The sequence below is a fragment of the Gossypium hirsutum genome, chromosome A06 (assembly GCF_007990345.1).
Source record: "Gossypium hirsutum isolate 1008001.06 chromosome A06, Gossypium_hirsutum_v2.1, whole genome shotgun sequence".
NCBI classification, from domain to species: Eukaryota; Viridiplantae; Streptophyta; class Magnoliopsida; order Malvales; family Malvaceae; genus Gossypium; species Gossypium hirsutum.
The window spans coordinates 119,106,534-119,250,712 of NC_053429.1; the positions used below are offsets into that span (position 1 = coordinate 119,106,534).

The 144,179-nt window shown below is 32.1% G+C and overlaps 8 protein-coding genes and 3 long non-coding RNA genes across 15 annotated transcripts; 6 read left to right on the forward strand and 5 right to left on the reverse strand.

Moving 5' to 3' along the window:
• The first annotated feature begins 4,836 nt into the window (after nucleotides 1-4,836).
• LOC107962118 (uncharacterized) lies at nucleotides 4,837-7,560 on the forward strand. Its single transcript, XR_001701518.2, has 2 exons — nucleotides 4,837-5,663; nucleotides 6,305-7,560. It is a non-coding gene; the product is annotated as an uncharacterized lncRNA (long non-coding RNA).
• LOC107962119 (uncharacterized) lies at nucleotides 7,068-8,012 on the reverse strand. Its single transcript, XR_001701519.2, has 2 exons — nucleotides 7,779-8,012; nucleotides 7,068-7,380 (listed from the first exon to the last, which is right to left on the reverse strand). It is a non-coding gene; the product is annotated as an uncharacterized lncRNA (long non-coding RNA).
• A 21,589-nt stretch (nucleotides 8,013-29,601) lies between these two features.
• On the reverse strand, nucleotides 29,602-31,290 carry LOC121230716 (uncharacterized). The gene is made up of 2 exons (XR_005928857.1): nucleotides 30,075-31,290; nucleotides 29,602-29,970 (listed from the first exon to the last, which is right to left on the reverse strand). It is a non-coding gene; the product is annotated as an uncharacterized lncRNA (long non-coding RNA).
• Nucleotides 31,291-36,807: 5,517 nt separating this feature from the next.
• On the forward strand, nucleotides 36,808-40,653 carry LOC107962115 (oligopeptide transporter 3). Its single transcript, XM_041116005.1, has 6 exons — nucleotides 36,808-37,465; nucleotides 37,828-37,925; nucleotides 38,410-38,979; nucleotides 39,080-39,335; nucleotides 39,421-39,603; nucleotides 39,692-40,653. Exons 1-6 carry the CDS (start codon nucleotides 36,965-36,967, stop codon nucleotides 40,307-40,309), a joined length of 2,226 nt encoding a protein of 741 aa, XP_040971939.1. The 5' UTR covers nucleotides 36,808-36,964; the 3' UTR covers nucleotides 40,310-40,653.
• LOC107962116 (nudix hydrolase 2) lies at nucleotides 40,486-43,686 on the reverse strand. The gene is made up of 9 exons (XM_016898363.2): nucleotides 42,637-43,686; nucleotides 42,360-42,555; nucleotides 42,209-42,274; nucleotides 41,981-42,118; nucleotides 41,827-41,904; nucleotides 41,684-41,734; nucleotides 41,517-41,551; nucleotides 41,305-41,413; nucleotides 40,486-41,201 (listed from the first exon to the last, which is right to left on the reverse strand). Exons 2-9 carry the CDS (start codon nucleotides 42,531-42,533, stop codon nucleotides 41,010-41,012), a joined length of 843 nt encoding a protein of 280 aa, XP_016753852.1. The 5' UTR covers nucleotides 42,534-42,555; nucleotides 42,637-43,686; the 3' UTR covers nucleotides 40,486-41,009.
• Nucleotides 43,687-43,792: 106 nt separating this feature from the next.
• On the reverse strand, nucleotides 43,793-48,034 carry LOC107962114 (SEC14 cytosolic factor). 2 transcript variants are annotated; one of them, XM_016898361.1, is made up of 11 exons: nucleotides 47,853-48,034; nucleotides 47,728-47,756; nucleotides 46,961-47,044; nucleotides 46,749-46,802; nucleotides 46,163-46,240; nucleotides 45,986-46,039; nucleotides 45,835-45,894; nucleotides 45,662-45,757; nucleotides 45,230-45,331; nucleotides 45,072-45,152; nucleotides 43,793-44,458 (listed from the first exon to the last, which is right to left on the reverse strand). In XM_016898361.1, exons 1-11 carry the CDS (start codon nucleotides 47,905-47,907, stop codon nucleotides 44,147-44,149), a joined length of 1,005 nt encoding a protein of 334 aa, XP_016753850.1. In that variant the 5' UTR covers nucleotides 47,908-48,034; the 3' UTR covers nucleotides 43,793-44,146. The 2 variants fall into 2 exon arrangements, with proteins under 2 accessions (XP_016753850.1, XP_040971940.1); XM_041116006.1 differs by having other exon boundaries at nucleotides 43,793-44,287; nucleotides 47,853-48,016.
• A 6,677-nt stretch (nucleotides 48,035-54,711) lies between these two features.
• LOC107962113 (C2 and GRAM domain-containing protein At1g03370) lies at nucleotides 54,712-60,984 on the forward strand. 2 transcript variants are annotated; one of them, XR_001701516.2, is made up of 10 exons: nucleotides 54,712-55,776; nucleotides 56,030-57,271; nucleotides 57,383-57,565; nucleotides 57,769-58,052; nucleotides 58,153-58,269; nucleotides 58,387-58,649; nucleotides 59,290-59,458; nucleotides 59,687-59,959; nucleotides 60,059-60,330; nucleotides 60,535-60,984. XR_001701516.2 is itself a non-coding variant. In XM_016898358.2 (9 exons), the coding sequence occupies exons 1-9, from the start codon at nucleotides 55,428-55,430 to the stop codon at nucleotides 60,248-60,250; spliced, it is 3,072 nt and encodes a 1,023-aa protein (XP_016753847.1). In that variant the 5' UTR covers nucleotides 54,712-55,427; the 3' UTR covers nucleotides 60,251-60,984. The 2 variants fall into 2 exon arrangements, 1 of the variants encoding a protein (XP_016753847.1); XM_016898358.2 differs by having other exon boundaries at nucleotides 60,059-60,984.
• A 25,191-nt stretch (nucleotides 60,985-86,175) lies between these two features.
• On the forward strand, nucleotides 86,176-89,325 carry LOC107962112 (DNA-directed RNA polymerases IV and V subunit 4). 3 transcript variants are annotated; one of them, XM_016898357.2, is made up of 11 exons: nucleotides 86,176-86,375; nucleotides 86,493-86,590; nucleotides 86,962-87,021; nucleotides 87,131-87,196; nucleotides 87,312-87,395; nucleotides 88,266-88,377; nucleotides 88,453-88,530; nucleotides 88,657-88,690; nucleotides 88,764-88,832; nucleotides 88,947-89,041; nucleotides 89,134-89,325. In XM_016898357.2, the coding sequence occupies exons 2-10, from the start codon at nucleotides 86,515-86,517 to the stop codon at nucleotides 89,019-89,021; spliced, it is 654 nt and encodes a 217-aa protein (XP_016753846.1). In that variant the 5' UTR covers nucleotides 86,176-86,375; nucleotides 86,493-86,514; the 3' UTR covers nucleotides 89,022-89,041; nucleotides 89,134-89,325. The 3 variants fall into 3 exon arrangements, with proteins under 3 accessions (XP_016753846.1, XP_016753845.1, XP_040971941.1); XM_041116007.1 differs by having other exon boundaries at nucleotides 86,201-86,375; nucleotides 89,125-89,325; XM_016898356.2 differs by having other exon boundaries at nucleotides 88,947-89,325.
• Nucleotides 89,326-90,885: 1,560 nt separating this feature from the next.
• LOC107962109 (probable galacturonosyltransferase 4) lies at nucleotides 90,886-95,741 on the forward strand. The gene is made up of 9 exons (XM_016898354.2): nucleotides 90,886-91,600; nucleotides 91,696-91,730; nucleotides 91,818-91,859; nucleotides 91,961-92,018; nucleotides 92,115-92,269; nucleotides 92,888-93,147; nucleotides 93,296-93,653; nucleotides 93,925-94,500; nucleotides 95,236-95,741. Exons 1-9 carry the CDS (start codon nucleotides 91,498-91,500, stop codon nucleotides 95,509-95,511), a joined length of 1,863 nt encoding a protein of 620 aa, XP_016753843.1. The 5' UTR covers nucleotides 90,886-91,497; the 3' UTR covers nucleotides 95,512-95,741.
• A 117-nt stretch (nucleotides 95,742-95,858) lies between these two features.
• Nucleotides 95,859-99,940, reverse strand: LOC107962110 (ent-kaurenoic acid oxidase 1). The gene is made up of 8 exons (XM_016898355.2): nucleotides 99,283-99,940; nucleotides 97,313-97,790; nucleotides 96,953-97,216; nucleotides 96,791-96,880; nucleotides 96,623-96,701; nucleotides 96,435-96,541; nucleotides 96,200-96,321; nucleotides 95,859-96,110 (listed from the first exon to the last, which is right to left on the reverse strand). The coding sequence occupies exons 2-8, from the start codon at nucleotides 97,757-97,759 to the stop codon at nucleotides 96,005-96,007; spliced, it is 1,215 nt and encodes a 404-aa protein (XP_016753844.1). The 5' UTR covers nucleotides 97,760-97,790; nucleotides 99,283-99,940; the 3' UTR covers nucleotides 95,859-96,004.
• Nucleotides 99,941-124,344: 24,404 nt separating this feature from the next.
• Nucleotides 124,345-129,992, forward strand: LOC107962107 (protein NRT1/ PTR FAMILY 7.2). The gene is made up of 5 exons (XM_016898353.2): nucleotides 124,345-124,470; nucleotides 125,002-125,125; nucleotides 127,800-128,017; nucleotides 128,166-128,728; nucleotides 128,818-129,992. Exons 2-5 carry the CDS (start codon nucleotides 125,017-125,019, stop codon nucleotides 129,719-129,721), a joined length of 1,794 nt encoding a protein of 597 aa, XP_016753842.1. The 5' UTR covers nucleotides 124,345-124,470; nucleotides 125,002-125,016; the 3' UTR covers nucleotides 129,722-129,992.
• Nucleotides 129,993-144,179: the final 14,187 nt, after the last annotated feature.

Below are 144,179 nucleotides of genomic sequence, written 5' to 3' on the forward strand. Positions count from 1 at the left end.
TAATAATAATATAATATAAAAACATAATCATTACTATAATATAATAATATTTCTTTAACACATAAAAATCTCATATTTTTATACTTATGCCGCCTCAACTTTGGAAAAAGGCATAATTACCTATTTGGTCCTTTTAACTTTTCTTTAATCTATAATTAAACTTTTATCCCTATTGCAATTTAATCCTTTTTCATAATTAATTATCGAAACATTAAAATTTCTTAACGAAACTTTAATATTATCCTATTGACACTCCGTAAATATTTATAAAAATATTTACGGCTCAGTTTATAATATCGAGGTCTCGATACCTCGTTTTCGACCCAATTTACCTAATAATTTCTTTTAAATCACAAAATTCACTAATTCAAAAATATTTCTAACTTTTTCATCGAATTTAGTGATCTCAAATCACTGTTCTGACACTACTGAAAATTGGGCTGTTACACCTTTGATCCATAGCTTTTGTCTTTTTTCGTGTGTAATATTGATGTTCCAAGGTAACTATAATATAATTTTTAATCAGGATTCTTTTGTGAAATTTAATGTACATGATGCGATGAGATGCAAATGCATGAAATGAATGCAAAACTAAAGAGATGTCGATTCAGATTCAATTCCATTTAAAAAACTTTATTAAAAAGCAAAATCCTTTACATAAAATAATCACATATACAGATTAGCCCTAATGCTCAAAGTTTTAACTTTTTTAAGAAGGCAAGCTAGCTCACGACCCCGGTCTGACTCTAACTCATACTTCACACTTAGGACATCAGCCTGAACCTCTAAGGTCTGTAAATAATCAGTCACTTCTCAAATCTGAGCCACAACTTCACCCATGATGTGATCTCTATCTTTGACCTGGTCTTGCGATTGACGGAGCTGTTCCTTCCACTGCTCATTGTTCGACTCAAGTAATTCAATTCGAAACTCACAGGTTTGTAGTACAGTATCGAGCTCTTCTACCTTCCCTTTTAAATCTTCAATCCTACTCAGGCTGGCTCTTAATTCAATATTAGAGTTACGACCAGGGTGCTGATACAGGGCCTTTTCTAGCTTCGCTACCCGAGCTACCAACATCTCTTTCTCACATTGGCCTTCAACCAAGCTCTTCTCCAAGGCACTTTCACGTGCTCGAGCATCATGAAACCTCTTCTTCCACTAATCAACTTTAGCCTTTTCCGCTTGAATTTCCTGTCGCCACTGCTCTGACAACTTCCCCAACCCGGCAGTTCTCATTGACATACGTAGCTTCTTGTAATCAGTTTTCAAACTGTCCAGGTCTTCATCAACCTTCCTTTTCCCTTTTCTCAACTTCTCGGCCTCGAGTTTCTGAACGTCAGCATCCAATCTCAAATGCATCTTTTCCTCCTCTAATTGTTCTATCTTTTTCCCTAACTCTGCATTTCTCTCTTCGAAGTCCAGTTTTACGATCTCAAGCTCGGAGGGAATTACTTGTAAATATTCTTCCATCATACGAACATCCTCCAAACTCGGCTCGAGGATATTATCATTAACTCTTTTACTCAACCACCCCTTGTATTCAGGAGTCATTATTGATCCAACAGCCAATTCGGCGCGTCTGTTTCCAAGCATCAGAAATCTCTTGAACCGCCGTCTTATAATTCTTCTCCCTATACGCGAACTCACTCTAGGCTAATCCATGTGTCATCGGTATAAACTGCCTTGACCTGTATTGTCTTAAAATGAGCAAAGGGGCATATCCAGCAGCTCCCCAAATTTCAAGTAGGGTTACCCAATCAAAACTCCCACACCGATAGATGATCTCATCAGGAACAAACCAAGGAACTCTCCACTCAACATTATCTTCCTGAAGATTTCGAAGGAGCACGATCCAATTTTCTTCTGATATGTCATCTCTCTTAGACATGGCTGCTATCTCCTTTAACGGGGAGTAACTCTTGGAAAAACCCAATAGGAAACCTTATCCACCTTCTAGAAATGGCTGTGGAACCAAGCCAACAATAACTGTGCACACCCTATAAATCTACCTTCACTTGTCCTCCGATATGCACTCAAGGATCTGAATGTCAGCAAGAATTGCTGGCACCGGTGAGACCCCTTTGTCAAGTCGATCAAAGAAACCGGCAACTGCTTCATCTATATACCTTAAAGCCTTGGGGAAAATCACCAAACCATAGATACTCAAGGCGAAGACTTCAACTTTCCTCATTGTATCTGGATGTGCTACGATCAGGTCCCTCAAACTTACCCAAGGAATACACGTACCATCACCCTTTTACTGAATTCGAGCTGTAACCCATTGTTCACTCATCCCAGTGATACTCATTAACTTCTTTACAAAAACTGGGGCACTAGTAGCCTTGGAATAAACTTTGTCGACTTGAACCTTTGGAAAACGGAGTAAGGCTATATACTCCTTCACAGTAGGCACCAAGTCTACCTTCCAGAAGGTGAAGCAACTATACGCCGGGTTCCAAAATTGAGCCATAGCCCGAAACAAGTACTTATCCACCTTGATATCGAGCAGGTAGGGTAAGTCACCATAACTTTGATAGAATAGCTGCTTGGTCTTATCATCCCAACGAGCCCATATATCCCTCAATTCTTGGAGTTCAATTTGGGTCACATTGATGCGAGTGAAGCCCGACAACCCCGATGTATACCCCTCAGTTAGGCTATCCCCTTTCTCAAGTTGCGTCTTCTTTGACCACATACGGACAGCTGCATTATCCTTTACTTTATCAAGGAATTTGCTCTCCATAACAAGCTTTCTAATTTAGCAACCGAACAGAAATTGACACATCTTTAATATGAAATGACATGCAAAACATAATCACAACAAAACACAACAAGTTAGTATCAAAAAATAAAATTTAAGAGAAATAGAAAATAGTTAAACACCTAACTGGGTAATCACTAGAGTTCAACATAGCTCTACCTAGGGCGGGCTTCTAGAGTTCACTCTATGCGACTTGGTTCTATGAAAATGGTACCTGAACTAGCAGATTCCTCAACCCTCACCCATTATAGGCTCATGCAGATTGAGTTCAGTTCAGGGGAATACATTTCCCTATGGCCATGCGGAGGTGAAATCCTCACGAAGACATAGGTACGGATGTATCCCGGAAGCAGTTCACTAGCCCATGTGGAGGTGGAAACCTCACGAAGGCGTAGTTTCTCACTTCTACTTAAAAATGTGTGACCACAATGGTCATGCAAGATGATGCGAAGGGATATAAAAAACTCAAAATGTAAAACACGAATAAAATGACCAAAAACCATAAAACCCATGAAATGCAATAAAAGGATCGTATGTTAAAATCTAAATTTTAAATTTTCAACAAACAGACAGAAAATAATCAATTTTACGACATGACTCTCTTATTAGTCCCCAGTGGAGTCGCCAAGCTGTCGAAACCCTTTTTATTTTGAAAAACCAGGATTGACTTTAAAAACGAAAGTTTGGAGTCGCCACCAATCCTTTTTTGGTTTAGGTGTGATCGGATCACCTAATAAATCATTTTATTAAAATATGGATTTTGGCCCAACGAAAATCAAGAAATAGGTTCGGGAGTCGGTTACGTACGAGGAACGATTAGCACCCTCGTAACGCCCAAAATTGGTACCTAATTGATTAATTTATGTCCTAATGTTGAAAATTTAAAAAAAAACATTGAAATAGGATCCCCTAAAAAGTGTGTGCACAACTCGAATTGGATTTCAAGATTCACTCGTTTCAAAGAAATAAAATACCACATCCAGCACGTTAGGACACGATATTTTAAGCCTCCAAAAACTGAGATCACTTCATGATTTCCAAAACGCAACAAGAAAGGTATTCAATTATTTGGACCAACGAAAAAAGCGAAACCCTACACGTTAGGGTACGATTTCTCGAATTTCCAAACATAGAACATTGCCTTATTTTAGAAGTTTTTTTTTTAAATTTGTAGTTGCAATAACGAATTAAAAATACTTGTTTGCTTGAGGATAAAAACAATCGATATTGAGTAAACACGAGAATTGAAAACATAATGCAATTACAAGGGAAAAAATAGTTATATGTATGAACAATAATATGTAAAAACGATATGAAAGCTAATGACGAGACATGATATGCAAGACAACACAAGAACTAGGAGTCAATGATATTTAAAGATTATTAAATATATGCAAAGCAATAATACAAGCAAAAATTCAAAATAACTTATATGCATATAAAAACTGACAATATATGAATAATTATTAAAATATATATATATATGTTACGTAAGAAGAAATTCAAAATAAATAATACAAAACATAGACAAGTTAATCTAACTAATGATGTAAATATGAAAATGGAAAAAAAAGTGTAAATGATATATACCAAGATACTAAAATAAATAAAATATACAATAATCCTTTAAAAAGAACTAAATTATACATAAATAAATTTAAATATATATATAAATTTAAGAAAATACTTACATAAAATAATACGAGAACAATAATGTACATGGAATAAAGATAATTTTATCATAAATTATATATGTATAATAATATATAAAGGTATTTTAACTAAATATTATATAAGAATTTTAAAACAACACTACATAATATAGAATTTTATAATAATATTTTTATAATTTAAACAAATAAAAATAGAGTAGAAAATTATTTAGGTAACCTAAAAAGTATATTAAAATAAATTTTTAAAAGTTGAGTACCAAATAAATTTAAGAAATAATGAATTATACATGTAAAAAAAAACTCAATTGAAATAAACCAAACTTAAAGAGATAATTAATGAATAAATAGAACGTCAAATTAAAACTAGGGACCACAATTCAATGCGCACAAATTCTCAAGGACCAAAAACAAAAATGACCCAAATCTCTAAAACTCAGCACCTGGGCGCGGGCCAAATTAAAAAGTATGCAAACTTCAGGGAAGATTTTAAAAGACAATAAAATATGGATTGGGCCAATTTAGAAGTGGACTCGAATGAGGGGGATTAAAAGTGTAAATCCCCCATTTAAAAAGCAAATGCACGTGAACCAAGTCATCTACTGACTTTTTCCCTTCCCAATGCTATTTTACTTTATTTCTTTAAATTAAAACCAGCAAAAATCAATTTTTACTTGAAAGAAAGCATTTTAACTTTGATTTCTTTTTTTAAAACAAACCCCAAAACTCTTTCTGCTTCCCCACTTCCTCTTTTTTCCAGTCGCAAACAAGGCTAACACCAAGCCTTCAATCGCCTCCATGACTGATTGCGACGACCGAAGCAAGGCTTCCCCGTGGTGCGAGTGCGACGTCTGGTGAGTTCCTCCCGGATCGTCTTTTACACATAAAAGAAAAAAGGAAAGAAAAATAGTAAAATCGTAAAAGGAAAAAAAACTTCAAGAATCACCTTTAACAAGTGTTGTTATTATCGATCTCTGCTTGCTTTTGATTTTGTATCTATATTCTCTCTAACCAAAAGTAAAACAAAAACCCCTCGTACAAACAAAAAATCAAGCTTTTATAGCCAAATACAAACGGTTTTCTGGCCATTTTCTTGCTTCAAAATCGCAGGTTGTGGAGTTGTGGAGTACATGATCGTGGGGCATGGACGGACGAGCTAGGGGGTCGTGCTCAGTGTGCCGACGCACGTGGTGGAGGGGAGCAGCAGCTGTTTCCTTTTTTGCTGAAAGGTTAGTCTAGTATTGGGCTGTTTGGGCTCTAGGGTAAGATTTATTTTGGGCTTATAATTGAGTTTGTTGTTTTTGTAATTTTTGGACTTTTTTGGATTTTTATATGGGTTTTATTTATTTTAGGTTTATTATTTATTGTAATTGGGCTGGCTATTATTTATTAATGGACTTATTTAATATCTTGTTTTATTTTTTGGTTTTTTTGTATGTGTATGGGCCCGGGCCAAAAATTGGGTCTACAATAATCTCTTTCGAGCATTTTTGTTGAAATCGCGATTTTTGGACTTATAATATTCACGTAAAAGAAGTTATGCATATTACTCTAGAAAGTCTCTAAATAATATAAGGACCTGAAACAGGGCCGCTAGTCAGGACCAACCAGGTTCAAAAGTTGGAAACATTGGAAAAAGAATATTCCAAATTGTAACTACTTCTTCAAATTTTCTGTCAAAGATACCGCCTAAGCAAGAAGACACGATGGTATCAATGATAGAACTTTGATGAACTATGAGTGATGACACATTAAGCTTTTAAAAAAAGGAATCACTTTCATAACATTTCTAAATTCATAATCATTCATCTAGTTAGGAGCATCGGACTCATTTTTATCATGACATCCTAATTATTTGGTATAAACATAGGTACAGGAAATCGATTCTAGAAATCATGCCCTTAGAGGACGGTGTAGCGACATCGGTGAATTTACAGATCTCTTCTCCCTAAAATTACAGTGGAGTAGATCGAAGACGGTGAATCTTGTCTTCCTGAAGTTGCAGTGAAGCAGATTTAAGCTACCACCCTATCTTCCTAAAATTGCAGTGGAGCAGACTGAAGATTGTAGATCTTGTCTCTCTAAAGTTGCAGTGGAGCAGATCGAAGACGGTGAATCTTGTCTTTCTGAAGTTGCAGTGAAGTAGATTTAAGTCACCAAACATTGCAGATCTTGTCTCCCTGAAGTTGCAGTGGAGAAAATCGAAGACAATGAGCCTTAACCCCCTAAGTAGTAAGGCAACAGGCTGAAAATTGCAAGTCTTATCTCCCTAAAGTTGCAGTGGAGCAGACCGAAGATTGTAGATCTTATCTCTCTGAAGTTACAGTAGAGCAGATTGAAGTCACAATCCTTATCTCTTTGAAGTTGCAGTAGAGTAGGATAAAAATTACAAGGCTAGTCTCCCTGAGTTACAGCGGAGCAAATAGGAGCGACAATTCCTATATCCCTGAAGTTGCAGAGGATCGGAACAAGGCTACCTCGAAGAAGAAGAACACCAAAGAAGTCATGATTCTACGAGACCGAGCAAATTTGACCCTCTTTGAAGTCTTTGCTCTATTCTTGTTACACGACAACGAGTAAAGAGGGGTAGCTGTAAACAGGCCAATTTGCCCGGGCCCAAAGAAGAACCAAAATCCAAAATAAATTAAAATTAAATTAAATGTTAACAGTCCATTAAAATGTCCTAATTACATAGCCCAAATCCAATAGCCCAGTTACAAGCCCATTTGCAAAACCAATCAGCCTCATCTCTAACCTATAACCCTGAAGGCCCGATAGGCCCAATACCTAAACCAAATTTCAGAAACCCTAGCCTTTGCTTAGTACTGCAGCCTCCAGGAGTCGTACAACCCCCAGCCCGTAGCACGGTACGACCGCCACGCGCACCTCCGTACGCCCCAACGTCGAGTGCCACATACCCCCCACAGCTGGCCCCATACCTCCGCACTTGCAAACAAACAAGACAAACCATAGCAGCAAATAGAAAAAGAAGAGAAAATTGTATTTTTTTTATTTTTTTAGGATTTCGGCTATAAAACCGAAAGCAATATATTGCTCGTTTTTTTACGAACGCACACACACAAAATAGAGAAAGAGAAATCCAAAAAATAGTAAAGTGATTTTTAAGTCTGTTTATTCTTTTTTTCTTCTCATTTGCTTGCGATTTTAGAAAGAAATATTTGAGACGATACCAATAAAGTCCCGAATATCTCAGAAATATTAAGATACGGATGAGGGTCAGATGATATTAAGTGTTTTTCTTACATTCGGCTTCATCTTCCTTGATTGAACAACATTAGATCTAGGTTTTTTTTAAAAGAAAATAAAAAAATAAAATAGCATACCAGGTTTCCCCGAATGGTGCCTTCGTCGGTGGAATCTGGTCACTGCTCGTGCATTGTCGGCCACCGAGAAAATGGTGGATTGGCAGTCGCTGGAATGGGTCTTAACAAATTGATTTTATGACTGAAATTAGGGTTGAAAGGGTGGCTGCATTTGAAAAGAAGGAAATAAGGTTTTAAAACCTTTGCTTGAAACGACGCTGTCCAAAAAAGGGGGGGATCCGCGTGTTGACCCGTTGGGTAGGTCGGATCCGCGCCTCTTTGTTTTAAAGGGTTAATTGCGCGTTGGGTCCTTCCCCTTTGTGCGGTCGCTCAATCACACACCAATTGTTTTATTTACTCTTTTAATTTGGCCATGTAATTTACACTCGTTGGCGAATGGATCCACGCCTGAGCACTGCGTTTTGGGAACTAGATTATTTCCAGTTTGAGTCCCTACGCATTTGCACGCGCCGCATATTGGTCCTTTTTATTGTTATTGTTTTATTTTCAAAATTATCCCTCATATTTTAATTCAATTTTAATTTAGTCTTCTATTAGTATAGCCTATTATTTTACAACATATTTAACGTTGGTACATGTGTTGATTCATTTTCAATAGTTATACAATTATTTTGAAGTTTTTTTTATCTTATTATTTTCACATTATGCATCCTATTCCTTTAAAATATTTCATACATATTTGCTTAAGCATTGTTCTTATTAATTTTTAATTTACAATAACTATTATTTCGAAGTTAACCATCTACTTTTTTTGACAAAATCATCGTTTTAAAATTCTTTTCACATTAAATTATTTTAATACCTCATTATAAGATGTTGTTTAAATATTTTTTTTGTATATATTGATATAAATTATTTTAATAGAGTTTTCCATTTAGAACATCTCTTGATTTATGATTCATTTAACATTTTATATATATATGACACCATCTTGAGAATTTCATTTTTGTGTTTATAAAATCATTATTTTTAAATCTCTCTCTATATTATATTATCTTAGTATCTTATCATGTATCCTACCATTCTTTCATATTTTTTAAGTTATTGCGTATATTGTCGTTTTTTTTTTCTTCTTAATGAATTTATGTTGAAAATATTTCGCATACCATTTGATTCAAATAATTTATCCTATAATACTCATTTCAATGATTACTTATATATCCTTAGTTTTTTTTTACCCTAACCATTTTAAATTTATCAATTCATCCACTCATATAGCATATATATCGTGTGTTCATTCATCTATTTCGAAATTGTCTTATACCAAATTGACTACTAAATTCCACTTTGTTTTGTATATGATTGGTTGGTCGATTCATATTGTGCCATATTTATTATTGTTGTATATCATTTAGTCGTTTTATTTGTTATATTAATCATTTGTCATCCATGCTTGCAAGTTTGATTATATTTTTTTAGATCAGTTATGCTTAATTATTAGTTTGTTAATTGATTGCATCTCATGTGTGTCTATTATCCCATATCATTGTTTTCCACTTGGCTTATGAAATTTGGTTTTATAAGGTCCAAATCTTTAAGATTAATTTCGTTTCATTGCAAGTCGAATTAATGCGTTTTAAGCTATTTTTATAATTATTCATTTAAAAATTCTCTAAAACAAAGGCAATACTCGATGTTTGGCAATTCGGGAATCGTGCCCTATCATGCTGGGTTGTGATTTCCCGTTTGTTCAAAACAATCGAATATTCCTTTGGAATTTCGCTCATGTCTTTAAAAACCCTTCAAAACGAAGGTAATACTCGATGTTTGACAATTCAAGGAATCGTGCCCTATCGTTCTGGGTTGCGATTTCCTGTTTGTTCAAAATAATCGAATATTTCTTTAGAATTTCACGTAGGATTCTCTAAATTCTAAAATAAGGCAATGTCCAATGTCTAGAAATTCGAAGAATCGTGCCCTACTGTGCTAGGTTTCTATTTTTTCGTTAGACTAAATAATTGGGCATCCTTTTGCGATTTTCAACATGTAAACTTTTGGAAGTCGAAATTTATCATGTTTTCGAAGGCATAAAGGATCATATCCTATCGTGCTGGATGTGATGCTATATACCTCTTAAGCAAGAGAATTTTGATGACCAACTCGGGTTATTCAAATGTTATTAAAAGGAACCACATTTCAAAAACATTTTTAAATCTTAGACATAAGGACAGTATCTAATCTATTTGGTACCAATTTTGGGCGTAATGAGGGTGCTAATCCTTCCTCCTACGTAATCGACTCCCGAACCCGTTTTCTCAAATTTCATAGACCAAAATCGTTGTTTTAGTAAGCCAAAATGTTTTATTAAAATGACCAAACTTCTTGGTGATCCAATCACACCTCATCAAAAAAGATTGGTGGCGACTCCACATTTTGTTCTCAAAGTCGATCGTCCGTTTTTGTTTTCAAATTTAAGGATGGTTTCGACAATTAGGCTTCATACCCAACACACATACCATCAATTTCTTATAGATATATTTCAATATGAATAAAATATATACATGGGTCAGTGAAGAAATCACTCTATCCTCACCTAAAGTAGCGGCACACCAGATCCAACCATCTGACTTGCAATCACTGCTCAAGGAACATAGAAACATTATCAAAACTTGTTCACATACATTTAACCATTTTCCCAAACATTAAAAACCTCGTACAAAACCCCTTTTCTCTTTAATCTTATTGTTCAACCAAAATTAACAAGTTTACTCTTCAAGATTCCACCTACATAACCGAGATACTCACAAGAATATGAAGGAATCTTCTACTTTAGATCAGATCATTAGTTCTAGCCCAAGGGAAGCAAACCCTAGATGGCTTCTAAAGAAAGCCACAGAAGTGTTTTCAAAGGAAATAAGAAGATAAAATGTCCCTCTCTCTAGCCCATTTAACTAATATATATTTACAGATAAGACCTATGTTCCACTAGTGAAACTTGACACGTGTTACACTCTTTTAAAAATATCTTCATTAATGGTCTATAGTTGTAAATGCAAATATAAATAAGAATCCAATAAGGACAATATCTAGTTACCCTAACCAAAGGGGCCCGAATTACTATCCTTACAATGCAGCTAACCTTGTCACTCTAATACCATGGCATACTACACCTCTAGTGAGTACTCCTTTAAAATAATCTCTCCACCTGGCTGTTATATCATAAAATAGTAATTGGATACTAGGACTTCGCCAGATGAGTTATTACATACTTTTAACCATTTAACACAGACTTCTTCTTAATATGCAGCAGAATACCAAGAAATCAAGTTCTTACTTACTCTTATGGTGGTTACTAAACATCTAAATGTACACGCCAAATAATAATCTGGGCGTATAACACTACGCTAGATAGACTCTTTACTACTATTCGCCAAACCTTTAAACCTGTCAAAACTAGGGTGTTACATTAGCATTCTTTTCTTATTCAATGATCTAGGAGGTTGGCCCGAGCTTAAGAGGTTTTACTCTTTCAACTTTAGTGAAAGGATGAGTCCATTTAGTTAAAATAGCTCTCCATTCTCGTTCATTAGTTGTCTTAATGAAAGCTTTCATCATAACTTTACAGTAAGCAAATTTTGATCCATTGTGCATAAGGGGTGCAAGACTCAAGATCCTTCAATTGCAAGCAAGTAAATCAACTAGGATAATCACAATTTTAGAACTTTCGACAAGAGGATAAACAAGTACAATATGACAAATTTTTAATGTTTTATTTTAGTTTCTACTGCTTTTGCCTCTCTTTTTTTATTTCTTAAGGTATCTATTGGAGCGAGCCTAGTAACTAATCTTCCGCATTCTGTAGGCCCATTAAGGGAGTCGATGTTGGCCACAAGTTTTAAAGCTGCTCCATACCTAGGGCAAGGATCAAACCTTCGACCATTGGTTAAGGTAAAAGAGACCCTTGCCATCTCACTTAACTTCCTTAGTTTTTTTAACCAAATCAAGACTTAAAAGAAAAATATTTTTTCAATAACCAAAATGAAAGTGAATTAAAAGTTGGGTGACCAAAATGAAAGTGTAAATGGACATGATTTGGCGTGTTTAGTTAGCTGTCGTTAATGATTTAATGTTTAATGACTAAAATAAAAACGTCCTAAAAATTTAGTGACAAAATTGCAATTTCTTTTAGCAAAATGAAAGATACTTAAAAGTTGGAAAACTAAGTGATAATTTGCCATAACAGAAAGTAAAAGAATTATGATAAAAAACTATTCTTAAAATTATTTCGAAAAAAGAAAGTTAATCAAAATTTCAAGAAAAAAAAAGAAAAGGAAAAAAAAAGATTAAAACTGGATGAAGAAACAGATAAGAAGAAAATTTTGATTTTCAAGATTTGACGTTGAACTAAAGGTGTGCATAGGTCGGGCCGAGCCGAGCTCAACTAAAAATTTAGGCCCGTTTGCTAGGCTCGAGCCCGACTCGACTCCAAAAATAGGCCTAAAATTTTACCCAAGCTCGACCTGGATAAAAATGCTAAAACCCAAGCCCGACCCTGCCCGCCCATATTAAATTTTATATTAATTTTTTATATAATTTTAAAATATATATAATATCAAAAATATTAAAAAAATCAAAATAAATATTTCCCAACAAATTGAAAATAAATTTTAAAAAATGTGTATACTTAAATAACACTAAGATAGATGGAACTTAACAAGCAAATGTCTCTAAAATAATAAAAAAATTAACAAATGTCTTTAAAATAATAACAAAATTAATAATAAAATAAGTGTTATACAATATCCAAACAATAACAATAAAATCGTAAAATGGTAACAAAATAGGGAGAAAACAAGAAAATAATATAAAATATATATATTTTTTGTCCTTTAGTGAATTCGAGCCGGGCCAGGCCTGGGCAAAAAATGCCTTACCCGAGGCTCGGCCTGTTTTTTAAATGGGACTTATTTTTTTGTCCAAGCCCATTTTTTGGGCCTATATTTTTGCCCAAACCCTCCTACATTTTGGACGGGCCTTCGGGCCGGGCCAGGTGACCTGACCGATAATCAAGTTGACGTTGAACAATGTAACTTTAATTCTATGGTAGAAATTTAATCACCTTTTTCAACAAGCATATTAATTTTATAAAGAAAGGATTATATGAAATTGGGATATCTTATCATTTGTATTGTTTTCTAATAATTTAATGTCATTTCAGCATTTCATTTTGAAAAAAAAATCAAATTCAACATGATGTGTTGAAATTTAGTATGAAAATATTAAAATACTCTAATTTAGTGGAAATAAAATTTCACTTTATTATATAAAAGAAAATGGTATTACTTTATTTTTTAATAGGATAAATTATAAAAATAGTCGTTGAATTATGTCTTTGGTTCTATTTTGGTCACTCAATTATTATATTTTTAGATTTAATTACTAAACTTTTCAAAACTAAATATTTTATTTTCTCTCCCGTTGCATTAGATGAGTGACGAAAAGTTGACGTAGGCTTTTTTATTGGTCTAATAACAAATTTAGTCCTCAATGCTTAAACGTTCTATCAATTTGATCCTAGATATAAAAATTTTTAACAAAATTAACCCTCAATGTTTACAAAATTTGTCATTTTAGTTAAAAACTAAAAAAAAATTAATAAATTTAGCTTGCAACACTTATAAAATTTGTCAATTTATGTTTAATTCTAAAAATTTTAAAAAAATCATTTTAAGTTCTTTAGCCCACCTTTTGATTATTTGATTAAGCTAAAATCAAAATCAAAGGAGGAAGCATGTCATTGAAGAACATAATCTATTTCGTTTTTATTATGTAGTGAAATTTTTGCTAATTTTTTTTATGTAGTGAAATTTCATTTACCATTTAGTTCATTTTGTGATTAGGCTTTGAATCTCTCTCTTAACATATTTGAGGTCAAGGCAATGTTGCCACTATAGATTTGTCGCTGGATGTTTTATACTGTCTAAATTCATTCTCTCAATGTTTTTAAAATTGAATTTGTGGTTGATTGATCAGCTCATCAGTTTATTAGTTCAATTAATTCAACGAATTTGATAAAAAATCATAAAAAAACTAAAAAGAATGATTTAACCATTTTTTTAGCTAGTTCAATCGGTCTATATCAATTTGTTATTCAATTGATTCAAAGCCTTTGTAACAGCCCGATTTTGGGACTAGTCAGAACTGTGGTTCTGAGACCACAAATTTGAAGTCAAAAAATTTATTTTATTGTTATTTTGGAGTCATAGCATGTTTATATTAGTGCATGAAAAAGTTGGTGAATTAATTTTGATGTTTGTGAGCCCAATTGTGAAAAAGGACTAAATCGCATAAGGTACAAAAGTCTTAAATTGATAGCTAAGGTGTCAAATTTTATATGTATCATAAATTGAGGGTCTTTGAAGTGAAATTAGGCCATTAAATAGGTGATGGCCGGCCATGAGACAAGGAAAATCAAAATAGTCAAATATTATGTGAAGTTTGTGACTTATTTTGACCAATAAAAGAAAGACGATATCATCTTATTTCCCTATTTCTTCTCCATCAATTTTTTCAGCCATTTTTAGGGGTTTTGAGCTTCAAAAATCTCAGCAACCTATTCCTCTTGCAAGCAAGTGATTCACATACTTTTTGTTGATGATTTTTGCATTTTTGGACCCCTTGAAGCATAAGCTTTCAAATGAGGGGACAATTTTGTAAAATGGTTGAAAGTATAAGGTTTTGCCATGAGAGAAAATAGGTTGTTTTCTAAAATTTTATGGAAGAATATAAATCTTAAATAAACAACTTTTGTGAAGAGATTTCTCATGAAAACCCTAATAGGACCATTTTGTAAAGTTTGTTAAATAGATAGTAATATTGTGAAATATTGGAAATTTGGGGTTGTCATAAGAGAGATAATTGGTAGGTTAGGCTTGGATGATAAGGAAATTCGATAAAAATCCATTTTCAGATCTAGGGGTAAAATGGTCATTTTGCCAAATTATAGATTTATTGAATGCCTAGATCAATAAAATGATTAAATGTGTGAATTTTTTTTATTATAGATCAAGAAATTCAAAATCCAAACTTAGACCGGGGGAAGGCTAAGTAAATTGATTAGACCGACTAGTCGCCATATTTTGTAACCCGAGGTAAGTTGTATGCAAATAACACAACTACATTGTCATTATATGTGTTGAGTAGATTTAGCATGAATTTTTTGATTGTGGAAATGAGAATGTATGATGACAATTGAGATAGTAAAATTCCCGGTTGAACCATAGAAAATAAATCGGATATTCATGCCATGACATACAGGTTATTGTGAGCTAGTGTAAGACATGTCTGGGACATGTATCGGCCACATTATGAGAGCTAGTGTAAGACCATGTCTGGGACATGGCATCGGCATTGAGACGAAAGCTAGTGTAAGACATGTTTGGGATATGCACTGGCCTCGAGATGTAAGCTAGTGTAAGACATGTCTGGGACATGCATCGGCTATGAGATGAGCCAGTGTAAGACCATGTCTGGGACATGGCATCGGCATCCTACCCTATGTTTGAGGCTTAATAGATATCCGGTAGTGTTCCGAATGGTTCAACGGTGAGAGTTATGGTTTAAGATCATGAGAAAAGTATAACCGTGTTGTGAGTGATACAGGTACCTATTTGTTATATATATATATAAGATGAGAGTTCGATATATGTTATATGATGGGTATTGGATAGTGATGAGTAAGTTGTGCTTACGCCTACTTTTGTATTAAGAGCATGTTGTTAAATGGTAAAATTGTTGTTATGTATTTGTATGCTTCTTACTAAGCTTTATGCTTACTCCCTCTCTTTTCCCATTTTCTTATAGTGACGCCTAAATAGCTCGAGGATTTAACGGACGTCGGAGGCTATGATCACACTATCATCTGAAGCACTCGGTATAATTAGACTTCTTGTTTTTTAGTATGGCATGTATATGGCTTAGACTTTATTGTTTTGTGTCCTTGAAAAATTAGCCAAATATGTGGCTTGGGTTAAATCATTTCATTTTGTATAAGGCCATGGATAATGGTCAATATTCATTTTGATATTGTGTAGAAGATGTTACTTTTTATCGATGAGTAAATTTGCACAATTGAAATGTTGTCTATTGTGGTTGTTTTGGCCATATGATGTGCCATTGTATTGGTATAGAGTGATCTTATGCAGGTTATGTAAGTAATGGTGGCAAAGAGGCTTGGTAAATAGCCTTATTTTGTCCACACGGATAGGCACACGGGCGTTTGTTTAGGTCGTGTGTGACACACGGCCAGCCCCATAGGCGTGTTGTCCGGCCGTGTGTCCCCTGCATGTAAAATATGCAAGTCAATATGCATGATAGTAAACACACGAGCAGAGACACGTTCGTGTGTCTCAGCCGTGTGAAGGGCACGGCTTAGCACACGGACGTGTGCCTTGGCCGTGTGGCCCTTAAGGATTGGTGACATCAGAAACAGAATGTCCAGGTTTTTGTACACAGGTTAGGACACGGGAGTGTCATGGCCGTGTGAAGGACACGGGCCAAGCACACGGGCGTGTGCCAAGCCGTGTGAAAACCCCTGTAGGTGTGAATCTAGAATTAATTCCATACGAGTGGAGAACACGGGCGTGTCCCTAGGTGCTTAGGCTGTGTGGACCACACGGACCAACAGCACGACCATGTTAAAATGGTCACACGGGCGTGTTGCCCCCCACACGGGCGTGTGCCCCTGTATTTAGTAATATTTTTCAGAGTTCGTGGGAAGATCCAAAATATTCCCAAATGGTTTTAAATGAACGTTTAAAACCTTATAGGCCTTTATTATGGAGTTTTGATAAAGATCGGAAAAGTTTTAAATTTGACCTAATTATGGTGACCCTGAACCGTGTGAATGTATGTGTTCAAGTTAAGTAACGCCTCGTATTCTGTCCTGGCATAGGGTACATGTGTGGGGTGTTACAGCCTTTCTCTAGACTAATAACTTAATCGATTCTCGATCCGACCAATCAGTCCAATCTAGTTCAAAAAACCTTGCATTCCCCAGCTAGCTTGGGCTTATTTACATTTGAATTAGGGAAAAAAAAAGAAAAAAAATTGCTTCATTAGGTTTCTGTTGGTTAGCTTTGAAGGTTCTAAGCGAGTGCAAAAAAAATCAAAGGGTAAAAGGACTAAAAATGACTTTTTTTTAATTATATATTTTGTAAGTTTTTAGAATTAGAGAACTAAATTGACAAATTTTGTAAATATTGAGAGCTAAATTTATTGATTTTTTTATTTATAATTCAGACTAAAATGACAAACTTTGTAAATGATGAAGGTAAATTTGTTGAATTTTTTATATGTAGAATTAAAACGATAGAATGTGTAAATATTAGAGGGGCTAAATTTGTTATTAGGACAAGAAAAAAAGCCCACATCAACTTTCCGTCGCTCATCTAACAGCAACTAGAGTAAAATATTTAATTTCGAAAAATTTTATTACTAAATTGAATGACCAATAATTGAATGATCATAATAGAAAAAAAACATAATTGAGGAATTATTTTTATAATTTAATTTAAAAAAAAAACAAATTACAGAACCAACTTAAAGAATTTTTGTTGTTTTAATAACACTTCTTTCTTCTTTTCTTTAACGTAAATTCTGATATTTGAACACATGAACAATATATTTTAGCTCAATAAAAAGATTATTTTTGCATTATTTATGTTGTGTTTTTTTGTTATTATACATTGTTACATCATCTCCTCGTTTAACAGTCAGCCACACATTTTCTGATTGCAAAGGAGGGATAATCCTACTCATATATTCAAAGCAATCTTGTATGGCTTGAGAAGCAAATCTGTATATATAAATGTCCATTCCTGATATTTTTAGGGTCATAGACAAAATAATAAGTTGGACCCTTTTAAATATATATAATAAAATACAATAAAAATTAAAAAATTTGTGGGTCTTAAGAGATAAAGCATTTATGATGAAAAATTAAAAGTCTTGAATTTTTTTTTCGACATTAAAAGTTAAAAAAAAAATTTTAACCCCTTCCAACCTTTAACCCTAAACAATTGCACTTTCAAACAACCCTAGGACCAGGCTTATATATATATATATGAACCACTCATATATCTCCAAGAATATAAATACACATACATAAAGATTATGGAGTGGTTTTAAAAGACAATAGTTGTTGGTGTTTGGAGTTTAGAGCAAATATTAATTGTACATTATGTGGGTTAGAGGTTTTCTTGGGTTGGATAGGACCGAGTTTAAGTATAGTATTAATATATTTTATATTTATTTAAGTTAGGTTTTACTCGGGTCGAAATATGGGTTTAAAATTTTATTTAAACTCGTTTTAGATCAACTCATACTATATTTTTTATTTTTAAAAAATATATTTATATTATTTTTAATTTTAATTTAATAATTATATATTTTTAATTTATTAAAATTTGATATATAATCAATTTAATATTTTTTTAATGTTTATATTATATTATTTTATGTTACTATAAATTTTATATTTAAATGATATAAATTATAAAATATATAAAAATAACAAAATATAATATATTAGAAAATTAAAAAAATTGAGTTGGCCATACTTAATTCATATTTTAAACGAACTTAATTTTTTTACTTAAATTTTTTTAAAATTTAATATTTTTATCTAAATTTCTTTAAATTTGGAATAGACATATGGACGGACAAGTCTAGTAATCAATCACCCATAATATACTATTCCCCAATGAAAGGCTGTAACAAAATAGCACGCCAGTTGGGCTGTGGTCAATATACAAGGAACCAGTATAGGAATGGGGTATTAGAGTAGTGGACCACGGATCCATTAGGACAGGCCTAAATTGAGTCTAGCACACGATAGCTAAAAGCAGTGTGGTTACGTCATAGTCGATGAGTGGAATTTGGAAGCGGGGACTGGGGACCCCTTCAGTTTCTTAACTTTTGGTTCATGGATCAGAAGACAAGGTGACCAAAATTTAATTTTAAATTATATTTTAAATATAAATTCACCTTTTTATTATTTATTTTGAATTTATTGAGTTATTAATTTTTATGTGCATAGTATGAGATGGCATTACTCTTTAATTTATGGAATAAACTTTGGGTTAATATTTCATATACTAATAATATATTTTTTTATTTCATAAGTAGTTTTAAAATTTTATTATGTATTTTTCTTTTTTAAATATTTATTTTTTTAGTATTTTACTATACCCTTATTCTTATAGGACATATGTCAACCCACAAGGGAGACTGACAGAGACTCTAAATTCCTTAAAATAAAAAATTTTCTATTTAAGTCCTTTATAATTTATACAATTTTAAATTAGTAATAGTAAAATTATCTTTTGGTCCCAAAAAATAATAAATATTCGATTTAATCCTTTAAAAATTATAAAGATGTAAAATATTAAAATAGCGAAATTGTATTTTTATTATCGTAAAAATATACATTTTAATTTCGCCCTAAAAAAAAAGTTTCTAGCTTCGCCACTGTGTCAACCCTTTGACTCTACTTGTGGAGTCTAAAAACTCCATTGGTAGTGTATTAGATACTATTCTGTAAATGTTTTACTTTATTTTGAGCTTGTGAAGCTTGTTAAACAAATTTTACATAATTTATGATTTTTTTTTTGGTGTCGTAAATTTTATTTAGAGTGAGATTTGAATTTATGTCACCAACATTTTTAAATATTTTATTTACCACTTTAAGTAAAGCTTTAATTTTTATGAATATTTTCTATTTGAGATTTATTTAGTCTTATTATTTTATATTTTTAAATATTTTATGGGGGATCCACATACATCAGTGTAAAACTAAAGTGATTTTACACATTTCTGTAAATTTTTATACGATTAATATTTTAACAATCGATCTGTCATGTTTCATGCTACATTCATATTAATCATTTATGTTAAGTTTGGTATAAATAAAAAATTTCTAACTATTTGCTTTATGTAAAAGAACCTTCAATTGTAAAATATATATTAATATAGACAATCGTTTAGATCGACATGATAAAGATATTGACTCGGCTCAAAATTTTACATGCATGACAAGTACAAATATCTTGCTAAATTCAATGGTTGGATTGTTAAAATATTGATTATAGAAAAAGTTACAAAAGAGTGTAAAACCATTTTAATTTTACACTGATGTAGATAGATCATTCCCTATTCTTATATATATATATATAATATTTTTAAAAATATAAATAAATTTAAAATAAAATAAATCAATACTGATACGTATCAATACTAATAAAAGAGAATACTTGACATGTACAATATTAACTACCTTGAACTAAATATGTTTAGATATGTGTAAGATTAATTTCGGTTCTTTTGATCATCAGTTTCAATTTTCAAATATGCTCTTAAAAGGGAAAGGAAACAAAAACCTACGAAATGCCTACTGAAAAAATTGGGTAAGTTAGATTAGATATGATAGATGAATGAGTAATTAAGCTATATCCTTAAATATTTGTTTTGTTATTTATATATAGAGCAATATATTTATTCAATTTGATCCTTATTATGATCTTTTATTGGAAATAAATTGGAAAATTTTTAAACTGATAAGACTAAAGGATTAAAAGGACCTTAATAAAAAAATTTTAAAAATTAATTAAACTCTTTTAAAATTTAAAAATTATTAAAAAATCATAAAATTTATAGAAAAGAATTATAAAAATTTTAAAATTTTATTAAAAATAACAATACTATCCCAGTAAAATTGAATTTTTAAAGAAAAAATTGGGATTAGATTTAGAAAATCTTATAAACAGTAGATCAAAAATTTTTATAATCCCAAATTTTAAATTTTTTTGAAATATTTTTTTATAATTTTATGATTTTTTTAATTTTTAAAATTTAAAAGAGCTTAATTGAATTTTTTAATAATTTTTAAAATTTGACTCTTTAGCCTTATTAGTTTCAAATTTTTTTAATTTACTTCAAATAACAGATCATAGTAGGGATCAAATTGAATAAATGTGTAGGGTTAAGTGCTAAATTTGTTATTATGCCTTATATATAAACACCAACACAAATATTTAATGATGCAATTTTAACTGTGTGGCTGTTTTGCCCACTTATCTAAACGGAGCCTAATTTACTCATTTTTTTCCAGTAAAGATACTAAAATGTAATTCAAAATTAAGATATGCGATTTTATGATAAAATAAAGTGGGGTCTTTTACTTGGTCGATTCTCTTTGTTTCACAGCGAGAAGGTTGAACTAATAGTCCTTAATGAGACTCATAGCTTATGATCTAATAAGTAATGTGTGTTGTGCCACTTTTGATGAGCCCCCCTATTCAAGTAGAGTAGTTAGAGGTCGCTTTTTAAGGATTGACTGGTAGAATTCGAGAGTATTTGTTATTTACAAGATGTAGCGCATGACCCTTTAATGCACTGCCTTGTAGAAATCAAAATGACTTTGTGTTACGGAAATATTACTTCATGTATTACTTTCGTTTCAAGAGTTCAACTCGTAAACCACTTTCGACTATGTACCACTTAGTGATCTAAATATAATTTCGAGTTTTTTTTAAATAAATGGGGGATTGTTGTATATAACTTATAATCATATATATTTATATTATATATATTATATAAAGTATTTTCAAATAAAATATATACTTCTATTTTTATTATTTATAATATATATAACAAACATATATAATGAAAAAAGAAAGAAAAAAAATGTAATATAAAATTGAAAAGATGTGTCTATGTGCAAATTTACATAACTTTTCATAAACTTTTCTAGAAGGAAAGATTATGTTTTTTTTTTTTTCAAATAGGTACATAGATATATTTTGACACTTTATGTATAGACAACAAAAAATGAGAATTAAAATACGGAATTGAATTTCAAGAGAACACTATTAAATTATTTTTTGTGCCTCTGGTTCTTCCATTCGAATAAACACATTGCATATTAAAAATATTATTTTTTGATCGTTCTGCATAAAAAAAAATTTCCTGAAAAAAAATTCTCTTTAAAAAGTATCGATTTCTGACCACTTTTACCTTTAACCAGCTGATGCTGCTGTTTGTTATCACCTTTGATAGAGCGGTGGAGAGTCACGGCCGCCTCCCACTTTCTATGGTCATAGGGAGCTGACAAGTGAGTTTGTTGAGCGCGGCCTGCACTCTGTCTGCACTCACTGTTTTACTTATACTCTTCATCTTTATTTATTTTAGGCTAATTATTTCGTTTATTCAAAGAAGCAGCTATTCGGCTTAAAAAGTGCACAAGCACTTAGGGTAGAAAAATCAAACCGGAATCATCTTTCTATCTAAAAAATACATACTTGTGGTATAAAAAAATAGTTGTATGAAATTGTGATTCTACATTACCTTTATCTCTTCCCTTTCTGATTTTTAGCTTTTTTTCTACTTGGAGTTGATTTTTTTTTTAGAAAGAAAAAGCTAAAAATCAAGAGAAAAAAATCTAATTTGTTATTCTCTTATTAAAAAGGGATAAGAATAACGTGAAATAACAGTTTTATGCAATCCCTTCTCCTCGGATATGTGTATGGTCCATGATCACCACCTGCAAAAAATGGTGTTTAATCTAGCTAGCTAGCTAGCTAGAGGGTACTTGCCTTTGCACGTACGTACGATTATGTAGTGTAAAAGATAGTATTAATCTAAGATTTATGTGTTCATATACGGCTAATGAATTATGTGATGTGACTTCTGTCATTAAAATTTTAAGCAATGTGTGAGAGTGTGGCTTACTGTGAATATAGTATATTAAGTTATTGGTTGTATGGATAGGAAATATAAGAAATACACTTGTTGTTTGATGGATTGGTTGGAGATGGGAGCAAATGGCACATGTAGTGCGGCGTTAGGAATAATATTCAAGCTCAGTTCCTTAGGAGGTGAAAGGGTCAACTCCAAAGGAAGAAGAGTAGGCAACATATGTGTAAAGGGGCAGGGGTCCCTCCACCACAGAAAACGATCGGTCTGCAGGCCTCCGTCTGTTGTTTTGTGGATTCACCTCCCCCCTTGCCAAAGTCTTCACTCAACCCTACCACCCATGATTTTCTACACAAAATACAAATTTATTCTATAATTAATAGTACTGCCACATAACATATTAAAACGTAATTGTTACATAATAATTATTTCATCACTTCGGAGATAATATTGTTGAAAAAAATAGTTATGAAAGAATATAAAATTATTTAAATTTTATGTTGATGTGCGTAGAAATTTCTTCATATATATTAATTAATTTTATGCTAGGGTTTTTCATCACACAATTCAAACTCTCCCGTGATTATAACACCACAATCATATCCGTCCACTGCAATTTAGAACTGAAGAGTGCAGCGAATATATACAGATCGCAATCCGCACGCAAAGAATGGATGAATGGATGGAGGAGGTTTAAAGGTTGTTGGTTTGGACTTTGGAGTTAACTCTTTTTGAACTTGGAATTTGGGTCATGGGTTTGGATTGCTAATGATATTGCTAGCACCAGTAGTCTTTATTCACGTGTATGTTAATTGAATCGATTATGCCAAGTGGCGGCTTCCATTTAGCTTGTCTTTTTCTTTAAAATACATGAGGAGGGCACGGGCGCAATGTCCGACGTGGGAGTTTAACGGCGTCGTAAGGTACACCAACCTTATGTTAATGACGGCGTTAGGTGTAAGGTCAGCATAAAGGAGCACATAAGGACATGCATCATCAGACGTGGAAGGTCTTGAACCTGAAAACCACATGTAAAGACAGCTTGGGTTTAGGCAGAAGTAAAAGAAAGTGTGTCAGATGCCGAAAAGAACGTGATTTCACACGCGTTGAAAAAGGGAAACCCCCACAGTTCAATGTCCAAACTCTCCCCCACTACTACCACAGTACCACTCCACTCCACTTCCATTAATTAATTTAAAGAAAAGAAAATATATTTTTACAAATTAATCCGCCTTACCGTCCTCCATTTCCACTTAATTTTCCTTTTAGAGTTGAAAACATGAGAATATTATTGCTATCCCTCCTCTCCTAATTCCAATTAGTTTTTGTTAGTTAATTACTAGTGGTGAGCATATATATATATATCATAATCATAATAATAATAAAACGAAAGACAACACCAAAAACAAAAGTGCTTATGTTTAAAATTCGTAAAAACGGTTGTGTAATAAGAGTAACTTGTGTTTGGTGGAGGTTGGAACTGGACAGAATAACAAAAGTTTGTCTAAAAAAAATGTCATGGTCTAAGGTTTTGATAATGCCTCCACGGAGCTGCAAATTTTGTTATAGCATGTTTTCAGCATATATTCCGGTTTTAGAATACGGCATTGTCCCATCATGCCCCATTCTTAAACTTAAGCTTAACATTAACATTATAATCAATGGTAAAATATTTGTTTAGATTCAATCATCGCGATAATGAAATATCATAAAATTAAAAATATATAATTAAAGATATTAAATTAAAATATATTTTTGATTACAATAAAAACTTAAAATTGGTTGAAATTATATTTATAATATTTATGTTAAATAATTATTAAAAATTACACTTGCATAAAAAAATTAACTTCAAAAGAATTATTAAAAATTGAGTAATATTTTTTTTTATATTTTTGGTTTACACAAATTATATTATTTTAAATAATATTTAAAAATATATTTATTTTTAATATAATAAAATTAATAATTAAAATTTTTAAAAAAAGTTGATGGGGGTAAAAGGGGGATTACGCCGTTTCATTGGAGGCTATTGCACCCAATGTCTCAATCAGAAATTTGTACTCTAGGAAGTGAGTTTCCTCCACTGAAGACATAGTAAAGGCATTCCCACAAGAGGCGTAATGAGATTGAAAAGTACTCTCTAACTGTATTGACGCTTCTGTGCATCTAAAGAAACCTTTTATGTACCACGACTTAGATGCTAATGCCACACAACATAAATAAAGAGAGAAATTTTTTATAGGATATCTAAGATTATTTATACATTTTCACAACCCTTAAATAAACAGATAAATTATTTCAATACACTCAAATTCATGTCATTTTACATTGATAACAATGTTAATACTAATCGACTAAAGACTCAATCAATAGAAATGAGAGTAATTTTATAAAGTTACTTTAGTTATTTAAATTTTTTCTTTAAAATCATTGTTTGCAATATTTCAATTTTTGTATAAATTAATTTTATAATCATAAAATAGATGTGTCAAAATCTAGTAATTTTTAATAATATAAAAGTAAATTGTACTAGCAGTTACTTAACTACTAGTAAGTATTTTTTGATCACTCAGCTATGAAAAATTATAAATTGATCATTTAATTATTAGTAAATTTCTTTTTGAGTTACACAACTATGAAAAATTACATAATGGTCACTTAACTATTCAATTTTATTTTTTCTGGTCACCGGCTAACTAATGGTGACAACTTTTAAAATTGGCATAAATAATGTTAATTTAGTCTCGATTCTAAAAAAAATTTAACCTTCAACATTTACAAATTGGGTAATTTGGTCTTTTTTTGAAGTTTTTTTTATAACATTGAGGATTAATTTTAAAAGAATAAGAAAAGATAGAAATTATTATTTTGGATTTTTGGGTGTTTTTATTTTTTTATATTTTTAATAAAATTTAGCTGCTAATTATTTTTAGCTTTTTAGGTGAAATAATCACAAAGAAAAGCAAAGATGCAAAACAGACCAAATTACACAATGTGTAAATATTGAGGGTTGATTTTTTAGAATCGAGACTAAATTGATGTAATGTATAAATGATGAGGGTTAGAGTTAGTATTATATATGTCAATTTAAAAGCTACCACCATTAGTCAGCTAGTAATCAAAAAAGACAAATTGAATAGTTGAGTAACTATTTTATAACTTTTTATAATTAAGTGATAAAAAATTTATTAATAATTGAGTAATCATAATATATTCAAATTATTAAATGTATTTGATATCAAAGTAAATAATATGACTCAATTAATGAAAAATATATTATAATTTTGTGAAATATCATTAAACCTAATCAAAATTACAAAAAGCAATAATCTTAAGTAAAGCTTTTTGGTTTTTTTTTATATATATATTTACATAGGATTAGTATTATGTTCACGGACAAGATTTGATTTATGAGACGTATCTATTTTTATTTATTTTCAATTTTTAAAATATTTTTCAAAACACATTAAGGTTTTAAATTTCTCTGCACCAAATAAATTTTTTTTTTACATAACTTTTTGTACTACTAAAATTCGTCAATTTTTTAAAGTTAATTTTCTAGAACATGTATATTATACGTAATTATATATCTAATTATTTTATTATTTAATAGAATAACTTTATTTTATGTGATTAATTTAAGTAATAGTCCTTACCATATTTCATGTCCATTTCAATAGAATAATATTATTTCTATTCCTCCTATTCTAATTCGTATTAGTTTTTGTTAGATAATTACATGTAGTCAGAATATTCATATAATAATTACATAATAAACAATTAAACACTTTTAATAAATAAACCAAAACAACGACATAAACAAAAACAAAGTGTGCTTATGTGTAAGATTCGTACAGACAGTTAAGAAGGAAGAGTAACTTGTGTCTTCACTGTCTGGTGGAGGCTGAAACTGCACAGTACAACAGAAGTTGCTGATTGTCTAATAATAATAAGAATAATGTTAATAGTAATGTGATTGGTTAGTTGGATCTTAAGGTTTCGGTGATGCTCAGGGAGATGTAAATTATGTTAGAATATTTTCAAAATATATATTGTGTCAATAATTACAAATAAAAGTTTATAAGTTACTTGTTTATTAACAAATAATTATAATTATTTAATCTATTGAATAATTATGTTTATTGCTAAAGATATGACTATCTATTTGAGTATTTATATCCCTATAAAGAAATATAAGACCTCTTATAAATAGGAGTGAAGCTTCATTTGCATGACAACTTAGAATATGTAGAAACAAATTTCTTTCTGATCTCCCACCATATTTTATATTCTTAGATTGTTCTATAAAGGATTACTGCATAAATTCTTTATAGAAATTGATACCATTGCTATGCTTCGCTCAATGCTCAGTGAACTATATTTGTTAGTGCAAAACATAGACAGTCATTAGGCTTCATTAGATTCTCAAGGTTCATTTGCTAGTAATTTTTTTGTACACCATAATATAGGTGGGGGCAAATATAACATTAAAGAAAATGGCATTGATACATACTTTGAAGTCTTCGTTAATTTTTTAATAAGTTATTTTTATCCCCACTCACCAACAATTTTAAGGTTCTATTTTCGCAATTTATGAGAAATTAAAGAAGGCTTGTCTGTTCACCACACATTCATATGCCACTACAAGCATGGTACTATGAAGATGGATATCGACAATTGTGGTTGCATGAATATTAATGATCTTGTCAAATTTTGGTTTAGAAAAATCTTTCTTGCAAGAAAATGTATGTCAATTTTTTTGTTTTACTTTAATTGCATAATTAGATTTCAATTGTTATGTATTTATTGAATTGTATTATGCAAAAGATGTGACGTATCTCATGCATCAATTACTTGACAAAAAGAAACTCAAATGCTAGTTCATTGTATGCATGACTTTTTGAGATGCATGATTATGATTTGTATAAAATTATATCTTATATAATATATGTCGTGCAAGAAAGAAGATGGAATGAAAATGCACATTTGGGAAATGGTTTATTAATGAATCGAAAAGTTACTTTCATTTTGAATAGTGATGACATTGTTCAAAAATTAGTTGAACGTGCTTTTATTCAATAGAAGCATTATGACCATTCGGGTGAGCATTCCCAAATCGTAAAGTTGAGTCATTAGGTCCAACGAATACTTTTAAAAAGTTGGATGAATGGTTTCTTGAAACCAAAAAGTGATATCTTTTTAATGAATCACTTAGGCACTTATCAATGCTTTATAAATAGAAAATAAGTTAGGAGAATTGAAATATAACTCGTCCCATCTAATTTGTGAGTGAAACTCTTATTATTTCTTCTTCTTGATATATATTTAACTTGAGATATGAAATTATTTGTTTATTCAAATCATGTTATTAGTAACTAGCATTGGAATGATATTGATGACACATTATTTTCATTGACAAAAATGAAAGTTTATAAATGATCATATAATATAAATAATTTTGACTGTTATTTTTGTTAAATAACCTTAAGCTAAATGTGTTTTATATATGATTGTACATTTTTTTATTCTATATTATAAAGTTTAGACTAGAAGTGGTTTTGACTGGAAATGTAATAAGTCATGCATATGATTAAATTTTCTAGTCAAGGTAGAATAGTAGAAAACATTAGTTGATATCACAAAATCATTATTTAGGTATGTAATCTTTTAGTGGAAATGTGAACGTGATAATCATGTATTTGAAAATGAGATCATGTTGTGCATGTTTATAATGATGCACTTGGTATTTATATATTGCTTGGATATAATCTATAATGTTATGGTTCTATAAATTTTTTAGATGTATTAAAATTTTAAATGTACTTTGGAAACCATGAATCAAAGATCTCGTGAGTATGAAAATAGCAATATGAATGTTATTTGATCAATTTAGGTGATGAACATTGTTTTGATCATAGTCAAAAAATAATTGATAATGTCTATGGTGAAGGGTGAATAAATGTGTAGTTTTATAGTCACTTGATTGGGCAATTGATGGTCCTCTAATATGATTATATATGCTACACCCTTGTATATATATGGTGTATCAAGAAAATAATAATACAAAAAAATGTTTTAAAGTCACGAAAAGAAACTATGACAAATACCAAATATGTTTTCTAGTTTCACAAAGTGATTCAAGGCCTCTTTACAACAACTTACTCGGTGAAAAAGGCATGATGTATGGTTTCAAATATTTGGTGTTTGTGAAATTAATTTCTCGGATATCAAGAAATAAATAAAGTAACCAAATATGAATTTGTCATGATAAGAAAAAATAAAGTGATCACTGTAATTTGACAATAGTAGAAATAATATCATTGATATCATTCTTTTATGAAATGATGGATAATTGAACATGGTGAGGATGATGTTGCTATTGTGAATTTTCAAGACACTAAATATAAAATTTCACCATGTGGTATAGATAATTAACATAGTTATGTTGAAAATTTAGAAATTTAGGAATGATATACATTCCTATAATATTTGAGTCACCCATAATGGAAACTTAACTCAATGCTTGGTATAACATCAAGTATTGAGTTCAATGAGACAAAGTACATCATCAGTATGTGGCCACTAACACTATAAAATAATATATAATATCATCCCAAGGTAAAAAGTGTTAGGTACCCGTAATAATAAGGGGAAGGATGAGTATTATACTCTTAATAGATTCATAACATAAATATGTTAGAGTGTTAATATTAGGAGAACACTTTTGATAGGATCTACATATGTAAGTGGAAGTGTGGTCACTTTTAATAGCTCAAGGGTTTGGCTCTAACATCACTCATGAAAAGAGGTTACAGACACATGGCCATAATAATGTCATTGGATATTGTGCATTAACTGGTGTTGAAATCATTGTGTGAGATGTGTTCGATTAATCAAATGGAATAGTTGGTTCAAAGCATAGTCTACCGTGCAATTTCTATTAACTTAAACATGTTTTCACTAAGTGAAGGTTCAATCGTAAAACACATTCATTTATGCAATTGATTTCCTAGATTATCAAAAATATAGAATATTTTGAAAATGTGGGGATTGTTGAAACATTTTCAAAACATATATAGTTTTCCAATAGTTGCAAATGAAAAGTTATAAATAACCAAAAATTATGTTACTTGGTTATTAACAAATAGTCATAATTATTCAATAGATGTATATTAAATAATTATGTTTATTGCTTAAGATATGACTATCCATTTGGGTAGTTATGCCCCTATGAAGAAACATGAGGCCTTCTACATAGAAGTGAAGTTTCATTTGCATGACAACCCAAAAAACATAATCTTTGCTATGCTCCGCTCAATGCTCAGTGGATTGTTTCCATCAGTGCAAAATGTAGACAATCATTCAGCTTCATTATATCCTTGGGGTTCATTTTCCAGGAACTCTTTTGCACACCATAATATAGGTAGGGGCGAATAGAACCTTAAAAAAGTGCCATTGGTACACGCTGTAATAGGCCAAATCTGCCCGGGCCCAACAACTAAAAACCAAAATTAAAAAACAAATAAATAAAACCAAATAGTCCAGTCCAAGTCCATTTACACATCAAAAAGGCCCAAATTAACCCAACTACAACCCAAGTACCAGCCCAGAAATACAAGCCTCCAGCAGCCTCCAGCGCTTCCGTACACCGTACGCTGTAAACCCTCACGCCAAGTGCCAGCACACGCCCGTACCCCCTACCTGCAAACAAACGAGGACAACACAGCAGAGAGAAAAAACAAGAAATTTGTATTTTCTTTTTTCATTTTTCCTTTGTTTTTGGCTATAAAAAAGCCATGTATTTTTTCAACTACGAACGGATATTACACAAAAAGAGAGCAATCAAATACAGAAGGAATCAAGGTGTTTTTTTGGTTCCATTTACTTCTTTTGCAGAACCATTTCGAATACAGCACATATATATATAGATATTCAAAGAAAGCAGAAAAGGGGTTACCTTTTGAGATCGGGGGAAAGAACCTACCTTCGGTTTCGGTCATCGGAGACCCTTTCTCTGGCATGGATTCGGACCGAGGGGTACATCTTGTTTCCTTTGTTCCCGAGTCTTGAACCGTGATGGGGAAGAGGTGCATTTGGAACTGATGAATCTCTGGAGTCGGCCAAGCAGAGAAGTGTGGAAGAGCTTTCATTTTTTTTAGATCTAAGGTTCAAATGAGGGTAAAAAAAAATTTTAGGCATTTATGGTAACCAGGAAACGACGACGTTTCGTTCAGTTCCATAATGCCTCAAAACGGCACCGTTTGGTGTGCGACCCGATGACCCGATCCGGATTCTTCTTAGATCCGCGCGTCTATTGGAGAGGGGATAATTGCAGGTGTAGTCCTTTCACATTTCTGTTGCGTTTTAATGTAGTTTGTTTTTTGCCTTTAATTTCTCCCCTTAATTTAAATATTGTTTCAAATTAGCCCACGATTAAACACTGCGTTTTGCGACTTGAAATATTTACATTTTTAATCCTCATATGTTTGCGCGCATTGCGCTTCAGTCCTTTTTTATTTCAATGTTTTGTTTTATTTATTAAGTATCTCTTTTATCTTAATCTTATTTTAATTGAGCCTTTTTAATCTTCATAATTCATTATTTTTTTAAAATTCACTTGACATTCATTTTTTAATTGTTTGTATATTTTGAATTACTTTGATAATTATATTTTGTTTTTTTATATAAAAATTATTATTTTAAAGTTCCCTTTTTTGCCATATCATTTTAAGCTTTCTGTATAATCATTAGCTTAAAGTATCCTTACATTAATATATATATGTATATACATAATCTATGTAAAAGTTAGTTGTATTTTTGTGAATATTATTAATCTCATGTTATTCTATATATAAGTAAATTCTTTTTAAATCTATTTATATGTATATATATATTATTTAAAAAAAAAACTTATCATGTAAATAATTCGTTCTTTAAGAATATATTTTATTTAAAGCCTTACATATTTAATTATATTTTGTTATTGTATGTGCAATGTCAACTTTAAAAAGATGTATTAATTTTCAATATATTTTATATGTTGTTTGATTCAAACTTCTTCTTTCATAATATATATATTTTAATAGTCACTTATATATTTGAAGTTTTTTATATACATATAAATTATTTTAAATTATAGCATGTGTTGTTTGTTCATCAAGTCATCATTTTAAAAATTATTTTGTATCATATGGGCTCTTAGTTTTATTTCGTTTGGTACACTATGTGTTGATTATTTTATACTATGCCATATACATTATTGTTACATATAATTGCTTTTAAAATTTACATATATATATATATATAGATATATGTGTTTTTTTAATCTATTATGTATATAATTTATTTCTTAAGATTATATTTTTAGTATATACGTATTTTCTTACTATCTTGTCAAGTTTTAAATATTACTTAAATTTTCCTTTATTGAACGTATTTTAATAAGTGTCTTTTTAATATTTCATAATTCAAAAAATATTCATTCTATAATACATATGTTATTGATTGCATGTATATCTTTAGTTACTAATTTGTCAATCCATCAATGTATATATTGTGTTCATCATTATTTCAAATCTGTTTCATACCATAGTCCTTTTTTAAATTATTATTATTTTGTTTTGGATATTTTATATTGATTGTAATATATTAGGCTATGTATATTATAGTGGCATATTATTTTTGTTTTTATTATTATATCGATTACTCTCCATGCATGATCAAAATTGAGTTATATTTCCAAGTTAGTTATACCTAGTTGTTTAAGTGCTTGATAGTTGATTAAATAAATTGTATTATCTTCATTCTTCCATTGTCATATTTTTATGTGTATATATATTATCCCATATCATTGTTTTCCACTTGGTTTACGAAATGCGGTTTTATAAAATCTAAATTTTTATGATTAGTTTCTTCTTATTTCGAGTCGAATTAATGCGCTTTAAGCTAGTTTTATAATCATTCATGTTTTCTAAAAATCTTTTAAAACGAAGGCAATGTTCGATATTTGGCAATTTGCGGAATCGTGCCCTAACGTGTTGGGTTGCAATTCCTCGTTTGCTCAAAATAATCGAATGTCCATTTAGAATTTCATTAATGTTTTCTAAAAACTCTTTAAAACGAAGGTAATACTCGATGTTTGGCAATTCGGGAACCGTGCCCTATCGTGCAGGGTTGTGATTTTTCGTTCGTTCAAAACAATCGAATATTTTTTTGGAATTTCACCCATTTCTTTAAAGATTCTATAAAACGAAGGTAATGTTCGATGTTTGGCAATTCAGGAATCGTGCCCTATCGTGCTGGGTTGCGATTTCCCGTTCGTTCAAAACAATCGAATATTTCTTTGGAATTTCACCCATGTCTTTAAAGATTTTATAAAACGAAGGTAATATTCGATGTTTGGCAATTCGGGGAATCGTGCCCTATCATGCTGGGTTGCGATTTCTTTTGGTTCAAAATAATCGAATATCCCCTTTAGAATTTCACTCATGTTTTTTAAAATTCAAAAAATAGGGCAATGTCCGATGTTTAGAAACTCGAGGAATCGTGCCCTACTGTGCTGGGTTTCGATTTTTTCGTTGGACTAAATAATTGGGCATCTTTTTGCAGTTTTCAACATATAAATTTTTGGAAGTCAAAATTTATCATGTTTTCGAAGGTATAAAGGATCATGTCCTGTCGTGTTGGATGTGATGCTATATTCTTCTGAAACAAGAGGATTTTGATGACCAATTCGGGTTAATCAAATGTTATAAAAAGGAACCACATTTCAAAAATATTTTTAAATTTTAGACATAAGGACAGTATCTAATCGATTTGGTACCAATTTTGGGCATAATGAGGATGCTAATCCTTCCTCATATGTAACCGACTCCCGAACCCGTTTTCTTAAATCTCGAAGACCAAAATCGTTGTTTTAGTAAGCCAAAATGTTTTATTAAAATGATCAAACTCATTAGGTGACCCAATCACACCTAAACAAAAAGATTGGTGGCGACTCCATTTTCGTTTTTCAAAAAAGTCGATTCCCCATTTTTCACGAGATTTAAAATTTTGAAAAAGATGGTTTCGACACACGCATTGAAGCTTTTGTTAATTTCTCATAAGTTTATTCTTATCCCCACGCACCAACAAATTATGGTGTCTTCAATTGTTGAAAAGTGTTTTTGAAAAGTATTATATAAAAAAGAGTACTTTTTTTTGATTGAAATCAAGGCCTGAGTTAAAAAGTAGTAAACAAAATTTTCATCGTATAATTCGATTTTTGAATTCCACATTTTAATATAAAAAGTTATTTAACTCCACAACTAATCTATAATTTCATCATTTTTATAATTTTTTTAAGTTAGCATCTTAAATGTCAAAGTATTTTTCTCCAAATTTAAATGTCATAGAACAAAAACAGCATAAAAAATATATATGTTGGAAAAAAAACATTATAAAATAATACATTTAGGACGTGGGTAAAAATAAATATGTAATAAAATTATTAAAAATTTATATAAAAAATAAATGTGAGATTATTATTTTTGTAAATGTGGGTTTAATTGAAATGGCAAAATTGAGATAATCTAATTTGTAGGTTTAAATGTTATGATTTTTTCCTTATGCATGTAATTTTTCAAAATTTATCAAAATGTAAAAGACATAATTACGCTTAAAATATTATTTGTCATTTTATAAAGTGAAGGGATATTTAATGTTTTATTAATTGAGTTGAGACTCTATTGATGTGTAACATCAACTCGGTCAACTTAGATGAACACTACCATACTTAAAAGGTAGCTTTATAAATTTTATCCCTGAACCCTAAGCTAAACTCATTTTGTGAAATCTTAGTAAATCCAATCAAAATTTAAAAAAAATATATAATTATGACTTTTTATATCTATACTATTATTTAAATCCCTAATTGAGTTGGTGTTACAGGTCATCCAAATATCAACTCGGTTAGAGAAATTGCTAAAATATCCTTTCGTATTTAAATAAGTTATATTCTTTGATGGTATTTTAGTTTTTTTTAATTTAAAAATAATAAAATATCGATATGGTGGAATTTGAACCCACACTAATTACATTAAGAAAACCTTAAAGTTATCACTCAACAAAATTTAATATTTTTATATATTATAATTTTATTATACCCACATTATTACCTAAATACGAAATTTATTTCAAGAATATACTTTCATCCACATTATGTGTGTGGAATTATGGAATTATAGTATGAATTTATAGTTGTGAATGTAGATAATTCAAATTGAGTAATAAAGGTGTTCACTTTTAAGATGTTTTCTACCATTTAATTTTGTAATTAATTACATGAAAATATTCATAAAGCTTTTCTTTTGGGGTGAAATAGTGAAAGATGAAAGACGAAAGTGGAGAATAGAAAAATTAAATTTTAAATGTGTTAATTTATTAGTAAAAAAAAATTAAGAGTAAAGGAAATAAAAAATATTTAAATTAATTTATATTTTAACACATAAAAATAAATTATTCAAAATTTGAATAAATTATATTAAAAATTCTATTATATAAGTATATTTTTAAAAATAACATAGAATAAATAATGAAATGCAAGGTTACGCTTATGCAATATATACAAAATTAACATAAAAAAAATTAGTTTAAATGGTGAGTAAAAGAAAATTTTTAAATACATCATATTAATAATATTAAATTTATGATTTTATTGTCAATTTAACCAATGACGTTATTAATATATATACAAACAATTTAGGAGAAATTTTTGTAGTAACATTGAAATGTATAAAAATATTAAAATAAAACATTGATTGAAGCGGTGAAGAAAATATTTTATAAATATTGGTAGCATGAGTTCAAATGTCAACATTTGAAATTTATTATTATTATTTTAATAAAATGCAAAAGCGCCAGCATAATAATACAATTTATTTGAAATATGTAAAGATAATTTAATAAATTCTTTAATTGAATTGACTCATGACATTAACTTAATTGTATATTAAAATAATGATATAAATATTTAGTAGAATAATCTTTACTCTATTTTTAACTCTCCATCAAGTAATTGATTGAAGTATTTTTTTTTTCTTTCAAAATTTCGATTTTCCTACCCACCAAACAAATGAAAAGAGTTTTCTTTTTATACTCATCTCATGAGAGCATGAAAATGAGACAAAAACAACCAAATCAACATTGTAAACACAAATAAATGCAATAGAAATGAAAATTTAAAATTTTAAAGTCTTACTTTGATCAGTATTAATATTGTTATCAGTATAAGAAAAGGTGGGTTTAAATGCACTAAAACACAATATTTTTCTATTTTAAGAGTTTGAGAGGAGTTATTGATAGTTTTAGATATTATCTTTAAAAAAATGAATATCTTTAAATTAAAATTTTATATATATTTTTACTTTTGAGTTATATTTTGTTAAGTTTTTTCTTGTAGTTGTGGTATGGCAATGGCAAAGAAAAGTCTCCTCCTTTTTTTTTTCTTTTTCTTTTTTTTGATCTCTTTCCATTTTTGTTCCACCGAACCACTTTTGCCAAACAAAATTATAATTCATTTTCATTTCCTTTTCTTTTATTTTCCAACTTCAATCTTTCATACCAACCAACTTATAAAAATATAAAACAACATTTTCATTTTTTCAATTTTTTATTTTATAATTTATTCTCGATATTAGTACATCCTCCTTCACCATCTTTTGATACACGTTATCATTACTAAGATTTCTCTCTTATAGTCAGGACCGAGAAAAAAAAAAAAACTCAATAACCAAAAATTTACTTGAACCAAAGTGTTTAAATAGTTTATAGAATGTAAGTTTAAAAATTGCCATTACTAGGAGCAAAATTGAATTCTATTTTTTATTGAATATAAAATTTTAATTTTTATGATATAAAAATAAATATTTTATATTAAAGTCAAAATAATTTAAAAGCTGTTCAAAAATTATTTTTTTGGCAATATTTATAAAAAAATTTAGAAATCTTATTAAATAATATTCAAAACCATACAATAAAATTCAATTTATCAAAATAAGTCTAAAAATCTATATATTTGAACCAATAAGTATTGAGTGTATTGGTAAGTTTATCGGTGAGACACATTGCATTCCAAAAAAAATAAAAATAGTTGGAACATTAAAAATAAAATTATTAGGAGGAAAATTAAAAAAATAGATATTTTTTTAAAATATTTTAGTTATCCTGATAAGAGTAGAAAATAAAAATAGTTGAAAGATAAAAAAGGTTGATTTGACTGAGAAATGAAGAAGGGGGTTATTTGTGTCAAAGCAGATATGATCTGATTTTTAGTTCCCGTGTCCCCACAAAACATCTTGCGTTTATTATACAATTATAACAACGCTGTTTACCATCACTTTTTCTCAACATATAAGGCCAAAGATTTTAGAGTTGGGACTTACTTCAACTTCACTTCCCTTCTTAAACCACACAGATAAGACTATACTCAATCATTTACTACACTCTCTGTCTCAATGGCCACCAAGACCCATACGGATCCAGAGAAACCAAATGCCGAGGGCACCGCCGAGAACGAAGACACGAGTCCGGTGGAGGAGGTTGCCTTGGTGGTGCCGGAAACCGACGACCCTACTCTCCCTGTCCTGACCTTTCGTGCCTGGTTCCTCGGTTTGGTATCATGTGTGCTCTTAATCTTTCTCAACACTTTCTTCACTTACCGTACGCAGCCGCTCACCATCTCCGCAATCCTCATGCAAATCTCGGTCTTGCCCATTGGCAAGTTCATGGCCAGGACTCTACCAACCACCCAGTACAGCCTTCTCGGGTGGCACTTCAGCTTGAATCCTGGGCCGTTCAACATCAAGGAGCATGTCATCATCACCATCTTCGCCAATTGCGGGGTGTCTTTTGGTGGGGGTGATGCTTATTCCATTGGTGCCATAACTGTCATGAAGGCTTACTATAAACAGAGCTTGAATTTCCTCTGCGGCGTCCTTATTGTCTTGACTACCCAGGTTTTTCATTTAACACTTTCTTTCTGCTCCCACTTTTTTATTTATTTATTTTATTGTTAAAGCTTGTCCCTTTATTTTAATTGAACCTCGGGTCTTCTCACTTTCTTTTCTAGTTATTTAAAATTAATTTTGTTAACTGAATCTTTGACTGTTTGACAGTGATAAAAGGTTATCTGAAATATGCATCGAAAGCTGAAATTAGTATTAATACCACTCTTGAAAGTTGGTGCCATTTATAACTTTTTGTGTGGGGGAGTTAAATTGCAGAGATTTTGAGTTTCTGTTTGAAGCTTTTTCAACCACTAAAAGCTTAGTGTATGTGGTTCATCTAACAATAACACCGTTGATGGCGTTCTATGCAGATTTTGGGGTATGGATGGGCTGGCATGCTTCGGAGGTACCTGGTTGATCCAGCAGAAATGTGGTGGCCTTCAAACTTGGCTCAGGTTTCTTTATTTAGGTTAGTCTTTCTCCATCACCTTTTTTTTTTGCCTTTCATGATCATCATTTGTGCTTGGTCCATAGGAATTTTCTTGGAAGGGACAAAGAAAAAAAAGTTGTAAGTTTTAGATTCTTAAAGACTTTTCGTCCACAGGGTCCCACGATAACAGACACAACCTCTCTCCTTTTTCACATTAGAAACCTCAATTGTTTCAATTTACTTGACTTAAACTTGGAGACTTAATTACTTAAAATTTTGGCTAGACCTTGATTGAGCAATGAAAGATAATGATGAGATATATGTGTGGGAATGGTATAATAATACCAAGTATTGCCAACTGGATGCTACAGGATTTGTTTGTATTGTGATTTAAGATTTTGCATTTGATTATATTCTGAAGATGATGGATACGTGATGCCTTAGCCTAGTTTTATTTTTATTTGATGTCCATCCATATAAATTCGATTATCACAAACAGTTTTGTGTATTCTTTGATTCTCAGAGCACTCCATGAAAAGGACTCTAAAAAGAAAGGATTGACTCGAATGCAATTTTTTCTAGCTGTAATGGTGGCAAGCTTTGCATATTATGCTCTGCCGGGCTATTTATTCCCAATCTTGACATTCTTCTCATGGGTTTGTTGGGCGTGGCCACATAGCATCACAGCACAGCAAATTGGGTCTGGATACCATGGACTTGGCATTGGTGCATTCACCCTTGACTGGGCTGGGATCTCAGCTTACCATGGCAGTCCACTGGTTACCCCTTGGTCCTCCATTGTCAACGTGGGGATAGGCTTTGTCATGTTCGTCTACATCATTATCCCTCTTTGTTATTGGAAGTTTAACACCTTCGATGCTCGAAAATTCCCAATATTCTCTAATCAGCTCTTTACTCACAGTGGCCATAAATATGATACAACTAAGATCTTGACACCGCAGTACGATCTGAATATTTCTGCATATAACAGTTATAGCAAACTCTACCTTAGCCCACTTTTTGCCTTATCTATTGGATCAGGATTCGCTAGGTTCACAGCAACCCTCACTCATGTGGCATTGTTTAATGGCAGGTATACTTTATGTTACTGTTTTAAGACACATTTTTTTTTTTGAGTAATGTCCGTCACATCAAAAAGTCAAATAAACATATTTTGGGTTTCTTATGTGCAGTGATATTCTGAAGCAGAGCAGATCAGCAATGAAGAATGTGAAGTTGGACATCCATGCAAAGCTGATGAAAAAATACAAACAAGTTCCTGAATGGTGGTTTTACATTTTATTAATCGGAAGTATCGTTCTGTCACTTATGATGTCCTTTGTATATAAGAAGGAGGTACAGCTGCCATGGTGGGGTATGCTCTTTGCCTTTGCTTTGGCCTGGATTGTCACCCTTCCTATTGGAGTCATTCAGGCAACTACGAACCAGGTAAAGTACGCTGTGACTTACCTGCATGCCGTGGTGACTTGATTACCTGGTTTCTAACAACATTTCTACTTGTGGAACTTTGCAGCAACCTGGATATGACATTATAGCCCAGTTCATAATTGGTTATATCTTGCCCGGAAAGCCCATTGCAAACCTGCTTTTCAAGATATACGGGCGGATCAGCACCATCCATGCTCTTTCTTTCTTGTCTGATCTCAAACTTGGGCACTACATGAAAATCCCACCACGTTGCATGTACACAGCTCAGGTACTTTCTGCCTGTGTGCTTTTAATTATAAAGATCTTAGATAACTTTTGAAACATTAATTAAGAATAGTTGTTTTTATGTATCCCAGCTTGTGGGAACTGTAGTTGCAGGTATTGTCAACCTTGGAGTTGCATGGTGGATGTTAGATGACATTGACAACATCTGTGATGTTGAAGGAAATCATCCTGATAGCCCATGGACTTGCCCTAAATACAGGGTCACCTTCGACGCATCTGTTATCTGGGGCTTAATAGGACCAAGGAGACTTTTCGGACCAGGAGGGATGTATCGTAACTTAGTGTGGTTGTTCCTCATTGGAGCGTTCTTGCCTGTTCCTGTTTGGGTTTTGAGCAAAATTTTCCCAGAAAAGAAATGGATCCCCTTGATTAACATACCGGTCATATCTTATGGTTTTGCCGGAATGCCACCCGCAACTCCCACCAACATTGCAAGTTGGCTCATCACTGGAACCATCTTCAACTATTTTGTGTTCAAGTACCACAAGCGGTGGTGGCAGAAATATAATTATGTTCTATCTGCAGCATTAGATGCTGGAACTGCATTCATGGGTGTTCTACTGTTCTTTGCTTTGCAAAATGAAGGCCATAACCTGAAATGGTGGGGCACTGAAGTCGATCACTGTCCTCTCGCAACCTGTCCGACAGCCCCAGGTATCTCAGTTGAAGGATGTCCAGTTTTTAAATAGACCAAATCTACCACACACAACAAATGATGGAAGAGTTGGAAGTCAAAGAAGAAATGGTTTAATTTTGAGACAAGACAATTAAGTCATAGGCGTACCTACGTTGCAGAATCTTATGACAATAATATAATCTATATCTTGTAAAGTAATGCACATGCTTCTTACGGATCATCCTCTTGGTCTCATCATTTGAAGAGGAGGTAATTAATGTTTTTCTTTGTGCCAATATATAGCTGAAATTTGCTTTTTGTTTTGTTTTGTTTTGTTTTGTTTTTTTTTTTTCTGATATGGCTGTTGCTTTGCTTGCTAGCCAGCTTGATGTATAATAAGAAGCTAGCATTAAATCCTGCTACCTCCCAATCTAGAGTTTTGCATAATTGTGCTTTCATTTGCATTTAAAATGTCAGTACTTGTAATGTAGTTGTCAAATAACAGTAGATTATTACAGCAAATTTGCTTCAACACAAAAGAATCTTTATTCAATGATGGCTGACAGGTTGAGAATCAAAGAATTTATTTTATGAATTCTACAAGCGGCAATTACTGCTTATTGAGGTCATGTCTTGAAGTACATATAGCTCTAGTTGTCAAATAACAGTAGATTATTACAGCAAATTTGCTTCAACACAAAAGAATCTTTATTCAATGATGGCTGACAGGTTGAGAATCAAAGAATTTATTTTATGAATTCTACAAGCGGCAATTACTGCTTATTGAGGTCATGAATATTGAAGTACATATAGCTCTTTTCGTTGGAGAATGCCGATGAGGTTAGCACAGGAGAGAAGCCAGAATAGTTGCCATCTTTCTTTGCTAAGCATATGTCAACACTGCATTTTAAGAGCTCATATTTCTGGACAAATGGCTGTGCTGCATATTCTTCAATTGGCATCCACTGCATAAAAGTATAGAGACCCCCCACACTCTTAGTTTAAGAGGGAAAAAAAAGATTATAAGTTTTAACTTCATTCACTGTTCTGACTTTGACTAAGAGTTACCTTAGCTGCCTCTATCTCAGATTCCTGCTTCTGGATTTCAAAAGAAAGTGGTTCCAACAGGCACAGGAAGAATATATCTGACTTTTCAAAGAATACCTTGTGGCTTTGTCTGTAAATGTTGAAAATGAAATCAATGAGAGAAAGATAAGAATATATATATATGTAGCCTGTTGATGTTACTTTGTGGTGCAGAAAGTGCACAGATTTCATACCTGAATGCTAGTACTTGAACAAATTTTGTATCAATCTGAATCAGCAAAACACCCAAGATATAATTGGTTAAAATCATTTATAAAAAGGTCCCATATTGACAAGGTTCGATAACTTGTGTTACATGTGTTGTGTATATAAAACTGAATAATTGCTACTTAACACTTACTGCTGTCTCTTCTTTGACTTCTCTAACTGCAGCTGCACAAAGATCTTCTCCCTAGAGATGAAATTGAAATTATATATAGCTCATGAAGTGTAAATGCATGTCATGGTATTGTATCAAGAATCCCTTGACAGTGACATACTTACCTCATTCACAACACCTGTAGGGAACTTCCACACACCTGTCCCTCGTAATCGTCCAATGTTCTCTTGGACCACTAGAACCTAAGATCAAGACACCCGAATCAAGATTTGTAAAAGGATACAAGGTATGCCAGCTAAGATGGAACTTGGAAAGTACCTCTCTGTTTTTGTTCATCACAAATGCGCCGATCCCCACGCGGTGCGAAGCGTTTGCCGGAAGAGTGTGTGCGCCTTGAGGCAGCCAATGAACAAGCATCATATAATTAGGCTCAGCATGGTGATACCAAAATCCTTCCTGAGAAGCAATACATAATTACATATAGTATTAACACGAGGCATTTTCAGTCATACATGTGATTCAATTTGTAAATGACAATAAATCCACCTTGACAGCAGCTTCAACAAGATTGACGTGCTGAATAGGCAATTTGATCCACACACCTCTTTTACCCTGCAAAACATGTTACATGACATGATCCAACAGAAACAAAAGAGAACAGTGTTGTAAATAGTGTAATAAAGGTTAAGAAGAAAACCTGCTGTCGCCACTGTGCCATTGAAGCACTAAGAACAGAAGCAAAGAGGGCAGAGTCCATAGGTTGAGTCACTTCAACAATTACTCCCCCATACCTATCGTTGATTGCATCAAGAAGTCCTTGTTCTTCATTTTCATTGACATTCATAGGAGTTGAAGTCTCTGATGCTGACATGGCTACTCCTGAATCTGGTTGCCTGAAAAAAACTCAAACATAAACAAATTTAATATGTAGATGTAGATTTAGTAATTAATTAACATCAGGCTCAGGGTCATACCTATGGAAGTCGATGGATGGGGTAGAGCTTTAAGAGCAAGAGAACAAACTGGGGTACTGTTGTTTAGGGAAAACGAAAATCCAACAGATTGAAAATAACAATGATTAATGTTGCAGGGCAGGGTTTGAGATGAGAAGCTTTATTATATATAATGGTGGTGGCAAGCTGCATTTGTTTAGTAAAAGTAGTATAACCTAACCAAATACGTAAAATATTATTTCTGTTTGTCAGGGTTGGACGTGTTCAACACAGACCCAACGTAGACTTCAATTTCGACTTTCAATGTGCCATGCACATTAAACATGCATGTAGAGGCAAGCATTTGAATTAGTCAGCAAAGCAAAATTACCAGGGCCGAATTCTGAATAGGCGAGGGGACGATAATGCATGCAACATGCCGCCGTGTCCGTCGGTCGATTATTAATTTTAATCTACTTCAGAGATACATACGGCAGTAAATAAACAGTTGCTCTTAATAATAGTATTAAATATTTTCTGTTAAAAAGCTACTATATCACAATATTCGATTATAAGAGTCCTAAATCTTCTAGAGTACTCTCCTAAGAAAATGATTAACCTTATGATAATTGGTCTCCAAAATTATATTAGACATAATTATACCTTAATATTATTCATTGTGGATTATGATTATCTTTTTCCCTACGGCAACACCTGTAAAAGTTCCATCAGTGATCACTATTCAAAATACACACCTGAAGATGGTCGTTCTTCACTCATTGGACTTTGACAAAAAATTATGCTTTGAATTGTATATATTTCATAGCCTATTACTTTTAACCAAACCTAAAAACAAGTAAGAGAATTTCCATGTTGATCCATTTCTCCAGTCAAACCCTCAAGCACTTTTTAGCTTTTCCTTCTAAGAAACACAAAACATAACATCCTAATTTACAGGAATTTGGTAGTAAATTTTACTAGTATACGTCAAGAAAAGATCATGGAGCTGCTCATCTGCTGCCCGGAAGCTTTCCTCAACAAGTGAATAAATTTGACGGCGAAGAAGAGGGGCTGCCAAACCCATTGCAAAAGTGAGACCCTCTTTCTCTTTGTTTAAGCAGAAGAAACACATGCACATACACAGCAACAATATGCAAGGACTGATAGTTTATTTATGCACATGTAAGTGGAATTCACCTTTCTCTATTCAAAGTAATATTATATTATTGTAAACTAAAAAAGTTAAACTCAATATTATTACAATAGTATTCCTACAACTCAGCTGAGGTTGAACTTCAAACCTAATTATCCACCCAAAATGTGAACTTACCAAACATACACATGCACATACACTATATTATTAACTTTAAACTAACCTAAAAGATAATGCGAGCCAGATGTGTTACTCTTTTCTTTATATCCTACTATATAATCGGAATGATCGAGTCAAACAACATTCCTCCTCTAACAACACCAACAACAAAGCATGCTGAATGCTAATTTTGATTCTGATTGGGAAACAAGAGTTAAGTCGAACAGTGCATAATCAGTATCAGTCATCATCAGTTTTGATGCCATCGGTGGACTTAGACAGCATGTTCCCCTTCTCAAACTTTTGCAACTCTGACTCCAGGCTTTTAGCAATCTCTGTTTCTTCAGCAGCTGGCTCGGGTAGATCGACATGAAAAGATCCCTGTTTAATAGGTTGAGCAGGTTCAGTGATTAAGGACTGCTGCTTTATGTAGTTGTAGAGTTGTTGATGAAAAGGATGATCCAGCGAAAAGCAGTTTTCATTTTCTGCATTGCGTGATGATCCTGACCCATCTTTTCTACAGAAATGTGGTAGTGATGCAATATCCATTATCTATAAACATAAAATATAATACGCAACCAACATTATCAGTATTCTTGAAGCAGACAAAGTGACTGCGAAATGGTGTTTAACATCATCATATCATATCTAAGTGAATTAGTTATATATCTCCTTGGACTTCTGACAAAGAAACAAGGTCTAATGATTTACGGGTGAAGCAATCAAAATGAAAGATGATGGAAAAGAAGAAAAAAACTGAAACCTTGAATCATGCTCTTTCTGGGTTTACACTTAGTATTCTAGCAACAATGACAAGTATAGAATATGACAGGAAATAATTGGCAGCCCCATTACTTCAAACAGAAAGAATCAGGAAGAGAAATGCAGAAATTTTAATATATATTAGAAATTGCAGCATCATTGAAGAAAAAAGTAGTGAGAATAACACAGGGCTGGAGAAGTTAATGGAGAAAAAGAACAAAAAATGGAAAAATTCTTCTAGAACTAGTACTGCCTCAGCCTACTTTGATATCACAGAGAGGGGGGGATGGGGGAAGATCGAGACAGGAATGATGATATTTTCAGTAGCTAAACATTTGAAGAGAAATACTGTAAGAACCCATGTTTTTAAATGTTTTAAGGAATAATGAGGAAGACACCATACTTTCAATAGTTCATCTCGACCGCAACCTGGCAAAACTTGAATTTTTTTCCTTGTTCTCTCTTGCAAAAGGGGCTTGACAACCTGCTAAGAATTCAAAGGTTAAATCAATCCATGTCAAAACGATTTACTGGATAACAGATAAATATTCAAAGGTTTACCTTCCAACAAGCAGAGAAAATATATGGCGCATTTACAATGTAATATGTATTTGTCTTCTCTGGGTAGTTCAAGTCATCAATTGTGGAGATGATTGTCAACAACTGTGTTAAAACAAAAAATTCAATCATGATACTGATCCATGAGGTTAAAATGCAATCAACCATTTACATGTTTGGACTGGTACAAGTAGCCAGTTTAACATTGAGTTTTTCTTCTTTTCTCTTTGGTAAACCTTTTTCAGCAGCTTAATTACAAGATTTAATTATTGGAATCCTTCAAGTTTTATGAAAATTTGCTTTTACTTTTATTTTTTTACATCAGATTATCAGTGTTAGAGGTTCAAAATAAGATATTACATATGCGTATAGGTTGCAAATCCTGCTATCCAAGTCCACTAGAACAAAATACAGAAACTAAACTCGAGAAGATACCTTTATTTTGCTCAGTGCTGAAAGCTTCAGGCCAGTCATATCTAATACTTTTATACAGGTGGTTATAGGTCGCCCATGCTTTTTAGACGCAGAAGGCTACAGAAGTGCATAAAAGCCAAGCAAATTACTACGAAAGGCAGGGAACAGAAAACTTCCAAGCGCTTATCACTCACCAGAATTACACGATCCCGATATTCATTGATTTGAATATGTGATTGCACATAGTAGTGAACCTATAATAATAAAAGAAGCAATAAATACCAAAGATTAGTGTCTTATGCTCACCAATGAAATGCTTTTATTGCACATTACCCTAAAACTTACAGATGCTTTGTCAAACGTGCTAAGCCCCACACCAATAGCAAAGACAGGAAGACCCTGGAAATGGAAAATTTTAAATTTAAATACATGCCTAAGGAAATGCTATTCCTATGAGCACGACTTAGTACGATTAAAAACATAAATACTGTAAACAAGATTAGATTTGACAAGTATGAGCACCTCTCTTGAGTAGCCAGACATTCCTATGAGCTGTGAATCACGCACTGCTCCATAAAGTTCTGAAGGAACAATGGGTTTCTGTAGAACAGGTTTACATTCAATACAAAAAAGAACTTAGTGACTCCCCTTGACTCAATTTTATGCATTAGGATTAATCAGCAAACAACTCAATATAAGACTGAAGCATGAAATGGCAGAAACCACATGGCAGGCATGATATTTTTACATTTGATGTGTGAGAGAGGGATATTAGGGATGTGGCTGGGATTCTTTCTTACAGGGGAGACAGTAAGGTTAGTATTTAGAAAAAAATAATTATGTTGTAAATGTAGCAGCCAATGACATGAATTAATGAAAATCAATTCAATTAAAACATTACATAGCCAGTCTAGACATACATGATGGTCATTAAAAACTATATCCTTAAGCCATATCAAAGAAATATCATTAAATAAAAGAGCTGTCCATATCCTCCAATTCGGTTTGCTTGTTTGAAAGGTAAAATGCTTAGACAATCATCAATAGTCTATTTAGAAAAGCAATCAATTGCAATTTAGATGCAACACCTGAGAATACATTAACTTACTGCTAATATATCGTCAATGGTATTCTGCACCCTCCAATGCAAGCAGTCCACCAACTGAAACATGACACACTTAACGATTTGGTCATACAAAAATGACATTTATGATCAAGATACTGCCACAACAAAAACGACAGTTTTCTTGTTTCCTGCTTTTCAAAATGAAAAAGGAACCTGGGATAGATGTCTTTTAGGTTTAACTCCAATTAACTAACCATTTTATGGGCTTTGGCAACATTCCATTCTCTTGCTTTTAGAAACCGCACCAATGTTTCAGCTCTAAAACCTTGATGGACATTCTGCATGTTGGGAAACAATTACTAGAAAGGAAATGAAAAATTGGTGCACAATCATTACCTAGTGAAGCTGAAATAAAACATATTGTATTTGTATCCTAGAGCATTCAGTCAGCTGTCATCAAACAGCAGACGAGGAAAGAACAATCAGCCATGCATTAAAACAAAAAATGCTTTAGTCATGCCTAAACTTTTAAAGCATGCCACAAAGCTCCACAAATTGCATCCAAGAGCTTTCATCGATAGATCATCAATTCCTTCATATCCCTACCTGCCCATCTCCCGAGTTAAGAGAGGTGGATAGATGAAGCATTTATTTTTGCTGAAAAAGTTAAGATCAAAGTGCCCATATAGAAATAAATAAATAGAGAAAGGGAAGCTAAGTTCATATATGAAGGAGTAATAAAATAAGTAGAATGTAAGGAAACAAAAGGACAAAGAGTAGGTAAGTGGCAATTAGATTAAGCAAAAGAGCAGATCAAAGCAATTGCAAATACTAGTAGTTGTAGAAGTAGTAGCAGTAGACAGTAACAGGAAAAAACCAACACATAATTGAAAAAGAACACTATAATTTAGCAAAATTAAATTAAAAAAAAAAGAGTTGAGAGTGAAGAGTTAAAATAGCACACATTCTTTTACTGGCGTTGAATATAAGAGAAAGAAAAGAAAAGGTGAAATGGGCGTACCTGAAATGTAATGTTGAGAGGCTCTTCGACTGCCATGACATGGAAGTAACCAAGAAAGAAATCAGAAATTTTGGGATCGGTTGAGTTTCGAGTTCCCAAGAAAAAAGAGGAAAGAGAAAGCGGACCTGAATCCATCAATGCCTGCAACTCAAGGATGGCTTCCTGAGAAACGATCCCCATTTCGAAGCAGAGATGATTGTAGGTGATTGATGGTAGAGCTATTCACACTCCAACTATTACTCTAGATGTCTTTCCTTTTCCTACTACTATAATTTGACACTTCCTATTATAAAATAAGTAAACGAATGACTATTGCGGGTAATATTACTCCTTTTAAAACAATCAAAATAAGTAAGGATTATTAGTGAATTCGTACGGTAAAAATTCATAAGTAAGGATTAACCGATTAAGGAAGGTAAATGGTGTTTTTTTTTTTCCCTTTTAAAGGGAGGTAAATAGTTGGCTGTAAAGTTTAGATTTTTTTTTATTCGGTCAAATTATGAAAATCAGATGACTAATTTAATCTAAAGTATATGCAGAACTAATAAATTTTTAAATAAATAAATAAAAAATCATGAGATTCACTGATAATGAGGTGTTTATGTGAGCAATATTCATTGCTTTTGGTATTGTGTGAGTCACATCACTTGCTCACACATCACTTGTCTTAAATCATTATTAATATTTTAAATGTATAATAGCTCATTTTTTTAAATTGTTCCATTTGAGGTAATATATCGTAAATATTAAATTAAGTCAGATTGGATCAAGCAATTGGATCTCTTGAAATAAGGCGATTCGATCGTATCTGCATGAAGGTTTATTTTTGTTATCTCCACAAGATTTAGTACTCTCTGAGTATGTTGTTTATACTACCTTAGCTGCTACTTTGATGGAGAGATTGATTGGAATTGACCTAGTATATTATCATGTCGAAACTAGTATATATGCTTGAGACTTGTATAGTTATATACTAAGAGTTTTAATGCTTATCTGTCTATTAAGAAACTTGTAATTGTGAGTGTAAACAAGTGTGTTACTTTGTTTACAACCTAAGTTTTTCTAGAAACTTAGAGGAGAGTGATTTAGATCTTTAGGTGTAAAGGTGAGATAGCTAAACTAGTGTGTTAGGACTTAAATCACTTGTTGTATGAGCTTGAAAGATAGTAAATGATCTCTCTGTCAATGCCCCACAAACGTAGGAAAACCAAATTTCATAAATAATTTATTGTGTTCTTTTTTGTTTTATTGCAATTATATTTTTAGTGGACACTGCTTGTATCACTGCTTCTATTGTTCTTGCAATTATTGTTTCATCTCTTCAAATGGGTATTATAGCTTTCCACTTAACAAATCTAGTGGTATTCATGGTGTCGATAATTGCCTAAAATGAACTGATCATTTATGCCTTGTCCTTTATGTTGGATGATGCTAATTATGCGTATTGGAAGGAGAGGATGAAACCATTTATAAAATCTGTAGGTGAAAAGGCTCGGGGTGTTGTTCTTGCTAGATGGGAGACCCTGCTACTAAAATGTCTGGTATAAGGACACTGAATTCTAAGTTAAACTAGACTACAGAAGATTGTGAATATGGTTCAGTTTGATATTGAAGAAATTATCTTTCAAGAGATTATAAAGTATGTTGAGACAACTCATCCTAGATAGTGTTTATCTTTTTACTTTCTTATTTTTCAGATTATCTTCAACCAAAATTCAAAGATTTTCATATCCATATAACGCTATGAGAAGGCCCTTCCTGAGTTGAATTGTCTCAAAGGCGGTTAGAAGACTAACATGCTGCAACAAAGCTTGGAACACCAACAGAAAAAGAGTTTGCTAGTAATGGAGGAGGAGTGACATTACTAATGACCAATGAGCCATGCATTGTAAGCACATCACCAGCTTTTAACCAAAAGATGCTTTAGTTCTTATATGTTCATATTGCTACTCAAAACAAGGTATTTGCTTAACATAAAGTAGTTCAATAAATCAGGTATCGTGCAGTGACTCTAAGGAATGATCTTATTGACAAGCAATTTCAATAGCCTATTGGCATTTTTATTGAACAAAAAAGAGGAGAAAGAGTTGGTGAAGTGGTGCTGATATGACGATATTGTTATTTCTATTATTTTGATATTTGGTTTATGACCATAAACTTTTTATTTTGATAATTTGGATATTTGATTTGAACTTTTATGTTATGGGGATATGTTTAGTATAAAATATTATTATTTAGCTTACTATAATATAATACTAGTATTTGATTATTAATGTGTTCATCTTTCAATAACATTTGTAGTATTGTTGTATTGTTTTTTTATTGTTTTGTTTTGTTCAAAAAATTTGCCAAAGGAAGAGAATTGTTAAGGTAGTTATATGAGCAATGCTTCACATAGTGTCATAATACTCACTGCTCTTGGCATTGCACAAGTCACATAATTTACCTTGATTAACATTGACAATCATTTGAAACAAAATCTTTAGGCTATAATTGTTGCTGATATTTTGGACGTGTGATAGCCCTTCTTTGAAGACTAGATTAGATCAAATCAAGTAATCGGGTCCCTAAAATAAATAGATTGGATCCTATCTACATTAAAGGCTTATTTATGTTATCTCTACAAGATCTTGCACTTTATGTGTATATTGTTTACAATGTTTTAGTTGCTACTTTGATGGAGAGATTGACAGTAATTGACCTAGTATGTTAGTAAGTCAAAACTAGTATATATGCTTGAGACTTGTATATATTATGTACGTAGAGTTTTAATACTTATTTGTTTATTAAGGAACTTGTAATTATGGTGCATTGTGAGTGTAAATAAATGTGTTTCTTTGTTTACAACCTAAGTTTTCAAATAGAAAACTGAGAGGAAAGTGACCTAAATCTTTAGGCGCAAATGTGAAGTTGCTAAACCAATGTGTTTTAGAACTTAAATCATTTATTGTACGAGTTTGTAAGATAGTAGATTATCTCTATGGACAAGACCCCATATGACTATAGATGTATGAAACTAAATTGGATACACATCTTGTTTCTATTTTATTTTATCGTAGTTATACTTTCAGTGGGTACTACTCATATCATTGTTTCTATTGTTCTTGCAATTATCGTGTTATAATAAAGGTCAATAATGGTGGTAGAACGATTACAAAGCAATAAGAGAAATTTATTAATGTTAAAAAACGAATGATACAAAAGAAGTTTCGACTACATCTATTTAAGGGTTGAATAACCCTGTTCTAATCAAATATAATAGAAGAAGTATAGTTCTATATGGACTCAACTTGTGTGGTATGGCCTGTACCGCGAGGGCTCCACCCTTGCACCCGCAATCGTAACCCTAGTTTAGTTTTATGCTTAATGAGGATCTATGGTGGGCTACAATCCTCGCCCTTTCACCCCCATAAATCCCTTTATTTTTCCACTATATTTATTTCTTCAACAAATATCAAAATTCAAATCACACAATTTCTAACATATCATTTCACTTCTTTAGCCGATAACTTCCTTAATGACCTTTATTTTGGCTGCAAGAACCTTTACAACGACTTTGTAAATGTTTCAAAAGTTGAAGCTCCAACAATTCTTAATATAATTTAAACTCACATATAAAATAAAAATTACCAATTGTCTGAAGGTCGAAAGCTTCGACAAATCTTAATATAATTTAAACTTATATATAAAATTAATTTAAAAAAAATCAAGAAGTAAAACTATTCAAGGTTAAATTTTGTTATTGGTCTTTTACTTTGTATAAAATGCAAATTTGTTATACCCTAATTTGATATTTTTTATATTCATTTTTTTTTATTTTTGAAATTTAATCTTAACTTAATGGTAATTGTTAAATTTTGTTATTTCTAAAATCTTATGTGGCAAATAAATAACTTCATGCATAATGCCATATCATTTTAGTTAAGGAATTTAATGGTTACCATTTAAGTTATGACCAAAGTAGTCATTATTATAGTGACGGATGTACAATTTTTCTATTGGTACTGGTATTAATATTGATCTATTTTGATGTATTGCTTCAAATTTATCGCTATAAATTTTTAATCTTATTGTTTGATATTTGTAAATATTTTATATTAAATATTTTATATATGTATATAAAAATATTTACAAATATCAAACAATGAGATTAAATAAATCTCAAATATAAAATACTTATAAAAAATAAAGTGTTAGTTGAAGTGGTAAAAAAAATTAAAAATGATGTAGACGTGACATGGGTTGAAATCTCACTATGTGTAAATTTTAAGATAAATACTCATTAACTATATAAAATATTATTTAATAAACTTCACAAATATAATATATCATTAAACAAACTCAAAATAAACAAACAAAAAAATTATTTCATAACTTAAACAATAAAATCATCCAATACTATGCATAAAATAATTCATAATTCAACAAATCCAAAAAAAAAACTTTAAAATTAAAATATATTTTAATTTTTTTGGTACAAATAAATAATAAAAATTTGAAATTAATTTTTTTGTACTTATCGACATACCATATTTCAGTAGGTACAAGCAAAATTAACTAATATGCACTAATACGATCAGTACCACCCGAAATTTACCTTAGAATAGATTTTAAAATTTATTATTTCGATTTACTCCAAACCAGACAATACGAAATGGTACCAACTATTATAGTTATAATTAAAATTTTAAAATTGAAAAACTATGTGCGACAAAAAATATCAAAATGGAGAAAATGAATTAATTTCGTAAGTTATGCAAATAGTACAAGACTAAAAGCAGATAGTAAATTAAGTCGATTTCATCAGCTAGATCTTTTTGTTGCAGCGAGTCGAGCGTCGGCATCGACTTTTATGTGACACGTGGAGCACTTGGAATTACCGAAGTGTGGCCTTATGGAAACAACGGTACCTGATTGCTGCGCATATTGTTCAACAGGCTGGTTTGTTTCTCAAAAGCTGAAGTGTATCATTGACGGTGTTTTTGTGGATAGTGATGTTATCGGATGGATTGCTATAGTTAAGAATGATGTGGGTGGCTTTGTATGCTGCATTTTGGGCTTTGTATGGCTGAAGTTTATGCAGCTCAGGACGCCCTCTCCTCTCATGGCATGCTCTCTCGTACCGAACTTCTGATGCCTCGGAATTGGGTTGATTACTCTAAGACTGTGTGTATCAGTCCTTGTCCTATTGTTGGATTTATAGATGTTTGACAAGAACATGTTTTTTTTTATCTTCATTCTATTTTTATTTTGTATTTGCTGATTGTTCTAAACCGGATATACTTTGATGACTTGGAAATTAGGTATTGTCTCTCACTTTTCTCCTTATCTATTTTTATTTTTATTTTAATTAATGAAGCTTTATTCTTAAAAAAAAGGTTAAACTACGAAAATAGTCATTTTTGTTTGCTTCAAGTTGCATTTTAGTTACTTATGTTATCTTGTTGTAACATTTTAGTCATTGAGCCGTTAATTACCTTTAATAGTGTATAAATAAGCTGATCTGGTACATTAAATCATCATTTCAAAAAAAAATTAGGTTAAATTATACAATTGATCTCTATATTTTTTCGTCTTGAGCAATTTAATTATTTTCTTTTATGTTCTTTTAACTTTCTTTTTTGTTTTTATTTTTCATTTTCTTCTACTTCTCCCTCTGTTTTCCTCCTTCTCTATTTCTTTTAACGTAATTTTTCTATATTTTTCATTTGTTAAAACTAGTTCCTATATTTGACGTTAACAAATAAAGAAAAAAATTGAATTGTTCAAAAAAATAAAAGCATAGGGACTAGTTTTAACAAATAGAAAACATAAAAAAAACTATGTTAAAAGAAATGAAGAAGGGAAAAAAATAGAGAGAAAAATAGAAGAATGAAAAATAAACAAAAAAAAGAGTTAAAAAACATTAAAATTACTCAAAATAAAAAAAAGGACTAATTGTATAATTTCACTTAAAATTTTCGATTAAAATAATGATTTAACGTGTCACGTCAGCTTACCATTACACTATTAACGGTAATTAATGGTTCAGTAGTTAAAATTTTACAATACAATAACGTAAGTAACTAAAACATAACATTTCAAATATAAATAATTAAAATCTAATTTAAACTAAATAAAAATAACTATTTTTATGCTTTACTCAAAAATATATAGACCAATATTGATTAAGGTTGTGGTCTGCACACACACAAAAAAAAAATGCAACAATGGCTGCCTAAACCATAATAGTAAAACAGTCTTTTCAATTAAATTATTTAAATTACATAAATATAATAATCTGAATAAATTAATGATTTCTCATATTTAATTAATTCGATTGGGTGGTGAGATCGTAACCTATTACAATTATAATATTTATTAGGTTATCATTGCTATTTGACAATTTACTTCTTTTTTATGGGTAAATTACACTAATGTTACCAAACTATTAATAAATTTATATTTTAATCACTCAATTTTAAAAAGATAAAAAAAATCACTCAACTATTTCAAAGTTTTCATTTAAGTTTCTAGGCTATTAAAATAGTTATTATATAGCCTTCTCTGTTTACACTATCTACACTAATCAAAATCTTGCTTTCTCATTCTCTTCTATAATTTGATTTTTCCATGAAATATTTTTGAAAATCACGAATCTACAAACCAAAAGTCAAATACTTTTCTTCTTTGATCTCAGATACTAACTATCAAATTAATTTGGATCTAAGGAATATTTTTCTAATCGTTGATGAGTATTGATAAACTTGGAGCTCACTAGCCAGACTTTGAAAAAAAAGCTTTCGAATAGTTCAATGACGTAAATGAAAACATTGGAATAGTGCATGACTAATTTGTAACTTTTTAAAATTAAATGACCAAAATATAAATTTACTGCTAGTTTAGCAACTTGAGAGTAACTTACCCTTTTTATTTATTTGCGGTCGCAACGAGTGGATCGTACATTGAAAAATAATTTTGTTTGTCCATAAACAAAATTGGTCAAGGAAAAACAGTGGAAACAGAAACGCGGACTTGAGCAAACAAACAATAGTTGCCAACGTTGAAACAAAAGTAGGCTTTCGTTCGATTTACTCAACTCCCGTCCTACCTTCTTAAAATCAAACATCACCTCTCTCTTCTTTCCCCTTTTCAACTTTGTTAGCTGCAAATCCTGCGAAATTAATTTTTTCCCCAAATTTTGGATAACTTTTCCCAAATTTTGTCTACTTAACATATTATATAATATATAAAAACAAAAAAAACGAACTGAGTAATTTGTTTTTCTTGTAAAATTATTCTTCTGGGTGAGTTCGAGAGGTGTATTGTATTGAATTTGTATTTATACAATTATACTCAACTAAAGAATAGGCTGTAGTATTTGTTCTTTATCTTTGGTAAATGGTTGAGTTTGATTGATTTTTGCTTCTTGTTTTTTAGAAAAAAAGAAGGATTTTTGCTTGGGAGGTTTGTGGTCATATTTCTTTGTTTTTCCTAGAAATTTAAGAAATAGATATATATACTTGGAATGGAAGGAAAGAAATACTACTGAACATTTTTTTTCCCTCGAGGTCTTCTTGATTATAGCAGTGAAAAAGACAATATTGACTGTGTGTCGGTGGGTGGGTTCTGCATAAAATTGAACATTATCAATCACGGCCAAAATTTGAACCCTTTTTATTAGGTTAAGATTGGATTGAGGGAATCTAGAGAAAAAGAAAATGAAGCTCATTGTGGGCGTAATTGAAGCAAGGAACATACCAGCCATGGATGTAAACGGCTTCAGTGATCCCTACGTCAAGCTTCAACTTGGGAAACAGAGGCACAAAACCAAAGTGGTGAAGAAGACGTTGAACCCAAGTTGGGGAGAGGAATTTAGTTTCAAGGTCGAGGATTTGAATGAGGAGCTTCTTATCACCGTCTTGGATGAGGATAAGTATTTCAATGATGACTTTGTGGGTCAGCTTAAAGTCTCCGTTTCCCAGGTTTTCGATGCTCATAATAAATCTCTTGGCACTGTTTGGTATTCCCTCCACCCTAGGAATAAGAAGTTGAAGAACAAGGAGTGTGGTATGTTCTGTTTTTAGATTTCTATTATTTGCATCTTTCATTTCTCAATCTCTGCATATTTGGAGTTGCCTGATCATTACTCATGTGCTGTTTGCATCTCCTTTTTACTTGGAATATTCAACTAGGATTTTTGTACCTTTTAGGCGTCAAAAAGGAGCTTATCTAAGTAGTTTGGATCTAGGATTCAAAGATTCCAGCCTTTGAGCACATGCTTCTAAATATCTATCTACTTTTCTTTCAACCTTGGCTACAGGTGAAATACTTCTAAATATCTATTTTTCCCAAAACAATTCATACCTGGACTCGACTTATAATGGTGATCATGCATCAGCATCGAAGAAGCATGAAGACATGGATGTTAAGGATATTTCTAGGTCTTTTAGTGGTTCATCAAACTCCTCTTCTCCGACGAGACAAGATGATAATGTGTCTTCCAAAGAAGAGAAATCAAGTGCACAAAAATCCCTAGCAGGTCGAATCACTCAAATGTTTAATAGAAATTTTGACATTGGTCCTACTACCTCCACTAGGGGCACTGATTTGATGGAGATACCTGAAATTTCAAGAGCTGATGTTTTTGATAACAAGTCTGATGATCAGTCATCTTCTTTTGAGGAAGCGATGGAAGCATTGTGTTCCCGAGATCAGGGAAGTGAAATTCCGAGTAATTTACCTGGAGGAGTGCTTCTAGACCAATTATATGTGATTGCGCCAAAAGAACTAAACTCTCTACTTTTTTCACCTGATTCAAGTTTTCCTAGGTCATTAGCAGAGGTGCAGGGATCTACAGACCTACAAATTGGGCCTTGGAAATTTGAGAATGGTGGTGAGAGTTTGAAAAGAATTTATTCTTACATCAGGGCTCCGACCAAATTAATTAAGGCTGTGAAAGCCACTGAGGAGCAGACATATATAAAAGCCGATGGGAAGACTTTTGCCGTTTTAGCGTCTGTGAGCACTCCGGATGTTATGTATGGGAGCACTTTCAAAGTCGAAGTGCTGTACTGCATTGGCCCTGGACCTGAGCTTCCATCTGGAGAAGAATCTTCCCATTTGGTGATTTCATGGCGGATGAACTTCTTGCAGAGCACAATGATGAAAAGTATGATAGAAAATGGAGCCCGGCAGGGTCTAAAGGAAAGCTTTGAGCAATTCACTACTCTACTAGAGCAGACTATTAAGCCAGTTGATTCAAAGGATATTGGGTTGAGCAAAGAACAGATTTTGGGATCATTGCAGGCTGAAACCGAGTCAGATTGGAAGTTGGCAGTCCAGTACTTTGCTAATTTTACTATGGTTTCTACAGTTTTTATGAGCTTATATGTAATAGTCCATATCTGCCTAGCTGCACCCAGTACAATTCAAGGACTAGAGTTTTTAGGGCTTGATTTGCCTGATTCAATTGGTGAATTTATTGTGTGTGGTATTTTGGTTCTTCAAGGTGAAAGGGTGTTGCAGTTAATCTCCCGCTTCATGCATGCCAGAGTGCAGAAAGGTAATATTTATATTTAATAACAATTCTGCTCAGCTAGTGAGAAGAGTTGCCACGTCTTGTTTCTTGTGTTTCAGCCTTTGATTTCCTTTTCTTATGTCTCTCTAACAATAGGGAGTGATCATGGAGTGAAAGCACAAGGGGATGGATGGTTACTAACAGTTGCCTTGATTGAGGGAAGTAATTTAGCTGCTGTAGATTCAAGTGGTTACTGTGATCCATATGTTGTGTTCACTTGCAACGGGAAAACTAGAACCAGCTCAATCAAGTACCAGAAATCTGCTCCCCAGTGGAATGGTGAATCCGACATTATGCTTTGTCTATGTTTGGATTCAGTGTACATGTTTGGTGTTGCACTAGCATCGTCTTGAATAATAAGTCTTACTTAGAATCGTATAGTTTTTCTAGTTCAGAAAAGGAATCCTATACTTTTTCAACTTTTTTGAAAAAAAATTTCTAAACTTTAATAAATTCTTCCAGAAACTGTATTTTTTTTGCAGAAATATTTGAATTTGATGCAATGAAAGAGCCTCCTTCTGTACTGGATTTAGAAGTTTTTGATTTTGATGGGCCTTTTGATGAAGCTACATCTTTGGGACATGCTGAGGTTAATTTTGTAAGATCTAATATATCAGATCTAGCTGATGTGTGGGTTTCTCTGCACGGTAAGTTGGCTCAGGCATGCCAGTCTAAGCTGCACTTGAGAATTTTTGTGGAAAATACAAGAGGTGGAAATGTGGTTACAGAGTACTTAAGAAAGATGGAGAAAGAAGTGGGGAAGAAGGTAAATATATAGTTAATTTTATTTTAGTTCCAACTGGCCAGGAATAAAATATTGCTGCCCATTCTTGTTATTTACTTATGACCTAATGATCTATTTGCAGATAAATGTGAGGTCCCCTCAAACGAATTCAGCCTTTCAAAAACTTTTTGGGCTTCCACCAGAGGAATTTCTCATAAATGACTTTACCTGTCACTTGAAACGGAAAATGCCTCTACAGGTTCTGATTCTCTGGTTATATAATATTATGTAAAGCTCACTTTTGTGATGTTTTACTCTGAGTAATTAATATGCACTATTTTCCCCTTTTTGTTAATTTGATGTTGCATCTATGCAGGGTCGCCTGTTTTTATCACCAAGAATAATTGGGTTTCATGCCAATTTATTTGGCCACAAGACAAAATTCTTCTTCCTTTGGGAAGACATTGAAGATATTCAAGTTCTTCCACCTACTTTGGCATCAATGGGCAGTCCAGTTATTGTTGTGACTCTCCGTCCAGGAAGAGGGATGGATGCTAGACATGGTGCAAAGACTCGAGATGAGGAAGGCAGGCTGAAGTTCCATTATCAGTCTTTTGTATCTTTCAATGTAGCTTATCGGTAAAAGAGCAATCTATCTTCTGTGACTTCTGTTTTTTATTTTATTTATACTTTTTTGTATCTTTTGATATGTTCATTACTTTCGTTTAATGTTGAAAGCATGTCTAACCAGCTCTTTTTTGGAATATCTAAAAATGAATGCTAGCATTATGACTTCCGTTATGTTTTTCCATATGACCATTAAAAGTGTGATGATGTTCTTTAAGTGGCAAATGCACTTTCTTTTAAAATACATTAAACAAATTATATGCTTAGATCACTTTTGCATTTGCACCTGTAATCTGACATACTATTGTTTTTCTAATTATCGAAAGATCTTGCTTTAGTTATACTTTAATTTTGAGATATACCTGAAAATCATAGATTTTACGATTAGTGGTATCACGACTCTTTTTACTTTTGTTCAAATTTTTTCTGCTATCTAAACTCTATCGTTTAAGCTTCATGCTTGTTTGTATGTATCAACTGTTGCTCTTTGGCAATCAAATGATGAAACTAGTCCTATGTATTAAGAATCTGTGATGATAAAAATGAGGGTAGATAAATCCTTGGTGTGTATGTTTCTGAAAGTAAGAATGTCCTGAAAGGAGCAATAATGGTAAAATGTCATATCTTGATCTTCATTTTTTTTTTTTACTAGAACAATCATGGCTCTGTGGAAAGCCAGAGCCTTGAGCCCAGAACAGAAAGTGCAAATAGTTGAAGAAGAGTCCGAGGCAAAAAGCCTCCAAAGTGACGGGAGTGGATCTTTCTTAGGCCTTGAGGATGTCAGTATGTCTGAGGTTTATTCCTGTGCTCTTCCTGTTCCCGTAAGTCATCTATCTCTCTCTCTGTGAGCCTATGGAATGAGTATGCTGCAGCATGCATCATGTTATGAACCTATACTTTCCATGTTGTGTTGAGGTATTTCCTGTCCTTATGTTAAAGTGTATTAATGGAATCTTCACACATAAACGTAGTACGACTATTCTTATGGGTGTATTGTAGATATATTTTCTTTGTATCAGATGGTGGTAATTGTTTTATTGGTGATTCAGACTGGTTTCTGCATGGAGTTATTTAGTGGTGGTGAATTGGAGTATAAAGCTATGAAGAAAGCTGGCGGTCTTGACTATTCTTGCACTCCATGGGAATCAGAAAAGGATGATGCATACGAGAGGCAAATATGTTACAAATTCGATAAGCGTGTATCCCGCTATAGAGGAGAGATGACTAGTACTCAGCAGAAATCCCAACTTCCCAATAAGAACGGTTGGCATATTGAAGAAGTTATGACTCTCCAAGGTGTTCCACTCGGGGACTATTTCAATGTATGAATGCCACAAAGAACATTTTATTCATTGCATCTTCTTGGATACCACATCTTCCTCATTATTGACCGCTGAGTTTAAACTTTCAACATTTTGCAGATTCACCTTAGATACCAAATCGAGGACTTGCACTCAAAAGCAGAGGGATGTCAGGTGCGAGTATTTTTTGGAATTGCATGGTTGAAAAGCACATGGCATCAAAAAAGGATTACCAAAAACATCATTTCAAATCTACAACAACGCTTGAAGGTGATTTTTGGTGTCGTTGAGAAGGAATTTAGTAGAAGATAGTGCACGACTGGCATTGCTGATATATGAACCAGATTGGCAGATGAACTTAAATCATCTTTGGAAAGTTATCACATTCTTTGGTTGGTATTCTTTAGTGCTTTTTATGTTTATGGAATTGAGATCTATCCACATTCCCATATAGCTGTGAGCTGCACACGAGTATCTCACTCGAAAGTAAAATTCCAAACTTTTGCTTGAAACAGAATCTGAAAATTGTTGGCTTTGCAAGCAGAATACTCGGCTTTAACTTATTTTTCAAATGTAGCTGAATTAGATGCTTGTAGGGACCGAAGCCCCTCATTGAAGCAGGCTGCCAAAGTTACAGTCGTTGGGAAATATAGGCGTTTTGTGGCTGCTTTAACCATGCTGGGCCGAAGATATGATCTTTGTTGTTCGTTTGATTATTTACTATTGTTGTATTCTTGAAAATTAGAATGGAGTTGCGAAGTGCAACTGTTGTTTCTTGACTAACTGCTGTGATCATAATTTAAATTCAAAAAGAAAAAAAAGGAAGAATAAATGAAAATTTTACACTGTAAATTGGTCAAAAGAAACTTGTGTTGAGTTAACCCAACTCAACACATATAGTAGCAGTCATAGTAATAGAACAGATTACAATACTTGGGTATGGTTAACATCCATGTACAAGGTATTATTTGTTTTAGTCTGTTGAAAGATGATATGGATACTTGTTTCTTAAAAGGGTTTTTGGATCCATTGTTTCCAGTTGCACATCACTTGCTCCCAGTTCAAATGTAACTTGTAGGGATGGAACGGGTAAGATATCTACAAATTTTGGATTTTCCAAATTTGAATATGCAAATCTATCTTAAAATTTGAATCCTTAAAATATTTGATTTTTATTATCTAAATTCGAATCCGAATTAAATAGAAATATCAGTTGGATTTCTAAATTTGTAAAAATTCGAATTTAACATTTTAACTTTATGTTAGATATTTGAATTTGTAAAAATCCGAATTTGAATTCACAAAAATTAACATTTATAAAGTAATATAAAATTAAAAAAATTAATTTATTTAAAGAAAATTAAATAAAAAAATTATTTTCATTAAAAATTGTATAAATTATAATATTTTTAATATTATTTAAATTTTCATAGAATAGGATTTCAAATTTCAAATTTTAAAATAAGTTTTATTTATTTTATTATTGTTAATGGGTCTATTATGTACTATCTATTCTTATAATATTATATTAAACTCTAGACTAAGTTGAGGATAAATCAACTTAGCACCAATTTAGTTGAAAAATTATAATGTAAGGAAGTTTTTGTCTTTTCATGTTTTTTTAGTAAAAAAATATTGTAACAAGATTTGAACTTAGTGTTTAAGATCATTAATATAACAATGTGCATTATAATAACTTAGTTGTATAGGGTTACATATCATTACTAATCTACCTTAATTATATTATAATTATTGATACACAATATCAATGGAAGTGGAGGAGGAGAGGGGGCGGTGTCAAAAAAGGCCAATTCACCTGTTCCAGGACCGAGAGTCGAAGAGGACTTCCCCACTATGTTGATCCTTGGGGTATTTATAGGTAAGTGAGGGTTCCTACCTAATTATGCCACTTAATGGGCCCTGGGTGAGCCCAATGAAGGGTCCAATCGGGTTCGAATTGAGGTAGGGAAATAAGTATAACAATAATATACCATAAGGTTAGCTACACGTTTAGGGTTTAAGATTATGTATCATTAATATAAAAATGTACTCTATAATAACATAGTTGTATATACTATATAGGGTTACACATCATTACTAATCTACCTTAATTATATAATGTTAATTATATATACTATGTTGAAACATTTTCAAATATTTATAGTGTTCCAATAATTATAAACGAATGGGTGTAATTAATCAAAATTTAAATCTTTTGGTCATTCATCAAGAGTTATATCAATTGATTTTTGAAAAAGAATTATAACTATTCAAACTATATTACTTGAATAGTTATAATATTAGATGAATAATTATGTCTTTGTAAAAATGTTATTATTCAGAAAAGACACCTATTAAAAGATGTCTCCATGAAGAGACATGAAAATTTCTATAAATATGAATGAGATTTCATTTGGAAATCACACTAACAAGTTATAAAAATTCCTTTTATCTTTCCTCAGTTTTCTAATATTATTAGATTGTTCTATAAAGAGTTCCTGCAGAAGTTCTTTGTAAAAATTGAGTTTCTTTTTATACATTGCTTAATGCTTAGTGGACTATTATCGTCAGTGCAAAAAGCAAATAGTCATCGGTTTCATTATATCCTCAAGGGTAATTTGATTGAAACTCTTTTGCACACCGAATATAAATGGGGGCAAATATAACCTTAAAGATAGTGGCTTCATACACGCCTTGAAGCCTTGTCCTATTTCTCCATTTTCTGTTCGAGTTCCATTTGTGTGTTCGAGATTTTCCTCGCTGGAGATTTGCATTAACAATTTTAAGGTTATATTTCATGATGACTACTACAACACATGAAAATGGAACACTAAGGGAGTTGGCTTCCAACTTTGTCAAACTTGATCGGTTTGATGGTGGCAATTTCTGATGATGGGAGAAAAAGATGCACTTCTTATTACCTGCTTTAAATACTGCCTATGTTTTGGATACTTCAATACCAAAAGAGAATGAGAACGAACTTATTACTACAACCTGAGAAAAGCAAAAATGGGACAATGTTGATTACATGTGCATAGGCCACATACTGAATGCGTTTTTGGGATCTGCGTACTCCTTGGTTAGAACCTCTAAGAGGTCCCAATGATTTGGACTTCTATCAATAAAATTGGCTCAATAAAATTGGGTTTTGTTGTAGATAGTATGGTAGAAATATTCATTTTTTTCCATTTTGTCTCTGTGGACCGAGGAGAAAGGGGGCTCAACGGGAAGAGGTTTGTTTGATACCTACCAAAATGAGGTCATCGCTAAGGAATTATGGGACAAATTGAAGATAATATACATGACTGAAGATGCTACAAGTAAGAAATTTATTGTTAATCATTTCAAAAATTATCAAATGGTTGATGGTCGTTCTGTTATGAAACAATTTTGTGATTTTGAAAAAATGTTGAATCAATTTAAGCAATATGAAATGAAAATAGATGAAATGATTATTGAATTTTCCATTATAGACAAACTTCCTCCATCTTGGAAAGACTTTAAAAGAAGTCTAAAACATAAGAAAGAGGAAATATCTCTTCAGGCTTTGGCAAATCATCTCCGTATTGAAGCAGAATATCGAAAGCAAGATTAGAACCTAGATTTTGAAAATGTCAAAGTGCATGTTATGGAAGAAGTACATACTAATAAACCATCCAAGAGAAAGTTCAAACAAACTAATAGAGTATCTAAGTTTAAAAAGAAACAAAAGGGCTAATGCTATTATTGTGGTAAGTTGAGACATTTCAAGAATGAATGTCGATTTTTAAAGAAGAAGAAATCTTCTAAAGCTGATAATAACGAAAAATTTGTTGCAATGATACCTGAAATTAATATAGCATAAGATGATAATGCATGATGGATTGATACTGGAGTAACCAAACATGTGTGCAAAGACAAAAGTATGTTCACAAAGTTCACACAATACACACAATATGAAAATGAGAATGTCTTGTACATAGGAAATTCTTCCACTTAGATCATTAGGATGTTAATGAATCAATATCTATTCATTTTATTTTATTTATTTGTGTTGGATGAAAATTTTTAAATTTATTTATTTATTTATTTAAAATTATATATTTTTGTATTCATTCTTTTAAATTAAATGAATATGTTCTCGAATATTAAACAAATATGCTTGAAACATGCTTATAAACATAAAATAGAATATGTTTACAAACAATTAAAAATATGTACATGAATAATAAACAAATAAAGCACAAATAAACATATTTAATATAAAATAATTAAATATTAATATTAATAATATATTATAAATAAGTAAACTAAATATAAAAATATTATTATTAATGATATAATATCGTAAAATAAATAAATTTTAAATATTTTATTAAACGAACTTTAAGCAAATATAAACGAATTCACTCATGAACATAAGCGAATAGAAATCAAATAATTCATGAACTCCAACCCCCACCTCAACCCTGGAATGATTTCTCAATTTGTCAGGAAATTTTACCTAATGTTAATATTATTTTAAATTTTACAAAATTAAGTTAAAAATATTATAAAATTTTATAAAATTAAAAGAAATCATTATAAAAATATAAAAATATTTGTAAAATTAAAATATATGATAAGAACTCTTATAAAATCAAGATATTATAATTAAAAGGGTAAAAGTAATTATAATAATAAAAAAGTTAATATCTATATTATTTATTAAGTCCTTGAATAAGTTAGTGTCATATTTAATCATGCCACCAATTCGGTCAAGAAATTATAAAAATATCTTTCCATAATTAAAAAAAGTTATATTATTCAATGATATTTTAATCTTTTCATTTTTAACAAAAATCAATTAAAATGTGCGGATTTAAACTTGCCCCAATTAGACTACTAAAACCTTAAATTTACAACTCAACTAAAACTTCATTCTAATATATATTATACATTTTTGTTTTAATATACAAAATTTATTATCCCTATCACTTATATATATTAATAATGTTATTTGTTGAGTTGATATCACAAGTCAACTCAATATTAATTCATAATCGATGAAAAAATCATAATAAATAACTATATTGCATTTAGTATTTTTATCTTATTTATTTATGTGTTTAAATTTCGTTTTTACTTATAATTTAATTTATTTTTTATTTTAATAGAGTACATATTTTTTAGGTTATTATAATTAATTAATTATTTTCAAATCATACATTTTATTATTTATTTTATGTTACTTTTAAATAGACAAATACGAGATAAAATTTCTAGTTTTAATAAATATATTGAGACGAACTGATGAATTTCACTTAAACCCATCCACCTCCAATTGTAGGGTTGAGCATTCGATCAAATCGAAAAAAAATTTAATTAATAGAGTTGACGAATTTATCATCCCAACTCGATTTGAAATTTTGTCAAATCGAGTCGAGTGAGATGGAATTCGAATAGAATCAGATCGAATATATTTGTTTAAGTTAAATTAAAAAAATGACTTTGGGTCCTTGTAGCCATTGCCATCCACCTTAATCAAATTTCTTATTAATTTCCATTCTCTCATAATTTATTTATTAATCTTTTATATACGAGTTAGATTCTTTGCTTGCTTAGTTACTTCAATCATCTTCTGATTTTTGTCACCATGTATTTTGAAATTAAAAAATATATATTAAATGTAAAAAAAGTGATGTTTTGAATAAAATTTATTTTAAAGATAAAATGTGAAATTGATACCAGTAAAAAATCTTAACATGAATATTTTATGATATCATCAATAATTCAATTTTAACAAAAATTGATAAAGATTCAACATGATTAAACAATTCAATAATATAAATATTACAAAATGTAAAATTTTATTTAATAATATAAATAGTAGACACAAATTCGAAAAGAAAAAGTTTTAGGGGTTTGGAGGGAAGTGAAGTTTTGGGGGAAAGAAAAAGGAAAAAAATTAGGGGTTCAGGGGAAGTAACATTTTTGGGGAGAAAGTAAAAGGAAAAAAATTTAAGGGTTTGGAAGAAAGTAAATTTTTTTAGGAGAAGTAAAAGTTTTGAGGGGAAAGTAAAAAGAAAAAAAATTTGGGGCTTTGGGGGAAAGTAGAAGGGTTTGAGGGGGGTGGGGGAAGGGAAATAAAAGGGTTTGATATTTGGTTTATTCGAATTATTCAAGTTATTCGAATTCTAAAATTTAACTCGACTCGAACTCAAAATTTGAAAAAAATTAAAGTTGATTCAAGTAACTTGTTAATACGATTCTAATAATTCAAAATTTAAAAAAGAATTCAATTTTTTTTAGTCGAATCGAATGTTTCTCATCCCTACCCAATTGATTGGGAAAATTTTTGTATTGAGAAAACTCAATCGTCGTGTTGCAAAAAACAATTTAAAATAAAATAAAATAAAACAAAATTGATTCTATTAAGATGAGGAATGTTATGGTACTTACTATTACTGACCCATAACCCTAATGAGTTCAAGTTGGGTTCTACATGATTCGCACATTGAGCTCGTGTATCGAGCTCGCATGGCACTAAGTGTTCATAGGAGGGGAACTTATACCCTCCCATAAGATCACACATGAGATCGCACATAGGACTATGAGATGTGGGTTCGCACATGATTGCATAAGCGAACTCCTATCGTATAAACATTTGTTAAGTTTAGAGAGGGCGCGTGTTGGCATGCATGAAACTTACATAGGATATCACATCGATGAACAATAACCATATCATATAAATATACAACCTTACCATAAGGGTGAGCATTCGGTCGAGTCGAGTCGAATAGAGTCAAAAATTTTCGAGTTAGTCGAGTTGACGGATCATATTTTAGCAACCAAACTCAATTTGAAAATTTTTCAAATCAAATTGAATAGAGTCAAAAAATTTTGAGTCAAGTCGAGTTAACAAATCCTATTATTTATACTCAATGTTGCGTTTACATGGACCGATTATTTAACTAGTAGATGAGTGCAAGATTATTTAACAATATAAACAATACAACAATTTTGCCTTTTAACTTAAGGGGTAAACATTTATCAAAACGACATAGTTTTGCCTTTTCTTATCAGATTTTCGAACAACTCGAATTGTGTAATTCATATTCGAGTTAAATCGAAAAAATTGATTTTTTATTCGAGTTGATCCGAATAACTCGATTAACTCAAACTATTTAATTCAAAATTTGAATTTTTTATTGAGTTTTTCTATTTGAATCAGATTTTACTCACACCTACCTTACCATCTAAAAAAGATAGAGAAACACTAAACAATTTGGTGCGGTGAATGTGGACAGGCTTTCGACCTCTAGATTTTCAATTTGCAAAAAACCAAAATGGCTCACCCCAACGAAAATTTCTCCACAATTTTTTTGGTAGGACAAGCTGGAGGTTTTGGCACGGGCAATCAACCTAGTGAGATGGATCCTGTTAGAATTAAATGACCCGAATCCTTATTTAAATAAAATACAGTGGTAAAATAAAATAAAAATAAAATCTATATAGAACTACACTTCTTTTATTTTATTTTAGAATAAAGTTTTTTAAACATTATTAAATTCCATCTATTTTATATTGATTAGAATAAGGTGTTTCAATCTTACTAGAATATGTCTTTACAAAGCCTATAAATAGACATAGTCTATTCTTCTTTTAATCATTCAAATTAGACATAGTGAATTTTCTTTTCCTCTGGCTGTGGTTTTTTTTTTCGAAAGGGTTTTCATGTAAAATCTGTGTGTTCTTTATTTTATTTTATTTTATTTTCACAAAATGGTATTAGAGCTTCCGGGTAGTTCATCTCGATCACGGTAATGGCATCTTTGAAGTATGAAATTCCATTATTGGATCTCAACACCATATTCGCGTTGTGGCAAATTCAGATGGATCTGGAGGATGCCCTGCTAGGGATAGATAAGATGCCTTCAACATTAACAGATGAAGAGAAGAAGCGTAAGGATCGAAAGGCATTAACACAATTACATCTGTATTTGTCCAAACAAATTTTGCAGGATGTGATGAAGGAGAAGACCGTCGGTGCATTATGGAAGAGGCTAGAACAAATATGTATGTCAAAAACTCTAACAAACAAGTTGCATATGAAGCAGCGTTTTTATGCTCATCGTTTGGAGGAAGGTGCATCTGTAAACGAACACTTAATAGTGTTTAAAGAAATTCTCTCAAACTTGGAGGCCATGGAGGTTCAGTATGATAAGAAAGATCTTGGGTTGATTCTACTTTGTTCATTGCCCCCGTCTTATTCAACCTTTAGACACACGATTTTATATAGCCGCGAGTCTCTCACAGTTGATGAGGTTTATGATTCTTTGACCTCATATGATAAGATGAATCATCTTATGGTTAAACCCGACTCTCAGGGAGAGGGTCTCATTGTTCGTGGGAGACAATATCGGAATGCTGATGATTATCGTAGAAGGGCACAGGAACGGAATCTTCGCGATAAATCTAAAGGTAGATTGAAGTCTTCAAACAGAGGTAAAACTTGTAACTTCTGCAAGAAAAAAAGAGCACATTAAATTTAAGTGCTATAAGCTACAGAACAAGATTAAAAGGGAGGCTGCGAATCAAAAGGGAAAACAACCAGAAAATTTCGGTGAAGTTGATGTTGTAGAAGACTACAGCGATGGTGAATTTCTAGTCACTTCTGTCAACAATTCTAAAGTGGGTGAGGAGTGGATACTTGATTCAAGTTGCACCTTCCACATGAGTCTCAATCGGGATTGGTTTACAACTTATGAAACAGTGTCTGAAGGTGTTGTTTTGATGGGAAATAATACTTCATGTAAAATCGCAAGTGTTGGAACAATTAAAGTTAAGATGTTTGATGGAGTTGCCAAAACACTTAGTGACATACAACATGTTCTAGAATTGAAGAGACATTTAATTTCATTGAGTACTCTTGATTCAAAATGGTACAGATACACAACTAAAATTGAAATTTTAAAGTTTTCAAAAGGTTCCCTTGTTGTGATGAAAGGATAGAGAAAGACTACCAAGTTATATTCTTTGTAGGGTTCTACTGTTACTGGTGATACAGCTGTCGCTTCCTCTTCCTTGTCAAATGATGATATTACTAAACTTTGGCATATGCGCCTAGGGCATATGAGTGAGAATGACATGGCAGAATTGAGGAAAAGAGGACTTCTTGATGGGCAAGAAATTTGCAAATTGAAATTCTGTGAGCATAGTGTTTTTGGGAAGCAAAAGAAAGTTCGATTCACTTGAGGAATCCATAACACGAAAGGAACGTTAGAGTGTATTCTAGACCTGATCATGGGTCGGGCTACTCGACCCGACCTGAAGGCCCGTCCGAAATGTGAGAGGGTTTGGGCAAAAATATAGGCCCGAAAAATGGGCTTAAACAAAAAAAGGCCTATTTAAAAAAATGAGCCGAGCCTCGGGTAAGGTATTTTTGGCTCGGGCCTAGCCCGGCCCAAATTCACTAAATGACAAAAAAAAACCTGATGTTTTTTTTTCAATGCTATTTTCTTGTTGTTTTCTCCCTATTTTGCTACCATATTACTATTAGTTGCTACTATTTTGTTGTTATTGTTTGGATATTGTATAAAACTTATTTTATTATTAATTTTGTTATTATTTTAAAAGCATTTGTTAATTTTGTTATTATTTTAGAGGTTTTTCCTTATTAAGTTGCATCTATCTTAGTGCTATTTAAGTCTACATATTTTTTAAAATTTATTCTAAATTTGTTAGAAAATATTTATTTTGATTTATTTAGTATTTTTAATGTATTATATATATTTAAAAATTATATAAAAATAAATACGGGTTGGCAAGGCGGGGCCTGGGTTTTAGTATTTTTATTTGGTCTTGCTTGGACAAAATTTTAGGCCCGGCCCGAGCTCAATGAATGGGCCTAAATTTTTAGTTGAGCCCGGCCCATGAGCACCTCTAATGTATTCATTCTAATCTGTAGGGGCCATCTAGAGTGCCTTCGAAAGGTGGGCTAATTATATGCTAATTTTTATTGATAATTTTTCCAGAAAAGTTTGGGCGTTCTTTCTAAAGCAGAAAAGCAATGTGTTTTCAGCATTTAAGTCTTGGAAAATTATGATTGAAAAACAAATAGGAAAACAAATAAAATTCCTCTACACAGACAATGGCTTAGAGTTATGTTCTGATGAGTTTAATAGACTGTGCAAGTCAGAAGGGATCGTGAGACATTTAATAGTTCGTCATACTCCACAGCAAAATGACGTTGCAGAACGAATGAACAAAATGATCATGGAGAAGGTTCGATGTATGTTGTTAAACGCCAACTTACCAAAGTCATTTTAGGTAGAAGCAGCCTCTACTGCATGTTTTTTTTATCAATCGATCTCTATCCATTGCCATTGAGAAAAAGACTCCACAAGACGTATGGTCTGGTAATCCTGCTAATTATTCTGACCTAAAGATCTTTGGGTGTCCTGCTTATACTCATGTTGATAATGGAAAATTAGAACCGAGATCTATTAAATGTGTTTTTTCTTGGTTATAAAGCCGGTGTAAAAGAGTATAAGTTATGGTTCCTGAAAATAAAAAAGTTGTGATTAGCAGAGATGTCGTTTTTTATGAAACTGCTTTGCTACCTAACTTATCTCTTAAAGTCTCTTCCAATAAAGAAAATCAAAAGCAAGTGGAACATTAAATTAATATAGAGTCGACTTCTTAAGCCAGTACAAAAATTGAGAATAGAGTTGTTTCTTCACCACAATACTCTATTGCCAAAAATAGAACTAGAAGAGAAATTAAACCTCCAAAGAAGTATGCTGAGGCTGATCTAGTTGCTTATGCTTTATATGTGGCTGAAGATATAGATGCAAACTGAGAGCCATCTAATTATTCTAAGGCAATTAGTTGTGAAGACTCAGAAAAGTGAATGTTTACTATACAAGAGGAGATGGAATCACTCTACAAAAACAGAACATGGGATCTTGTGAAACTTCCTAAAGGTAAAAAGGTTGTTCATTGTAAATGAGTGTTTAAAAAGAAAGAAGGGACTCTAGGAGTTGAAGAACCCAGATATAAAGCAAGGCTTGTTACAAAGGGTTACAGTCAAATTCCAGAAGTGGACTTCATAGATTTGATCTCCCCAGTTGTTAAGCATAGTTCGATTCGAGCTTTACTTGGTATTATGGCCATGCATAATTTGGAGCTTGAGCAATTAGATGCAAAAACTGTATTTTTGCATGGAGAACTTGAGGAGGACATTTACATGCAACAACCAGAGAGTTTTACAGTTTCAAAAAAAGGACTATGTTTGCTTGCTGAAAAAGTCTCTTTACAGTTTGAAACAGTCACCAAGACAGTGGTACAAGAGGTTTGATTCCTTTATGACTTCTTATGATTTCAAAATAAGTAGTTTTGATAGTTGTGTTTACTTTAAGAAAAACAGTGATGGTTCTTTCGTGTATCTACTTCTTTATGTTGATGGCATGTTGATAGCAGCAAAAGATAAATGAGAGATAAGAAAGGTCAAAGTCCAACTAAGTGAAGAATTTGAGATGAAAGATTTGGGACCAGCAAATAGGATACTTGGTATGGAGATTCTCAGAGATAGAAAAGTAAGTAAATTGTACCTAAGTCAGAAGGGGTACATTGAGAAAGTTCTTTGCAAGTTCAATATGAAGAGTGCTAAGCCTGTTAGTACTCTTTTAGCAGCCCATTTCAGACTTTCATCGACTTTGTCTCGACAACCAGATGATGAGATTGAGTACATGTCACATGTTCCATACTCTAGTGCAGTGGGATCTCTCATGTATGCTATGGTTTGTTCACGTCCAGATTTATCATATGCAGTCAGTGCAGTTAGAAGATACATGGAAAATCCTGATAAAGAACACTGGAAAACAGTTCAATGGATTTTAAAATACTTACGAGGTATTACTGATTTCTTCTTACAGTTTGGAAGAACTAGAGATGGAGTCATTGGGTATGTTGATGCTGATTTTGCTGGAGACCTTGATAGAGGAAGATCTCTCACAGGTTATGTCTTTACAATTAGAGGTTGTGCAATCAGTCGGAAAGCCACTTTGCAAACTATAGTCGCTTTGTCTACCACTGAAGCTGAGTACATAGTGATTATTGAGGCTTGTAAAGAAGCTATTTGGTTGAAGGAACTCCTTAGTGAACTCAATGAATACCTTCAAATCAGTATAGTATTTTGTGACAGTCAGAGTGCAATCTTCCTTATAAAAGATCAAATGTTTCATGAGAGAACAAAACACATTGATATTCGATATCATTTTGTTCGTAATATTATTTCTCGTGGTGATATTGTTGTGAGCAAAATTAGTACTCATGAAAACCACGGGAAAAAACACATTTCATACTTCCTGAATGTTCCTTTTTGTTAGGGATTATCGTTTCCCTCTGATTAGAAGGCATCCCCACAACAACTATTCACCCTTCAAGGGCAATTGAGGTTGATGAGGGAGCAGATGACTTTACAAAGTAGTAGGTTCGAGTAACAACAAATATTTCAACAAGAATTGTTAAGACAGGATGAAGAGTTGAAGAGGAAAGTGCAGTCTGATAATTCTGATATTCAAGATGACGCATTGCTCGCCCAGGAAGAGGATGTTAGGGTACATACAAAATTGTGGCAGAGCGAGATGCACATTTAGCGTAAATATGTACAGGCTTTGCATCCTGATACTCAGGATATGGATTGGTTGTTTTGCTCTAACAATCCATTGGCTCTTGAAGTGACAACTATGAGCTTACTAGTCGAATTTATAGTTCCGAAGGAAATGTTCGAAGGAAGAAAGGATCCTTGAGCACATATCATGTAGTACAATGATTATATGAATGTGCTAGGAGCTTTTGATGCTGCAAAGTCGAAGGCCTTCTCAAGGAACCTTAAGTGAAGTACAAAAGATTTATATTTGTCTCTCTCGCAAGGTTCCATCCAGAGCTTTTTGCAGTTAAGTCAAATGTTATTGGGAAGATTTTGGGCTCATTGAACCATTATGAATACTTCTATGGGTTTAATGTTTGTAAAGCAGAGGAGGGAGAAACCTTGCAGGATTATGTTAAACATTTTTATACAGCGACATTAAATATAAAGAACTTGGAGGATCAGTGAGCCATTGATATTTTTATAATGGGTGTTCAGAATGAGCACATGCAGTATTCTTTTACTGATAATAGGCCATAGAGTTTGGAAGATTTATATGTGAGAACCCACAAATTTGCTAAAGCAGAAGAGATTAAGAAAGCAACTCACAATACGTTTCAAAGAGATGAGACAGTTTAAGAACTGAAAAAGAGTTCGAGGTCGCCAAGGCCCGCCTTCTCAGACTTCACGAGTACAAGGCGGAGGATAGCAAAAAGGCCATTCGCAGAATGAATCGTCGAGAGATTCACTCTTTCCAACACATTCCATTCATTCCTCCTTCTCCAACCTATTCTTTGATGCTTAAACACCGCAGTGTCCCCTCCGTAAGGCCCAGAGCTTCGCACATCATAGTTTGCACTCAACAAAACCCTATGATAGTATCTAACAAAACCATATTTTTTTCCCATTCCTAACTTCGCTTAACCCATAGTTGGTCACCCTTACCATAATATACATGTGTCATTCATATATACCATGCAAACAATAGTAAACAATGTACTACGCCAATTAATCATTCATCAATCACCTAATATTATGTTCAACAAGAACATTGAAAATTTCTCAAAACTGCACATAGCTCTAGAAAACGGAGTGTAGATACTCACATTGTTTTCCTCATCCTAGACAACTTAGCTAATCCTAACGCCAGAGGCTCCTTTGTCTGAGTGGCTAATCATGACAACCATACTGTGGTTAAACCAATGTTGATGAATTCTTAGAAACCCAAAATCTTAAATTATACTGAAGCTTTGAGAGTTTTAGTCTACTTCTCTCTTTAGTTTCTAAACACAAAGGAAGATAAGGAAACTTACCAAATCCTCAATTTCCCCATCACCATGCCTAGATTCATGCCTTTGATACGACATGCAAAGCTTCCCTCATTTGCATTCCCTTCTTGCTTAGAACGACCAAAGAAAAAAATGCTTAATGGAGATGAAGGCTTACAAACAGAATTAAGATAATTCAGTTTCAAGTCTCACCCATATATATATACTCATTGGGCATAGTTTTCATCGGCCCTTTCCACTATCCATTTTTAATCATTTTTCTCCTACCTTAAAACCAGCCAGTTATCGTCTGACTGAACTAGAAATAGAATCCAACTATTTACAATTTAGTCACTAGGATTCCCCTAACTTCCCAATGGAGTCGACATTTTTCTAGTCTTTTCAATTTAATTCTAACTTCCCAAATTCCTAGCCAATTAGGGTAATTGGTGTTACATCATACACCAATTTTTCTAAGTTTTCTACCATGGCTATCTATCAAAGACTCAACAATTAATAATTCCAGTACTTGGGCTATATTTTTCCACTATTTCAAGCTAAAGGTTTAACAAAAAAGTGATGGAAGAAGTTCACGTACCTTTCCAATTGAGCTACAAGTATAGAGAGAAACTATAAAGAAAGCTTCCATTTGTTTTCCCTTTCTCTTATCATGGAGAAGAAGCTTTCCACTATCCCATATATATTACACCACTTAATTGTTTTCCTTTAATAATAACAATAATAATATCTAATGGTCATCTTTTTATCTCAAATAAGTTAATGGAAATCAATGGACATTATTATGGTCATCCACTAACTTAACTTAATTTTGGTTTAATTGATAACATGGTTTGGCCTAATAATAGCTCAAGGGCTTCTTAATTTGATTAATCTTTCATGAGAATGACCATTATCCTTTTTTTTTGAAATTATAAATTAGATTGAAAAATAAAAGAGACCTAAGACAAGGCTTTTGGGCTACCCAATACATCAAATCCAATAGCTCAGAGAACATAATTAAATCTAGCTTTAAAAGCTCTAGAATGCTCCATAAAATCGAAAAAAAATAATAACTTCTAGAAACAACGATTGAATGATTGTATCTGAAACAAAAAATCAAGGGAACCTTTCAGTTTCTAATTAAACTCCATCAGACGACTCAATCACCATCTCCCCTTCTTACACCAACCACAAATTTTCAATCCGGTGTTTCAACCCAGCGACAATCTTGTTCAACCAAATCTTCTGCGAAATTTGGAACACCATTCGACCCAAAGAACCCCAGATTCAGTCTTAGTCCTTCACTTGCTAACTGATGCATTACTGTATTCATCGATCTTTGAACATGCATAAAAGTACAACTCAGAAATTCGCTGCTCATCTTTTTAATGTCTTAAATATATGTTGAACTTTCAAATCTATTGACTTCGCTAAGCTTCACTTTTTTAATCACTGTGAATGAATCCCCTTCAACAACCAGTCTTCTCAAACCCAGGTTAAGGTATAATCTCATAGCCACTGTGCAAACCATTGTTTCGGCTGCAAAAAGCAATGGAATCCTCGAATGACATGTAATATTTGAAACAATAACCTCTACTTTTTCATCTCTAATTACAATACCCGAAGAAGAAATTGCTTCTGTTTTTCGAAAAGCAACATCAAAATTAACTTGTAAGTAGCCAACTTTTGGGACCTTCCAGCGATCTTCACATCCACCACCCAAATGTAAGATTATTTCCAAATCATCCAATTCTTTAATGTAATTCTTGACAAATTTGATAGTAGCCAACCCATCTTGTAGGCACCTTTCATGCACCTATTTGTTCCTGTTTATCCATATTGCCCAAAGGACACAAACAAACAAACGACATTAATTTTGCCAATACAAAGCAAAAATGTAAGAAATCCATTTTATGTGACTACAATCATTCAAATATTATGGCCAATTGAATTCCAAATTATCCCACAACTCTTTTTTTTTTACAGTCACACACTACATGAATGATAGATTCTGCATCTTCACCACATTGTGGGCATCTGGCAATGTTCATTAATCTCCTAAAATATAAATTACAGAATGTAGGAATAAAATTATGGATGAGGCGCTATATTGTAATTTTAATTTTTTGTGGCATTTTGAGCATCCACAATTTCTTGTAAAGGCTGCGATCTGTATTAGAAATAACATCCACATTAGAAGGTTCACCACTCTATGCCAAATAATCCTCTCACGGGCACCGCAATAAAGGAATTTTTAAGATTCCCTCTGCATCCCTTTCAGAAAAAGAACTGGTAATTGTATCTCACTTCCAACTCTTAATATTAAGATCAATTAGGTTCGCTATTGTTTGTATAATTGGATTTCTCATACCATATTGAATAGGATTTCCTAGGACTCAAGAATCATCTAAAATAGAAATAGAAGTCCCATTACCTACTCTCCAATAAAGACCCTCTTAAAGAAGCCCTTTCGTAAACTTGCATGAATGAAATCTGTTAATGGGTAGTATTTTGCTTTTAGCATTTTAGCTAATAACGAACGCGGGTAAAAAATTAATCTCCACCCTTGCTTAGCTAATAACGCTAAATTAAATCTTAATATACTGCGAAAACCATGACCATCATTTTCCTTTAGATCACATAAAGTATCCCAATTACACCAATGCATGCCTTGTTTACCCGGACCATTTTGTCACCAAAAATTGCCCATAATATTTTCCATTCCAGTGCAAAACAATTTTGGTAAAAGAAAGCAAGACATATAATACACTGGAATAGATTGCAAAACCGATTTAATAAAGACTTCTTTTCCCCATTGCGAATGGAATCTTATACTCTAACTATTTATTTTTTGTTTAATTTGATCTTTGAGTTTTGAAAAGCTGTTATTTTTGCATGTCCCACTATATTTGGAAGTCCCAAATAAAATTCTGGATTTTCTAAGCTATTAACTCCCAAAATGCTTTACACTGCCTGCCTATCCCAAACATTAACATTCGTGCTAAAAAAAGGGTAGATTTTTTAAAATTGATGCATTGACCTGTATAGTTTTCATACTCCCTTAGAATATTCTCAAGGATATTTTCACCATCAGTGTAATACCCCAAAAATTTTTACAGTAAAATATTATCCGTTGTATAGTAAAATAAGGAAATAAAGTGACAAAAAGGGAAATTTTGAGTTATGTCAATATTGGAAAGTATATTATGATTTATTAATTCAATAAAGGACTAAATTGTAAAAGTGAGAAAAGTTTTGTTGCACAAGAGTAAATACTCAAAAATTGAGGGGTTAAAGTGTAAATATAAAAAAGTTGAAGGACCAATAGTGTAAATATTTTAAGGGTGGAATGATCTAGAAACTAAGGAAAATGGATGAATTAGGACCAAATTGAATAGATTAAGAACTACGAGGGACTAAATTTTAATTTTACCAAATTAAATGATGACTCAAGGATGGAATTTTAAAAGATAATAAAGAGCACAATGATCAATTGGAGGAGAGAGAAATCTAGAAAGTAATAATGACGCTAGAGATATTTTGATATTTTATAATTATTTAATTAGATAAATATTATTTTATTAATATTTTATTAATATTTTAATAAGATATTTTATTATTATTTTATTAGTATATAAAGAAAGAAAGATGAGGAATTCTCATCCATCTTTCCCATGCACTAACGTGGGAGGAAGAGAGAAAGAAAGAGTTTTGCTTTCTTTACAATTTGGTCTTTTTATCAAAAATTCACCATTTTCACCCAAAAATCAAAAGAATTTCCATAGCTACCAAGAGAGACAAATGTTAAGGAGACTATAGGAAATTAGAATATCAAGTTGGATTCAAGAAATGGAAACTAAAGGAGAGAGAAAATCAAGATGAAGATTGAAATTAATAGAACAAGGTAAGAACATCATAATTTCAATATATTTTTAAGTTTGATATTATTGAAAAAGCATGGGATTAATGTTAATGTAGAGTTTCCTTACATATGGTTCTATGTTCTTGATATGTTAGTGAAGAGAAAACAAGAGAAAGTGATGAGAAATAGTGTAGAGAAAGAAAATAAGGGTGTTATAAACATGGTAAATAATATCTTGCACTAAAACAGTTTTGGACAGCAGCAGTAGTCTAACTTTGAAAAATCACCAAAAATTTTAGAAATCAAATTATAGGATGAATAAAGTATGAAATTAAATATTATTGAGTCTAGTTTCTTATAGAATAAACTATGCAACCAATGTAATTGTAAATCATGAGATATAATAAATTTTGTTAGATAAGGTCAGAAATATTTCGGGTTCCCCTGTTCTGACTTTGAAAAATCATAAAAAAATTGGAGAAACTTATTATGGGCGTAAATTTATATTTTTATAATCCTGAATGAGTATATTTTTAATAGAAACAAACAAAAACATAATTTGAATTCTGTATGAGGAGATAATTAATTTTTAGTGAAGAAGGGTCAGAACTGTCAGACAGCAGAATAGGGGTAATTTTAAAGAATAAAATATACTTATTGGATAAACAAAAAATTCTGAAAATTTTATGGTAAGAATATATGTGAGTCTAGTTTCAGAAAAAATTATTGGATCTTAATTTGGAGTTATATAGCTCCAGATATAAATAATTTAGTGACTATGACACAGATGGACAGCTTGAATATTCATAAAAGTAAATAATAAAAATTATAGATGATGTTACTTACAAGTGTGTTATATACATTAAGGATGTGGAATGAAGAGGAGGAGGAGGAAAATATATATGAATATTCAGCTAGCATGACTAATTTTCATGTTTTAGGCTTAAGGACTAAATTGAATAAAAGTATAAATTTAGGGGGCAATTTTGTAAAAATGTCAAAAATGACCAAATTGAAGGTAATGAATTGTTTTATTATCTAAATTAATAAATTGAATGAAATTGTCAATTTAAGATCAGGTGAAAATTGGGAAAATGGTAAATTACCAAAATGCACCTGAATCTTGATATTTCTGCAATTTTGTCAGGTAAGTTCGTATAACTTGAATTATATTCTTAAATACTTGAAATGTATGTTATTGATGTGAATATGATTTAAATATCTCTTATATGAAAATTGATGAAACATTGATATATTTGATAAAAATGGGAAGAAATCCCGATTGCACGAAAAGGAATTGACAGTAAGAAGGATCTAGCCCGAACGGGTGATCCTATCCTGATATAGCCCTCTCGAAGAATACATGTAAAATGGATTTAGCCCGGATGGGTAGTCCAAATTAGGGTCTGAATTTAGCCTGGACTGGTAATTCAGATCCAAGCTCATTAGAGTAATTGTCGTTGCAGGAGATTTAACATGGACTGGTAATCCCGACAATACTCTATGAGTTTATATTACAGGGGATTTAGCCTGGACTGGTAATCCCGCTGTAATGATGAGGTTCGCGGGAGTGTGCTTTTTGAAATGAAATGTGTAAGACCATGGTTGAAAGATAACATGGTAACATGATATGAAATGTGTAAGACCATGGTTGAAAGATATCATGACAACATGATATGAAATGTGTAAGACCATGGTTGAAAGATACCATGGCAACATGACGGGAAATGAATAAGACCATGGTTGAAAGATACCATGGCAGCGTGACATGAAATGAATAAGACCATGGTTGAAAGATACCATGGCAACGTGACATGAAATGAACAAGACCATGGTTGAAAGATACCATGGTAACATGACAGAAAATGAGTAAGACCATAGTTGAAAGACACTATGGCATCATGTCAAAGATAAATAAGACCGTGGATGGGAGATGCTATGACATCTATTGAACAATTGATTTTCAGGTAATATGTATCAGATGACGAATGGTTATATGAAATGATTTTATGAAATGTTTACAAGAACTAGTCATATGAAAATATATGTACAAAATAGTTGTATGAAATAATTATGAAGATAGATAAACGAAATAAGTATAAGTACATGGAATATAATTTATGTTAAGTTTGATATAAGCTATTACCGGAATAAATATACATAAAATATATAGAAAAGATGGAGCATGAAATATTGATATAATGAAATGAATGATATATACTTATGAAGAAACGGTAAGAGCATGATATGTTTCAGGGCATGTACATAAATGATTATCTTTGAAATATTGATACAAGGAAATTATGTAAGTAAAGACAATTATTAAACTCAAGTGTGACATGTCGAGAAAATAAGTATATAAATGTTGAATTTATATGAAATATGTACTAGTGTACTAACTATGTTGTTGTTTGATGCTTATACAAGTGCCAAGCTGTTGATTAAATGGTAATATATTTATTTATATGATGCATTGAATCGGTAAGTATTTAATTGAAATTTTTTTAGGTGATCTGTAAATTCTAGTAAGGCTCTGAAACCCTATCTCGATGGCAGATAAGGGTTAGGGGTGTTACAATCAGCACTAACGTCACCAAATAACATGTAGTCATCTGCAAATAGAAGGTGGGTAATTTGTAAGCTATTTTTACAAACCATTGCTCCTTTAATTAAGCCATCATCTCAAGTTAAACGCATAAGAGCTAATAGACCTTCGACACAAAACATAAACAAATACGACCTTAATGGATCTCCCTCTCACAACCCCCTAGAAGGGTAAAAATCTCCTATTCATCACCATTCATGCAAAATTTATAAGAAGTGGTAGAGATGCACCTCATAACAAGATCAACCAGCCTAAAGTCAAAACCCATTTTTAACATTATACTCGTAAAAAATCTCATTCCACACAATCGTATGCCTTACTCATATCCAATTTCAGTGCCAAATAGCCTTTTTCCCCACCCTTTTATTCTTAAAAGTATGTAGAATTTCATAAGTAAGCATCACATTATCAATAATCAACCTACCCAGTACAAATGCACTTTGTGCCTTATCAATGCATAATTCTAAAACTTTTTTAAGCCTATAAGCCATAGTATTAGAAATAATTTTATATAAGACAGTACAAAGGCTTATAAGGCGAAAGCTCTTAAGATTTGTTGGATTGGATGTTTTTGGAATTAAAACAATATTGGTGACATTAATGGATTCCAGCGACATATCTTGATTAAGAATTTCCAAGCAGTAGGCACTGACATCTCGTCCCACAATGTGCCAGAACTTTTGAAAAAATAAGGTTGGAAAACCATTTGTTCTCGACGCCTTCATAGGACCGATACCTCTTAAGGCCAAATATAGCTCCTCTTCCTTGTAGTCCGCAACCAAACTTCTATTTAAATCTTTCGGAATGCAATTTTCCATACCACTCAAGATATGATCAAGATTTCCAACCTCTCCAGAATTAAATAAATTTTCAAAAAAGTTACGGGCAATCCTCTTCATTGAATCCGAATCTCTCTTTTCTTGTCCATACTCATCATTCAGGCAATGAATCTTATTCCCCCTTCTTCTTTGAGTAGCAAGTTTGTGGAAGAAATCAGTGTTTCTGTCACCATATTTTAACCAATTGGCACATGCTCGCTGTTCCCAAAAAGCTTCATTTTTTTCAATCTCCATGTTGAGGTGTAGTTTCACTTCCATCAACTTTATCAAATTATCCTCATCCCTCTCCTGAGCATTTAAATCCTCTAACTCCTTTGTGAGAATATCAGCAACTCCTCGATTCTTTCGTCGAATCTTACATTCCTATTTTTTCATATCCTCTTGCAGTATAATCAATCGTTCCCATACATTTCTAGAACTCGCCTCCCAAAGCTTTTTAACCTCGCCCTCACACGAATCTTCCATTATCCATCATGATTCAAAACGGAACCAGTTCTTCAATCGACTACAGTCATCACTACTTATTTTGATAATTAAAGGATAATGGTCAGAAAATGAACGAGGTAGATGTCTTACCGAAGAATCCGAAAATAAGTCCAGCCATTCTGTATTTGCCACACACCTATCAAGTTTTTATCTAATATTTGTATCAGGAAACTTCCCTCTTTCCCAAGTAAACGATGCTCCCAAAAATCCCAAATCGATAAGAGAGCAATCCGCAAGAGTACTACGGAAATCCTTCATCCTTCTTTCATCTTACAGAGTCCCTCTTTTTTTTCATGCATGTACATGATTTCATTGAAATCCCCATAGGCCATCCACATAACACTTTAATCTCTCCCCAAACGTTTTAATAAATTCTAAGTCCCTTCCTTTTCTCGAATGTCAGGGGCACCATAAAAACTTGTTAGCCTCCATTCTGGACTATAAGCTTCCTCTTTGACAATCACATCCATATGTTTTTTGAGTAGCTCCTCAACACAATCGAAATTCTTTCCTTCCATGCTAAACATAAATCACCTCGAGTTCCTTCAATTGGAAACACAGAACCATGTTGAAAACCACACCGACGATAACATTTTTCCATTATTTGACAAGTCAATTTAGTCTCCATAAAGAAGACAATATGGGGGTAGTATTTCTTCAACACATGTTGAAGTCTTCAAATAGCTCGCAGATTCCCCAAACCGCGAACATTTCAACTTAATAGATTCATTACTTCCGGCCAGTTTGCCTTTTGGTAGCTATCGATATTTGTTAAATTGGATCATTTCATTGTTCCAAAAAAGGATTATTCGAAGCTAACAGTTTAGAAACATTTGAGTCCCTTACGTCAACTTTGGTTTTTTAATTATCATTCTCGTCAATATTGGACTTATCAATATCCTCCATATGCTCCAAATAATTGTTTCATTTCCCAAGAACCTTATCAATCATACACGAATCAAACATCTTAGTTTTCTCAAGTCTATGCCAATTATTATTATTATTATTATTATTATTTGCAATCATGAGAGTTGACAGCTAGTGACCGACCCAACCCATTTGAATGACCTCCCCTATTCAAATTATCCACATCAACATATGGGCTTAGTTCCTCATAAATCGTAGACTTTAATTCAAAAATATGTGCCATACTATCAAAAGTTTTATTTATGGCAACATCATTATCAAGATAGCTTCGATTAGGAAAAAAATCACTAATTGATTGACAAGGATATTTAATTTGTATGGAAAAAGAATCCTCCTGATTCCCAAATTTTTGTTGCTCATCAACAGTTACCAAAACTTCAACTCCCTTCTCTAAACCAATCTACTCTCCTTCCTGATGCTCAGATTCTAGTAAATTGTTGGGTATAGCTTCTTCCCTATCAATTTTCGCAACTCCCGTATAGAAACACTGCTTCATTATTCTTTTTGTAGAAAACCCAAATTGAAAATTTTATTTACCAATTAGATTGGATTCAACCTTTAATGATAGTGAATAAGAGTATTCATCGTCTGCTTTCTCACGTTTTGCAATCAAGATACTAGTACATTCATTGACTCCATGTTCCATACAACCACAACCAAAGAAAAAATTTGGCAAATTTTCATACTTAAAAGGAAACCATATTTATTCAAAATTTTCCGTCAAAATAAAAATCCCTCTCCAAAGCTATTTTTGAGCACCCAAGTGATCACTTAGTCGACAGGATTCCCCTTTAATTTCAGATCTGATCAGCCCCCCAAATGTAGTTCCAATGGCATACATAAGATCTTTCTTATCACATTCTGGTGGACACAGACTAACCTTTAGCCAAAAGGGAGAAACAACCAGTTTGATTTTACTCATTTCAACAGGACAAAGACGACGATAAAAAATAATTATTTATTCACGGAAAAACCATGAAGGCCCTTCCATAATCATCTCGAGATCTTCCTTACCCTCAAAAGAAATCAAAAATAAGTTTTGTCCTACTGCTTGAATTTCAAACTTCTTTTTCAATTTCCAAATACTCTTCATTTGAACGCGAAAACTATTCAGATTATAAGATTTTCTTGTCCAAATAGAACATAGTAACGATGAATTCTCCTTCAGAACAACTAAAGAGCATTTTGCTGACAGTTGAACCAATTCTTCTTTAAGGAGGGAAATATCATCCCTCTCCATTCTAAAAAGTCACCACTCACCTCCACCCAACCACAGTAGCTACTGCCTTTCTGGGAAACTTTGAGAGAGAGCACTCTTGACTTTTTTTTTTCATTTATTGTAGTATTATTATTATTACAACCACCATTATCTTCTATAGTGGGTCTTCATGACTAAAATCCCTTATATCCACTAATTTTGATAATGTGACGATTTAATTACTATCAAGGAATTTGATTAATTCCCATCTAATCTCTAGTTTAGTTACCTTCCAATTTAATCTTTTTACTATAATTAATAACCTACCTAATTAATTACTTAATAATTTTATTTTCTAGTTTTGTATTCACCTCATAAACTCCACAATTAATTGGTTAAATTGCTACTTAACGCTTTGCAAAATTCTACATTAATTTCCATTTGTTTTGGTGACTATGTAATTCAATCCCTGAATTAATTTTACTATTTTATTCAATAATTACTAAATAATCTTATTTCTAATTTAATTATTAATATTTCTATTTTTTAATTTTGTACTCAGTTTGTAAATGCTCAATTAAAATTTTTAGACTGCTTGCTTTAATAAGTTTAGTTCCTAAATAAATTTTTCTGATATCGACGAAAATTGAATTATCACGCTCCTCTGACAAAGTAACAGACCAAACTAGAGCTTTTCCTCTCATCTTTCAGATTTATGGTTTATTTCCTTTGAAATAGCATGAAACTTTTTCGATTTAAACTTAAAGCCTTAATGTAGATGCTCTCGATCTCCGTCCACCGTCGTCAGATGGTTACTTGAATTCTAGCGAGACTTTCATCTTAACCTTTTGGATCGAACATTCGTCACCTTTGATTAACTCTTAACTAAATTCAGTACGTTCTAGTTTCATTTTTTTGATATTTTATTCTCTTTTCTTTGATTTTTTTTGTCTTTTTGCTTCTATTAGTCTTGCCTAGGGCTTTTTGAAGCAGGAAACTTTTATCCTATTTTTATTTGTTTTTGTTTATATTTTTGTTTGATTTGATTGTGGTTGTGGAGATATTTGATTGTTGATTCTAGGTAAGGCTACGTGAATAGTTTGATTGTGAATTTTCTTGGATTATGATTTTGGCTGAGAGGGAAATTGTGAGTAGGTTAAAGATGAAGGGTTTTGAGTTGGTTGGGTTAGAGGTGAGACATACAGAAAAAACAATGTTTTAAAAAATAGATCAGCTTGAGTTGTTGATATTTTTTGGATTACTAGACTAGGGAGAAATGATGCAAAAATTGAGTGACCAAAGTCTAAAATTGTAAACTTAATAATACTTAAGTAAAATCAAGTATAATTTATCTTTACTTTTATTATGTTTTAAATTGGCGTAATAACTTATTTAGCCCTCGAACTTTATGAAAAGTCATTTTAGCCTTCCATTTAATTTTGTCTCTTTTATCCCTTAAACTTGCACTTTTTATCAAATCACCTCAAAATGGATGAAAAATTAACCATTGTTAACTTTGCTGATATGGCATACACATGGATGCTACATAAGCAATTAATTAATTTTGAAAAATATTTTTTTAAAATATAAATTTATTTTAAAAATTATCATAAAAATTACAAATATATTTTAAGTATATATTTTAAATTTTTTAAACTAACGTTAACATACACCTGGATTGTCATGTGGGTGTTGTGTTAGCGAAGGTATAAAATGTTTATTTTTCTATCTATTTTGGGTGATTTAACAAACAATTCAAGTTCAAGGGTTAAAAGAGACGAAAAATTAAATGGAGAGCCAAATAAATTATTATGTCTTTTAAATTTCTAAATTTCGTTGTCGAGCTTTGACCTACTCATGAGTTTGGCTACCGTCCAGGCCCGAAAGCTTGCCCAAAAAATAGGAGGGTTTGGACAAAAATACAAGGCTTAAAAAATGAGCTTGGATAAAATTTAATGCCTGTATTCTATATGGGCCGAGATCAGGCCAAAAAATCTTTCCCAAGGCCCCATCCGAATATATTATGTTATAAAAATTAATTGTATATATTTATATTAAACCACTAGCACAATAAAAATTAAATCCATTACCCAAAACCTAAAAAAAAATTACCCAACTAAATATCCTAACCCAAAATATAGAATTTAAAAAATTATATTTATTTGTGTCTTTGAATATAATGAAACATTTATTATATTTATGACAATATTTTTTAATATAAATAAATTTTAATGTATTCAAAAATTTTATTTTAATATTTTTAGTATATTTACTTTATCATATTTTTAAATAAAAAATTAATTTAAAAAAATCAAATATGGTAAAAGCAGATTGGGCTTGGATTCATCTTTGAGTTAAAAAATAAACTCTTTTTTAGACCAGACTGGACTAAACTTGAAAAGTTGATATAAATACTTTGCCTAACCCAACCCATCCTCTAGTGAAGCCTCAAAACAGAAAAAAGAATGCACACAAGACATCACTAACACAATTCATTCATAACCCCCGCCAGTCAAAACAGTTTTTAAGGTTTTTAAGAAGGCAGGCTGGCAGCATTATAATCTTAAAGATTCTCAAGTCCACAATTTTTTTTTTCTCTCGTTTCTCCCTCTCCAGCTCTGCCCACTCTGCTCCGTTTGGTATTTCTTTTACTATATTTGCATTGGCTTTGCAAGTGCATGCTTTTTATTATTTATTGAATTTTATTGATGATTTACGCCCTAAAATTTGGTGTGTTTTGAATGAACAATTCATAGATTTTAAACGTTGGTGGTGAAAATGTCGGAGAAGGGTGGCAGAATGTTTTCCTTGCCCACCAAAACAACACCCAAATCTTCTCTCAAATCCACCGCTGGTCTGACTCTCTTCCCTTTGATTAATGATTCGTTATTTTTTTGCGCTTCTCACTATACTGTGTTCAATCCCCTTGCCTCTTCTATCTTCATATTTTTATTTATTTAGTTGTTAATTGCTCTCATGGTGTAAAACCTCTACTTGTTTAACTACTTAATAATAATTAGCCATGGCCATAACAAAGTCAAAATTTGCTAAATACCCCTTCTTCCTTTTAGTTATTTATTTATCCATATCATCATTCAGTTCATTCAACATACATTAGAAAAAATTTGATATCACTTAACGCATTAAACATGCATGCGCTCTTTGCTCTGTAAATATTTTGTTATTCTTTAACACCTTTTTCCGTGGCTTCATTAACATTGAAAGGAAAAGATGATAATTCAGCAAAATCAAAGAGGGGAAGGAAAGTTCAGTTTGGAACTGAAGGTCAATTGTTTTTCTTCCTTTTCCTTTAGTTCTTTGCCTTTTGATTTTTATATTTCTGTGAATATCATCCTTACAGATCCTACTCTGTCTGTATTTTTCCTTCTTTTAGGTTCACCTGATGTTAATTTCTCATCGCCAAAATCTGATGGCAAGTTTGCAACCCCTTTTGGTAAAGGTACTATCCCCTCCTCACTTCTTGGTGCTTTCAGTCAAGGGATTATCTTTACTTTTTTTTTTTCCCTAAGGTATGGCCTGTTTTCATTGATACTGCGTAAAATATAATGTACAAGGTGGAAAAGGAGAAAAGGCAGCGAACGGTGGAAAGACTCATGTGGCCAAAGAATCACAGTCATTGGAGCTCAGAGTTGAACAGGGTTTTTACTTGCCTTAACTACCATACATGTTTGTTTCGATGATTTGTTACTCTTTGTTTACCAAGTTAGTTCTTTGTCAAGCCTGCATTTAGGTTGTATTTTTACTTTTTTTCTTTATTTGAATGATTAACAATATTTCCCTTGTAGGACGTGAAAACAATAAAAGATGGCATCTTTGCTAAGAATTTTAATTAGATTGCTAATTGTAATGAGTGTGCACACCCTGGCATCAATTTATAAATAGTAATATTTTTCTTTCAAAGAAGTAGAAATAATTTGTTTTCAAGGGAGTATCACTTTTATCGTAAGCATTTATGTTGTTAAACTGCCAAAGGAACATAAATTTCCTTTCTAGGTATCTTATTGTGCACTTCCGTTTCCCAATTTTTTCCCAATTTATTTTTGGTGAATCACAATAACAGGGCAAAGCCTGAACAACCAACGAGACTAGCACGACTCGAACCTAGGCCACACCTGGGGCGGTGAACACCCTTAACCATCAGGCCATCACATGGGGTTCTTCTTTTCCCAATTTTTGATATTCTTATTAGATCAATTACTTTCCTTGTTCTAATATGGCATTAATGTATGTTACATACTGGTTTTCATTTGGCACCTCGATTTTACTTTTATTTATTTTCTCATTGGTTGTTTAACTTTGTTGTCGTTCCTCTTCTGTTGGCCCCGTTGCTTCTTTTATTATCTTTTATGATGTACTTTATGGATAGTGTGTCTTGGGTTTTTAGATTCTTCTCTCTTTTTTCAAATAGTCTTGGTTTCAAGATTCATCTTTTCTTAAATTAGTATTGGTTTTAAGATCTGTGTCTGAAACTTTGCTTAAGCTGGAAAGGTCCTTGCCATTATTTGCAGAACTTCCAGAAAATATTAAATGCCTTATGGACTGTGAGGCTGCCACTATCTTAGAAGGCATTCAGGATCAAATGGTTATTCTCTCCAGCGATCCAACTATTAAGCTCCCTGAGTAAGAACTTGCTTAGAACCTTTGATCTTGTGTGGAAGGGTTCATCAAATTGCTCTAACCCATCATCCTTTTCAGATCATTTGGTTCGGGACTGCAGTATGCCAAGACTGGTAGCTATTTTACCAATCCCCAGTCTGTTAGAAAAGTTCTTCAGTATCCTTGATTTTCTGTTTTCCATGGCACTTATATAATAGATAATTTTCTTGTCATTCTTTGCTTTATGCGACATCCAATCTTTTTGTGCTTCATCTCCTGTTGAACCATTAACTCAAATCTCAGATCTCTTACAAAATATGGTGTCTCTAACAGTGAGGTATCATGTCTTAACCTGAGTGCTTAATTTGAAACAATCAAGCTACTGTCTCAGTTCCAAAATGTTGTTGTAGATTTGTGTGATTGCCAATACTTGTCCAGAAACTGTTGATGAAGTTTTTGCTCTTGTCCGATCCTTGGAGGTATGACCCATTTGGGTATTTTCTTAAATCTGATATATAAAGAATAGGAGAGTAGGAACTTTATTATAAAATGAAGCAAAGATACTAGTTTGACATTTTCATTGTGTGATTTAGGCTAAGAGAAGCAAAATCACTGGACCACTTAAAGATGTATTGGATGAGCTAGCTAAACTTAAAACATCAACCTAATGGCATGTGGGGATGCTCTGGTAAGATGGCTTTTACTAGGATGTTACTGCTGTAGGTTCTAGCCTTCTAGGTTGTGATTATTGTTTGGACTCGATAAACCAAGTGTGTGCAGGTTACTTGACTGTTAAGAGGCAGGCGATGTGCTTTTTTTTTTTTTTTTTTGTGGGGAAGCCTTGTTGGAACTGGTTTGAAAGAAATTTCCTCCTCTCTTAATTGGTGGTTGTACCGTTTCCATTTTAATAACCAGAGATTAACTAGACCTTGTGCAGCAGGTTTTATTAACTATTGGAATATTTTTATCTTATGATGTGAATTTGTAGTCGAATATAGATATTGTATCTGTAGCAGCATTGTTTGATGGGACTGCAGGATTTTATAATTTTTGGAATATTATATCTTATTATGTGAATTCGTGGCCGAATATTGGTATCGTATTTGGAGCAGCATTGTTTGATGGTGATTATTGAATCTGTCAGCAATCTCTTTCGATATGGAAAAATACGGTTGGATGAGTTGCTTTGCTTGCTAGTTGTGTAAGTAGGATCTAAATACTTGATGAACTCATCTTGGGGGTCTCTCTATGTCCATCCCACCATTTCTTAGGCTTAGGTGGTAATCATAGGGAGGCTTAAGAAGCTTGCTCTTTGATGTGCTTAATTGAAATAGTTTGGTTAAGAAGAACATGGAGAGATGATTTAGTTTTGTGTTGTATTGATATGTAAAAATAAGTGGCAAAAAAGAACATAGAAAGTTGATAATAACATCCTTACGAACAGGGTATAGGAATATGGTTGTGATGTAGCGGAGATATTGGTGGAGTTTGTTTGTGTTGCAGCTTGCAAGATGGAAATGGTAATATGCTTATGGTGCATGTCTGTTAGATAGAGATGTTTTGACATATTGATTTATGTTTATGGAAAAAAATAGTAATAAAAGTTCCATCATTAATGTATCAAGGACCAAAAAAAGAAAGAAGGAAAATTTAGAGATCGATACTGTTACTGCTAGATAGATGGTCCCTCAACAATAGTAAGATAGACGTGGTCGGTCAGGATTATTTGTATTTGGACACCATAGCGTAATGGTTCTAATTTCTTAGACATTGTGGTTATAATTTTTAAGAGATGTTTGGTATAGTTATATTCTAATTTCTCGTGTAATTTTTATAGGCCATAAAATGAACATTAAAAATATAAAAGAAGTCATAAGGATAAAGACTAGTTATCTGCAGCAATCTTTTCCCAAATTCCAACTCTTATAAGAATTAAAACTAGTAATTTGAACCTTCAATTATATTTAATTTAGTGGTGGTGATTCAAGCATGGTTTTTTAATCTAATGAGATTCATTAATTATAATTATTAAAATGTCACATGTCTAATTACAATTAACTATCAAATCTAAGAATTAACTGAGTTTTCTAAATATACCCATTAACTTATACGGCTCCGTTTGAACTCAACTTTTTATTTTTTTACAATTGTAATTGTAAAGGAAAATAAATGTAGGTAAGAGCATCATGTGACGGCTTAATAATTAAGGTGTTTATCACTTCAAAGTGTAGTATTGATTTAAGTTGTATTAATTGTATTGGTTATTCGGGTTTTATTCAATTATTATAACCCTGATTGATTTGTGAATTAATATAAACAAATTAAAAATTAATCAAATTGATAAATTTGACCAAATTAGTTGGATGAGTTCTAGTGATGGGACTGACATACCGGTTTCACTATGATGTAGCTCTGAAAATATTGAGCGTAACTCATTAGATTCGGTCCATAAACTCTAGCGCAAGAGCAAACTTGGAAGGCGAAGGGATGGAAGACTCATAAATATCACACCCTGCCGACACTTTTTCCATTATGATTTCCAATATTAATGTATGAATCTAATAATAATATGATAAATACCATATGTTTTTCTACTTAATACGTTGACCGGTGGTTTAACCAATTATTCGTTTTGTGTTTTAATTACTAATATCTTATTATAGTTATATTCTGGCATCATCTTAAATGTTGCTTGTTTTCTATTATATCTTCTATAATATTATTTACTACAACTAAAAATAATAAATAAATCCAAGACGAATTAAACCCAATTTGTATCTCTTTTTTATAAATAAATGCCATATGGCTAATAATTTATTATAACATTATGAAAATTTGAAAAAAAAAAAAAGCAACGGGCAACGGACATAGTAATGATTGGCCATTGACAAAATAAAATAATTAAAGGAAATAAATTAAAAAAGAAAAAGAAAAAAAGAGAGCATCATATCATCTAGATCTAGAAGGCTACAACTGAAAACTAGAAATAGCATCCATTCTCATTCTCATACTCATCTCTCTGTTGTTCTCCTCTGCAAACAAGTTTTACAGAAACGAGTGTCTGTGGGTTTTTTTTTCCTGCTCTTGGTTGTGGTGGTAAAGAAATATGAGCAAATTGTTCTAAAATTAGAAGGAAAAAGAATAATGAAGGTGAGGCATATAGTATTGGGTTTACTCTCGATTTCCGTCATTGCTCCCATCTTTCTTTACACTGATAGGGTCGGCTCCTTCGTCAATCCCTCTTCTTGTACGTCTATTTCTCCTTTTTTTTTCTTCTTCTTCGTATTTTCCTGTTTCCATTCTTTCATGCTGATCTCTTCTTCCTCACGGTAATTTCTGCAGCAAGACGCGATTTTCTTGATGATGTTTCAGCTTTTGTAAGTTTCTTTCTTCTTTCTTTCCTGGGGTTTAAACAATTATAATGATAAACAAAAAAAATTAATTTTTTATTATTTCTTGTGCAGACGGTGTCTGGCGATACCAGACATCTCAATGTTCTTCACCAGGTAGTAACATAGTAGAATGAGTTCCATTTCGTGTTCAGAGTATGCATTTCTATTGATTGATTTCAGATCTAACGCCTTCAATGTCCAATTCTTTGCCGCAGGAAACTTCCACCGCCTTGAAAGAACCCATTGGAGTCGTATATTCTGACCACTCTACAGGTTCCTTTCCCAACGGTTATTTATTTATTGTTGTGTTTATTGAAGAATTAGGCAATGCAAATGTGAATTGATGGGTGTTTGATTTACTAATGACAGTGACGAGGGAGCATAAATCAACACGAGTGCTTTCTGCTACCGATGAAGAACGTCAACAACAGCAATTATATAACCCCATTAGGCAGGTCATCGATCGAGCAGCCCCCGGTCTCACCACTACCCTGGATTCCCATCCTAATGCCTCTGACATCTCGGTAATTGCTTCCCCTATCTTGTTTTAGTATTTCATTTCATTTTCTAAATCTTCCCCCATTCTGTGTATGCCTATTACCTTTCACTTGCTATAAATAGGCCTATTTTATCTTCTCATATTGCCATAGCAGCGTTTTACTAGTAATTCCCGATTTTCTCGTTGATTTTATTACTTGCCTCTTATTTGAGACTGTTGTACTACTTTGGAAACTTGAATCGACCCCTTTCTGTATATACTAAACATTTGCTTTATGTTGTGCTTCAGTTGTCACCAAAACGGAAATGTGACTATACCCCTAATCCTCTTATTTTTACCTTATCATTTCTTTTTCCATGTCTTTGTGTTGAGCTGTTTCCTTCAATTTTGAATTGCATATCTAAACGAAAAATTCTCTTTAAAAAGGTTCAATGTAAACTTTAACCTTGAAGTGATTTTATTCTGTGACCCTTTTGAGCTTGTTGGCACCTTTTGCTATTTTTGTCTACCCATAATTGTTTCTCTACGGCTAAATATAGTTTCTTGATGCTGCCACATTTCCAGGATTCACAATAAGAGTAAACGTTAAACCTAATTGTGAGCTTAGTTAACAGTTATTTTACCTTTTTTGCTTTACCAATAGGCTATTGAGCTTGAGCAGCAACCAACTCAGCCCTCTGGCAAAATTGTTCAGGAGCATTCAGATAACAAACATGACAGATTGACTGAACCAGCAGATGCTCAGGTCCGTCACCTCAAAGATCAGCTCATCCGTGCAAAAGTATACCTGTCCCTTCCTGCTATCAAAAACAACCCACATGTTACAAGGGAGCTTCGACTGCGGGTTAAGGAAGTTACACGTGCTCTTGGTGATGCAACCAAGGATTCAGATCTGCCAAAAAAGTATCTTATTTCTGAACATAGGGCTGCTGATCTCTATTTTAAGCTTTCTTTGCTTTCAGTTTGTTAAATTCCCACATCTGTTCCTTATTTCTTCAGGGTCAGCCACCACAGTTTCTACATCACTCTAATTTGTGTGTTTTTTGTTCAGTGCTGTTGATAAGTTGAAAGCAATGGATCAATCGTTAGAAAAAGGGAAGCAGATTCAAGATGACTGCGCTGCTGTGGTAAAGAAGCTACGGGCTATGCTTCACTCATCTGAAGAGCAACTACGAGTGCACAAAAAGCAGACCATGTTTTTGACACAATTAACTGCAAAAACGCTTCCCAAGGGTCTTCATTGCCTGCCTTTGCGTCTTACTACTGAGTATTATACCTTGAATTCTTCTCAACAAAACTTTCCAAATCAGCAGAAATTAGAAGACCCCCGCCTGTATCATTATGCTCTTTTCTCAGATAACATATTAGCAGCAGCTGTTGTCGTAAATTCAACTATCTCACATGCTAAGGTAATACTCTTCTATGGAGACTTAACTCGTACTTCCTTTGGTTGCTGGTGGAAAAAGAAACCGTTCATCACCTTTAATCTTAAGTTTGCCATTTCCATTTCAATTTCATTTTAATCTTTTACACTATTGAGAGAAGTAAAGGTTGGGGTATATGCGTGTGCATGCATGTGTGTGTTTTTGCATAAAACAACTTGATAGGTACATAATTACAATTGAGCTCCTTGCTTTTGTTGACTTGTTGAACTCGTAAAATTTACTTGATTCTTTGCAGCATCCTTCGGATCATGTTTTCCACATTGTTACTGATAGGCTTAATTATGCGGCAATGAGAATGTGGTTCCTAAGTAATCCACCAGGGAAAGCCACCATACAGGTCCAGAACATTGAAGAATTTACATGGTTAAACTCAAGCTACAGTCCAGTTCTTAAGCAGTTAGGTTCTCCTTCCATGATTGATTATTACTTCAGGGCACATCGGGCTAGTTCTGATTCAAATCTGAAGTTCCGGAACCCAAAGTATTTGTCCATACTGAACCATCTTCGGTTTTATCTACCAGAGATCTTCCCAAAACTAAATAAAGTGTTGTTCCTAGATGATGATATAGTAGTCCAGAAGGACCTTACTGGCCTTTGGTCACTTGATTTGAAGGGCAATGTCAATGGTGCTGTTGAAACTTGTGGGGAAAGCTTCCATCGGTTTGATCGGTATCTCAACTTCTCAAATCCCCTGATCTCAAAGAACTTTGACCCACATGCTTGTGGATGGGCATATGGAATGAATATTTTTGATCTGGCGGAATGGAGGCGGCAAAACATCACGGAGGTATACCACAGATGGCAGAGGCTGGTAAGTGATGGAAGTTCCTTGCAAACCATGTTAGATTTAGTTCACATTGCAAGTCTTAATTAGTGTCACCTGAGTTACTAAGTGGAAGTTTGTTTGATCTGTCTTACCTGGTACAAGTATGCCAATCGCACTTAAAGTACAAATGAAAGGGGTAAAACCAAGTCTCGCTTCAGAAAACATGGGTATTGAAAATCTTTGAAACCTAGAGGTTCTTAATTTTAAAGGAGATTCTTGTTGGGATAACAGCTATTTATTGGAAGTAGCTACTTAAAGAAAGAAATACTTACTAGATTTTTTAAACCCAGGTTTCCGCTTTTCCTTCAAGTGGGGTAATGGGAACTGCTGCCGAACAACTCTTTACAATTCTGTAACATATAATAGCTATCCTTCCTCAAATGGCTGTTTAGCATGGCTTGCTACACCCCTTAGGTGTTTAAGCCTCCTGATCACACTTGTACACGTAGAGAGATGTACGGTTAAGTGATTGGATCATACCCCACTTCTAGAATGGCGAAAAAAAGCTACATTTTATTTCAGTGATACTTTCCCATAAAGATTTAGAGTTTGGTTGTTGACCTTTACCCTCTATTTTGAGTGCCATTGTAAATGCTAAAAAAGGTAGCTTGGAAGGTTCAATTCAGTATTTCTTCATTGTGGGCATATCCTATACTTTGTACATGGTGTCATACCGGTGTATTACCTTGTTTCTAATTTCAAAGTTAATTTTATATGCAGAATCGTGACAGGCAATTGTGGAAGTTGGGAACCCTGCCTCCTGGTCTCATAACATTTTGGAAACGCACATATTCCCTTGACAAATCTTGGCATGTGCTGGGGCTTGGCTACAATCCTAATGTAAACCAGAGGGAGATCGACCGGGCTGCTGTTATACACTATAATGGCAACTTGAAACCATGGCTGGAGATAGGTATACCCAAATTTAAAATCTATTGGGCCAAGTATGTAGATTATGAGACAGTGTACTTGCGAGAGTGCAACATCAATCCATAGAAAGCCTTGATGGGATATTAAAGTGTGGTGGTGAGCCATGGTTTACCCGTGCATTTTGACATCAATTTGTAGTTATTTCGTTAAGAGGTAGCGGGTTGAAATTCATCATGCCTTGTATACATTGTCAATTTTGTTTTTGATTTTTTGGTTCTTACCGGAATGTGTGGAATTGACGTTGATGCGACTATTTTTTAGCTATTTAAGCAGAAGTGCAGCCGTATTTGTTTGTATATCATCCGTAATCTTTGTATTCCAATGCATGCAGCTAAGTTATATTCTTTGTAGCGTATTACTTTTTATGCATAACATAATAAATAGAAGCAGAGGAGTTCACTGAAAGAGGAGCCAGTAGTAACACATTGGTTTCATTCAAATTCTACATTTAAGAGTCCCTTACAGGAGATGCTAATATTATTATATTATCAATATTGTTTATTTTAATTGATGAAATGGGATTGCTGTTGAACCCCATCTAAAAATTCCAATATCCTTGCTAGGGTGGTGAAGGCAGGTTTTTCTTGATCACTGCCAAGCAATTATCATTAGGCCTTGTATGAGGCAGATACCTAATTTTACTCTCAGGATTATGCCGTTCCAACCTGCATTGTAACATCACTCAACATCAACATCAACAATTTCAAGCTTGAATTGATCATGAAAAGAAACCCAACATTGCAAAATAACTTACTGATAGTTGAGGAGGAAATGGTGAAGAAAAATAGAAATTTCAAGCTTGGCAAGATCATTTCCAGGGCACAACCTGCTTCCTGCTCCGAAGGGAAGGAAAGTTCCTGCTTTGGCGTTATAGTCCTGCATATAGTTAAGAGAGATAATTTAACTAATAGGTTACGCTTTATGGTTCTTGTATACATACGTATAAAGAAAAAGATTGAAGGAAAGGTGAAAAGCGTTGTGAAACTTACATCCCATCGAGAAGGATCAAATTCTTTTGGATTTGGATAAATCTCAGGATCCAAGTGAATGCTTCTGAACCAAGCTAACACTTTCCATCCCTTTGGAATAGTATAACCTGAAAAACCAACAGCTTTGTGTGTGAATGATGTAACAATATCACTATATATCTTAATATAATCATATCATTAAAACTGACCGCTTATTTTGACGTCTGTTTTTGCCTCACGGAAGACCATCAGTGAGAATGTTATCAACCGAAGTGTTTCATCAATCACCTTCATATACATATAAATCAAAATATAAGCAGTGAAATGAAGGGTATGTTGAAGCCTTACAATTAACTGATATAACAGATGTGATGTACCTTGGAAAGGTATTCCATTTCTCGAATATCCTTAAGGGTTAAACCTTTTTGGGTGGGTGGTCTTTTCTTCACAATCCTCTCTTGCTCTGCCTGTATACAATAAAATAATACCGTCAAGTAATGAAAAAGAAGCACATTAATGCTTTGAGACTGCTTAAAAACCTTTGCTTTTTCTAGAAATTCAGGGTGTTGTTGCAGGAAAATAGTTGCCCACATCGTAGTATGGCCAGAAGATTCATGGCCTGCATTCAGGTACATCAACATGATATCAATGATTTCCTCATCATCTAGTGTTTCACCTTTCTCATCTTTAACATCCATCAGGGCATCCAACATGTCTTTCTTCTTCGTGGACTTGTTCGTCTTCCTCTGATTTCTCCGCTCATTCACCACTGATTGAAAAGCTGCCACCAGGTTTTTCCTAGCCTGAAAAAAAGAAAATGCATTTCTCTATTATGAATTATCCCTTCTTAGCGTAAGATAAGTAACATGAGTCGCAAGAAAGATGTGAGAAAAACTCACCTTCAGGGCTCTATAGTAGGCAAATCCTGGGACATTGATTGCCATGGCTCTAACTCCATAGTTGAGAGTTGTGTATTCCCTCTCCAAAGCTTCCATTACTTCTTCGCTTTCCGAGCTTAGAAAAATATACATTATTATCCGAAAAGTGAGCTTCCGGAGCTGTGTCAAGAACTCGATTTTTCCCATCTTGGACCATTTGTCCAGGGTAGATATGACAATGTCCTCGATATATGGGATGTAAATGGACAGTGCTTCATGGCCATTGACAGGAGCTGAAGTTAAACGGCGGAGACGCTTATGTTCTTCATAAGGGATACCAATGAATGATTTTTTTCCAATGAGCTCCACCGTGGACGTTGGCCATCCAGGCTTAAATGCATCATCATCATTTAATACCCTTTTACATGTTTCAGGCATTGTTACGATTACACTTGGGTTCCCAAACATGAAAGCCTTGTAGATTCCAGTACGTCCAAATCTGCATTAAAATACATTGGTCATGAATGATGGTCAAGGATTTGATGATGTTTGATCATTTCTAAACTTGTTATCTAAGTAACATGTAGACTATTATCAGATTGGCAATAAAAACAAGTATTCAAAGAAAAGCAAATGGTATCAATATTGTAGATTGTAGTAAAATGGAATATCTTAGCAAGTAGTACAACACAAAAAGACATTATAGAAGGCGACAAGAGAGGCAACTGCCCCATTCTCTAGACAGAAGGTGGTGGGTCTGGGTCAAAAACATGTAATTCTGTTTTTTTTTTTTAATGAAAAAGTTGGCATGTCTAAGGACCTCTCTTCCCCTGACAGGCTACGGCTCTAGCTGCTATGCTACTCTTGTGTCATCACACCACCATTCTTTTTTTTAAACAATGACACCACCATACTTATTTCTGCTAATATTTTTTATCCCTTGTCTGAAACTATACTCGCTCTTTAATCTTTAAATAAAAATATAAGATTCGCTTAAACACGTTTGAATTTAAATATTTTTGTATTGACAATAACATTACAACCTAAATAAGCTATAACATTACATACTCAAAAAACTTATAACTAGGGTTCATAAAAAGAACTCCAAATTCGTGGGTCGATATGAGTTCAGATCAATTCCGTTAGTCCCAGTATACTTAACAAAATTGCCTCCCTTTTATTTTATAGTTATTTTTATATATTTTAACTATAATTTTAAAAAATAGTTAATATAATACAAAACATTATGTAAAATTTTTGAGGAAATGTGATAGGATCGATGAAATTATTTTTGAAAGTCATCAACAACTAAAATATCAAATAACACCGAGTCAAAATCAGGGTGACAAGAAGCAATCTAATGTTGCCCCAGTCAAAGAAGTTAATTTTCTATAGATAACGATGGTACTCACCAGAACATCTCATTCTATTAATAAACCAAAACATTCAATTTTACTTTTTGTTTCAGCGTAAATTTAATTAGTATCGATCTATTTTGATAAATTTTTTCTGACCATCCGAAATATGGTATACCAATTAATATATTTATATTAATTTTATTATCGATATTTAGGATTTGATTTTATAATTCATATTTAAGATTTGTAACTATCTTTCTCGGTAATATTATATCTAAAAGTATTTTCTAATATTTATAAATATTTTTATATAAAATGAAAGATAAAATTGGAAACTATAGCTATACGTATAAATATGAATAGAAAAAATAATAGGTCTATCGCTACTAACTTGAGACCCCAAGCCATTTCTACCTAAGAGAGAGACAGGAATAAGAGGCCACCCTCTTCAATCAAATCAGGGTATGAAATGAAGTGGAATACAATGACGTCTCTCACTTCCCTTTCCACTCCATACTCCATTTCTATTTAGCTTTTCCTTCTTTTTCCACCATTTCTTTTTTATCTGCTGGTGGTGGTGCCCTTTAAAGCAAATAGGAAAAAAGAGCGGTGATAGGTGGCAAAGCAAAGTACCTGGAAACAAAAGAAGCGATGAAGGAATCGGGATCGTCGGACCTAAAGGCTCGGAGAAAGGACTACATGTTGCCGATGAAAGGCCACCCCAAATCCCCTGGCGGCAGAGAGTACCGCTCGTCGCCCAATCGGGTTTCATACACCCACGGATTCACTCTCTCCAACACCCATTTTAGAAAGGCGAAAGCAGCCAGAATTGCTAAGAAGGCGACCGTCCACATGGAGCCCGTGATTTCCATTACAACAGCAACCTTCACTCTATTACGGTGCAACCTAAGTTGTCAACATTTATATATGTGCTAGTACAGGAAGGAGGCATTTATGGAGAGTGGCACAAACATGGTAGTGACAGCGCACAGGCAAATAGGGAAAGTATATATGGTAGTACTAGAAATGTTAATTATATAGGATAAAGATAAAGGAAAAAGACAGGGAATACTGGGGAAGTGAGCTTGCCTTGCTTACCCACCTCTATCTCTATGCATCCGCTTTCTACCTTGCTCTTGTCGTTTCCCAGTTTGGATTATCTCTCTCCACTCCCACTCTCTATATCCTGCTTATATTTTGTAATCATCCCCAATCTTTTTTCCTCTTTAAGCTTTAAAGGGTTGTACGTGAAGCATATAATATATATATGTAATGTGATCCGTTTTTTTTTATTATAAAAAATACGTTAAAATATTCTTCATAAACTAAAAATTTTATTATACGCCTAAAAATATGAAAATTACATATTTAAACATAATGTGCAGTAAATGATAAATAATAAAAGCATATATACGAAATTAAATTAAAAAGATTGACACTAATTTAATTATCGATATTATTAATATATACAAACAATGTAAAGAAAATAATTTGTATAATAAAATTGAAATACCTAAATATATAGATACAAAGTAGGGTAAAAGAACATTTTATAAATATTGATGAGATGGGTAAAAATCTTAATATTTTAATATTTTAATTTTTTAAATAAAGAAAAAATAAAAATATTATCATAATAATATAATGTGTGTAATTATTTTAATAAATTTCTTGATTAAATTGACTTATGATTACAACTGCAATAAAAGTAATGAGATATATTAATTAAAAGAATAGTAATTTTAAAGAATTATACAAAGCATTAGAAATAAAATGAGTAATAAGAAATCATACCTAAAAAGGACGAAAACTTTAAGAAGACGATGCGAAAAAATCGACTTTAAAATTCTTTCCTTTTTATCTTTTATTTTATTTTCATTTTCTTTCTTCTTTTATACACTCTCTTTCCCTTCTTTTTCCTTTCCTTTCTCATTCTTTGGTTCGAGCCAAAACCTAGTCGGGTCTGATATGGTAACCTGCGAGGGTCCTCCTTAATGCCAAAACGCTGCGTTTTGCAACAACTTAAGTGTTTTACTATTTATTATTTAAATTTAATTTAATTATTTATTATTATTTTATAAAATCTTTAACATTTCATTAATAATATAATAATATATTAATTTAATTTTAAAAATATGATATTGAGTTTAAATAAATAATATTTTGAAATTATTTTTAAATTTAAATATTATGATAATAGATTGTGTGAAATTTTATTTTTATATATAATTACTAACTTAATTTTAATTATTAATTAGAAAATGTATATTGTTCATTAAATTTAAATATTACGACTTTGAATAATTTATTGTAACATTATTTATATTTCTAAATATATGTTTCGATCTTAATATTATATTTAATTTGTAAAAATAGTGTTAAGATTAAAAATATATATTTTTTAAAACGGTTTTGAAATTTACAATGCACTATTATGCAAAGTTGTAAGTTGAATATAAAACTTTATGAAATTATAAGTTGCATATAACACAATTAAAATTTGTATAAAAAGGCGCATGGGTTTATGTTGCAATTTTCCCTCTCTAAGTACTTTCATTTAAATAAGTGAATACAATACTTGTGATTAAAATAAATAATTTATATATAACCATTAATTAAAAAAGTAATCGTGTAATGATAATAATATGTGTTAATTAAGATTTGATTTTAATTATCATTATTTAAAATTTGGTTTTAGTTTTATACTTAAATAACAATTTTTGTTATTGATAAAAAGGTGAAGGGGTTTACGTAGCAAATTTCCCCTCCACAAATATTTTCTTTCTTTCCAGTCAAATTTTTATAAAGAAACTTAACAACATTGTAATATAATGCCATGTCATCTGTATGAAACAATGATATCACTTATAATCTGTATCTCTTTTTTTAATAATTTAATGTCACACTAGTATTTTTATCATGAAAAAAAATTAAATCCAAATAAAAATTTTAAAATTAAATATGAAAATACTAATGTAGCATTAAAGTATTGAAAAATGAAAATATATTTATTTCATACAATCTTTTCTCGTAATATAATATATATACATATATTTATATACGATAAAATATGATTCAACAACAATTGAAACAATTAATCAAACTTTTTTTTTTCATCTAATTCAATCTTTCAAATTTTATCTTAGCTATTTGACCCACATTTGTTTTTTCAAAGGTAAAATACCTGTATTAAACAAAACAAATCAACAAAGAAATGAGGGTTAAAGGACAAACTAACCCAAGCCAACAGGTTCTCCCTATACCACTCTTGTATAATCCTACATTTTTTATCAAAGCAACAACAGAAAGAACATCAGATAAGAAGGCTGAGTAAAGTTCCCAATTATGCAGACGAGTATAAGATAAAGCTACCCCTGCTAAAGCATGAGTCGCTTTATTAGCTTTCCTGAGTACTCAAAACAACGACACATTGTTGAGTTAATTTATAATCGAAACGCAATATCTAATAATATTTTCAAACTCAGTTTGATGTGAAAATAGCACGGTAAACTTCAAGGCAATCCATCTCAATAATCACTATGTCAAGATGCAAACTTTCAACCAAGAAAGCACTTCTCGAATAGCCAAGGCTTCTACCATAACAACAACATCAGTTCCATGAACGTGGCCAGTGAGCCCTTTGATGAAGGCACCTTTCTCGTTTCGAATAATAATGCCATATCCCTACTCGAGCCTTGCACAACTAGCTACACCATCAATGTTGCATTTTAACCAAGAAGCAACTGATGGCATCTGTCATTTAATTACATTCTAGTATGCTATAACATGTGCTTAAACTCTACCCAAACACCATTCCAAAACCTTCCTAGTCCTGCAAGGAAGACAACACAAATTGGACCATGTGAGTAGTAGAAAAATCTTTTTATGCCAGACAAATAAGTTTCTAAAGAACCATAAACTCCACACTAGAAGGTTGCCCTTTTCGAACTTTGTCATAATCCGCAATATTCAGTAGATAAATCATCAACTCAGTCTCATTAATATTGGATAAATCAATATTACTTCACTACCAAACTTGGACTGCAAGAAGGCATTCAAATAAAACATGGTTGAGAGATTCGATTTGACGACACTGAAAAGAAAAAGGGACCGACATGCACTCCTTTGTAGACCTTTATATCAATTTTACGGTCCACTGATAAAATTTTAATTTATATAATTTATCGGCTAGATTGAGTTTTTGGGATTCTACCGTGAAGTCAAAGCGCTAGAAATTTTGGTAGTTTTGTTTGTTTGCCCAAGAGAGGCCAGCCCAGGCCATCATTTTAGGCGCTCACGTCGAAAGCTGATTCCTGCGAACACCAATTGTCCATTGCGGATGTAACCTAATTCGTCTTCTAGCTAGCTATTTCGCTTTATCTTTGATTACTTTTTGCGCCATCGCAAATTAGAAGTAATTAATTACGTACAAGTGGCTTTGTCTTTGATTAATGTAAAGTGAGGTTTAATTACGAGCTGGATACATGAATCTTTTTTGGCTATGCCCATTTAGGTTTGGTATAGTTTGAACTTTGAATGGGTGTCCGTCCAGTCCACAAACAAATCTCTTTATTCATCTTTCACGTCCCATCATCCGACATAGCCTACTTAGGCTTCTTTAGGCTACCTAATTAATTAATTAAGTTTTTCAAAAGAAAATTAATAATTAAGATGGATTGCTTAGCATCTTGGTTGGCGAAGAAAATAAGGGTGGAAGTGACACGATTAACGTTTTCCTCAAGTTTTACCGAGGAAAGGGCTCCCCCTATTTGGTAAATCTTACAAGGTGATTTGAAGAAATGTTTAATTATAAATATTTTGTTAAGATGTAACGGAAATTATAAATTTAAATATTTATAAAAAAATTAATCATTAAAAATATAATCAAATTGATAATTGAAACATATATTTTCAAGGTAGTTATGAAGATTGTTAAGGGAGTTTGACAAATTTTGATAACAAAATCTTTTGAGTTATGATCTTTGCTGATACTCTGAACGTGTGTACGACCATTTATGATATTCAAATCGTTTATAGCAACATATTTTTAAGATCGGTTTGGATTACATCAAGAAAATCGACTTCTTGCTTTGAAAAGATTAGATTAGATATGTTAAACTTTGAAGCATATTCTGAAGATTGAAGACTTATTATAGATATTATCAAAACTTACAATCCTGCAGTTTTGATGGGAAAATTGATTATAGTTGATCTTATATATTAACAAGTCTTAGTTGATTATAATTTAGAAGACTTGTATAGTTGATGCACTGATTTGTGAACACTTATTTTGTTCATTGAAAGTATTTCTTTGGAGTGCATTGTGCTTATAATTGATGACACTTGTATAATTGATGCACTGATCTTCAAATACTTATTTTATTCACTGAGGAACATTTCTTTGGATTTCATTGAATGTAAAATAAAGTGTTACTTGGTTTTTATCCTTAGTTTTTAGTGGTAAAACTTAGAGGAGAGTGATCTTGACCTTAGGTGCAAAAGTTATATTCTAATCTAGTCAGTGTTAAGGCTTGTAATCACTTGTTGTACGAGGTGTTAAGATAGTTGATTATCTCTTTGGGCAATTTCCCATAGACATTGGAAAACCGAATTGTATAAACATATAGTTGTGTTCTCCAATGTTCTTCATTAATACTTGAAGCAGTTGGTTCTATTTGTAGCTCTGCTTCTAGCATTGCTCAGTTTTTTTGTTATTATACCTCCTTCACGTGTCCTTCTACGTGTCATCAATAGACAAGTAAATCGCTAACATGTCTACATTGAGCAAACTTCTAGCCAGGTGAGCCTAGTGAACCTTAGGTTACAGTACAATGGCAAACCTTCATAAGATTATCCTTGCTAGGTGTGCAGGGGATACATATGGGAATTCAGACTTATTGATTACCCAATTGTCTTAATGGGTCATATCCTAGAACGTCACGTTAGTGTCATTATAAGGGAACAATGTCTAACTCCACTATTAGTGAGCTTAGGGCACGTAGGCATCATGGTCTCCTAATATATATAAACTCACCATAACACTTGAGAAAGACCAAGAGAAAAAAAAAATTCTCCTTCTATCCTTATTTTTCTTTTACCTAAGCCTACAACTAGAAATATCCTTATGTAGTTGACCCAATGACTCTCTGCCCTAACCAAAGGTGAACCACCGTCAAATTAGCCTTCTTATTTTCTTTGTTAATCCAATCGGTTAACAAGAATAAAGAGAATGAAATATTATCTTAGTGAAAATTCATGGATCCTCTTATTCCTTTCCAACCATAGTAAATAAGTAGAAGAATTCCAAGCCAATCTAATAATAATAAAGAAAAGTGTTTTCCCCCACCATAACTCTAAATCCATTCCAATATCTATTGGCAAGATTACATATCAACTTAACACCCCCAAGCAAGAATTTTAATTTTTGTTAACATGTCTTGAATTGCTAACTACAAAATAAAATGAGGGCCTGAGATGAAGAGAGACCCCAATTATAAAATAAATATAAAAACAATATTTTTGTGATATAATAAGAATATCAAATGTCAAATTTATTTATAATGACAAACATAATGATTGATTTGAAAAAAATAAAAATATGTTATACTCCATCTGTGTTAGGACACGTCACAAGCTAAGAAAATGCCTAAAACAGTAAGTCCGCCATCAGAGAGCCACAATGTCACTTGTGAGCTTACCCGTTCGACATGTCTACTTGGGCAATGGATGGCCTAATCTTTATTGGGAACATGAATTTGTTGGTCACCAAATGCCATGAGGGCTCAATTGCTTTATCCCATCAGAGTCAGAATGAATGAAAAGATCTGTCTTGTCACAAATATCCTCGTCCTATTGAAGACATCCCTCCCACACACTCTGTAATCATAGCTAGATGGTAAGTCCAACATGTTAACATTGTCTTGCATGGGAACTTTACCTATAATACTTTCCAGAATGATGAAGAAAGGGATCAATCCTTCAAGAATACTAATCCTACACTCTGTCAACACTCTTTCAGCCTTTGACCTTAACATCATCTTCACCACCACTCTTTTTAATCTTCGACTCTCCGTCTTGATAGGGCAAACTAGTTTCCATAGCAACCACTACCCTCATCTCTATACTCTTATTTTATTGTACACAGTATCAACAATTGATACGGTGAGTATGGACAATATAACCTCACATTTTGAAAATGGAACCTCAGCTAATTCAACCAACCAAACCAATAACCCAACTAACGAGATTCGAATTTGAATACTTATCTCCAAGGGCAAAGGCTTGATTAGATAAATCACTTAGTTTTGCATAGAATTTGCCAATTGTCTTATTCTTTTACATTCTTAAAGTTTCAAATTTGGTTGTAAGCATCTATAGTTTGAATTTTTTTCATTACATTTGTACCTTGATGAGTCGTTTCAAGAATATCACATGCTTTTTTAGAAATTATGCATTTGAAGATTCTTTTGAACTCTTGAGGGTCCATTCTATAGAAAATTGCATGGAGAGATTTAGAGTTGGGTGGACAAACTTTTCCCCCTCAATGGTCTAAGTCAACTCTGACTTTGGTGTTCTGACTTCATAAACTTAAGTGAATGGACGCTCCCATCTAGTAATAATAGATATCCAAGCTTTTTCATTGAATGACTTAATAAAAGGCATCATCATTGCCTTTTAAGTAGGCATAATTAACACTATCGAGTATAAGGGAATGAGTTTGTGAAGAATATTCCATTTCAAGCAAATATCAACACTAGGAGATCTACTAGATGTGTTTAGTGGGAGGGTCAAATACCAATTGAAAGTTCCAAACCGATATTTGCAAGCAAAACACGAGTAGTGCCAGAAACAGTCCTAAAGACTAGTGCCAATTACTTCAGACACTAAGTATGGACAAGGAAAAAGAACAATGAACACTCAATATGTTCCCATACTTCAATTTTCTACATTTGCATGACCTTGCCCAGAGAGATAGTCCGCTATCTTAGTAACTCATACAACAAGTGATTACAACCTCTAACACTCACTACATTGGACTATTCACTTTTGTACCTAAGATCTAAACAACTTTCCTCTAAGTTTTCTCATAAAAACTTTGGACATTAACCAAGTAAGTCACTTGATTTTTCACTCAATGCACTCAAAAGAAACATTCCTCAATGAACAATATTAAGTTCTCTCAATTCAATACATCACCTATACAAGTCTCCTCAATTTATAAGGAATTGAGACATGCTAACATACTATATAAATTAAAGTTAGTCTTCCCATGAAACAGGAAAGATAATAAGCATAAAGAATATCTTCAATTAGCACAGGATGAGTCTTAAATATCTAAGATATACTTTCAAGTTTCACCCGATTTGATTTGGCACACCAAACTTAGGGAGTCGATTGCCTTGATCCAAATCCAAACCAATATCCAATATATGTAGCCATTTGTAGTTTGGATATAAAAAATAGGCTGGTTGTCGTCCAAAGTTTGACAAGTTTTTGAGTAGGTAGTGCCAAAACTAGTTGGCATTGGTCCTTACCACTACTTAGAAATTGGCTCAACAAATTTGATAGGCCTTGAGCTTGTGTCTCTCAAGTTAATTTAGTAAAACTATATATAAAAGTAGATGTGGAAGGTTGTAACTAAGGTTTTCAAGTTTGCGATGTCTCAACAAATTATCTATATTGTTTTATATTAAATCAAATTAAACTAGTTATTTAAAATAAATTTTATAACTTTACCCGTAAATTAATTGATTTAAGATAAAAATAAGTAATAAATTTTTAATTTTTAATCCTAGATAAAAATTTAATTTAATCAATCTCTCAAGATTACAATTTTTTTTTGGTCAATATCAAGATTACAAGTTTGTGAGTTATATTTTATTAAAAGTAAATTAAATTATAAATAAAACTATAAGATTTATTTTATGGATTAGTTTAATATAAAAATATATATATTATTATAGTTTAGTATTTGTCTATATGGTTTTACATAGATAAAACATAACAATTTACTTTAATTACTCCCAAAATATACTTTAATTAAAATAGGGTTAATTCTATCAAACCATGTCAAATTATGGTATATATTCTAAATTGTTCTTTAAATTTTTAACATGTTCTATTTAAGCCTTCAAAGTATTAGTACAAGATCAATTGGGTCCTTCCGTTAACCTAGCCATTAACTTGAGTGTTAAAATTTCGGCTAAAATTTAACATAAAGCATATTTGAAATGTGTGAATGAAATTCTAGACACGTTTGTACCTAGTGCATGAGTAACTTGGATCCGGTGTGATAAAAGAAATAGCCTACTTTAATTTTGTTGATATTGTTTGTTATTTTAACATTTTAGATCCAAATTATCCATGAAGTAGATACATACATATTTACAATTTCATAAATGTCTTTTAAATATATTCTAGGTCAGATTTGAACTTCTATTTAATGATAAATTAACGATTAGGCTGAAGAAAGGATTAGATTGATACAATGATGATACTTTAAGAACTCAATTAGAATGTTTTGAAGTTCAGAGATCAGTTTAAAATCTAAGCAATAGTTTGGTGAAATTAATTATAAAAGTCAAAAGTGCTCTCTTAAAGTTTCCTAGAGAGACAATGACTACTATGGTTGGCTTGGAGGTGAGTGGTGACTTTTTAGAAAATGGCGAGGGATGAGATCTCCCTCATTGAAGAAGAACTTGTTCAATTGTCAGTGAAAAGTTTGTTAGTTGTTCCGAATGAGAACCCGAAGCTAATATTTTTTGTCTGGACTAGAAATCTTATAATCTTGACAATTTTCGTGCCCAATTCAAGAGTAGATGGAAGTTAAAAAAGAAGTTTGAGATTCAAGCGGCAGAATAGAACTTATTCTTGATCTCTTTTGAGGCCGAGGAATACCTGGAGATGATTATGAAAGGGCAACCATGGTTTTTTCGTTACCATCTGATTATTTTTGTTCGACTTCTCTGTCTAGTCGAGAAGAGTAAAATCCAACTTGTCTCTTCACTGTTTTGGCTAAAGATAGTTTTGTGTCCGTCAGAGTGTGATAAGAAGGATCTTATGCATGTAGTTGGTTCTACTTTTGGTGGCTTGATCAAATCAGAAGTTAAAGGGGAGTTTTGTCGATTAATGATTCATTTGGATGCTTAGAACTGTTACGGAGAGAAATCTTTATATCTTAGAAAAACCGAGAAAAAATGTGGCTTTCTTTTAAGTATGAAAATTTGTCAATTTTTTTTTTTGCTTTGGATATGGTCGAATGGGACATGGGGTTAAGGAATGTACTTGGATTTTGATTGCAGAACGGGAGAAATAGGATGATGAATATCCCTATTCAATGGCATTAAAGGTTGAATCTAATTTGATCGAAAAAAGAAAGTTTACAGTTCGGGTTTTTTACAAAAAGAATAATGAAGCAATGTTTCTATACAAGTGCTAATGAGTTTGAAAGGGAAGATGTTTTGTCCAAAAAACCACCGAAATCAATCATCGAAAGGAGGAACAGATCCGACCGGAAGTGATGGATTTGGCAACTGCTAAAGTGTAGCAAAATTTTGAGGACCATGCTGATTTTTTTCTCTGCCAATTAAGGAATTGATTAATCCGATTAGGGATTGGTGTTGCCATAAATCAAAAAAAGAAAAAATGGCACATATTCTTGAATTTAAAGTTGACAGGTTAAGAAAGACAAAGCCAATATGCTATGGTGGATAAGTTGGATAGAGGAATATATTTAAATGGGTTGGTTCAACCACTACTTGACAACTCCCATGATTGTAAGAAGAATAGTTGGTGCATATTAGGTAGAGATAAGACTTTGGATTTGTCTATGAATGAAAGGTAACCGGTAAATGTAAAAATTGTATGGAAAACATAGAGATATTTTACAAGCCCAACTATGATAAGAATGAAAATAAAAGACCTAGAGTTGATATGAAGGACTAATATGTTTCTATTTTGCTAAATTCAAAGAGCCCCAATTTGAAGCAAACAAATGCTTTACTTCAACAAATATTGGCAGCTGCCAATAGGTAAGTCAATCGAGAGCAATAAAACTGTTAAGTTGGAATGTTTGTAGATTGAGGAATCCATGGGCTATTTGAAGACTTCAACATTTGTTGAAGAAATATTGTCCCCAAATAGTATTCTTTCTAGAGACCAAATTAAATTGTCAAAGAATGGAAAGATGTTATTGTAGGTACGACTTCTAAAATTGTATTCTTTTCCCGATTGAAGGAATTCGAGGGGGTTTATGCTTAATATGGAAGGATGGAATTTCAATTGTGTTGAGAAGCTAATTAAAAAACCATGTGAATGTGATTGTTAAGGATGAAATTGATAGCTTGGAATAGAGGATGACGGGATTTTATGGGGCCCTTGACATTTGTGAGAAGGAAGAGAAGTGTGATTTGTTTAGACATGTAGGGAAAGATCAAACTCATCCGTGGATGATCTGTGAGGATTTCAATGAGATCCTGTATATGCATGAAAAAAAAGAGAGATCTCGAAGGAGGAAAAAAGAATGGAGGATTTTCGTAGCACACTTAAGGATTTTTCTTTTGTTGATATAGGTTTCACAGGAGTCTAGTTTACATGGGAAATAGGAAATCTTTCTGATACGAATATAAGAAAAAGGCTCGACAGGGGTGTGGCAAATACAGAATGGTTGAATTTGTTCTTGGACTCTTCAGTTAAACATTTACGTCGCTCGTTCTCAGACCATTGTCCTTTATTTATCCAAACAAATAGTGATGAAAGCAGAGGATCATAGAAAAGGTTTCAGCTTGAACCATGGTGGATACTAGAGGAATCGTGTGAGGGTGAAGTTAGAAAACTTTGGGAGGCTACTTCTGGAAATATATTAGAACGATTATTCTTGTTGGTAGAGGGTATGATTAGTTGGGAGTGAAAAATCAGAACAAAATGTAGGGGACTTGTTGATGGTCTTAAAAAGGAATTGAAGGCTTTAAATAAGCAGGAAAGAGAGGAGGACAATTTGATGAAGTTGATGGAGGTAAAATTACATCTCAATATAGAGATTGAAAAGGTGAAGCTTTTTGGGAGTAAAGAGCGCGAACCAATTGGTTGAATCATGGTGGTAGGTATACCGCTTTCTTCCATAAATTTTCTACCCAAAGAAGAAGGAGGAATAGGATTTCATTTCCTGGATGATGAGTATGGATAAAAATAAAAAAAGGGATTCGAAATCAATGAAAACGATTATTCGAAATTATTTTGAAAATTTATTCATTATTAGTGGGGTTGGAAATCTAAATCACATTGTAAGAGGTGTAGGAAATTGCATATAGAAAGATTTGAATAGAAGGTCGATTGAGGAATATAAGGATGAGGAGTTTTATTCAACGTTAAAGGGTATGGGTTCCGCAAAGGCATTGAGGACTGATAGATTCTCTGCTTTATTTATTCAGAAATTCTGGCATATTGTTGGATGAAATATCAGTGCTTACTACTCGGAAATTCTTAATCGAGGTATGTTATTGGAACCTATTAATGTCACAAATATTGTTTTGATTCCAAAGACATCCCACTCGACAAACCTTAAAAGTTTGACCTATAAGCCTTTGTACTGTCTTGTATAAAATTATATCTAAGCCTACTGCTAATAGGCTTCAAAAAGTTTTAGAGCTCTGCATTAATGAGGCACAAAATACGTTTGTACCGGGGAGGTTGATTACTGACAATGTGATGCTTGCCAATGGACTTTTGCACACTTTTAAGAACAAGAGATTGAGAAAAAAAAAGGTTATTTGGCATTGAAGGTGGATATGAGTAAGACGTATGACTGAGTGGAATGGGGTTTTTTGAAGAGCATAATGTTAAATATAAGATTTGATATCCGGTTGGTAGAACTAATAATGTGATGCATCTCAACTACATCTTACAAAGTCTGTATGAATAGGGAAGAGGGAGATATTTTTTACCCTTCAAGGGGGTAATGTCAGGGAGACCCGTTGAGTTCGTATTTGTTTCTATTTTGTAGTTAAAGTTTGTCAGACTTCATGCAATTAGTTCGGGATGAAGGTTTATTAAAGGGTGCAAAGGTTTGTCATAGAAGCCTTCAAATTACTCGCCTCATGTTTGCAGATGATTGCATTTTATTTGGTGAGGCAAGTGCTTTGGGAGAAAATGTTCTTAAAAATATTCTAAGAGAGTATGAAAGTTGTAATAGCTCGATTTTGGGTCTAGTTGGAATAGTGGTTTCAGGACCACAAATCCGAAGTAGAAACCGAAGTAGAAAAAATTATTTTTATTATATTTTTATGGTCTACAATTTTATGAAATGGTTTCGTGAAAATTTTGTTAAAAAATTTTGACGTTTGGGCACTCAATTTGGTCAAAAGGACTAAATTGTAAAAAGTGCAAAACTTGAGTTCTACATGCTAGAGGTGTCTAATTGCTATGAAATTTTAAATTGGAGGTCCTTAAATGGTAATTAGACCATTTGTTAAGTTTTTGGATAAAAATGGATATGGTTAGGTATGTTTCTAAAATTTTTCATTAAGGGCATTTAAGTAATTTAGTAATTAAATGAATTAAAAAGCCAAATTAAAAGCCAATTTTTGTCCATCTTCCTCCCATGGCCAAATTTTACAAGAAGAAACCATGGATAGGGTTTTTCAAGCTTCCAAGCTCGATTGTAAGTCCGTTCTAGCCTTGTTTTTAATGATTTTTATGGTTTTGAAATCCTTGTAACATGATCTATCTATTTCTACCACTAATTTAAGACATAATCAAAGTATAAAATTTTAACCATGATGTATATTTGTGTATTTTGATGTTTAATGGTAGAAAATGCATATTAGTTGTTTGATAAATGACTTTTGCTAAGCGATTTTCGATGAAAATGCCTAAAAGGACCTATTTGTAAAAAGTTGTAAAAATGGGTGTTAAATTCAAATAAAAGAAAATTTTGGGATGTTATAAGCATGTATAAGATTTGGCTAGGCTTGGGTAATGAAAAAATTTGATAAAAATCATTTTACGAGCGTAGGGACTAAAATGTAAAAATGTGAAACTTTTGGGGCAAAAATGTAAATATTTCCATAATGTGATTTTGGGCTTATTTGAATAGTATAATGATTAAATAAGTTAAATTTGATATTATAGATCAAGAAAAACAAGGTTCGGAACTAGAATAGGAGAAAAACAAGTATTTGACGATTACAAGCCATTACATTGGCTAAAATCATATGACGCATATAACAAAATGACCAAGTCCCTATACATGCCATAACTCAAAATACTTGAATTTATCAATACCCAAAATGATAGCTTGATAGTGTGATGGGATCTCTAGCGATCTCCAACCCGTGCTAGCTTGACGACACTATAAAACATGGGAAAGGAAGGGAGGTAAGCTATATAGCTTAGTAAGTCCGTATGAAAATAATAAGCAACTCTTATTAATCTTTTATCAAGTCCAACAATTTAAACACAAGATAGTACTAATAGCAAAACAAGTTATGGAATATACTTAGGCTTGTTTTGCTATTTGGCCATGTAAGTTGGCTTATAGTGGCAACATGGTATTAAGCCTAAGTATATTCATATATGTGTCAGTGTCTATGGTGATATAATCATGGTATACTTGGTGAATGTGAAATATTTGGAAATGTGATTTATGGCATGATTGTATAATGTTTGGAATTGTGACCTATTGATGATATAAAGAATTTGAGTATAATTTGGTAACTAGATAGTAATTGAATGAAGCCTAATGAATGTAAGATTTGTATGTTTGATTTAGGGCTTAATAAATGTAGTGAATATGATAGATAAATACATAAAGTTGATATGTTTTAACCATGAATGTGGATGTTTTGGTTGCCTAAGTATGTATTGTTTTGTGCCTTTAAATTAAGGTAAGTGTATGTGTGAATAAGGGTGGAAAATGACTTGGTAAATAGCCTTATTATTGTCCACACAGGTAGACACACGGGCATGTGTCTAGGCCGTATGTGACACGGTCAGCCCCATGGGCGTGTGATTCGGCCGTGTGTCACCTGCACCTAAATTATTGCAAAACAAAATGCTCAGTATCGAGCACACGGGCATTAGACACGGGCGTGTATCTCAGCCGTGTGAAGGATACGGCCTCGGGACACGGGCGTGTGTCTTGGCCGTGTGACTTCAATTTGTTCTTGGGTGACAAATAGAGACTTACACGGGTTAGGACACGGGCATGTGCGACCACACGGCCTGCCCAACGGACGTGTCCCAAGCCACACAGGCGTGTGACCCCTACTTTAGCAAAAATTCTCTAAGTGTTGTAAAATTTTCTAAGGTTCTCTGTTTAGTCCTGAACCACTTCCAAAGCACGTTTTGGGCCTCATGGGCTCTTTTTAGGGACGATATGAATGTATGTGAAAAGTTTTAAATTTGGATGGAAATTTACGTCTCAATTTTGTATTGTTCCTTGTGTTTAAGTCTGGTAATGCCTCGTATCCTGTTCCAACGTCGAATGCAGGCAAGGGGTGTTACATTAGTGGAATCAAAGCTATGGTTTAGTCAATTCTCAGACTAACCTAGCATGTGTGAGAGTCTAGCTATACATGTCATATATAATTTGTGATAGTGTGATATCTCCTAACTTTGATGAAATTATTTTGTTGAGGTAGAGATGCTTTCCAACCGATCTACTTTTAATAACGTTGAAATAATACTAAGATATTTAAAAATGTGTTTGTGATGAGTCGAAACTTGGAAAGGTATGAATAAGAGTTCATGATATGTATGTGATGATGTACAAAATGAAATAACCATAAGTTGAGAAATATGGGTAAAATGTCATTGTTCCGTTTGAACGTTGTATTCCGATGGATTGTGGTGATTTATGAAACGAAATGAAAGTTTATATTGTGATAAGCATCCATGTTTGTTTGGCATTCATATGATGTTACGTGCTTGACTTGTTTGATTAAGTGAATGCGATAACTAAACTTACTCGAAATTTATATGTATAAGTGCACTTGTTTTAATAAGATAATTGAAAAGTTTGTGTGATATAAATATGCATGTTAATTTTCCTGAAGTAAATTGTATAACTGTGATGATATTATGATGATAATGAATGTTAAGTCACATATGTGTATATATGAGAGTCGAGTTAGAGGCTTTACGACCTCACCCCTTTACTAATGTGGTATTTTATACCGAAATTTCATGAGATTTATGTTGAATAAGCTCACAAGTGAGAGACTAAAGAGTTTAGTGGAGGAATAACAAATAATGTGGTTAGAGTTGAGAATAGTTTGGCAAGTGAATACAATTTGGAAAAAAGATGTCAGGTTATTCTAAAGATCATTCAAATTTCGCAATGTCACAATTAAAGAAAAAATTAATCTCGGCTAATCGACTTATTCAGGTATGATGTCTAAAATATGTATTTGCTGGAATTTCTTCTGGATTGATTTTCGTTAGTGAATGGAATAATATGGGATTAGTGATGACAAAATTAGTCATAGAAATGATATTTGAATCGTAAAGATGTCTGAGTGTAACAGTTGTAATTGAATAGATTATGATGATCTCTCCTGGGTATTTTATATTTTCATTAATCCTAAGAGATATATGTGATTACTCGTTTTCTAATGAAATTCTTAACGTATGAGAATGGTATCTGATTATAATGTTAGATGAAAGCACTGTTGGTCTGGTTGGTTGATGATCAACATATCCTAACTCTCTCTTTGGGGTTCTATTCTATTGTGTTTGGAATAAAAGTTGATGGTGAAAATTTATGTGAGGCTATTCTTCTGTTTCTACTGGATGTTGTTTTGTTTTATATATATATTTGGAAAATATATTATTTCTGTTACAATTGATTCCAGAGCGTGTAAGCATTGTTTTTCTTCTGATTTTCTCTGAGGAATCATCAAGATCTTTATTATTTTCATATGAGTTATGTTCTCGGACTTCCAGTACGGTATCGTATCTTGGATTTCTTTATCTCGGTTTTCTTATCATCCTTATTTCGTAAATTATCAATCATGGCTCATCTTTAAAGTGTGTTCTTCAGCTTGTGATAACTATGTCTATTATGAGTGTATTTCTGGTTCGATCATAGGAACGTGGTGATTCTGGTATTAGAATTTCTCTAATTTTCGTGAAAGGAATTGACATCGAAAAAGGTATAGATAATGAAAGTTCAAGCTCAAATTGTATGATGGTTTTCTTTTCTCATGTAAGTTTGATTAAGGTCAATGAGTTCAATTAGGATATTTTGTTTTCTTGAGCTAATGCAATTGTAAAGATCTTTGATTAGCATGTTAAGGGAATTATAAAAAATTGTATGTTTGAGTTGTTTAACAGTATAAAGAAAGGAGTATTTTGATATGTTATTATTTTATAGTTGAGATAGACTTAGTTGTTTTTATCTGAGCGAGCTGGTCAATTGAAACGTAATTTGAGTTATATGCATTTAAGTTTATCCTCAGGCAAGAAAATAAAATCTTGTACATTCATGGGTGAATAGATGGACAGTATGAAGGAAGAATTCATATTTTAGAAAGTATGATACTGAAATATACCTATTAGATTTGTTTTAATCAAATGATAAAGTTATAAGTTAAAGTTGTTCCGATTGATAAAATTATCACATTTGTGAAAGTTTGAATGGTCTGTTGCATGTTAGCAAAGTTGAAAACAGTTGAAGGTATTATTAATCGAAACGTTGGTTCTGGGTTCTGTTTGAATTGAGTAAAGAATTCGTGATTTTTTAGCGATGCACTATTGAACGGATTGGAATGTGTTTAATATAAGAATGTAAAGTGAAAGTTTATGCTTTTAGACGGTTAAAGTCTCATTAAAAGAATTGTTCGAAGAGTGAATTAAAGTTGACCGCTAGTATGTTTGTGTTGAGAAATTGATGACATTGTTTGTTCGACGAAAAATGCCATATGCTTCTTGATTCCAAGAGTATAAAGTATCTAATGTTACAAAAAAATCTGAAATTAAGACAATGTTGACGGCTTGACCTATTGAAAGATTGTGAATAGTTAACGATTAACCTTTGGGAAGTAAATATGGTTACAGATGCTTGAATGGAAAGTCTTTGTTCATTTTGTGAATTTTGGTTACATGATTAATCGTATTTGATGGAAGTCTGAATCTATCAAAATTAAAAAGCTAAAGCGATGTTTTCTTTGCAAGATTGAGAACCTCAGGACTGTGATAGTAAGTGGTAAACTAAACGAGTACAGTTTGATACGACCTTTGATTTTGATCTCTACTATTATTACTCCGAGATAGAATTCGTGTAATGAATTATCTAGAACTTATGCAGAAAATGTTGTATGAGACTGAGTAGTAGCTCGTTTGTTTAATCAGAGAGTAAGTCAAATTTTTGAAGATATACTCCGACACCGTGTTTCAGAGTTCAAAGATGATTGGAAAGAGATATACGAGGTGACATTGATTTTTGATTCTGAGGGAAAAAGGCGAAAATGATTCATGAAAGTTGAAAGCAACTTCAGACTGATATAAGTAGTATACAGATTTGAAAATTTAAGATATTGGATTCCTGATTGACGACAGAGTGCTTATGGAAGTATTGCCCTCGAAGTGGGCTCTTTGATGAGGTAGAGAAAACCAAGAGAACATTACCCTAATCTTTGTTTTTTGGGAAGATTTTCGAGGACGAAAATCCCTAAGGGGGAGAGTTGTAACAACCCAATTTTGGGTCTAATTGGAACAATGGTTTCGGGATCACAAATCCAACATAGAAAATATTATTTTTATTATATTTTTATGGTTTCCAATTTTATGGAATGATTTTGTAAAAATTTCGTTCGAAAATTTTAACGTTCGGGCACTCAATTTGGTCAAAAGGACTAAATTGTAAAAAATGCAAAATTTAAGTTCTACATGCTAGAGGTGTCTATTTGCTATGAAATTTTAAATTGGAGATCCTTAAATGGTAATTAGACCATTGGTTAAGTTGTTGGACAAAAATGGACATAGTTAGATATGTTTCTAAAGTTTTTCATTAAGGGTATTTTAGTAATTTGGTAATTAAATGAATTAAAAAGCTAATTTTTATCCATCTTCCTCCCATGGTCGAATTTTATAAGAATAAACTATGCCTAGAGTTTTTCAAGCTTCCAAGCTCGATTGTAAGTTCGTTCTAGCCCTATTTTTAATGATTTTTATGTTTTTAAAATTCTTGTAACATGATTTATCTATTTCTACCACTAATTTAAGACATAATCAAAGTATAAAATTTTACCCATGATGGATACTTGTGTATTTTGATATTTAATGGTAGAAAATGCATTTTAGTTGTTTGATAAATGACTTTTGCTAAGTGATTTTCGATGAAAATGCCTAAAAGGACCTATTTGTAAAAAATTGTAAAATGGGTGTTAAAATGCGAATAAAATAAAATGTGGGCTATTATAAGCATGTATAATATTTGGCTAGGCTTGGATAATGAATAAATTTGATAAAAATCATTTTACGAGCCTAGGGACTAAAATGTAAAAATGTGAAACTCTAGGGGCAAAAATGTAAAATTTTCCATAATGTGATTTTGGGTTGCTTTGAATAGTATAATGGTTAAATAAGTTAAATGTGATATTATAGATCAAGAAAAATGAGGTTCGAAACTAGAACAGAGGAAAATAAGTATTTGGCGGTTAGGTCCTTTTTGCCATTTTTATTCCGAGGTAAGTTTGTATGTTTAATAAGCATTAAATTATATATGTATAAATGCTTAATTGATATAATAGTGGTAAATGCTATATTATTGAAATGAAATGTGAATTCTATTAAGTACGATACTACGGAAATGGCCGACAGAGATTCGATACAGAGAAAGTTCCGGTTGAACCTTAGGAATAGATAGGATACAAATGTCATGACATTAGGGTTATTGAGATTTCGTGTAAGACCATATCTGGGATATGACATCGATATGAGACTTCATGTAAGAACATATTTGGGATATGGCATCGATATGAGACTTCGTGTAAGACTATATCTAGGATATGGCATCGATATGAGACTTCATGTAAGACCATAGCTGGGCCATTCGCATCGGTACAAGATTACATGTAAGACCATATCTGGGATATGGCATTGGTACGGTACTATGAGTATGAGATTCTCTAGTATCCTTTAGTATTCCAAGTGGTTCAACGGGTAATTTAATAGGTATGTCAAAGAAGAGAAAAAGCATGTAAGTATTACGAATTAGTATAGGAATGTACATAAAGTTTATAAGCATTGACTTCATGATATTGTGAATTCATGGTTTTCATGAGAATGTTTTTGTGAAAGCCTTGTGATTATTGGTCTATATTTGTGATGTATGAAATACATGGTAAATTCGATTGGCGATTGTGTAATTGGTTTTCGGGCCAAATTGATTTATGATATAACATGTTTTATTCACACAAATTGTGATCTATCGGATATGAGAAAAAGGAAAGATTGGTATAATTGCCTATTAAAGTGATTATGGAAGTATGAGAAGATATGAACTTGGAACAATTGAAAGATGTTAAAATATATACTTGAAATGAGAATACTCATAATTCATTTGTATGTTTACTTTGGGGTTTGAAATGACTTGTTAATTGTTGTAATATGTTACAAAAGGGGAGTTTACGGTTGTTAGGCTAATGCCAAGATATTAGCTAAGCAATGGTGGTGCTTAATTCTTTATCCAAGTTCAATTTCATTGTTTATCCAAGTTCAATTTAGCGTTATTAGCTAAGCAAGGGTGGTGCTTAATTCTTTAGCCGAATTCGTTACTAGCTAGAACGTTAAAAGCGAAATACTACCCGTTAACAAATTTCATCCACGTAGGTTCAGGTAATTTACCTTCCTATACCTGGCAAAGCCTGTGGGTTGTGAAAAGGCTCCTTCATGAAAGCCTTTGTTAGAGAATGGGTACAAAGACTTCCATTTCTACTTTGGGTGATTCTTAGGTCCCAGAAAGTGTTAGCTACAAAATTGAAGATGGTGTTAGAAATCAGAATGTACAGACAGTGGCCGACTTGATTAATCCTAACACTAGAAGATGGAAGAGGAATGTGGTTTTCAATACCCTTAGTGAGAGGGATGCTGAGATAGTCCTAAAAATTCCTTTTTCAGGGTGCCCAAGAGATGACCACTTGGCATGGAGTGGTGAAGCTTCTGGACAGTACTCTGTGCGCAGTGGTTACAAGCTTTTAATACAAGGTTTTCGAAATCCTACTCTTAGACAAGTACATAATACAAAAAGCAGCCTTTACAAGAAATGCGGTTGCTCAAAGTGCCACCAAAAATTAAAATTAAAATGTGGCGTATTATACACAATTTTATCCCTACTTCTAGTAATTTACACTAGGAGACTAATAAACACTGCTAGATGCCCGCGATGTGATGATGACACAGAAACACTCCTACATGTGCGCGACTACAAAATAACAAAAGAGGTATGGGAAAATTTAGAGTTTAAATGGCCACAAGACTTGAATAACAAATGCCATATTGAATGGATTTCATACATATTTTCTCAGTATTCACAAAGTCAGTGTCAATTGTTTATGTGTGTTCTGTGGGCAATATGGATGAATCAGAATAAATGGGTTCATGAACGATGCTTTCAAGATGGTTTATCTACTGTTAGATTTGTTAATAACTATCTTAAGGAACTAGATGACTTGGAAAAAGTCTCACCTTTGCGAAGAGAAGCAGTGGAATAGTGGAAGGGCCCGAAAGATGATTGTATAAAAGTAAATTTTGACGTTGCATATTGTCAAAGAGAAGCGATTTCATGTTCGGGTATATTGCTTAGAGATCAAAGATGGAATGTAATTGTTTCAAAATTACCTATCATGAGAGTATCCCATCGCCTTTTGCCACGGAAGAAGTGGCTTGCACAGTGGCCATGAAGTTGTGCTTAGATCTGGGTTTAAGGAGATTAAGAGTTGAAGGGGATTCCCTCACCGTGATTAAAAAAGTGAAAAGCAGTGAGGATGATAGATCTGAAATTTCACCATATATTGAAGATATGAAAAAGATGACTAAGGATTTTCAGGTCTGTACCTTCATGCATGTTCGGCGATCCGCAAATGGAGTGGCGCACCAGTTGGCGAGTGAAGGGCTTAAACTGAAACTGGAGTTTTTCTGGTCAAATGGTGTTCCGGATTTCGCAGAAGAGTTGGTTGAACAAGATCGGTACTAGATCGAGGCACTGGACTGAACTTTACTAATGCCGAGAGAAGGGGAAATAAAAGGATGGTTTGTCTGTTGGGTGTTTTCATAGAAATCGAAGGTTTTCTCTCCTTGGTTTTGTTGTTTTTTAGGCACTAGTATTAATTTCGCAAGTTCTAGATTTTCTTATTTTTCTGCTTATTGAATCTAGAGTAAATAGTTGGGAGTTGGGTTTATTTTTATTGTTTCTTTTGTTTTGATGTACTGGGCAGCCCAATTTGTTTTGGGCTTTTATTTTAAATTCAGCTTATGATTAATATATATAGGGGTGAGTATTTGATTGAGTCGAGTCGAATCGAGTTAAAAAATTTCGAGTTTGTTAAGTTGACGAATCCTATTTTAACAACCAAACTCAATTTGAATTTTTTTTGAATCGAACCGAATCGAGTCAAAAAATTTCGAGTCCAGTTAAGTTGAGTTAACGAATTTAATTATTTATACTCAATGTTGCGTTTACATGGACCGATTATTTAACTGGTAGACAAAGTATAAGATTATTTTAACTACATAAACAAATATAATGGTTTTGCCTTTTAACTTAATGAGTAAACATTTATCAAAATGACGTAGTTTTGACTTTTAACTTTAGAAGTAGTAAACATTTATCAAAACAACGTTGTTTTGCCTTTTCTTATTTAGATTTTTGGATAACTCGAATTGTGTAATTCATATTCGAGTTAAATCGAAAAACTTAATATTTTATTCGAGTTGATTCGAATAACTTAATTAATTTAAATAACACAGAACTAATTAATTGAAAATTTAAAATTTTTATCGAATTTTTTGAATCGAATCAAATTTTCCTCGCTCTTAAATATATATATAAATTCTATTGTAGTGATGACGTATGATAAGAATGAGAAATAGACATTATTATATTGGGGCTTGGCAGCTACCCCGTCGAAACGGATATGAAATCTCAAGCTGTATCGGCAAAGTGTATATATACACACACACAGTCCGTATGCGTTTGGATGCATTCATTTAATAAATGTATCCTTGGGTTTTCTCGAAGCATGCTTTCATTAATTAGTAGAAACAGTGGCTAATGTTGTCTTCAACCTTCCTAGCAAAAGTCATGCTCAACTTGTGGTGCAAAACTCTTACTCTGCTAGTGCTAGGCTAGGAGGATATGGACTATTCTAAAGAGAAAACTCCGATAAAACGTCCAAGAAATGTGATAAATACTTCTCTAAACAAACACCCTTTGCTAGATAGGTGATGACGCATATAAATATATTAAATTTATATTTCACACATTAATAGTATTTAATTTATGGATTTATATTTCATCCTTTAGTGAACCAGCTGTCATTTTTATTTTTAATAATTTTATAACTATTCATTAATTTATCTTAACCTTTTCTTTGATAATATATAAAACTATATATCAAATACAAACTCTTAATTTATATGCCGTTGTAAAATAAATTAAGCCACGCTAAATAAATAAATAAGGTAGCAGCCAACTTTGTCCGCGCTCCATTTCCCAGTTTACGTGGCCAAAAATCAGCTTGAAAAAGGCAGGCAGCTAATTAATGGTCAAATTTCCCTTCACAAGGAAAATAAATTGAGCTAATGTCGATGAGTAATCTTCGAGGGTCCTACTTGCTCCAAAACCAAATCACAAGGCGCAAAATATAGCTTGTTGTTGAATAAGTGTGAGTAAAATTCGGTTTAATTGAAAAAAATAATATATATTTTTTTAAATTTTGAGTAAATTAAGTTGAGTTATTCAAATTTTTTTAATCAACTTGAATAAGTAGTTCGATTTTTTCGAATTCGAGTTTAGTTAAATTTTACAATTCCAATAAATCAAATAACTCGAATAGTAAATTTATGTAAATACATCTAGGATCTATGATAGTTTTGAAAATGTGTGAATTGGTCCCTATAATAAAATTAAAAAAATCAAAACAAATTTCAAAATTTTATAAAAATATATAGATTCAAAAAATTATGAAAAACCTAAAAATATATAAAAATGTCAATTTTATTATGAATATTTTTATTATTAAGTAGATATCCATTAATATCAAGTTTGATGTATTTTAGAACTCTAATAGTCATTAAAAGTAGAGTTTTATATAGTTTATATTTCTTATATCTATAAATATAAATTTAAATAAGTTTTATAATTATTCCTATTTATCAATAAAATTCATACAGTTCTTGTTTACTCTCTAATTTCTTATTCTTTTATTCTCTTTATTATTTATTTCATAACAAAATAATATATGTTTTGTTTTTATTCGAAGATGATACATTTAACGCATTAAAAGCAAATTATCAAATAAATTTATCATACTAATACTCTTGTTTTTTTTTCTTCTCTTATTTGGACTTAAAAGAAAAGAGTTTTCACACACACATATATATGTATATATAATATTTATGTTTTTTAACTCAGAATTTAGTCATATTGTCAAGATTTCAATATGGTTAGTTTAATTTTTTAGTTTAACCCAAACAAATTTATTTTACTTGACATGATTTGAATTTTAATTTACTCGATTTGATTAAAAAAAATTTAAATCGAGTTAGGATGATAAAATATGACTCATAAACTTAACTAACTCAAACAACTGAGGTATGGGTTATTAAACTTGTCTTGGACATATACATTGACTTTGGGTGGCATGTGAAGACTCCTCTTATTATTGAATTTAGTTCAATATGGTCTTGAAGTGGTTGTTAAATAGGGAAGTTAGACCGAAGTTGTTGCAGGATTTGCTTATAGGTAATGGTATGGCTACAGTTTTGGCTATTGCTAAGTGAGAAGATTAGAATTATTTAAAGCTTGGTGGTGATATATTTTTATTTAGACATTCGGAGTTCGGCCTGATAAGGGATGTCTTATTCTTTATTTATTTGGGTGTATTATAATTTTGACTTTGAAAGAGATTAATTTTTCCAACGTCATTCTAGTATCATATATACACATTAATTGGAAAAAAAACTCAAATTTTTTTACTTAATTCAATAATGTTATGTTATTCAATAATGTTATGTTTAAACATGTACGAAGAAAATTGCTTGCTTTTTTTTCTAAGAGAATTTTGATAAATGAAAGTATATTACAAGAACAAGTTCTTAAAGCGAGACCAGCGAAGTATCAAAGTCAGAATCGAAATAGTTGCTTAGTCACGTTAAGAAGAGAAATATACTTATTTCAGTCATTGTTGAATGTAATGATGCATGATGGCCATCTTCTCACTCTATCAAACAATAGGACGCTTCTTTAATCTTTATTTTTGTCCCCCCCCCCCAAATCTAATCTCAAACCCTATTCCCCTTTGCTTCCCAAAGCTTCTTCTTCTTCTTCTTTTTGCATTCTTTTTCATGTTCTAATTTCCACCTTCACAACTTGTACATGGACCATCCTGTTGTTCACTCCCATGAAATTTCAACCATCCATTAAATGCTGCCATCTTCTATATATAAGGATACCGTAATTAACCCATCTTTGCAATTCTCATTGCCTTCAACCAGTTCTCCTCCTAGGCTTTTCTTCAGTTTCTTGTCTCCATTTCTACTCTCTTCTCCAAAACCATTATTTTTACAGATTATACGTCTTGTCTAAATAACATTTGCAAAGAGGTTGGTTGGTTGTTTTGTATGTATCTATATATTTCTTTTTGCCTTTTAAGTTTTCATCATATATGAACAAGCTTTGCTAGATCCTGATATACGAACCTTTACAGAACGGCTACATACATACATACATACATATATATATGCATGGTGATGCGGGATAAATCTCCATAATATTAGATATCCTATGTGTATATATGTGGGAGGTTAGTTCTTTTGTCATCTAAACGTTCGTTTTTATCTTGGAAGAGCAAATAATAAGGTCCAGTATACGTTGCAAAGAATAGAGAAAAGTCCTCTACTTTTCATTACAGACTAACATAACCTAATTTCATGAACTAATCCTTGGTTCAGTAGAAACTATCCCATGGACATAGTTAATATTCCACCTCAAGACAATTTTTTTTTTCTTTTGGTATGGCAATGGTATACTTATACTCCTTTGATGTATATATGTGTGTGTGTGTTTTCCTTTGGATTGGATCGAAAAATCCGCATCTTAAATTAAGTTGTGAACTGACTGAAACTATATATCAGGTGAGTATTGAGAAGATGGAAATGAATGAAGAGGCCTACACCTTAGATGGAACTGTGGATCGACATGGTCAACCTGCTATTAGAGGCAGAACTGGAACTTGGGTTTCTGGAATTCTACTCCTAGGTAAATCTATCTATACATACTACTTACAAACTGCAATTAAAGCAGCGGCAGATACATCTATGTGTATACTGATGAAAGTTCTGTTGTTATTTAATTCAGCTAACAAGTCATTAGTATTGCAAAGTCTAAAGTTGGTATTAGTTCCAAAGTTTAAATCCTTAATATACTTTTCTCCCTCCTAAAATTAGCCAAAAAGAAAAAGAAATTAATTCTTCAAAACTGTATTACCATGCACCAACTTTATATAAAGAATAAATAACGGTGAAAATTTTTACCTTTACACACGTAGATTTGAGATTTTGTCACATTTATTATTATTAAATATGATTTAAGGACATAACATAAAATTCTAATCCTATTTATGAAGTTAAAATTTCTTTTCACCAGTATACTAAATAATTATCTTTAAATAAATAAATTTATATTTAATGTATTAACCGCGAACCGATTTAGTGAATTTATTTTATATCAACTCATTTAAATTATATATACGTGAACTTGGGAGAGTTTTTTTTAGTTTTGAGAATAGACTTGTTTGGCATCCATAAAGGTGGCAAGCTATACCTATATTAACATATTTTCCACCTACGCGTACATAGCTAAGGGGAAAAAAATTGCATAAAGGTTTCTTGCATTGTAGTTGCATGCATGCAGATAACATAATATAAAATATAACATATTGCAAAAAGGAAAAAAAAAGTACAATCACAATATATTATGAAAATATTAATTTTCAAAATATATAATATAAATTAACAAGCAATAGCTAGTGTGGATTTTTGACTGTTCATCTTCCCTAGAAATAATTTAGGTTCGAATCTAAGTTGTTCAAAAGAAAAGCTAATGTAGATTTAAATATTCAGATATTTTTATTACAATTTGTAATGAGTTTATGTGTACTAAAAATTTTACTACAAATATATACATATAAAAACTACGTATTTAAAATATAAGTGTGTATTTAAAAATAATATACAATTAATAAATATATGTAAGGCTTGAAAATAATAATAATAATTGTACAAAAATAAAATAAAATAATAATAACAATATGTAATATATATGAAATTAAAATAAAATAGTTATATTGTGAGTAAAGTAGAATTTAAATAGATAAATATATCCGATTAAGAATTTTAAATACACACAAATTGTTTATCATGGTATTATCATTTTTTTTAGTCGGTATCAATCTAATTTGTGACACCAAGTTAATCAATGAAATTATCAATATGTGACGCATCCACGAAGCAAGTGAAAAAATTAAATAATATACTTAGTAAAAAATTGACATAAAAACTAAATATTATTTTTCTAAATATTATATTGGTTGAAATGGTAAGATTAAGAGAGTTTATGTTTAGTGCTTTGAGTTCAAATCTGATCACTATCTTTTTATATAGAAAGACAAAAATATCCTTAAATAACGTGTTATCCCCATTCCCTACTTGAATATTATATATAAAATAACGGTATTGACTTGTTTAAAAAAACCCTTTAAATATTGTATTTTTTTCATCCAAAAAAGGCAACAAATCGTAGTATAATGTTAAAATGATTGAAACTATAGGATTACGAGTAAGTTATTCATATATGTGATAAGGAGGAAAAGTGCAATTTTCCTAATTTTGTTCTTTGTTTTTTGATGCCTAGAATTAGACATAGTCCCTTCTCAATATTTAAATATGAGGGTAATACGTTTTAACGCACTCGAATTCATGTCTTCCTGCATTGGCAATAATATCAATACCAACTGAGTTAAAACTCAATTGGCTTTGAAAAAGTTAATTTAAATTGAATGAATAATTAACTTTTTATTTTATATTTAACTAATTAATTATTTAATATAAAATATTTTATCCATTGAATTTATTTCATTTAAATTTGAAAAAATTTAAATAAATAAATTTATTATATTTGAAAAAGTTAGTTTACATTTGAAAATTAAAGCTTTATTTTAAATTTAAATTGAATGGATAAATGAATTTTTTAAAATTTTATATTATTTAATTATATTTTTTAATAAAAATATTTTACACATTGACTTTATTTAATATAAATTTGAAAAATTTAATTAAAATAAAATAAAATATATAAATATTTTATCTAGTATTTGAAATGTTATGGTAAATAAATTAACTTATAAAAATATTTGAAAAACTTAAATAAATTTTAAAAAGTTAATTTAAATTTGAAAAGGTTAATTAAAATTGAATGGAAAATGAATTTTTTAAAATTTATATTTATCTAATTTTTTAATATAAATATTCTATTCATTGAATTTATTTAATTTAAATTTGAAAAAATTAATTTAAATAAATTAACTTATAGAAATATTAAAAAAGTAATATTGCGTCATATATCGCAATATAAAATCTTGTATTAACTTGTTATATTAAATATATATGATTGGTTGCATTTGAACTTTAATATTTAACTTCAGCAGGGTATTGGCACTTGTGTCGTTTTCTTTACTTCTCATTACCAAAGTAACAAATATTGACTGTTCACCTAGGTAGATACCTCCCATCTATACTCTAATTAGTCATCTTTTTACATTATTATTATCCAAGATTCCTTCTTATGTAATCCTCTGCTCACAGCAAAGAGGCTAATTTCCAACCAACAATCCTTAATTGAAATGAACCATATATGTATACATGATGATGTTCAGTTAACCAAGGGCTGGCAACATTGGCATTCTTTGGAGTGGGGGTCAACCTGGTGTTATTCTTAACGAGGGTGCTCGGCCAAGACAGTGCAGCTGCTGCAAACAACGTCAGCAAATGGACTGGAACTGTCTACATTTTCTCTCTGCTTGGTGCCTTCCTTAGTGACTCTTACTGGGGAAGGTACAAGACTTGTGCCATATTCCAGGCTGTCTTTGTTGTTGTGAGTTACATCTAATTTTTCTCATCTACAAACATATATGCATGCCTATCTATTTATCTATCTATCTATCTATCTTTCTATACAGTAATCTGTTATCCCTGATATATATACAGTAAAATGTTGATGCAAGTTTGTTTGAACACTACAGGGTTTGGTGCTGTTATCAATTTCAACCACTCTATTCTTACTCAAGCCTAGCGGCTGCGGTGATGAAGAAACTCCATGTGGATCTCACTCCACTTTCCACATTGTCTTTTTCTACTTAGCCATATACCTTGTAGCCCTAGGTAACGGAGGTTACCAGCCTAACATAGCCACCTTCGGGGCTGATCAATTTGATGAGGAAGACCCTAAAGAGGGGCACTCAAAAATAGCCTTCTTCAGCTACTTCTATTTGGCTTTGAACCTTGGATCACTCTTTTCAAATACCATTTTGGGCTACTTTGAGGATCAAGGCATGTGGGCACTTGGATTTTGGGCATCCACTGCATCTGCTGTTGGGGCATTAGTCCTCTTTCTGATCGGGACACCCAGGTATAGGCACTTTGAACCCAAGGGCAACCCTCTCTCAAGGTTTTGCCAAGTATTGGTTGCTTCAACAAGAAAATGGAAGGTTGAGAGGACGCAAGGGGAAGAGAATTTGTTTGAAGTGGACAACAAGGAATCTGCCATGAATGGGGACAGAAAGATACTCCATACAGATGGTTTCAGGTAGGTTCATGTGTCTTATTCATTTCCGAACCAGTGATCTGCTACTGGTTAACTTTATTAACTGTGGTAGTATTCATTTTAATTTTCAGATTTTTGGATAAAGCAGCAATTATTACACCCAAGAATTACGCTAAGCAAGGTAAAAAATTTTATGGTCGCAATCCATGGCGTCTCTGCACAGTAACACAAGTTGAAGAAGTAAAATGCATATTGAGACTCCTCCCAATTTGGCTATGCACCATTCTTTTCTCCGTGGTTTTTACTCAAATGGCATCACTCTTTGTTGAACAAGGAGCCGCCATGAAAACCAAGATTTCCAACTTCAACATTCCGGCGGCGGGCATGTCTAGCTTCGACATACTCAGTGTGGCAACATTCATTTTCCTTTACAGGCTAGTTCTTGACCCTGTTGTTGCAAGAATAAAGTCAAAACCGAAGGGCCTCACCGAGCTTCAAAGAATGGGAGTTGGGCTTGTTATAGCCATACTGGCAATGGTGGCAGCAGGAGTGGTGGAAGTGTTGAGATTGAAGGACGCCAAAAAAGATTGCCCCAACTGCGTAAACGCAAGCTCTTTGAGCATATTCTGGCAAGTTCCACAATATATGCTTATAGGAGCATCGGAGGTATTCATGTATGTTGGTCAATTAGAGTTCTTTAACGGGCAGGCACCAGATGGGTTAAAGAGCTTCGGAAGTGCGCTTTGCATGACGTCTATATCACTTGGAAATTACGTGAGTAGCTTGCTGGTGTCAATTGTTATGAGAATATCTTCAAGAGATGATATGCCTGGATGGATCCCAGGAAACCTTAACAAAGGTCATCTGGACCGATTCTTTTTCATGCTAGCTGCTTTGACAACGGCTGATCTTGTGGTCTACATAATATGCGCTAAGTGGTATAAATATATTAAGTTTGAAGGAAGAAAGGGAGCAGATGATAATAGCGATGATGGGCAGGCAGAAGCAGCAGCAGCAGCGGAGCATAGAGTTTAAAGGTCACACATAGTGGCAATATGGCATGCTTTTATAACGATATTGTCGGCCTTATGATTCTCTCATCATTTGATCTAAATAAAAGCGCAAAAGAAGGGAAAATATTGCTGTGGAGTAGTGGAGTGTGAAGGCAACTAAGAAGGAATTTAGCTGGCTGTGCGATGAAATTGGGAGAAATTAATTAACTCCATGTGATGACAATGGAGATTTTCATTTCTCTGCATTCATTAAAATTTATCATATATTCCAAATTAAAGATGAATTTATTTTATCATCATTTCTTATTATGCTATTTTTTTTTTCTCAATCAGATTCATTAGAAATAAAAACAGTCCAGTCATACAATTAGCATAGCTACATCATAAACGAAGCACTTCAATCCGTTGGATTTTAGATGTGGAAAGGATTGAAATAGAAGCAAAAAGAATCAAGAAAATGGAGAAAGATCAGCTTTTGATAAACTGTTTCGTTAAAAAATTGATTCCTCTGTTTACAGGAGAGCTTAAATATGTTCAAAATAATAATAAAATAATTACAGCCTGATTAATCTTGAAACTTGATTAATTCAACTTGTTTTTCTATTGGTTGATTTTAGTCTAATTAGCAGCCAAAATATCTTATTAAAAAATTATTATCATTTCAGTACAATTTGACAAGTTGCAGAGTAAGGAGCTCACAATCTTAGTGAGCTCGTATTCTCAATCACTTCGTACTTCGTGTATAAAATAAAGTGATTGTGCTGAAGTGATTTTGAAACTAACAATAAATACTAACAATAAACATTTGGTGCGTCTATAATAAAGTGATTATGATAAGATATAAAATTTTTAAGTGTTGTATTTAAATGAAACTAACAATAAATGCTTAGATAGGTAATAGAATTCATGTGAGTATTTTTACTAAGCTTCCATGAAACTTAACACAATTTCAAACGCGTAGAATGTAGAAAAGTGTTCGTGTGAAAAAAAATCAAATATGGCTTGCCAAATCACATATCACCAACAGGGTAAGAGTTGTGAAGTGAGAATTAGTGTGGCATGTAAACAGGTATCCAGTAACACTGAAAATGATAGATAGTTAGTGCATTGGCACAAAGGTTAGTTAAGATTAAATGGAAATGTTTTGAAGTATTTTGTAGATTTTTGTTAGTAACTAGATCAAGATGAATATATGATGTTTTGAATGATATTTTGAGGTAATTTGAGGTTTGATAATGGTTGAGAATTATTGGAAATGTTTGGAGTATGTTATGATATGTTTTGGGGTGTATTCAAGCTTGATTTTGGCTTTCTTGCACCTAAGTTCCGATTTGTAGAGGATTTGTATCAGTATAATTCTAGCAAAATGCAAAAAAAAAACAATACTGGTGCAAAGACATCGATATCTTTGCAAAAGGCACCGAACAACCCCCAAATGCAACCGGAACATAGAGTAAGCTTAGAGATAGTTGAAGAAGTCTTAATGAACTCAGTAGGTCTAAAGGATGAGTGGAAGTAAAGTGATGTGTTTGGTTTTTAAATGTACCATTTCTTGCTTGGGTCTAAGTCTGGGCTCGAGTAAAGGATATTACAAATTTAGTAAATTAAGTAACAATTGAAATTTTCTATTTTTTTTTTTGTAAATTTTATTAATTTTAATATGATAGGTTAGATAAATACTTAGTTAGTATTAGTTTAGATAATTTACCATTTACCAGAGATTAATTAATTAATTTGTAAATATTATAAATAAATTAAATAAATTGTAAAATTTATTAACTTGTAATGGAGTCACTAAATTAGGATGATTAGATTAAAAAAACTAAAAACCTAATAAAAATGTCAAGAGTTAATATGGTACTGTTGTAGGACATGTGTCGTAGGGATGTTAAAACTTTCCCTTGAGTAACCGTACTCCTAAGCCAAGATCTAACAAAGTAGACTGAGTTAATTCTTTTACGTTTTCCTCGGGTTTCACCTAGGTTAATCATAAAACTAGTAGACTCATAGGTGAGTGATCACACCTAACCCAAATTAATTAGTGGTGGCTCCTAGTTACGTATTTTCATGTTTAGCTTATTAGAATTCTCTGACATGTTATGGTAATATTACTGTGACTATGATGTGATATGTATGTTACTTAAAGACCTACTATATTGAGTTGTTATAGTATATGAAATGAAGCATGTGAAATCGTCATAACTCAAATTTGTAATTAATAATGAATACTATTTTTGTTATGCACTCTTAATGTTTGTGCTATTAAAAAGTTATACTTTATTGCAGCAAGAGAATATAAAATTTTAGCCAAACTTATGGACTAATTAAAGCAAAAGTTAATAGGCCAAATTTAAGGTGATTGATAGTATAATCTAAGGTAAATTAGTTATTTACTTTAGTAGCAAATTAATTTGTATTCATTCATTTAGTTACTTATGGACGTATAAAATTAAAATTTGATTATTATAAATTGATCCTCTCTTTACATATTAAGGTTGCAAAAAAAAAAAAAACTAATAGTAAGATTATAACTTCCATCACTTAGGATTTGTGTAACAATAAGGAGAAGTTCAAGAGAGAGAAATTAATTTATCGTAGTTTTTTTTTTCGTCAAATTTAATTATCTATTCCAATTTTGAATCAAGTACACTACAGCAGAATTGATTTTTAGCGGCGTTTTTTGGGCCTATAGCGGCGCCGCTAAAACTATTTGCGGCGTTTTTATTAGCGTCACAAAAAACGCCGCTATAGACAATGCCGTTAAATTTCGCAGCGTTTATTTGAAAAAATGCCGCTATAGAACATGACCTTTAGTGGCGTTTCTCACAAAAACGCCGCTATAGAACATGACCTTTAACGGCACTTTTACAACCAACGCCATTATAGAACATGACCTTTAGCGGCGTTTGTTGAGAAACACCGCTATAGAACATGACCTTTAGCGGCGCTTTTACATCAAACGCCACTATAGAATGTTACCTTTAGCGGCGCTTTTACCACAAACGCCGCTATAGAACATGACCTTTAGTGGCGCTTTTACTACAAACGCCGCAATAGAACATTACCTTTAGCGGTGCTTTAGTGAAAAACGCCACTAAAGGTCACGTTCTATAGCGGCATTTTTCATGGAAGTGCCGCTAAAAGTCTTATTCTTTAGTGGCGTTTTTTATGGAAGCATCGCTAAAAGTCTTGTTCTTTAGCGGCGTTTTTTAAAAACGCCGCTAACTTTACAGATTCCTAACTACACATTTTAATTCATATACAACCCTTCTTGTAACAATCAAAGCCAACCAGTAAATACAAAGCCAACCAGTAAATACAAAGTCAACTAGAAATAGCAAATCTATATGATCAAATCCAATGAAAGATATATGATCTAAAATTAATAAATGAAATAACAAAATATTCTTACAATAATGTTAAAAGTTATAATGTTAAAAAATATGCTTACAATAAGAAAACAAATGTCTAAAATGGCGGATTCTACAACTGCTAAAACATCTTCATCATATTCTGAAGCTGTAGCTGGAGTTCATCGTATTTTTTGCTCTGCTCTGCTTCTCTCGCTGCTGTCTCTGCTTCTCTCGTTGCTGCCTTCGCTCTAAGTTGTAGCTGGAGTTCTTCATATTTTTTGAACCTCTGCTTCTCTCGATGCTGCCTCCGCTTTAAGTTGAGCAATTTGCTCAACTTTGCTCGCTTGCATTTGAGCCATTTGGCCTTTTAATCTCTGAACTTTAGCTTGAGCCTAACTCCCCGAATGTATATATTACTGCGAGCTGGATCCAAAATATATCGTTGGATTACCAAACGATCCTTGAAATCAAACTTGACCATACCTTTCAGGACCTAAAACTTCAGAAATTATCCGGTTATCAATGTTGTCAAGATTAACAGAGCTATCACTTGAAGCAGTCGCTTCATACTCCACCTTTTTATCCTTCAGTTTCTCCTAATAAATCAATAAAAAAGTTAGAAACGAAATATGTAAAATAAACAAATGCAACACAACATTATTTGCAATACAAACGAAAAATTAAACCACTATAATTAAACATTATAAATATTTAAAATAATTCAAATTTTATTATGTAAATATACCATAATTTCTACATCTTCAGTAGTCATAGGAGATCCATCTTTCTTTCTATGTGTAATGTCAAAATGCTGAAGGCGTCCAACTTTTTGACCAAATGATTGTTCCTACAATATAGTAGTAAAAATATTATTTAATAGAGATTAATTAATATTTGAAACAATTAATAAATTCAAAAAACCTCGTCCTCAGCTACACAAGCAAAACTTTTTGACCCAGCTGTGTGCGTGAATTTTTTCTTTTGCCTACTTGTAGTTCCAATGCGCTCACGATTCTACATTATGAAATCATTATTACTTATATAGTAAATACTATAATTATATGAGTTTGGAAGTATGTAATACCTCTCATTTCTTTGAATTTCAAAATCTTACTGTATCTTCCCATTGGTACCTCAGCATTCTCGGTGGGACATTTCGCAGTTTCTCTTCGAGACTTATATTTTTCTTAAAATATTCTTTCTTTAAAGTACTTTTATGGTCTCTCCATTTCTTGCCTAATACCTTATTGACATAATTATCCGAGACCTCTAAAGTAAATCTCTCCTGTAAAAAAAAAAGCACAAGTTTAGATAGTAAATATAAATGAAACTTAAACAAAGTATTATAAATTACATTTACGTTATTACCTTAATATTATCAAGAGCTTGATTTTTGTTACTATCAGGCATATGATGCAATGACTCGTAGTTAATGGGCAACAGATTGGCATTTCGTGCTATAGTGCCCAAGTATCCTGCTAAAAGTCGAGCTTTTGATCCAACAGGCTGCCAAAGACTGTTTCTATCTACTTTGAGCGCTCGACGAAATTTAACTCGTATAAATCGTTTAGTAGCGTACGTCTTCGAGTTTTTCACGTCCTACCGCTCTCAGTTGAAAAATGGTGTATTATAATATAAGAATTTGAAACACAAATCAGTAATAAAATTCAATACGCATGTAATTAAAGTTTAACATTACTTTGAATTTCTACAGGTTCGTTATGTGTATTCGGAACATTCGAAGATCCAATAGCAGTTTGTTGGTCACTATTTGTTTCTTCCGAATTTGGAGGATTTTAAACAATACTTAGATCTCATAATTTTCTTTTGGGCATTTTATCTGCAATACACATAAAATAATTGAAATTTTAGTAACTAATTAAAACAATAATAGTACATATAAAATAGATGAAATATTTAACAATATCAAGATTTAAAATATAATATTACATATAATTAAAAAATCGTAAAATCTTACTACATCATAATTCGTAAATATCTTCATCCACATCCCGGCGAACCCATTGAAATTGTGTACTAGTACTAGGGATATTTTCATTTAAGTTTTGTTCTGGAAAAGGCAAAGTTTTTAATCTTTCATCTATGTCATCTCTACTTCCATTGGCCATGTCAAACAAGTCTCTAGGGGTGTTATAGAGTACAACGTACCAACCTTCATCAGTTGGATCTTTCGAGTAAAAAACCTGTTTCACTTGTGAAGAAAATACATACGGCTTGTCTATCAATTGTTGTCCAGTGTGAATTAATCGAGAGAAGTTCACCATTGAAAAACCAAATTGATCTTTTTTAATTCTGCGAGCAGTATTAACATCAGTCCAATCACATTGAAATAAGACAACCTTCCGTTTGCTATAGTAATCCAACTCAATAATGTCAGTAAGAAGTCCGTAATACTCCACATTTCCTTCAACAGGATTACTGTCCCTAGCACTAGCATAACTTGTAATTGAAGAATTAACAACTATTCCACAATTTTGAGTCCTCCTCAATCTTTTGCGAGATTTTGTATGAAACATGAATCCATTGATGAGGAAGGCACTATATCCTTTTACTACTCTATTCAGACCTTGGGAATGCCATTTAACTTTGTCAGTGATGTCCTTTCCACTCCAAACCTATTGAATCAAAAGTAAATTGATTAATTATAAATGTTATGAGCAAACATTATTATTTGTCGATGAAAGCTTCAGTCACATACCGTTTGCCCTAACCATTCATGAAAAGATTCCGTGAATAACTTATGAATCTCTCGATATTGTAATCTTCAGGAGCGTGAACTAGATCTCAAGAGTTGTTTGTACTCGCTATGTTAAAAAGTGGATTACTTGGTTAAAAGATAAACAAATTAAAAAGATAAATATTAATCAAATTCTAAAACTTACTTGCATAATGGTTCAATTGAATCATGGTGAAAAAGAACATATCGATTTGCTTGTACCCAAGATCTATCATCTAAGTATGCAATTTCAACTTTACTGATGGGTTCTCCATAACTTTGAAATAAATAAGTTTCAGCTACGTTATGTTTAGTAAGCTCAGCATTTCTACTTGGTCTATTCAGTCTTGTTTCAACATCTTCTAAATATCTAGAACAGAAAGTCATACACCTCTCTGCCAAGTATCCTTCAACTATTGATCCTTCTGGAAAACGCTTATTAAGACAATAAGACTTCAATTTGAATAGGAACCTAAACACTATATAGAACTTTATCAAAAGTTGTAACTAAAGGTATATTCATGAATTAATGAAAAACTTTACAAATAAATTAACACCTCTCTATAGGATAAATCCACCGATAGAAAATCGGTCCGCCAAGTTTTGCTTCATGAGGGAGATGGATTACCAAGTGCACTATAATAGTGAAGAAGAAAGGTGGAAAGATTTTCTCCAAATTGCATAAAGTCAATGCGGCTCGATCTTGTACTTTCTCAAGTTCTTCAACATTCAAAACTTTGCTGCAAATAGCTTTCATTATATTGGATAGTTCAATTATACAAGAAGTCACCTTTTTTGGCATACAACATCGTAAAGTAATTGGCAGTAAATCTTGCATCAAGATATGATAATCATGTGATTTTAGGGAATATAGTCTTTAATCTTTAATACTCACACATCGAAATATATTTGATACATACGCATTTGGGATTTTTATGTCCTTCAACACCATGTAGAATATTTATTTTTCTTTCTTCGACATTGCAAAAATAGAAGGCGGCAACCTATATTTCCCATTTGGAAGTACTTGGGGATGAAGTTCACGTCGAATTCCCATGTCAACTAGATCAAGTCAACTCTAAAGATTGTCTTTCGATTTTTTTATAGACATTCAGAATTGTCCCAATGATGTTCTCGCAAACATTCTTTTCAATATGCATGACTTCAAGATTGTGTCGCAAAATGTGATGCTCCCAATAAGGAAACTAAAACAATACTTCTTTTCTTTCACAATTCTACCTCATTAGTATCATCCTCTTCATCAGATTCACCATCAATCTCCCTGTCAACATAACCGACATACACCTCCCTCGGTCTTCTCTTTGTTTGCGTATTGTGTGGTTGATTTTTCTTCCCATAACTAAAATTGATATCTTTTAACATGAACAAGATTTTAGATCTAATGGTCTGCTCAGGAGCTTCTCTGAACTTTTCAGTACCATCAAATAGTGTCATCTAAAATCTAAATCTATGATTTCCATCTAACCACCGACGATGCCCCATATAAGGGAACTTCTTCCCATTATATAACCACATTGAACATGTTTGCGCCGTACAACAAGGATAAGCATAACGGCCTTTGGTACTCCAACCAGATAAATTGACATAAGCTGAGAAATCATTAATAGTCCACAACAAGGCTACACGTAAATAAAAATTCTCCTTTCTGAAGACATCATATGTTTCAACACCCGCCCATAACTGTTTCAACTCTTCAATAAGTGGCTGCATATAAATGTTAATATCATTTCTGGGACCTTTCTCTCTAGGGATAATTATAGATAAGATAAAAGAATATTGCTTCATGCAAATCCACAGAGGCAAATTGTAAGGAACAAACACTACAGGCCAAGTACTGTATGAAGTACTCATGATTTTAAAAGGATTAAATCCGTCAGCTGTTAACCCAAGCCTCATATTCTGAGGATCACTTGCAAAGCTTGGAAATTTACTGTTAAAGGATTTCCAAGCTAAAGAGTTCACAGGATGCCTTAATAATCCATCATCAGTTCATTGATCATGATGCCACCTCATAGACTCAGCTGTCTTTGACGACATTAAAAGCCTTTGAAACCTTGGTATTAGTGGACAATATCTCAAAGTCTTGACTGGCTTCTTTCTTAACTGTGCCTCACCTTCATCTGCATTCACATGTTCTGTATTCCTATTCATCCAATAAGAATTACCGCAAACATGACAAGACTGTTGGTTTTTCTGATCACCCTAGTACAACATGCAATCATTTGGGCAACTATGAATTTTTTTTTACTGAAGGCCTAAGTCTTTATTAGTTTCTTCATATCTTGACAAAATTGAGGGATTTTTGCAAACAAAAACATATCTCTCAAAAACTCTAACAGCATTGTAAAAGAGTTTCTGGTCCACCCTTGCAAACATTTTAAGTGAAATAGGCGAATGCAGAAAGATAATTTCGAATATTTTGATCCCCCGTAAAGTTCTTAGTTCATTTGATTAAGTAAATTGTAGAACTTCGCCGCTTCTTCATTTGGTTCTTCATCAGGTACACTTCTTCTCGTTTCGGTAAAAAGCATTTCCACCAATATTACAATCATCGGATGCAATAAAGTCAGGTGGAAATGGTTACAAACCATGACTGTGCATATTAAATGCATTCCGCAACATGACTTCCATGTCATTTTCTCTAACAGACTCACTATGAGGATAAGTCCGATTAATCGTTGAAAAGGTTCTACTAGGTGTACACTTTCCATGGAAAATTCATTTTTTATACCCCCGAATAAAGCCATCAACAATTTGATGTTCATAGACAATTTCACGAAAATGTCAATTGATGTTGCCACAGTTCTTACATGGGGAAAGAATCATATTCTCTGGGCTTGCATTTTGAAATGCAAAATTTAGAAAATTTTGTACTCCATTTCGATAGTCGTTGCTTGCCCTTGACAAATTCATCCAACTCTTATCCATTTCATAGTTCTTGAAGTCTAAAGTTGACAATAAATTATGTAAGTTATGATATATATTTATGTAAGTTATGTAAATTACGTAAGTTATGTAAGTTATGATATGATATTTATTTATGTAAGTTATGTAAATTATGTAAGTTATGTAAGTGATGTAAATTATGTAAGTTAGTAAGTTATGATATGGTATTTATTTATGTTTTATGTAAGTTATGATTAGCATCTTTATTTTAATTACGTTTGGTATTGTGTGGTATTTATTCGAATATTCATAAATTAAAAAAATTTTAAGGGAGAATGCTAAACTGATTACAATTGTACAAAATTAAAAATATTTGCAATCCATTTCTTAAAAGGAAGAAGAGAAGAAATGGAAAGTGCAAGAAGTGAAAAAAAGTAAAATTACTAGAGCAGCCCAATTTAGCCTTATTGAAATGCCCTTATAAGAATTAATTATGCTTTCGTATTCGAATGTGTTTATAGAAGTATATTTAATAATTCAGTAGTTACATTTTCTTGATTTGTTTTACTTGATTATATTAAAATATAACAACTGAATTATTAAATATTTTAATGAAATAAAAATGAAAAAAAGTAAATCTAAAACTTGAAGTGAAGATGAAAATCCTCAAACGTGAAATGTGAATGATTTTAAAAAATTCTAGATAGACTTATAAAGAAAAAATATTGAAGATAGCTTTAGTACCTTTAATATCTAATGAGCCTTGCAAATGGTTGCGGTACAAAGTCAAAGACGTTAGGCTTGAAAGCCCTTCAAGAAAGGAAATTGTGTTGTTCGGACAGATATTATAACTCAAATCAAGTTCCTCCAAGTTTGTTAACCTCAATCGTGTTCCATCTATCATAGGAAGAAAATAATTTGTATAGTTAATATGTAAAAATGTTTTGTTCAATATATACATACACAAAAAAAAATTATGGACAACTCTAGGCAAAAAATTTGTGTCATTTATGCATAACAATCCGTGTTATTTATGCATTTATATATATTATTCTATGGCTTATAAATTTTATTATATTATATACTTTCTTCAGAACCTTCATATATATTATTTTTAAAAAAAATAGTGGTTGAATCGGTGTTAACTAACTAAATCTTGGGACTAAAAACAAGAAAAAAAACAAGGATGATCATGCATCCTGTGATATAAGCTTAAAAGTAAATAATAAAGGAAAAAAAGGTTATAGCTTTAATACCTTCAATATATAATGAGCCTTGCAAATGGTTGTCGCACAAAGTCAAAGACTTTAGGCTTGAAAGCCCTTTAAGAGAGGAAATTGTGTTGTTCTGAGAGAGATTATTACTTAAATCAAGTTCCTCCAAGTTCATAAGAAGAATAATTTATATAATTATATGTAAGAATTTAGGTACTTGATTAAATATAACCTTTAAAAGATTGAAACCTTTCAATTTGATTCTCACTTAAATCGAATTTCTTCAAAATTTTCAAATTGCTCTATCCTATATATATTCACGTCCAATTCCAATAATCACTATGTTAATAATCACAATGCTGAAGTAAAGATCCATACACTATAATGAAAGAACCGTGACACGAAACAACAAAAATACAATAGAGGGAAACATAGAATTCAAAAATAAAAAAAACTTAAAACAAATTTAGGTAAGTGACAAAAACCCTCAGAAAATAGATGTAAAAAGACAAAGGATTTATATTTGCTGAAAACCAAAATCCCTAGCAAATAGAACCTAGTGGACTAGTTTAATATACTGCTCTACATTTTAATACAAAAACAAAAATAACTAAAACATATTTCTTTGCATTTAGTAACAATTTAAAAAAATGATTTTTCTCCACATTATATATTAAACTATTAAAATAGTTAAAAAGGGTAGTAAACCATAATCAAGAAAAAACAAAACAAAATGAAAAATCAAAGTGGATGGGAAATGGGAATATAATGTGGGATGATGCTCTCCTTTATCAACTAGCTAGGCAAATTAATCTGATATATATTTGTATCTTCTTACAAATATTACCGAATTATCTTTCTCCTCCAGTAGTCTGTTCTTCAAGCAAGAAATGGAATTACCTTTAATGCCCTCTAACTATTACCGAATTAAGGCTAAAAAATAAGCAGCGGCGGAGTGTACAACTGTAAAAACTTACCAATTGGTTGCAGCAGAGGACAGCGACGCAGCAGAAGGGACACTCGACGGCTATGCAGCAGATTCACGGGGCAAATGAGATGCACGACTATGCAGCAGATGCAGTAGATGAAAGAGATTGGGTGCGATTTTTGTTTGGGGAAATTTTAAGGTTTTGGGGAAATTTTAGGGATTTGGGGAAATTTTTTAAGGGAAAAAAATGGAAAATTTCGGGTATATTGCTGGGATACAATAGAGGAGACCAAAATGACAGTTTTGATTAACTCAAAAGTGACAGTTTACGGCGTTTTCACAAAGCGCCGCTATAGGTCGATCTTTTGCAGCATTTTTAACCTAACGTCGCTAATGGCACTAAAAACAAGACCAAGCACGGCACTGTTTTGTTTTAGTAAAATGATTATTTGCGGCACTTTTTATGAAAAACGTTGCTATTGCTTACCTTTTGCGGCGTTTTTATCATAAACGCAACTAATGCCTTTGATACTAATAAATATTTATAGTTTAATTATTTCGTAAATTCCTTTAAATTGTGTTTGTTTTGTTTCAAACAATATATTTAATTTTTAAAATTTTATAATTGTGTACAAAAATAATTTTAAAAAATGAAACCAAACTTCTTTACGAAGAGTTTGTATCCACGAGTTTAATTTTTTATGCACCTGATAGAATTTATCCAAATTGATCAATTTTGATAAAATTTAACTTCTCAAATTCTTTTTTGATATTATGTCTAAAAGTATTCATAATACCTCCCTAACTCATAAACAAGAGGATAATAATCATATAACCTTAAACCCTAAAATAAAATGATTTTCTTGTCAATTTTAGTAACACTTAAAACTTTAAACCCTAAACCCTAAACCCTAAACCATATAACCTTAGCCATAGAACCCTAAATCCTAAACCACAAACCCTAAACTATATAGCCATTAAACATGAAACCATAAATCCCAAACCCTATAATCACTAAACATAAAACCTTAAACCCTAAGTCATAACCCCTAAACCATATATCCTAGCCTTAAAATCCTAAATCATAAACCACAAACCTTAAATCCCGAACCCTACAATCATTAAACACAAAAACCTAACCCTAACCCTAAACTTTAAACTTTAAACCATAAACACTAAACCTTAAAATCATAACCAATAAATTTGAAACCATAAACCTTAAACCATAGCCTCTTAACCTTAAATCCTAAACCTTAAAATAACATATTTATTGTGGCATTTTTTTAATAAAAAACTAAAGGATTTGGAAATTGGGGAAAAGGATTTAGGGAAGAATTAAAGGGTTTTGTAAAATATTTTAGGGAAATCTGATTTGGAAAAAAAACTAAAGGATTTTCGGGCCTAACAAAACGAAGTCGTTTTAGTCAAATTGGAATAACATTATTTGCAGCGTTTACGGAAAAGGCCACTAATGCATAACATTTGCGGCGTTTTCAACAAAAACGCCACTAAAACTTAATTCTTGAAGTGCAACAACATCGTCTAGGGCAAATGGGTATTGCAATTTTGCGGCATTTTTTAAAGACGCCACTAAAATTTTTATTCCTTGTTCGGAAACGTTTTCATTTGAGGCAAATGGGTATTGCGATTTTGTGGCGTTTTCTAAAAACGCCACTAAAATTTTAATGCTTTGTAACGAAACGACGCCGTTGGAGTCGAATTGGTATTGTAAATTCGCGGCGTTTGTGAAAAACGCTAGTAAAAATTTTATTCCTTATTCTAAAACGTAGTCGTTTGAGGCAAATGGTATTGCAATTTTGCGGCGTTTTTTTAAAAATTCCACTAAAAGTTTAATGCTTTGTAATGAAACGACGCTGTTGGAGACAAGTTGGTATGGCAAATTCGTGGCGTTTGTGAAAAACGCCACTAAAAATTTAATTCCCTATTGTGAAACGATGTCGTTTAAGGCAAATGGTATTGCAAACTTGCGGCATTTCTTAAAAACGCCACTAAAAGTTTAATGCTTTGTATTGAAACGACGCCGTTAGAGTCACATTAGTATTGCAAATTTGCGGCGTTTGTGAAAAACACCACTAAAAATTTAGTTCCATGTTGTGAAACGACGTCCTTTAAGGCAAATGGTTATTGCAATTTTGCGGCGTTTTTTAAAAACGCCACTAAAAGTTTAATGCTTTGTAATGAAATGATGCCGTTGGAGTCGAATTTATTATTGCAAATTTGCAACGTTTGTGGGAAACGCCGCTAATGCTGGACCTTTTGCGTCGTTTTCCTCATAAACACCGCTATAGCTCTAACCTTTTGCAGTATTTTCTGTTTAGCGCCACTAATGTATACGTTTTGCGGCATTTTTGGTCCAAACGCCACTTAAAACGCCGCTAAAAACCTGTTTTGCTATAATGGGAATTCTTTATATTCATGAAAATTATATTATTCTAAACATTCTATGATTATTGATTATGCAATATTATGTTTTAGTTTTCATAATATCAAGATATTAAAATTTTTACACTAATTTCAAATATATTTTGGTTTGTACTTTGTACTTATAAATTTAAAATTATTTGATGTTCTGATTGGAAACATGAATTTGAATTTCATTATTATGTAAATGGTGAGAAAGAAATGTATATATTATGAGTAAATTAATTAAAATTCAACATAATTTACATTTTTTGTCAAAAAATATTTTTTTAAATGTATAAAAATATATTTTTCAAATCTAAAAAATATTTTAAGAACTTCAAATTCATTACTAAATAAATATCTAATAAATCAATGGATTTGAGAAATTATGATAAATATTACATTTCTAAATAATTTACTATGTATTAAGAATATATTATTAGGTGGAAGTTCATCATGATTAAGATAAAGTTTTGATGTACTTTAAATTCTAATAGGTATTAGAATTAGATCTCTATTTCTTTTATACTTCTTATGCCTATAAATAGAGACTTTGATGAAGTATTATAGTCATCCCTTTTATTAATAAAGTACATTATTTATTGTTTTTATATTTTCTTTGTTCTTTATTCTCTCCATCTCTCTTTATTTTATAAGACTATACAAGTTACATTATTTTTGAAATCCAAATTCAATAAAAATTCCAAGTTCTCATTTGGGATCTGAATTTAGATTTGGATTTCAAAATTTTAGATTTGAAAATTATGATTTACAAATTCATTATTACCAAATTCTTTGTTTGAGAATTAATGTAATTGAAATTCAAAATTTTGAATTTATTCAAATTTTGTTTTCGAATAATACAAATTTATATATACTACCTTCAAGCTTCAAAAACATTTTTTTTTAGAAATATT

Coding starts and splice junctions, on each gene's coding strand:
- LOC107962112 (XM_016898356.2), top strand. CDS start 86,515: ATGTCGGAGAAGGGTGGCAGAATGTTTTCCTTGCCCACCAAAACAACA. Junction 86,591..86,961: donor TTCTCTCAAATCCACCGCTG/GTCTGACTCTCT, acceptor TAACATTGAAAG/GAAAAGATGATAATTCAGCA. Junction 87,197..87,311: donor TGCAACCCCTTTTGGTAAAG/GTACTATCCCCT, acceptor ATAATGTACAAG/GTGGAAAAGGAGAAAAGGCA.
- LOC107962109 (XM_016898354.2), top strand. CDS start 91,498: ATGAAGGTGAGGCATATAGTATTGGGTTTACTCTCGATTTCCGTCATT. Junction 91,601..91,695: donor CTTCGTCAATCCCTCTTCTT/GTACGTCTATTT, acceptor TAATTTCTGCAG/CAAGACGCGATTTTCTTGAT. Junction 91,731..91,817: donor TTGATGATGTTTCAGCTTTT/GTAAGTTTCTTT, acceptor TTTCTTGTGCAG/ACGGTGTCTGGCGATACCAG.
- LOC107962116 (XM_016898363.2), bottom strand. CDS start 42,533: ATGTCAGCATCAGAGACTTCAACTCCTATGAATGTCAATGAAAATGAA. Junction 41,735..41,826: donor CTACAGGTGTTGTGAATGAG/GTAAGTATGTCA, acceptor TTTCATCTCTAG/GGAGAAGATCTTTGTGCAGC. Junction 41,414..41,516: donor GTTCAAGTACTAGCATTCAG/GTATGAAATCTG, acceptor CAACATTTACAG/ACAAAGCCACAAGGTATTCT.
- LOC107962110 (XM_016898355.2), bottom strand. CDS start 97,759: ATGTTTGGGAACCCAAGTGTAATCGTAACAATGCCTGAAACATGTAAA. Junction 97,217..97,312: donor CCTACTATAGAGCCCTGAAG/GTGAGTTTTTCT, acceptor TCTTTTTTTCAG/GCTAGGAAAAACCTGGTGGC. Junction 96,702..96,790: donor AAATGGAATACCTTTCCAAG/GTACATCACATC, acceptor ATGTATATGAAG/GTGATTGATGAAACACTTCG.
- LOC107962114 (XM_016898361.1), bottom strand. CDS start 47,907: ATGGGGATCGTTTCTCAGGAAGCCATCCTTGAGTTGCAGGCATTGATG. Junction 46,040..46,162: donor TGTCTGGCTACTCAAGAGAG/GTGCTCATACTT, acceptor TTCCATTTCCAG/GGTCTTCCTGTCTTTGCTAT. Junction 45,758..45,834: donor ATCGGGATCGTGTAATTCTG/GTGAGTGATAAG, acceptor GCACTTCTGTAG/CCTTCTGCGTCTAAAAAGCA.
- LOC107962113 (XM_016898358.2), top strand. CDS start 55,428: ATGAAGCTCATTGTGGGCGTAATTGAAGCAAGGAACATACCAGCCATG. Junction 57,272..57,382: donor GCATGCCAGAGTGCAGAAAG/GTAATATTTATA, acceptor CTCTAACAATAG/GGAGTGATCATGGAGTGAAA. Junction 58,053..58,152: donor AGAAAGAAGTGGGGAAGAAG/GTAAATATATAG, acceptor ATCTATTTGCAG/ATAAATGTGAGGTCCCCTCA.
- LOC107962115 (XM_041116005.1), top strand. CDS start 36,965: ATGGCCACCAAGACCCATACGGATCCAGAGAAACCAAATGCCGAGGGC. Junction 37,466..37,827: donor TTATTGTCTTGACTACCCAG/GTTTTTCATTTA, acceptor CGTTCTATGCAG/ATTTTGGGGTATGGATGGGC. Junction 38,980..39,079: donor GTGGCATTGTTTAATGGCAG/GTATACTTTATG, acceptor TCTTATGTGCAG/TGATATTCTGAAGCAGAGCA.
- LOC107962107 (XM_016898353.2), top strand. CDS start 125,017: ATGGAAATGAATGAAGAGGCCTACACCTTAGATGGAACTGTGGATCGA. Junction 125,126..127,799: donor TTCTGGAATTCTACTCCTAG/GTAAATCTATCT, acceptor GATGATGTTCAG/TTAACCAAGGGCTGGCAACA. Junction 128,729..128,817: donor CTCCATACAGATGGTTTCAG/GTAGGTTCATGT, acceptor TTTAATTTTCAG/ATTTTTGGATAAAGCAGCAA.